The sequence below is a fragment of the Myotis nattereri genome (genome assembly GCF_964212035.1).
Source record: "Myotis nattereri genome assembly, chromosome: 5".
NCBI classification, from domain to species: domain Eukaryota; kingdom Metazoa; phylum Chordata; class Mammalia; order Chiroptera; family Vespertilionidae; genus Myotis; species Myotis nattereri.
In genome coordinates this window covers 53,970,512-54,090,791 of record NC_138080.1, presented here as the reverse complement: position 1 = coordinate 54,090,791, position 120,280 = coordinate 53,970,512, and the positions used below count along the sequence as shown (strand labels likewise).

General features: G+C 43.1%; 1 protein-coding gene across 1 annotated transcript; it reads right to left on the bottom strand.

Annotated features, from left to right (window-relative positions):
• Positions 1 to 2,275: 2,275 nt before the first annotated feature.
• GATB (glutamyl-tRNA amidotransferase subunit B) lies at positions 2,276 to 80,232 on the bottom strand. Its single transcript, XM_081091635.1, has 13 exons — positions 80,021 to 80,232; positions 77,957 to 78,107; positions 50,681 to 50,794; positions 48,228 to 48,426; positions 47,682 to 47,804; positions 37,823 to 37,936; positions 36,577 to 36,661; positions 35,842 to 35,886; positions 33,344 to 33,533; positions 21,177 to 21,310; positions 12,042 to 12,120; positions 4,360 to 4,494; positions 2,276 to 3,071 (listed from the first exon to the last, which is right to left on the bottom strand). The coding sequence occupies exons 1-13, from the start codon at positions 80,194 to 80,196 to the stop codon at positions 2,943 to 2,945; spliced, it is 1,674 nt and encodes a 557-aa protein (XP_080947761.1). The 5' UTR covers positions 80,197 to 80,232; the 3' UTR covers positions 2,276 to 2,942.
• Positions 80,233 to 120,280: the final 40,048 nt, after the last annotated feature.

The following is a 120,280-nucleotide window of genomic DNA, read 5'->3' as shown; positions in this document are numbered from 1 at the left end:
GGCCAGATTATAAATTTCATGGAGCTGAGACTGCAGAAGTCTGTGCTGCTTAGCGTATCAGCTAACTTTTCACTGGCATAAGTCTACACAAGGCCCACCTATAACTAGCCCCTTTTTGCCCTGGAGACATTTTAAAAGAGGGAATTTGGTACTGACAATGTTACTTAATTGATTTCTGCTAAGCTGTTTGACGAAGGCAGGCAGTGAGATTGGATTTCAGTCAGATGCGTTGCATCTCACAATCGGGGGTCAGCTCTCTTCTTAAACAATCCCTGGGTGCATTTGTCTCCAATCTACTGAAGAAGCATGGCGGCCATTCCACGCGGCTTCTGTAATGAGTAAGTAACGTGGCCTTTCAGAGAGATTTAGTGTTCTTTTCCAAAATAGTCACCATGCAGAATCCTTGAATGATGCAGCTAAATGCAACAGAAGTGAAAAACAGAACAAACTGTGGGTGGTGGCCATAAGCTGTACATTGAATTAACCAGCTAACTCAAAGCCCCAGGAGGATTTCATGGCCTTCTTACAACCTCCTTATTGTAAAGGTTAGCAATAATTACAAAAAAGATGGGCAGTGTGTGAAGCTCAGGTAACACATCCTTAACTTGGCATAAATAATGATCAACATGCTTTTTCCTGGGCTACCTGCACCTTGACAGGTAGGAACAGTTCACCTTGATGCACAGGCCTGCAGACAGGAAGCTCCTTCCTAGACGAAGAGGTCCAACAAAGTGGGCACCAACCTCTCATACAAAGGGGCCCCACAACAAATTTATTTCATTTTATAAATTAGTGAACTTTTACTAAGTGCTTATTCTGTGCCAGGAAGCACGGTGAGTCCTGAGGCTGACGTTCCTCCCCTCCCACCATAGCCAACCAAGCAACCTCCTCAAGCAACACAGCACACAGCCTGCGCCTGGCCAGGCTGACCTGGGGGACAGCCTGTTTTCCAGCACATTCCCCTCCCAGCTTACAGGTGTGCGAATCCCAATGACAGATGGCAATGGCTTCACCTACGGTGCCACAGGTGAAGCCACTGCCATCTGTCATTGGAATCCGCCAACTTACACATTTTAATGAGACTTGCCTCTAAATAGCAAACAGACTAAATCATACCCTTGCAAAGAAGTATTGTATTTAACATTATATTTCTCTGAGGCCTATTAAGAGCAGAGCCAGACTTCGAGGATTTCTTAGGGTACTATGTGAACATATCTTCCAAATATCTAGTCAGGTTCCAAGTAAGATATCTGAGCTGTGGTTGGATTTTTCTTTTTTTCATAAGCAGTTATAACCACATAACAGTCTGATTTTTAGGATTTCAGTACCGCAGCAACCATCAGAGTTGGACCACAGTCAGCTTGGTGAAGCTCGAGTGAGTTGATGACGGCATGGTTCTCTGGGCATGGCCAGTCCATAATACAGCGTACACTTGACGTAACAGTTTAAGCCAGCCCTTGATTTCCAATGGTTTGAAAAGCTCCTCTAGTGCATTCTGTAAAGTTTGATGACCTTTGCAAAATAATGATCCTGCCAGATTCCAACATCACACTGCCCTTGCCTGTTTGTAATTAATTCCGAGACTTGTGGGGTGAGAGAGAATGGACTTGCCTTTCTCTCTTGAAAAAGGTTCAGTGGTAATACTTTACTTTTAGGCCCAGTGGTTGTCAGTATTGGGACAAAATGTGGGGCACATGGCTTCCTGGGTGGTGTAACATACTCTAATTCTAAATCAGCCAGAGGGACGCTTCTCTCATTACCTAGTTAGGAAGTCCTGCATCTGTGACATTCACTGCTAAACTGGTGATGGGGGAAGGTCCACTTTTCTCCAGTCGCCACTGGGGCACCATTCATGCTGGAAATGTTTATACTTTTCTTCGTAGGCTAAAGAATTCAGTGTAAAAGTAGGGCTTCCAAAATGTTCCCTCTCATATTTATGTCACAATTTGACATGTGCTTTTAAAAACCACCACTTACAAAACTGGTCTTTAAGCATTGTGAGTCAGAGGTAAAAAGGCAATAAAATGGATAAAGGGGCATCCCAGTGCGATGGACAGAAATAGTATTACTGTCATGAGAACAGCGGCAAAGGCACCGGCTTCACGGAGATGCTGTTAACGGCACCACAATTACCATTAAAGGTCAAAATTTTGATTTGTCAGTTTATAATCTTATTCTTTCCAGGCAAAACAGATCAATTTAATGTTACAACTTATTATTTCTCTTTTTATCTCTTTTGGCCTGAGGGGGCAGGGGAATTGTCAACTGCACAATCTTTAAAGTGTATGTTAATTTTTAATGTGATATTTCAGTACATATTTTATTCATTAAATTTATTTGAAAACTTCTGTTGTCTATTTTACCAAAAAGAAAAAAAATCCATTTATTCTCAGAGCACGGCTTCCTAGGGCGCTGAACGGGCACCACTTCTACTCAGTGGATGGCTGACTAACATTCCCCTTCCCTGCCCTCACCAAGACCAATCTAAACACACTGTCTACACTGTCAATGGATTTATCTTGCTGTCTTCCTCTTTCCTCTTCATCACTCTTGTTTTAGGTCTAAAATACTGCACCCAGATTCTGGTCTATTTCGATCACTGCTGGCCCTTAGGATGTCCTCAGAAATATTTGTTGAAAGAACTGTGTAATGAATGAACTTTTTCTTAGAAAGGTAACAGTATCGGAAACAGCATGTCTCATTTAGTTCAGAATTATTAAGCACTAGAATGTGCTAGTTCTTAATCACCTTCGCAGGTATGACAGAGCCGTTTTGATGTCAATGATGCAAACAGGTGAGGCTGCTGGCCTGTGGAAGTGGCACCTGAGGCCCAGGGATTGGGGGATGCCAGCACGTCGAGCTCACTCACGGACGTTGGGTTTCAAGGCTCCCGTTCTGTGTATGGCTCCACTATCTCCCTCAGGCAGAGGGACCGAAATATCTCATGATGACAGCTGCTTCTCCAGCATCTCCTTTATCACAGTCGGGTCTGCTCGGCTGAGAGTTGCTTTTCGGACCAACCCGATCAGTTTATTTATAGCTCTGGGGTTTCCCTTCTTCAGATCCATTACCTTTCAAGACAGAAATTGTTTTAGAGGAGAAAATATAGACCCACACATAAAAATCCTAAATTAAGGTTTATATTTACTGAAATTTAAATTGTTTCTTTTAGTATGAGAGAAGGAAAGGGGGGGGTGTGAAGATCTGAGGCATTTTCTAGGCTCCTGTCGGAGATCCTGCCACTCTGTCTCCCAACTGGTAGGGACAGAGGACTGTGCTGCGTCATACTGACCAGGGCGAGGCGCCTCTCAGGGCCTCCAGTGGAGGTCAGCAGGCAGTGACATGCAGGTCTCTGTCTCCCCAGAAGGCTTCAACTCCTGTTTACTAGGAAATAAAACCATGGAATGGCGACTCTCCCTGAGCATGTGGATGTGGGGGAGGGGGCACTGGCTCCGCCCTCCTGCTCTGCAGCACCTGAATGGGCAATAAAGCCTGTGAGTATGTGCACTCAGTGCTGTGGAATGAGTCTGAAACGAGAAGTGTAACTTTATAGGTCACTGTGGCTAAGGCAGGAGGACAGAGGTTCCCAAGTCCCAGTGCAGGCTCATTTTCCTTGTCAAGAGCACTTTCCAGAGCTGAGTGTCCCTGGAAGCTGATGGGTAGGTGGCTATTATTCTGAAAGAGGTACTAGTCACTTTTTCCCCCAGTGAAAAATCTCTAGACAATATAATTAGATTTGGGGAGGGAGGGATGCTACTCATCGTAGCTTTTCTATTTTGTTCCATGCTCAGAACACAAAATGACTTGGTTTTCAGCTATGCTCCTGTTAAGGATTTGCTCCATAATTTACAATTAATTTTTTCTGCTTTTCTTTCCACCTGTTAATGGCATGAAGCTAGCGTGTTTTCCTAGCATCTTTCCCCTCTGCAGCCACCCCTGCTGGTGTATTACTGAGGACCTCCTCATGAAGCAGGGCGGGCACAGCATGTTCAGAAGCCACATGCCTGGGAGGACTGTGTGCCCAGGAGGTCAAAACTTGGGCAGTGAGTCTGAGAACTACCCTTTCAACTGAAAGGCCATGAAATTAAACTGCAGGGTGGATCTTCCTTTTCCATGGGAAAAAGCTGTATTTTTCTAATATTCACCTACTTTCATCCCTTGACCTTTAGCTCATGCCTTGAGCTAAAAACTGACATAAATACTTAGGGAATTACTGATAAAACTGGATCAGCCGTTACCAGGAAGCGCCTCTGGGTTGCTGTTACAGGGAGCTGTGGACAGGCTCTTGGCTGTGTCCTCAGGCTGGCCCCTCCCTCCAGCTGCACCTAAGATCCTCCTCACCCTGTGGGTGGTAATTACCACTTGAGGATGTTCCTCCATTGTGGCCTGGCAGAGCTGTTCCAGGGCCTCTTGATCCTGCATCAGTTCAAGCCTCTTTTCTGAAACTATCTGCGCTGGAGTCTTCCCTCTGCTCCTCCATAGCTCCTCAAACACCTGCAGGCCAGAAGCAGGGAGAGAGGGAAAAGAAGTCAGCAAGCAGATGCAATGAATTCCCAGCTGCAGGTGTGGCCCACACGGTGCCCTGTCTCTCCTGACGCATCTGGGAGGAAGCTGCTCTACGGCGAATGCAGACACACCTGGAGTCTCCCCATGCTGAGCTGCTCCCTGGAAGCAGAGCAGGAGGCCACACTGCAGAGAGAGGTACTCCCCACCAGCTGACTCAGCCACCAGCAGGGAGGGGTTAGATGAGGTGTGAGATGGTTACTCACAGGCTCCTGCTGACAGGAGCAGGAGGGCCAGGCCCAGCTGTCTCCTGTCCAATGAATTAATTAACTGAAATCAGCGTGGTGAAGGACGGCACCTCACAGGCGGCAGGAGTTAGCCACTGCTCTTAGATGGGGTTCAGAAAACCCAGCCTGCTCAGAAACATAATTTTAGGGGAGCAAGAAAGTGGCCCCATAATGAAGATACAAAATGAAAAATAACTAAAAACAGAAATAATCCATAGGGACCTGACCCCAAATCTGACTAGGATGATCAATAGTTAATGTTTGTATTTTTCTACTTATCAAAGTTGGAAAAGAAAAATATTTTTAAAAAAGGCATTTCTGGGGGCAGTTTTCCTCATTCCTCTCATTTTTCTAGTGTGAGCTGGAAGGGGTGGTGTCCCGTGTGCCTCATGCAGCATCTCCTTAATCTTGGCCTACAGTTAGCATTGAGCACCCCTAAGACCAAGGACGAACTTGGGCCAAGGATGAACCATCCCTCCCAGAAAAATAGCTGGTCAGTAATTAGCCCATAGGACTTCGGTCAAGAGGCAGGTAACAGCTGTGCTTGCCTTCTCCCACGCCCACAAAAAAATTACAACTAAATTCTAGAACAGATATCACTGAAAAAACCACCTGAGGACAAGCTAAACAGAAGTCCTGTAAAGAAGAGGCTGCGTTGAGAATGGCAGGAGGGGTGGAGAGGTGGAATGGGCAGGTCCCCATATCCATGGTGTGGAGATTAAAAATCAGGAAGATTATCTCTGCTACAGATGCCCCGCTGAAGAGCAACGGGGTCTCAGCCCAGGGCACCAGTGCTGGGAAGAGAAGTCCCCACAACATCTGGCTGTGAAAAACCAGGAGGGATTGCATGGGAATGAGATGGAAGGCTGCTGGAGACCCAGCATTCCTCTTTTGAGGGTCCACGCACAGACTTTCTTGCTTCCAAACTCACTTGCTCTGGGTGCCCAGCACAGTGGCAGCAGCTAGAAAAGCACCAGGGACATAGGGTGAGGAGTTAAACTGATTGGCTTCAGGGCTGACGGCAGCTCTCTCTGGAGACAGAAGTGCTGGCAAAAGCCGCTGCTCCTTTGTTGAGCTCTTCTCCCATCCTGCCAGCCTGGTACAGGTGGGTGCCAAATTTGAGCTCTCCATCAAACTGGCTACCACCATTTCACCCTGCCCTGGTGTTATGTCCTCCCACCCAACTTGCTTGCCTGACTTGAGCCACTTCTAGTGGTTCCTCCACACAAGTGGCCTGCCTTGGCTCATGCTATGGACTTTCCTAAAATATCTCAAAGGTCCACAAACCCCAAACAAGCAGAAGCCAACCTGGCATACTCTGTACCTCTTGATGAGTGGCTCCAAGCCTGGCACAAGTGACGACCAGTCTCAACTTGCATTGTAACTCCTGTCAGGTGGCCCCAAGCCTGGTATAGGCTGTGGCCAGTTTGGCTTGGAACATAGTCTCAACTAAGCAGCCACATGCCCAACACAAGTGGTGGTGGCCTCAGCTCACACGGTGGTGCCCACCAAAGGGCTCCAGCCCAGCACAGTGGCAGCCAGGCTGGGTTGCAAGCAGAGCGTCCAAACCCAGTGCAAGCGGCCAACCACAGATCACTTTGTAGCCCAAAGCCTGGCAGAAGCATTGGCTGACCTTGGCCTGCACCAGGGCCCCTCCCAAGAGGCTCCAGAACCAACACACCCAGTGGTTGACTTCAGACCACACGAGAGCACCACCCAACCAGCTCCACAAATGACACACTTGAAAGGCAGACCTGGCTGGTACCAGAACCCTGCTAAAGCAACTTCTACTCCATGGGGTCAACGCCAAAGCAATCTTGAGAAAGAACAAAGTTGGAGGCAACATATTACCTGACTTTAGGGCTATGGTGGTCATGGCAGTGTGGTGCTGGTATAGGGATAGATGTACGGATCGATGGGGCAGAGTGGAGAGCCCAGAGGTAAGCCCATACCTATATCGTCAACTGACCTCTAACAGGAGGCAAGGGTGTACAGTGGGGTAAAGACAGTCTCTTAGGTGGATGGTGTGTTGAGAAAGCTGGACAGATACTTATCAGGGAAGTGAGACTGGACCACATTCTTACTCTATCTACAGGAGTGAACTCAGAATGGACTGGGACTTGGGTGTAAGACCTGAGACCATGGAGCTCCTGGAGGAAAACACAGGCAGTAAATCCTTTGACATTACTCTTAGCAATATTTGTTTAGATATGTCTTCTCAAGCAAGGGAAACAAAAGGAAAGAAAAACAAATGGGACTACATAAACTAAAAAGTTTTTGTGTAGAAGGAAGCCATCAACAGAACAAGGAGACAAGCTACTGAATAATAAAACACATTTGCCAACTCATAGATGCAGACAACAGTATAGTGATTACCAGAGGGAAGGGGGGATAAATGGTGATGGAAGGAGACTTGACTTAGGGTGATGAACATACAATATACAGATGATGTATTACAGAACTGTGCACCTGAAATCTATACAATTTTATTAACCAACCCGAGGCCTGGTGCATGAAATTCGTGCACAGGTATGGTCCCTAGGCCTGACCGGCGATCAGGGCTGATTGGGGCCTTCCGGCTGCTGGCCAGGGCCTCCTTTTGTTCCACGCCATCCCCTGGTGGTCAGTGTTCATCATAGCAAGTGATCGGTCTCCCAGTTGAACTCCTGAGGGGACACTTTGCATATCAGCCTTTTATATATATAGACTAGAGGCTGGGTGCATGAAATTTGTGCGGGGAGGGGAGGAGGGGAGTCCCTCAGCCCGGCCTGCATCCTCTCACAATCCAGGACCCCTTGGGGGATGTCCGAACTGGCAGTCAGACATCCCTCTTGCAATCTGGGACCGCTAGCCTGCCTGCTGGCCTGATCACCCCTAACTGCTCGCCTGCCTGCCTGATCACCCCTAACCACTCTGCCTGCCTGATCACCACTAACTACCTCTGCCTCAGCCCCCGCCGCCATGGCTTCATCCAGAATGACACCCGTAAGGTCGTTTGGCTGTCCAGTCTAATTAGCATATTACCCTTTTATTATAGATGTCACCCCAATAAAATCCAATGAAAACCATTGTTTCTAATTATAAAAGTTAATACACAATCACTGTAGAAAATAAGGGAAAATAGAAAAGATAAAAAGAAATCACCTGTATTCCCATTCCCTCAGGATAAACAAGGTTAGTATTTTGGAGTTTTCCCTTTCCATTTTTGTCTTTCTGTTTTGTAACATAATTGTGACCATAATGTATATACAATTTGTGGCCTATTTTTGTTTCATTTATTGCAGAAGTGCTTCCTTATAATTAATGAAAAGCTAATATCCATCAAATATATTTATCATAATTATCCCCTACTGGTAGGTACTTAGACTTTGACCAGTGTTTATTTTGTCCATGACAATAGTCTCCTAAAAGAAGTTCTCAGTTAAAATTGTCCAACATTCAGGAAAAAAAGAGTGAAGATCTCAAGAGACTCCAGATCTCTGGCTCAAAGCAAAAATCACCTGTGAGGACGTTCTTATAAAGAATCTATGCAGCAACCCTTCTAGGAAAGGAGGCCGGGAAGCTTATGGCTTTGCGGCAGGCACACCTGCCAGTCTCAGGGGCCACGCAGATCTGAGCAAGTCGACCAGGTTGTCAGCCTAGGCCTGGCACCTCACACGGCTGGGACCGACAGGCTCTAACACTGGTGGGATTTGCTTAAGCCCAAATCACCAGAATAGAGGCAATGTGGAGCAGCTCAGGGATCATTGCCAAAACGCACCATTCAGAGGAAAAGCAGGACAACACAAGCACTGATGCTTTCAAATACAGAGACTGGTTGCTCCCTGAGAAAGAAGGGTGAGGTGGGGTACAAAGAAGGGACACGAGAGAAACACATTTCAGGGGCCTCCAGGAACAAAGGGGAGCCTGGTGACTGGAGTGTCTCTACTCATGGAGTGAGAACACATCAGCTTATTAACTTCCCTCATTAGTCAGTGGCCATTGTAGCCCCGCTCCAGCCCCCTGGGCTGACACTGTAGACTCCACTGGTCCAAACCTCTGTTCATTCCTATTTAAGACAGACTGTGCACTCCTTGCTGGAACCCAGCAGGGTGGGAGCCACCGAAGGGCCACAGGCTTCCTTCCCTGGCCCTCTTGCAGCAAATGTAATGGCCTCTGTAGTTGCCAGCCTCATGGTGCAGCATAAATCCTCAGCTTTTGTCTGTGTTTAATTACCGCCATGGGAAGTGCTATCAAAGTGCAATGTTTTTTGGCCAGGCATGCAGCTGCTGCCCACTCAAGGCACACATACAGAACAAGGAATTCCCAGTGCCATGCTGGTCCTCTGTACTAATAAATGCCCACCAAAATATTGGGTAATACAAACTGGGAACCCCAATCGCACCACGACCACTGAGCCAGCTCTGAAATGGGGACAGAAACTCAGCCCTCAGTTCCCTGGTGACTGAATTCACACATTCTCTTACCTACTACCCAAGTGTTTCTCTAGCTAAAGCTTGTTTTAAGGTACCTGGAAGGAAAGCAGGCAGGTCCTTCACCTATCCTGGGGGCTTCCAGGGTCAGAAAGTGGAGGAAAGACCTATTGAGGGGAGGTGTAAGGGAGGGGCTATGACAGGTACAGTGAGGTGCATTCCCTCTGGTCAGAGGCAAGTATTGTGAAAGATCATCCTTCTAAAAGGAACAAACATCAGCACAAACCTAAGAAAAGCAGGGCATAGAAAAACGTGGAAAGAACCAAAATACTAAAAGGAGGTAAAAAACATAAAATCATTTGTATGCATGACATGTAACACTATCTAGCACAAAGGTTTTTGTTGATTTTTGTTTAAAGTAGACACAAGGAAATGACAAAATGAAGGTTAACAATCTTGATAATCTCAATAGGCATGAAAAGCACTCGACAAGATACAACATCCATTTATGACAAAACTCTCAAAATGGGTTTAGAAGGAAAGTACCTCAACACAACACAATATAGGCCACATGACAACAGCGAACAGCTGAACACTTTCCCTCTAGGATCAGGAACAAGACAAGGATGCCCACTCTTGCCACTTCCATTCACATAGTACTGGAAGTCCTCGCCAGAGCAATTAGGCAAGAAAAAACAAAAGGGATCCAAACTGGGGGAAAAGTAAAAGTATCATTATTTGTGGATGACATGATTTTATATGTGGATAACCCTAAAGACTATCAGAAAACTATTAGAAGTAATAAACTCAGTAAAGTTGCAGGATACAAAATCAATATGCAAAAATCTGTTGCATTTCTCTCTACTAACAACGAACTATCAGAAAGAGAAATGAGGAAAAAATCCCATTGACCATCATTACAAAAAGAATAAGATACCTAGGAATAAGCTTAACCAAGGATGTGGAAGACATATACACTGAAAACTGCAATACAATTCTGAAAGAAATGAAGAAAACAAAGGAAATGGAAAGATATTCCATGTTCATGGATTAGAAAAATTAACATTGTTAAAATGTCCATGTTACCTAAAGGAATCTACAGTCAATTTAATCCTTATCCAAATCCCAATAGCATTTTTCACAGAAATAGAACCAAAAATCCTGAAATTTGTATGGTACCACAAAAGACTCTGATAGCCAAAGCGATCCTAAGAAAAAAGGAACAAAACCAGAGACATCACATTCCCCAATTTCAAACTATATTATAAAGCTATAGAAAAAAAAAGTTTAGGTAATACAGGAAAATATAGAGATTTTCAAATTCTAGCACCTTGAAATAACTACCATTAATACTGGATGAATACCATTCCCATGCATATATACCAGAAGGATGGATTCTTCATAAAAAACAAATATTTTTTTTTTCACCAGAAATTCAGAAAACAAGTAAAATAAAGCAAAACCACCAAGGCAATGATAAACGAGGAGGATTTCCTTATGCAGCACACAATTCACACCTTTCTAATCAGACTTTCGTTTCACTTTGCCTCCCAGAAGCCATGATTCACCCCACCTCCCTTTTCACATGCTTCAAATTTATTGAGAATCCAAAAGTGTCTCTATATCTGAACCCAGCTGTTAGCACCTTCCAGCATTTTCCTCGTCTTCCCACGGAGCCTATCTACTCACTGCACTGGGTTTGTTTGTTTTGTTTCCTTTTCTTGTGTGTGTGGGGCAAGATGAGCGGAAAGGGGAAGATTTTGCCTGTCATTTCAAATGCTACAATTCATCTGCTCTTTAATGCACATACATATATTTTCTGTCCTCCAGCCATCTTATCTTTCTGCTCTAGCTGAGCATTGCCATAAACATTTGTATTCCTCTGACATCCCAGCAACCACAATCCTTTCCTGAAGGTGACCAGGGCCCTGCAGTGTCAGCCTCACTTGGTGGGGAAACTGCCTTTATCAGTTCCTGTCTCCAGATTCACCCCGAATGGGCAGATGTATGCTTCATGGTGCCTCCTAATTAGCCAAAAGCAGACACTTTCCAATGCCTCACTTTGTAATCTGCCACTACTGTTGATGTGTATAACTATTAAATGCAAAAGGCACCATTAAAATAACATTAGTTTCTGGCTGTCTCATCTACAGCTTCAGATATCTGAAGTGGAGATCAGGTGGCTGCCTTGGTGTTCTTGATCCTTCTGGGTACTTATTTGTCTGAGTTTTCAGAATTCCAGGAATCTTTCACTCACTTAAGATTGTTAGACCGAGGCGGAGATGAGACACCAGGCATAGGTGGCCTATGATAATGATGCTATTGTTCTGTGTTTTCACACACTCTGGGCATGTGTGTAAAATTTTCTCTGAGCGTGAGGCAGGCTGTCTGACCTCACCCACCTTGCTGAATGACTGACTTTCAAGGGCAACCATAAGACAAAGAAAAAAGAGTCCCTGGGTCCTGGGCTGGGAGACTGTAGAGGCTAAGAGGGAGCACCAGAGGCTGCCGGAGCCTCCCACAGCCGAGGGCAAGTTCCACAGTCAGAAGCCCCCAGGAACTTCAGGGCCCCAGCCTTTTATATAAGCAAAAGTTTGGGAAACATTCCAGGCAAGTCAAACAATAAGTATTCCCCCTGGTTAGCAAAGATGAGAACCAAATCACCTGCCTAGCTCAGACTGGCTTTATTTTATTTGCTAAATAAAATATTTCTACCTTTCAGCATATAAATAGCACTTACAAGCATTTACTACTTCAACTATGAAACTCACTGAGTGATGGCAGAAACCTTCTGCTGGGACAGCAGAGCAGGGAGAAGCTTTAGGAAGTGGGGACATACCTTTTTAGCTGCTGCTGAAGAAATTGCTTTCTGGTCCAGTAGGTTGAGAAGCTCGGCCAGTGCAGAAGGTGTGACAGGACTAGCAGCCCCCAAAAGGAGAGAAAAGAAATGCACATTTCATGTCAGCATATCCATTTACCTGTTACTCATAATTGCAAGACTTGATTTTATAGGTTTAAATAATTAACCTCCCACCCAGGAAGGAAAACAACACGCCATTTGTGCTTTATTTTATTTTGTATTTTAAGATATAACAAATTTTTGTGACTAGTGTTGTTTTTCTTTGTTTTACCACTCAACAATAACAGCTGTTTGGCAGAAGTTGTAGCAACAGACAATTGCTCAGTTTAATTAGTCAAAGAAAGGAGGTGGCTGCAAAATTCATGAACCATGATGAAGAAAGAAAAAACAACAACAACAATCCCAGTAATTAAGTATTTTCAACAGAAAGATCAGCCTAAAAATTACTTCAAACAAAACAGCTAACAAAGCCACATTTTGAGAGTTTCTGTGGAAAGATATATTATTTTTGATTATGAGAGCTTTTCTTTAAGGGAACGCAATGACTACCCACCACTTCTTTATCCATCCTTATGGGCATCTTCATAAACTGTTCTCTCCTGAAGGCTCACAACAGCTTTCTGGACACACAGGGCTTAGGATTCATTATCTATACGTCTAGGACATGACTTATTTACCAAGATGCTGTGATACAAAAGGCCAAGGACCAAACAAACACATAAAGTGTCATTACTTCACACTTAGGGTAGGAGTTGGGGTGAGGGGGTATGAGTGCCTAGATTACTGAAAGAACAAAACTGAATTACAGATTTCTTTTAAAATATATGGTTTTGCTACTTCCAAACACAGTAACTAGGCCAGTGGTTGGCAAACTGCGGCTTGCGAGCCAAATGCAGCTCTTTGGCCCCTTGAGTGTGGCTCTTCCACAAAATACCACGTGCGGGCGCGCCTGTACAGTGCAATTGAAACTTTGTGGCCCATGCGCAGAAGTCGGTATTTTGTGGAAGAGCCACACTCAAGGGGCCAAAGAGCCGCATGTGGCTCTCGAGCCGCAGTTTGCTGACCACTGAACTAGGGTAATTAAACCCATCTACCTGAGGTCATCAGGGGCTAGTTTTAAATGGGTGGGACAGCTTATAAACAGCAGGTAGCCTGTGGGGGTAAATGAAAGCTTCTGAAATGCTTAACGCCACTTGAAAACACCTTCTGTTTGAGTCTCAGTTGCCATCATTCGCTATTAATTTCTTCGTAAGCTCTTAGATAATAAAAAGAAAACTGCCTTTTAGCCTCTGCCAATTTCCATGAATTTCAGACCAAGCGAATGCAAGTTAACCTGGTGTGCCTTACTGTGCAGTCTGATGCAAGTACAGTGAAACAGCATTAGGACTGTTCATTGAAAGCAGTTAACACATGCAGGCAGACATCAGCCTTCAAGTGTTTGTTTATCCCAAAGTACATATGGATAAAGGTGACTCCTGTGGAAATTGGGTTTGGAGAGTGCCTGATGTTATTAGTTGGCATCTGGAACATCTGTGAAGCCCCCTGATTAAATCTCAACAGGAAGAGGGGCAGAGGACTGGGAAATAAGCTTTTGCCAACCTCCCACTCTTACTGACTGGTCATTCAGAATCGGGTTTCTGGGATGCTCTGCAATCCTAGAAAATACAACAGCCAATTACACTGTGCAGAACCACAATCAGCATCGAGGTGGAACTGGATTTCTAGAACAGTGGTCGCCAACCTTCCGGACCTCACAGACCACCAGTGGTCTGCGGACCACCGGTTGGCGACCGCTATTCTAGAGCATGCAAAAACACACACACACACACAAAAAACGTGGTCTCTACTCCCATATGAGTCCAGGATATAAGGGATGCTGGGACAGAGAAGGACAGAAACAGGACACAACTAAAAATACTTTGCCTTTCACCTAATGACCTTAATTCATAACGTAGGTGATAAATTTATACTATAAAACACCTCCACTGACCTAACAGCACTTTGGATTTCTCAATCGTCTTTTTACACCCACAATGCTTGACACATAGTAGGTCAATAATATGTGTGTCATAGAATTCTTCCCCACAACGGGGGTATCTATCTGGTATACTGGGTATACAAATTCCAGATACACCAGTGCTAACCTCGAGTAAGAGGATGACAAAGATCAGTTCCTGTCTCACCCTTAAGGACCCCACTCACCAGATAAATAACTATACCATCAATATGGAACATAATGGCAACAGAAGCACAACTACTAACTCGCTGCTGTCAGATAATACCATTTTCTGGACAGTAAATGAGTCTCAGGCAAGAATTAGCTTACACTGAAGGCTTAAGCTTTCTGTGCTTGCTTCCAATCCCCCAAGGCCAAAGTATCTACAGAGCCGGGGAGATGGGGTATGTCACCTCTCCCAACTTCACCCACAACTTTGGAGCTCTTTTAGGATCACAACTCCATCACCAGCTTGGACTGTGGCAATAGATACCTGACACCTCTCAACCATGATCCGGCCAAGCTGTACTTGAGAAATGTGCTGACCATCTCAATCCCAAAGCTCATTTTAGGCCCAAAGTCCACCTTCTGCAGATGCAAGAGCTCCTGGAGGAAGACTTGGGACTTGGACATCCAGGGGCTCTTGCTGCTCAACAGTCCTTTTATCTCTCTAACTTCATAGCAACCAGACTATTCTCACAGTCTCCTCCCCAAACCCCTCTCGTCAAAGACCCTCCCCTCCCACTTCATAAGGACATCAGCTGATGTAAGATTCAGAATTTTCAAGGGAGCCCTCCTCCTATTTCATCAAACAACCCCCTCGGCCCATACTCTTAACCCCATCCCCCTCCATTCTTAAGATTCAGACTCACTCAGACACCTACTTCCTCTCTCTTGTGCTTTATTTTTATTTTTTATAGTTTGTTTGTTTATTTATTTATTTATTTATTTATTTTTTTTTATTATTAGTTAAGGTATTACAAATGTGTCCACATCCCCCCCATTAACCCCCAACCTCTCTCTTGTGCTTTAATGCTGAGATCTTCCCTATCATGAAAATGCCTTCTGCCTGGCCAGTGAGGCTCAGTGGTTGAGTACTGACCCATGAACCAGGAGGTCATGGTTCAATTCCTGGTCAGGGCACATGCCCAGGTTGTGGGCTCAGAGCCCTAGTAGGGGGCACGTAGCAGGCAGCCATTCAATGATTCTCTCTCATTATTGATGTTTCTATCTCTCTCCCTATCCCTTCCTCTTTGAAATCAATAAAAAATATATATATTTTAAAGTAATAACCAGTCCTAGCTCACAGGCTATAAAATCAGGCCTGCCACATGACCTCTAATGGGCTCCCAACCTCCACAGCCCCATTATTAATGCCATCCACATATCATGCTGCTGGACTAATCTTCCTGTCACGATCAGTCCCTTCTCGGCCCGAAACATTCCCTGGCTCCTTAGAGCCTTAGGAACTACTGCCATGGCTGGCCTGGGAGTTCGGGACTCCACTGGGCTGGACAACTGGGCTTAATCAAGAAATGCTTGCTCAGGGAATATGTCACTTCCACTTTCTTAATGAAATCCAACCTGTTATTAACAGTAATTTAGAATTAGATATTAACAACTTTAAAAGTAATATACCCGAAGTAATTAAAAAGCCATGTTTAAAAAGAGCTTTTCTGGTTGGATCCTTTAAATGCCAGGGGCCTTAGATATCCTCTAAGAACTCTGAGAGGTCTACAAAGATGGATGCTAATTTATAAAATCTGTCCCTGCCGCCTTATCTCTAGAGTGTTCCTTGCAGGTGTCATCATGGGACCATTGTGAGCTTAGCAGTACTGCTGTTCTAAGTGTTGGGAACGTTCACCCTAGTGGCTAAGGTTGTTCATCAGTGTTTGTCCCAAGGGCCAACTGGCAAACCAGACCAGCTAGCAGGTCTTTGGAAGGTATAGGAAGAGAGCTGTTCCAGCTGGGCCTGGGCTCCTCAGTGCTTGTTTTCATACAAAATGAAACAGAACTGTTGTTTAGCTTCCTCTTTACCTGATTTGAGAACAACCAAATACAGTCGACCCTTGAACAATGCCAGGTTTAGGGCGCCGACTGCAAGTGCATCTAAAATCCACTTAACTAATAACCCAACTTCCCCAAACTTAACTAATAGCCTATTGTTGAGTGGAAGCTTTATCAATAACATGAACAGTCGATTAGCACATATTTTGTATGTTATACATATTCTTATAATAAAGTAAGCTAAATAGTATATTAAGAAAATTATAAGGAAAAGAAAATACATTTACAGTATTAATTGAAAAAAATTTACGTGTATAACTGGACCAGCACAGTTCAAACCTGGGTTGTTCAAGGGTCAACTGTATACTTTTATTATTTCTAATTGGGTACCCTTTCAGTTCTTAAAACTCTAGTGCTTATGAATTGTTTGGATAAATACCAGGAGCTCCAACTTCACTAAATAGGCTCATTTATCAACCTCAGTTCCTTTTGAAGCTACCAACACATTAAGCAAACCCCTAATTTCACAGACCAGCATAAAGAGAAACTGACCTGAAAGTCAGGGGATGTGGCTTCCAATCTTAGCAGGTTGCAACATAACCTTACGGATTGCAGAGATGGTGAACCTTTTGAGCTCAGCGTGTCAGCATTTTGAAAAACCCTAACTTAACTCTGGTGCCATGTCACATATAGAAGTTTTTTGATATTTGCAACCATCGTAAAACAAAGATTTATATTTTTGATATTTATTTTATATATTTAAATGCCATTTAACAAAGAAAAATTAACCAAAAAAATGAGTTCGCATGTCATCTCTGACACACGTGTCATAGGTTCGCCATCACTGGATTAGGCCCTCCATTTCTCCATGTGCTAAATGAAGGAGCCAGACCAGAGGATATCTAAGGTCTCTACCAGTACTAAAATTCAGGGAGCACAGCCAACAATATTGAAACCATAAATTCATAGCTAAAATCTGCATTTTCTCCAAAAGCTCACACCACATCTTGCAGGTCTTCTGGCGTCCCCTGGCTAACACCATCTCCCTCCTCTCTGCTCCCACTGCACTGTGCAGAGGTCTAAAACAGGAAGCACCCCATTCTGCTTTAAACTAGGGCCTGGATGGGGTCCTGTTTCTCTCTCCACACACTGCAGAGACCCATGTGAGTTCCCACACCCTACATATTCTGGTTCTGCTCCAATGATACAGTTCACTGTACTTTTCTGACATTTTCCACCCTCTGCTCCTACCAGCTATGCTCCTCCCTGGTCCAAAAACATGCCAGCTTGTTTCCATTTCCACATCTTGGCTTCCCACTGGTGTCATGCAGCCCCTCTCCCTCACCAAATCCTGTCCATCCTTTAAAGGCAGGGGTGGGGAATGTCCAGCCCACGGGCCGTATAAGGCCCTGTGATATCATTTGGTCTGGCCATGCCCAGGTAGCAGCAGGCGGGAGTTGAAATTCAATAAACCTAGGAGCTTTTTTCATAGCAGCATACATTTATAGTAAGTAAATTATATTAAGAGAATGATGTTATAAATAGCCAAATAGCCCTTGGCAGAAGAAAAGGTTCCTCACCCTTGTTTTAAGACAAAAAGGCAACAGATGGATAGATGTGGAGGAGACTGAGGGTGGCCATTGCTTTGGCACCTAATACACCTAGACGGCAAAGAGAAGGGAGCTAACACTGAGAGCCCGTTCTGTGCCAGGCACTGTGCACTTTCCTCTCAAAACTCTTGGAGGCAGGTATGGCCTTTTTCTTTTACAGTGAGGAAACAGGGGCAGAGGGGGGAGCTCCTTCAGCGTCACTGCTGACAAGTAGCTCCGGAGGGAAGTGCACTGACCCCACATTCATACATGCATATACACATGTGAGCAAGAGACTGGACCTCAAGTTTGCATTGTAGAGAGTTCACGCCTTTGAGCAAACAACTTTTGGAACAGTATACCAATATATATGCCCATCTTTCCACTGTATTTCTCCACAGCAATGGATACTGAGACAATGACACACCCACCAAGACTGGGCTCCACTGGGGCTAGGAACTTGTCAGGGTCCTACAATCTGCCTCTGTGTCCCTAATGAACTCTCTCTTCCCGACTCTTCACATTTAACCCTGCTGCTCATTCTTTTCTTCCTGAAACTCCTTTTTTGGGGCATCTGTGACACCAGCTCTCCCCTGGCTTTTCTCCTTCTTTGCTGCCCATGCTTCTCAGTTCAAGTCCAGAGTCTCAGGTTCCTCATCGGCCACCTCCCTCGACAGTTCTCATCTGCCCCCACAACTCCATGTACCTTCTCTATGCTGCCCAGTCCACGTTCCACTTACACCTGACTATGTATTTGCATTTCTACAAGTGCCATGCTCAGACTTATTCAAGACTTTTCCACATGTTGCTCCCTGTGCCTGAACACTTTTACCCCTGGACTTTGCCTGACTAACCCTACTCATTCTCGCTCAGGTCTTGGCTTAGCTGTTAGTTTCCCTTCTCAGAGCATCTAACTCACTGCTTTGTAATCACCAGCTTCTGGCCCATGAGCTCTGAAAGCAGGGACTGCGTCTGTCGTGCTGACTAGTCTTCTCAGGCTTACCAGAGTCTAAGTTAACATGTGCTCAACAGTGAATGCATGAGAATGCTCAGATTTATACCTCCCATATATCTGTCAGCAGTAGATCCATATGTCTGACTGCCTATTGGTTATCCCCATGAGGCAGATGTCTGTCCTTCACCAGGCTAGGGAAGTTTTCAGTCATTATTTCTTTAAATAGGTTCTTGATCCCTTGCTCTCTCTCTTCTCTTTCTGGTACCCCTATTAATGCAGATGTAGTTACACTCCATGTTGTCCCAAAGGTCCCTTAAGCTATCTTCATTTTTTAAAGTTATTTTATCCTTTTGCTGACTTAATAGGATGTTTTCCTCTACTGGGTCTTCCAAATAACCGATTCAGTCCTCTGCTTCATTCAACCTACTGTTTATTCCTTCTATTGTATTCTTCATTTCTGACTTGTTTTTTTATAATGGTTTCTATGTCCTTTTTCATGTTGTTGTATTTCTCACTAAGTTCCTTGAGCAGCCTTACAATCTTTTTTAAAAAATTCTATACCTGAAAAATTGTTTGCCTCCATTTCATTTAGCTCGTTTTTCTGGAGATTTATCCTATTTTTTCATTTGGGGCATGTTTATTTTCTCCTCACTTTGGCTGACTCTGTTTCTCTATGGTAGGTAGATCTGCTATGACTCCCACTCTTGGTAGGATGGATGTTAAGTAGTAGGTGTCCTGTGGGACCCAGTGGCACAATCTCCTTGACCACCTCAACTGGGTGCTCCAGGAATGTCCCTTATATGTTTTATGTGGGCCCTGCTGTTGGAATTGAGTCTTTGATTGCTATGGCCTATGCGTTGGGTCAACCCTCTGGCTGGCCGACAGTGAGGACTGACCTGTATCATAGTGTCTGAGCTGTTGTGCAGGTGCTGACCACAGGAAGCAGAATTCACCTTAGCGTCTAGTGCCTGCTGAGATCTCCCTTGGATATGCCACTTGTGAAGTTTATTGGATCCCGCTCTGATGCTGTCTTAAGCTAGCCCCTGGGTATATTGTTCTGGGGCCTCTTGGAAAGGACTCTGGTGCAGGCCAATGTCAGACGTTTCTGTGAATGACCATGGGCAACCAGATTGGAACTACAAAGCGATCCACAATTTGTGGCTGCCTCTGCTGGGCCTGGGTATGTGTGGGAAGGATCAAGCTGCGCAAAGGCCGGCTTTTACCAGCACCAGGCCCAGGGGCAGGTCAGCAAAAGTCCAATTGAACCCTAAGATCCACCTCAATCTGCCTCCATCTGCTGGCTTCCTGTCAGGCTCAGTTACTGAAATAGCCTCTGGCGGTACTCGAGGTGCATGAGGTAGGTTCTCAGCGAGTCATCAAGTAGGGGTAAGTGGTATTCACCAGATTGAGGTTCAAACTCGGTGCCAGTAATGGGTTTGAGGCCACTCAGGAAAGGTCCCTAGGTATACCAAGTTAAGTGTGCCACCTACTGGGTGCTCGCACATCTTTGTAGTGGGTGGAGTCTCAGGAAATCATCAGGGTAAGGTCAGCAGAGTTTATCGGTCCCATGATTCAGCCATGTGAAGGGAGGGCTCCCCATTGGTCGAGGGAAGAGTCCCTTGTCCTAGAACTACACGGCTCAGTCTGTCCAGATTCTGCCAAGAGCCCGACTCAGCAGGGTGGGACTGCTGGGAGTTGGAAGGATGGGGCTAGTGTATCTCTCATGAGGGGAAGGTGCTGATCAAGGTTGGGGGATTCTGTAAGGAGGGGAGTATTCCACCCAAGAAAGATGGTGTCTGTGGTGTGGGAGAATAACTCAGCAGAGGGATCCTAGAGGCTGTTCCTTCACATAACTCTAGTCTGCTCTGCCCTCCCTCTTATGGAGCCCAAGGTGAGTGGCTGCAAATGACATTTTTGTGCACTGGCTCTTTAAGAGAGCACTTGTGTCTCTAGCAGACTGCTGTCTCTCCCCAGCGGACAAAATCCCTGATGATTTTCACAGCCAGGTATTATGTGGGTGCCTCTTCCTGACTTTGGAGCCATGCTTCTCAGTGGGAACTTTTGCAGCTGAGATATCCCTCCAGAATCTCAGCCACTGCCTGTGGGAGAGGGGCCAGCTCTTTTCACATCTCTGCTCTTCCTACCAGTCTCGATGTGGCTTCTTCTGTAAATCCTTGGCTATAAGACTTCTCTTCAGCTAGTCTTCAGTTGGTTATTCTGGCTGACTATTGTATATTTTAGTTGTAATTCAGTTTGGTCCAGGGAGGTGAGTGTAACATCCACCTACTCTGCCACCATCTTGATCTCCCACTGTCTGTCTTCTTATACTTTTATAGCCCCTCAACCTTGCAAACTCCTTGTTCTATTCATCCACAGTACAGAGGACATTGTGGACAGAGTTTTCATAAGAAAAGCTTTAGAATTTGGAATTCCCAGGGGATGTTTGTGTCTTGTCAGGAGATACTGAGGAGAACAGGAAGAGTAAAACACTGGTCCTGCCCTATTTCAACTGTTCCTGGACAAAGAGTTCATCTCAAAACAAGAAGAAATCCCTAGACCCCACTCACCTCTCACTGACAGCAAGGTTCTGTTGCTTTAAAAAACCCAGGAAAGTGTTGAGGACCCAACTAGTCACTTTTTTGGGCTCTGCCCTAGTTTCTTTCATCACATTTTGGAAGAACTCCAGTAGGCCAACTTCATTCTGTAAAGAAAAAAGAAAAATGTATAAAACCTCCCAAAAAGTGAAAGATCAGCATTCTGAAGACAAATCAAACTGCCACCCTCTGAGACAATTTCCTAAATATGGAGATGTCACCAGAAAATCCTGATCACTTTCAGTAAATAGCAAGTATTCTGCTACAGTCACCATGCATTTACATAGCACTTCCTTGAAGGAATGAACATATTTCACAGCCCTCACTTTATGGACCAGAGGACAGTGAAATCCCCCAACCCCCAAACTTGCTTGCCCTCACAATGTCAGCCTGTGTACTCTGTATTCTTGATCCTTGGGCCCACAATGTTCAGCCTGAGTTTACTGTCATGTCTTTTTCCAGTCCTTTCCTCTGCTGGAAGTTCTAGTGATTGCTAGAATAACAAGGTAAGAAAAGCAAATCAAGAAGAAACAAACAGAATATTCTACTTCTGAGAAACCAAAAGTGGATTGTAACTGTATCCATCTTTACATCATCCCAAGAGGTGACAGAGTGGTTTTCAAAATGAGGAAGAACACAGGTACATGTGACCCACTTAGACCACATAACCAGTGGAGGGAACAGCAGTTTCTACGTCTTCTGAACCAAGCAAGCTAGGCTCAGCTGGCCCTGCCTGTCATCCTGCTCCATGAAAGCAATAAGCTGGGTTGACTCATCAAGGAATCTTATTTGAAGAAGACTCTACTGTCTCTCCCCCCGCCCCCACCCCCGCCTGGACCGTCAACTCCATGAGTCAGGGGCCATGCTGTCCTGTTCACTCTGTAACTAGAGCTAAGTCAGTGCTGGGCCATGGCAGCTACTTGGTAAGTATTGGTGGATGGAATCAATGTCTACCAGCACCATGTGTATTTTTTCAAAATCAGATGTTAACATTCATACATTCATTCTTTAGCATACCATGTTTACCTTTAAATATCAGAATTGCCACTAGTATGCATAGAATAATCCCAAGGCACATATCAAGTTATGCACCATAGCTAACTTCCAGCTCAGATCAATTTGGCAGGACCAGGAAACCTGGCTAAGTCCACCCTTTGTTTTTAGTAAGAAAAATAAAAACATATCCCACTTGCACAGGGGAAGCTGACGTTTCCGAATGCAGAGGAGACACATTTTAAGTACTAGATTTCCCCGACCTGCTGAAATTCAAATCAAACCACTCTTTCCTTAAAATATAGCTTTTCAGCTTCATACTACAGGTAAGTCTCTCACCCTCACCTCTTTCACAGAACCTTCATTAAACAAAAGAACTTTCTGGAAAAAATTAGATACTAGGAAGAAGCAAGACATAGTAACAAAAGTGCTCTAGAAATTTAGTTATTGCAGATGCTGTAATATACACACAGGGACAGTTGCTAAGGTAGAAATTCCATAACAACAACAACAAAAAATCTATGTGACCTTTGTAACAGATAAATTCTCTGGTGATAAATCAACTGAATAATCCCATAATCATCTCTTGAATCTCTTTTCAAGCCAATGCTGCTATTCTGCTCATGCTAAAACAGGGCAGAGGCCACCTCAGCAGCCAACGCTTGACTACAGATAAAAGCAAAAGCAGGCAGCATGAAGAGGAAGTTCTGCTTAACTTATGGAAAAGTATTCAAACCTCCACAATGCTACACAAATCGCTGGGGAAGTAGAAACCGCTATCCAGCCCAAATCAGTTGGGTAGTACTCTCTTTGTTCTAACCCAGACGGGTTGGCTGCTGAGGAAAAGAGCTGTCAGGAGAACTCTCAGCTTTGCCAAAGAAAGGTTTTCTAAATTCACCTAGAAATATTGTCCTTAAACTTGCAGGCTTGGCTGAGTTGCTGGGACATGATGAATATCCATTCCTCTCCCCTTGGGTGGTTTTTTATTGGATGGATAACATGGCAAGTCAGATTTCTGTTTGTCTTTTTGTATCAGTGCTGTGATGAAGCCTCTCCAAGCTGAAACTGTACTCCACTGGGGAGTCCATGGTTTCCGCACATAATCGGAAATGCACCTGAAAATCTGTGATCGTGACCTGGTGAGCTACAGACAGAGGGCTGAAGAACAATCGATCAATAAAAAGTGACATATGGGTGTCTGCTTTGGTTCTTCAGATCAGAAGCCGGCTTTTCAGGAAAAACACACACAAAAAAACAAACACAAAATATTCTAGGTAACATCTTCTTAGTTTTTCTGTGAGACAGGCAAATACTAAGCCTGGCACAAATCTCAGAAGTCTGTAGTGAATGTGGCATCTGGTTTTCTCAGAAAAACAGTGGGCCAGTAATTCCCTTATATAAGAACTGTATTAAGAGCAAGGCAGAAAGGCCACTGCATTAGGGGACTCATAAGGTCCTTTTCAAAGGCAACAAGCAAGCCTTCAACTCATCACTACTCTCTCCATCAGGCAGAACTAAACTTCATGACACAGTGCGCCAGGTCTCCTGGCCAACTGTCCCTTCAGAGATAGCTAAAGCAGCAGGAACAACTGGTCCTGTCTTTTGGATAATACCAGCCTGTCTTTACAGCTCTGTGCCGGGAAGCATCCTTTTCACATTTTAATCAAATTTCCCAAAGCATTTAATTACACCAGAACCAATGCCAGGTCAGCTCTTAGACACTAGCGGGAACCCTCCACTGTTAATGGGCCTGTCAGCTGGTCAATGCTGGTGTGAGGCAAAGCAGGGGATCAATCGCCCGCCTCATTGCCAGCTCTAGGAAGGAACTCCGATTTACCCTTGCATCAGGCCCTGGAAGAAATGTGCCCCAAAGCTGTGTGTTACATTCTGCCTTCAGAAATGATAAAATGTCAGAACATCCAGTTGGAATAAGACGAAGGCTGATTCTCAACTGCCACACCCAGGGAACCTGATGACAGACAGAACTATATTTAGAAGTTGGATGAAACCAGATAAAGACAGCTGCCCAGCAGCAGATTCAGAGAAGAAAGCCCACAAAGTAAAAGTTGAGGAACAGCTGGTTATGTGGCTGGATGACCCGGCAGCAAGGCGACCCCAGATTAGCAGTTCCAAGCAGTTAAAAGGCTCTCAGGAGTATTTCTGGAAGACTCGGGAGACACGGAGATCAGCAGACAGACACATAGCTGCTGCTAGTGATGTTAATAATAATTAATAATAATAATACATTTTAACAGCAATAATAGGTGTCAGGCACTGTTTTAGGTGCTTTACATTAACTCGTTTAATTCCAACAATGACACTACGAGGCAAGTAGCAGAATTCTCTTTTACAAATGGGGACACTGAAGCACTAACTTGCCAGAGGTCACACAGCATGAAAGCGGTAGAGTTGGGATTTCAACATCCATGCTCCACTGCCTCTGATGAAGGAAAAGGCATGTCCTTGCCTTCCTGGGGACTGAGACCGAGCACCAGTGCTAGGCACAATGTGAAGCAACTTGTTCATCAAAAGAATGATCTTTCCCACCACTTCCATTGTTTTATTTGATACCAGCCAGCTGTTTAAGGTTCTTAACATATTAAGAATGTTACAAAGGCCCTTGGCAATTAGCTTAGAAAATGGGAAGTTCACGTTCTGCCTTTGCCAGTGTATGACCACGTGGCACTCTCTGCTGTGGCATGAAGCACACCTGTTCCCAGATCACAGAGGAAGACAGTGTCTCCCACCCCACGGCAGCCAGAGCTCCCCCAACTTCTCTTCTGCATCCCCTCCTCACCCTCTCCTGAGAGAAGTTACAGTGAGTACATCCAAACAAAGACAATGTCCAATTCTGAAATACCTCCCCACGTTACAAAATAAATTCCATTATCACTCCTATAGTTTTGATATTAAGTGTATTGTACGTAATTGCATTCTAACTCCTTTACTATGGGTAAAAAAACCTCATTTGTGGGTTTATACCTAACTGGGCAGATCGTGCCTGTGGTGGGAGTGGCAGATTGTACAGGATGCCCCACTTCTAGGGACCGAGCAACAGTGGCTTCAACTGGGCGAGGCTCTCGCATGGCGGATGTATCATTTTGTGGAGGTGCAAACATGAAGTGCATCGGCCATTTGGCAGGGGTGTTGGGATGAGCAGCCACTGAGCATTTCTGGAGATACCCAGCATGTACATATCCATGGGGGCTCTGCAGTCCCCTCATTTCCCTGTGAATCTGGCCATTCTTACAACGTGAGAAAAACAGAACACACCCACCAACTCTGTGAAGAATGGCCCAGGAAATAACACGTTAGTGTTAGTGTTGGGATGGAAATGGAAATTAGGTAAGGGGACAGAGTGGTGGTTCCAGGGCAGGAAGCAGAAGTCATGGCCAGATTAAGGACTGCAATGTACAGTGGGGCGGCGACTTGGATCTGTGCTGTGAATGAATCCACCCTCTGCTTTTCACGGAAACAAGAACTGACTGCAGACATCTTTCAGCAAGTGAACAAAAAAGAAAAAAAAACTCATCCTGGAGTCTTCAGTGGGGAAAAACAAAAGGTAGTCAATTGGTGGTGTGAGGTTGGCTTAGGGGATACCATTTTCCACGTGAGTATGTAAGGTGGAAGCCAGAATCCTGAATTATCATTCAAGCCACTTTCAAGAATATAGGGATCTCTGCCGAAACCGGTTTGGCTCAGTGGATAGAGCGTTGGCCTGCGGACTGAAAGGTCCCAGGTTTGATTCCGGTCAAGGGCATGTACCTGGGTTGCGGGCGTATCCCCAGTAGGAGATGTGCAGGAGGCAGCTGATCGATGTTTCTCTCTCATCGATGTTTCTAACTCTCTATCTCTCTCCCTTCCTCTCTGTAAAAAAATCAATAAAATATATTTAAAAAAAAAAAAAGAATATAGGGATCTCTAGTTCTGAAACTGACCCAGAAACAGGGTATAGCTATAGCCTCTAGTCTGTCTCAAGGAATACACAACTAGGGAGTTCTATAGTCTTCTTTTGGTCCCCACAATTTCCACCCCCAAGTGATGTTCCCAGCAGGGCTTGGGGACTCCTAAAATCTGAGCAAAACTCTGATCCCAACATTTCACTTGTGCTCTGTTCCCAGCAAAGCTGGAGAGTATACATATCTGAGTTCAACTCAGAGTCCGGGTTCTATTCAGGAAGTGTTCTCACCTACAGCTGGCTCAGCCTAATGTGAAAATAAGTTTATATTCTCTGAGATGCATCAACTCTAAGAGAGATGATGAGGGAAACCAACTTGGAAATAAGACTTGCCCTTGTATAATCAAAATCTGTAATTCAGGAAATAAAAATCGACATCAGACAGGCATAATTAGATGACTATATCTGCAAGAATGGGACACAAAACCATGTTGTTGAGCAATCAATTCTGACTGTAATCACATTTCAATGTCCTTAAAGTCACTGTTTCCCAGTGGGCCCAAATGGAGGGAGTCTGTGCTACTTAACAGCAGCCTTCTGTTTACTGCCCCCAAAGGAAATTATTGCACAAACAGGAAATCAGGCTTCAGAATGGATTAAGGACAGAGCACCCGAGTTCCCGAGGTTGGGCACTCAGGATCTTCACTCCTCCCTGCACTTTGCCCCAGTGGGCAGTCCTTGAGGATCAAATGTCTCTGAGCCCAGGTCCTTATCTATGGAAGCCCTATCACTTACATCTGAAATGAACTGCTGGTTTTGCAGGGAGTGAAGTTAGAAAATGCATCTTTTTAAAATATGTATCGATTTATTTACTTCATAGAGGAAGGGAGAGGAAGAGAGAGATAGAAACATGAATGATGAGAGAGAACCATTGATCGGCTGCCTCCTGCACACCCACACTGAGGATCAAGCCCGCGACCTGGGCATATGCCCTGACTGGTAATCGAAACGTGACCTCCTGGTTCATAGGTCAATGCTCAACCACTGACCCATGCTGGCTGTGTGGAAGATACATCTTTTTATTCAACTTTACCAGAACAAAATATTGGTTATTTTTCACAGTGCATAGACTAACTGTGAAAGCACCCAAAACTGGCAAGCACTGGATGTGATGTTTTAAGATGAAGAATTAAATCAATTTCGAAAATTGCACGGAGCGGAAACATGGTGGGTGACAATGTTGAGCAAATGAAATTTCCTTCATCAGGAGTTAGAGGGTGAGTATTTGCTCCTCAGTAAGTTTGGGCAGTCTAAAACCAGTCAATATGGTTTCAGATGCTTTTTCAAACTATTAGCTTTAAAGTAGCACTGCCTATGGAATATATAGACATTTACCAAGGGAAATTATTTTATAGGCAATTTATCCAGAAAGAAAACCAGGCCATTTCAAGCTTACTAGAGACTCAAAATAAAATTCTTGGAAAACAATCCATTTAACAATTAACCATAGTCATGATATCACTGCTGTTTCTTTGTCCCTTGGAGACACCTTAACCTTTTCTATGATGTCAGAAACAAAGGATTATGACTTTAAACGGGGAATAACCAGCTGGGGAAAATGAAGTTGTTCAAAGACTCCTACACATCTTGAGGATGCATACGAGGACAGGCACACATGTGTGGCAGCACAGGCCCCCGATGTGAATGGCCCCATCATGTTTTCCTACAGCCGCCCTGGGCCATGCTGGGCTTTTCTTGGCATCTGCCCTGCATGGTTCTCAGTGTGTTAGCAGCATTCTTTGCTCTGGCAGCATATCCTTGGGAGTTTGGTTGGCTGTATTTAGACTTTTTTTTTTTTTTTTTTTTTTTTTTTTTAAGATTCAGTGAGGTTCTGCTGTGTCTATCATCTTCGGAGTAAGCAAGTCATCCCCTTCCTCTTTCAGCTCCAGTTACCTCTGTAGAACCCTCCCAGCTCCTAGTGTCAGACAGGAGACCTAGAATCAAGACTGTCTGTCTCTTAGTTGGTGTTTTAATCTACTGCCTTGTAGGGCTACCCAGGAGTTAAAAGCAACATGGAAAAGATAAAAGCTCTCGGTTGACAACAGCAAGGGAATGTGACAAGTACAGCAGGCTCTCAAAAAACACTAAGTTGGGGATGTTATACCATTCCTCCCACAACAGAGGAGCCTGAAATTTTTCTGCCTATCAATTTCATTCACAGCCGGTCACTGTGACTTTCTATCATTCCTCACATGGACGAGCTGCGTAACTTGAGGCTCTAGGCAAGATCATCCCACAAAATCCACAAGCCCCATACACTTGGCCCTACCTGGACCCTTCTTGACGATTCAGTCAGAAGGAGCCAAGTACCTAATGCAGAGAGTTTAGAAAACAAATAGAGCTGCATAGGAAAGCTTGCATTTCTATTCTGACTGAAGCTTTCTACTTGAAAAGTGGACATACTTTCTGCTTTTCTTTGGAGTTGACTGATTTTCACTAAACTTAGTAGACAGCACTTTCTATTTATTATCTTGAAAAACAAGAGGGGTGGTCAAAGTTTGAAATGAACTGATGTTTTATGACTGTGCTTCATGAAGCTTCAGTGGGACTGACACAGTATTAATGCTAACAAGAGTAAAAATTCTATTTTCTCTATTAAGTGATCTAAAACTGCAAACAACTTGAAACATTATCTCTATTTGCATGTGGCACATTATGCGTACAGGCAGGCAGTAGGGCTTACAGATGAAGAGCCTGGGCCCTGAAGTCAGCTGGTCTGACCCTGGTCTGACCCTGGCTCCCGCACAGGCTTGGGAAAGTTACTTAATTGCCAGGAGCCGGTCCATCCTTGCTGTTTCAAAGGACCTGGCATATATGGCATACTGTTCTTAATATGTTTGCTCACCTTGGCACTATGTGTTTTAACCAAGGTCTCCTCTCTGAGAAAGGTTGTTTCCCCAGGTAGGGATTTTCCCCTGAAGTTAGGGAGGGAATAAAAACCCCTCAACTAAGTGCCAGGCGGGTAATTAATCACTTTAACTATGAACAATCATGCTTAAGCTACATAATCTTTACTCCCTGGAATGGAGATAAGAAACGCCCTAACCTTTGTAATAGAGATTGATAGGATTGAATCAACTGGTATAAATACAGATGTAACAAGACAGCAAGACACAGAACTTAGAACACAGAACTTAGAACACAGAACTTAGAACACAGAACCTACACAGAACCTAGAGACAGAAGAACTTCGCTGGAGAGAACATGGCAAAAGGTCCTGGGCTGAACCTGACTACAGAAATTGGCAAGAGAACCTGACTAGAACCTGGTGACTGAACCTGGCTGGAGAACCTGGGCAGAACCTGGCTGGAGAACCTAGCGAGGGAACATGGCTACAGAACCTGGCTGGAGAACCTGGAGAACCTAGCAAGAGAACATGGCTTCGCTGGAGATCCAGACCAGAACTTGGCTGGAGATCCTGGCTAGAGATCCTGGCTAGGCTGCTGATCAACTGAATGCTGTCTCCGTGTCATTCCTTCTTCACCGACTCCATCCACACCTCTGGGGACCCCTGGACCTGTTGGGGCTGGACCCCGGCACTTAATGCTTTATACTCAGCCACAGAGGTGATGTCTCCTCACTTGTAGAATGGGTGGAACAACTCTATGCACCTAAGAGGGATGTTGTGGGGTAGATTAAAAAGTGGGCCGCTGTAAAATGCAGACTGGACTGTAAGTGAACAGCCTACTTTATGTGCTGCTTAGGCAGATGACTGCAATTTGTTTGCATTCGCTGAGTCAGGGAAGGCAGAGTTTAGGAAGAGATCACCCATAGAGATCACCCTGGGATTGTTTGCCAAGAAAAATGCACATGCATATAATCTCGATCATTCTAATAATTACTCTTGGATATACTGACTCAGAGAAAGGCTTGCTATGCTATTAGAACTTTCCTTTTCTAATACCTGAATCTCAGCTTCCACATTTCTACTCCTGAGTCCTTACAAATGAGGTCAGAAATCAAGGCAGTTTGACCTAAGTTAGGCAAGCAAGGTTAGCTAACTAGGGTAAAGTTTCTGGTGGAGCAAGATACTATTTTTTCCTCCAGTCACCTAAAAAGTAAGACAGGGTTCTGCTGGGAGGGGAATATCAGGGGGCTTTAAAGGAGAAAATCAGAATGTAGACTTGATTTCATGTCCTAATGAAACCAGTTCAAAAAATGAGTCAGAGAGACCAAGTGACTTCTACCTGTCTCAGGTGGCATGAAGTGGCAATCCAGTTCTCCTCACCAGAGTTCAGTGACACAGGTATCATGCCACAATTTGCTGGTTGTCAAAAGAGTGGCTTATGCATCTGACCTTTGGAAATGGGTGCTTTTGCCAGAAACACTACTTCTCCTGGGACTTTCATAAACCCTGTTCTAGTATCCCATGCATTTGCTCATCCATCCTCCCCTCACTGAACAAATATCCAGTGAGTGCCTACTATGTGCAGCCATTGGCTGGATGTTGAGATACAATACTGGAATTCTATAAATATCAAGGATAAGTTAACCATAAATAATTCAGTGCTTATCTCACAGTAAAATGACAAGATAAATTAAAGACTAGAGTTAAATTCTGAAGTTATTTGTGGGTAAGGCATGTGTGTGGGGCGGGTATGTGCTCAATGCTTAATTTAATAAGCAACGCGAAGGCAGGGAGCATGCAGCTGAAGCTCTGCAAAGCACACCTCCACCACTGCTATTTACTTAATGAATACTCCTGGGCACTCTTTAAATTGAAAAGATGGTTCATTAGATTTGTGCATCTGCCCTTCTCAGCAATCTGTTGTGTTTCTGATGAAGTCAGAGAAAAACACAAACATATCATTGTCGGATATGTTATGAGTAACTCAGCTTCCAATGATTACAAAGTCATAAAGAGCTCAGGATGCCTAATTTGTCTGAATCATTCTCTTTCCATTCCTATCAAGTTCTCTTCTTCCCCATCTTGAAGATTTCAAGTAACAGCCCTTAAAAAACCCAAATCACCTCATGCTATTTTCAAGTTATAAAAATATGCATATTTTTAAGATATCAAAAAATGAGTCCCTTCAAAAATGGCTCAAGAAATCATCTTCTTCTTGAGGTTTTCCCCTTTTGTCCTAATCAAGGCAATCGCCACCTCCTCCAGGCTCCCTTCCACATTATACATTATATTATGCAACCTGCCCCAGGGGCTGGGTACCTGTAGTGTGTGCCCATAAATAAGCTCTTGGAAAGCAAAGAAAACATCTTTTTTTCAAACTTTGGCTCTGGCTCAGTACCTGCTACATAGGAGATGCTAATGAAGTGTTGAACTAAATAGATCAAAGGTAAGTTTCCCTAAAGGGGCCTTCCACTATGAAAACAGACTTGCCACCCCTCAGCAAACATTTACTCAAGGACTCCTGGGTTCCAGCACCAGGAAGGACACACGAGGGGAGGCAGGGACACAAACAGGAGTGTGAAAATGTCCTGCCCTCGGAGAACACACAGCATGCTCCTCGGAGGTGGAGGGTGACAATCCTATGGAGATGCTCTCTGGAGAGAGCATCTGTTTTCAGACAGGGCCTCAGAGAATGAGCCATAGTCTCGAGAGGAGATGCAGAAGGGTCCTTTCACTTCTCTCATGAAGAAGCTATACCCGCAAATAGTAGAATGGTAAGTGGATTCTTCTCTGAAATCACAGTCTTGGAAAAAACATGGCCAAAAACCCAGGTTCATCATTCACTACTTCCAGTTGTGGCCTCTGTCCACCTGGCAGGACGCCAAGTGGTGAGAGGTAACTGATGTCTGCAGGGTGAGTAGCCTTGGCCCTTGTCCTCCAATCCCCTACAGAATTTGGCAATACGTCAGAAAATGCAGGATGGAAATTTAGCATTTCGTTTTTATTCTGGGAATTTAGTTTTTTTCTGAAAAGTCAAGTGATCAAGATGGTGGGGAATATGTGAAAGGCTAAATCTCAGTTCTGTTAAATCAACTCAGGAGAAATGCAAGTGAAAGGTGTTCTGTACGAGATGCTGACTAACAGACTCATACACAGATGTGGCTTTAGGCACTGCTGCTGTGCTCACCCGTGCTGAGGAACGGGAGGGTAAGGATGCAACCGTCCTTGCCTTCAAGGTGCTGAGCAAGACACACAAATAAATAATCAAAATGCAGCGACATAGGGGCCACAGAGGCAGGAGTAAAATATACAGGCAGCCTATAAGAAACAATGCTCAACTATGCCTACGGAATGAAAAAAAAAAGATCATGCCTAATCATTATTGGTAGTAAAAAAGGAGTTTTCACATGACACTGTAGATACTTGTCAAATTAACTGATTTATAGACAATAAAGAGAAAAATCATTCATTCAACAAATATTTGATTGCCTACCTTGCATCAGAAATGGCTGGTTGCTGTTACTGAATTGTATAAATTTACATAGAAATGTGTATATCTTAACATCCCCAGATATTTATTATTGGTCAATTAAATTGCAAAAATCCAGAATTTCGATAGATTCTGCTGCCCCAAAAGATAAGTGTGGCATACACCTGGTCCCTAAAAGAAGCAGCAACAGAATGCTCTGCTTCCTCCCCGACAGACAAGAAGACAACTGTGACAGAACGCTATACTCACTGGTGCCGGATCACTTTCATGTTGCCATGACGAAGAAGACTGCAAAGCCCCAAGCAGCCGTGAAAAGGATGGGAAAATCCCTACACAGACCTCAGTGGTGTCAGATTCTCTCATGCCTCTTTCAGACGCATCCTCAAGCCTCAAAGGACCGATATTTTTAGTCAGAGTTTTCAGCATGTCGTGTAGAATAAATGTTTTCTTCTACACTTGGTAAAACAACTGGCTGGGTTTTGAGAACCTAACTTCCTGCCAGGCCCTGTCATGGTTCAATACTGCTGGAAACTCTATACATAGATTTTCTTTTGTCCTACAGACACAGGGGAAAACGCTCGCCCATAACATTTGCTCTTCAAGAAGCCTCCACTGCTGCTCTGAGCAGCCACTCCTTTCTACACAGGAGACATGAGATACGAGGTTATACTTCCGGTTTTATGAGGCGCATTTATCGTTAAGGGGTGTGAGCGAAGGTTATCATGCCTTGTTCTGCCCAGGAGCATCTTTCGTACAACGGAGGCAATCCGCCCGCTCCATCAGAGCCCACTGTACAGCCTTCCCCAACTGCTGCTGAGCTGGGCTTATTCAAGCCTCTGATCAGCACCTACCAGTAAGGTGAGGCTGTGTTCCGGCAGCATCCCATACTGCTGGACGAGCTTCTCCCGGGTCACACTGGGGAGCTCGGGGAGCTGCTCTCGAAGCTGGTCGATATTGATCACTTGCTGTGGGTCCGCGCCAGCAGGCAGAGAGGCTGAGTCGTAGAGTAGCAGGGGAGGCAGGTTGGGCTCGGGAATAAACCTAGGCAGAAAGGATACAGGGTCTGGCACTGATGTATTTAGTTTGATAAGAAAAACCCAATTATCCATAGGAAAGTTTCTGTATAGAGAGGCCATGTCACCTGCATATATTTTCTATTATCTTACAATATCAACATTGGCCCCTTGTTTCCTGGGAACCAATTTGTGCACAAGTGTAAACCACAGCTAGAAACACCAACCCTGCTGATTCCCATGCTTATGAACTAGTGAAAGAGGCACAGCACTGTTCATTCCATGCTGTGATGCATACTCGTGGATAAAGTATCTGTCTATATATAAAAGCCTAATGTGCAAAGTGTCCCCTCGGGAGTTCGACCAACTGGGAATTCCATCACTCGCTATGATGTGTGCTGACCACCAGGGGGTGGCGCGAACGAAGGAAGGCCCTGGCCAGCAGCCAGCAGCAGGGGAAGGGAGGCCCTGGCTGGCGGCTGGCAGCCACGAGGGACCCTACCCGTGCACGGATTTCTGCACTGGGCCTCTAGTATATTCATGAAGACATATGAGCAAACAAGAACAACTTATTAGGGAGAAAGATGACTTCCCCCTTTTAAAATTTTCACTATTTTTTGTAGTTGTATAATTAATGAAAAGTCAAAGAATAAGAAAACATTTTCTTGAGAAGCAGAAGCAATGAATGGAGGGGAGAGAGGGGAGGAGGGGTGAGTTAGTACAGATAGGATTTTTAGGACAGTGAAACTATGTATGACACTGTAAGGGTGGATACATGTCATTATACATTTGTCCAAAACCACAGAATGTCCAACATAAAGAGTGAACCCTAATGCAAACTATGAATTTTAGTTAATAATAAGGTATCAATTTCAGTTCATTGATTATAACAAATGTACCACATTCCATATATATGCAGGAGAAAACTATGGGGAAAGGACAAGTACATGGCATGTGGTACATATCATGGAACATACAGGCACTCTGTAATTCCATTCAACTCTGCAATAAACCTAAGACTGCTCTAAAAATTGTTAATTTTTTTTAAAATATGAAAGCTGCACCACTGCATATAATCCCTCTGTATTATTCCAGCATCAATCATTTTCTCTCTGCTTATACCTGTCAAAGGGTTTATGCAGATACAGGAAACGCAGAACAAATGGTGACTCTGAGGTAACAGATTGAAGTGCAAGCAACCCGTCACCTTGATGCCAGATCTGTGCTATGAATCAATCCGATTTCTGAAGGTAAGAGAGACTCCTGTCTATTAACCTGGGGACTGAGCTGAAGCCCCTAGCTAAACTCTAACTCTATTCCGTGCTCGGTCAGAAAGCAGCAGAAACAGAGTGGGGGCGACACTGGAAGACAAACGTTCTTGAGAAGAACAGACTGAACCCAGAAGGTCACAGTAATTAAAGCCATTCAGACACCATGAGAGGCGTCCTTGAGGTGAAGTTCACTCTAAGGGTTTATGAGCTGCTTCTTTCCCACATGACACCACACTTGTCCCTCACTGACAGCAGGAGCTGCTCTTACTACATCTTTCTGCACATAATGAAGGAGAGTGGGCTACCCTCAACAACTTTGATGTGTAAAACTTCAACCTTTGCAATCAGCTAAACTTAATGGGGAAATAAATGATAGGTTTAAGTTAGCTTAAGCATATCTTTATTTCTTGCTTTATTTCTGAATCTCATATTAAGTCCAACTTATCAATTAAACAGCATCACCTGAGGTTTGAAGGGAACTGCCAGGAGCATATACACCTCTTTTTTCATTTCTTCTCAAGGAACTTCAGTGCCTTATTGAACTTGTTACTGAATGTAGGAATAAGAACAAGCTAGGCCCCATCCTCAGCTGCCATCCTCTGGGTTCAAACAGCAGGGGTGGGGAATGTCCAGCCCTCAAGAGCCATACAAGGGACGGGAAATCATTTGGTCTGGCCCTGCCAAGGCACAAGGGGTGAGTTAATTAAAGGTTTGGCCAAATATAGCAAGCTAATTTTTAAGTTGGTACTTTTGTATGGCCTGTGAATGATGTTATAAATATCCAAATGGCCCTTGGCAGAAAAAAGGTTCCCCACCCCTGAATTACAGCAACTCTCACACAGAAGTGAGGGAGTAAGCATCTTCCAACAGTTGAATCCTATCTAATAAGTCATTCCAAGGCAACCCAATTAAGAATCTATTCTTTCTCTCAGTATTCAATAAAAGAGGAAGTCTAGATTTTCCATCAGGAAATAACAAAAAGTGGTTCCTAAAAATTATTGGTGGATTTGAAATATGGCCCTAACCCCAAATACACAAAGTTGTTTTGATAAGGGGAGTAATCACCTGTAGTCTTGCTTTCCTTCTTTGTCTCTCATCGGCACGGTGCATCTACGATAGTTAAGTAAGAAAACATTAAATGAATATTGCATGTGGCACTGGCTGGCACACACGCAGAGAGGGGATTCCCTGTCAATAAGGGGCACAGGCAGACTCAAGCTCTTCAGCTTTCCTTGGGAGACATTTTATGAATACATTAAAAAATAATATTAAAAAAGAAAAATGTTTAGAATGCTAATTAAAAAAAAAGCAATTGCTTCAATGCTTCCAGCTTTTAACCAGCTCTAAGTATAGGCTTTTGCACTTTGATCTTCTGCTAAAAGTATAAGACTGCAAAATTTCTGATTTAGAAAATTAAAGTCAATGTTATCTAAACAAAAAAAGGAACCTCTATGACCAGCTCTAAACTTTCTTCTACCTCTAGCTTAAATTGGTAGAGCTTTCATCTGATAGAATTTGAGGAAATAAAAATTCTTGCCGCAAAGCAGGAAACCTGGAAGCGAGAGAAGGGCCAGGACCTAGGACTAAGCACTATGTAACTGGTTCAGTTTAAACCTTTTACTGGCCCTGCGGGGTGTATTATAACCTCATAGGACACAGTATTTTCCTAACTTTACTAATGAGGAAATGGAACTGCAGAGAAGCTAAGCACTTTTTTCACAGTCACATGGCTGATCTGTGGTGAGCCCAGACTGGAGTCCCACCCAGCTGCACTCAAGATGTTTGTCAATGCAGACTCACCCCAGCTTGTAATCAAAGGAGCGAGTTTCATTCAGAATTTCTCCTCCATTCTCAAGTTCTTCGATTTGCCTCTGAATTTCATAGTCTAAGAAAAACACAGTAATTTAGTAACATATTTTTTTATTCCTTTCATCCAGCCAAGCAATATTTAAAAAACTTTTTAAATCTTTAACAAAAAATAGTCAACAGGCTCATATATAATAATTCTTCCTTTGTGCAACTCCCTCTGGTTTCAGATACCTGAATTCAACCACAGTCCAAGGTTAAATTTCCTCAGTCTCAGACAATGTGTGCTCCTGACATCCAACCATCAACATCATGACCCAGGATGACTCAAAGCGGAGGATTCTCCTTCTGATGTATCCTCAGAAGGTCAACAGTAGCCTAAGGCTACATCACAGTGCCTACGTCATTCACCTCCTTCACTGCACTAGGCATTGTATCATCTCACATCATCACAAGTCAAGGGTGCGTACAGTACTGTATAAGATATTTTAAGAAAGACAGACTGACACCACATCCATATAACTTATCATAGTATAGTGTTATAATTATTCTATTTTAGTATTACTTATTATTGTTAATCTTACTGTGCCTAATCTATAAATTAAATCATAGATATGTATAGAAAAAAACATAGTATCTATAGGGTTTGGGTACTATTCACAGCTACAGGCATCCATGGGGAGTCTTGGAATATATATCCCCTGTGGATAAGGGGGGGGGGGGACTACTGTACACTGTATTTTCTTCTTGTTGCCTTCAAAGAATTATGGTGCTTAAAAGGGTCTTTTATTAAACTCTACTCTCTCCCATTTTGAGAAAACTTGGGTTCAGAGAGATTAAATGACCCAGTGCAGGTTACACAGCTTGGTAGAAAAAGGGCTGGGGCCACTGTCTAGGCCCATTGACCGCAGGTCTAGAACTGCTGCCTATCAAGAGTTCTTCCCTGGAATCCCCCGAGGCCACACAAGAAGGCCCAGGCTAGGCAAGCAAATGAAGAAAGACCAAGTGGATAGAGAAGCCAAGCATACATCCAGCACCAAGGCCCCAAAGGGCTGCCAGCTTCCACAGTCACATCAAGGAGCTGAGGCAGGACAGCAGCAAAACCACCCAGTGCACAAGTGCAAAAAACCATGGAAACTGAAAGTTACTGTACAAGCCACTAAGGTTTGGGGTAGTTTGTTACACAGCAATACATAATGGACACAGAGAGGTACAATTAGGAGTAACAGCTGACATTCACCTATTGCTTTGGCCAAGAACCTGGCACTGTTGAGATTCTTCACTTCAGTTCGAACACCCAAAGGCTCCCCAGGGCGATGCACAGATATATTGGCATCTACCCTCAACTGGCCCTCTGAAAAGAGAGAAAAAAAAGACAATTCTTTAGAAATTCTCTGAGGCAACATGGTCTAAAAGTGTCCAGGCAAGCAGTATCTAACTCTACTTGCTCTTTAGTGATAGCAAACTAACCTTAGAGAAGGAACATTGGTTCTGAAGTACATGACTGGCATTTCTGTCTGCATAAGAGAATCCTGGCCCCAAAGCATCTCAAGTGTGTGCATGTATATGTATGTATTTGTGTGCACTTGTGCACACGCAGAGAGAGGAGAAATTCTGGATACTCCAGCTGGGGACATCTCATTCCTTTTGTATCAAGTGAAAAAAACAACACTGTTAAAATGGAGATTTACTCAGCAGTTCTATTCTCAAGCTTTTTTCAAAATGTCAGAGCTAGTTTGTTGGGAAGGCCTCAGAAATGACTATCTGATAACCCTACATGCTCTCCAAAGGAATGGGGATTTCCAACAGTGATTCTGGGAGATTAATAAGAGAGTCCTTGAGAATTTACAGCACAAGGGCTAGAGCAGAACTTGGGCATTTTCCCTCCTCTGGCACTGTAACAATCCCCTCCTTCCAGACAGGACTCTGAATCCTCTCTGGCTGCGGTAAGGATCTGCTGCAGTGGACAGAGCTGTTTAGACACGGAGTCTGTCGTGAGACTCAGAGGGAGGTGTCCCCAACCTGGGAGGACCTTCTCTGACCCTGAAAGCCCCTTTAGATTAGGAGTAATAACCCAAAAGGAAGCAGGTGCTTTGTGGAGAGGACTAAGAGGCTCTTGAGGAGGAGAGGGAGGCAAAGTTCCAAGACAAATAGGGAGGTGAAGTTAAGAAACACTTAGGTCGTATACCCTACAAAGTAAAGCTCAAATTCTGTTTCCCAATTTCACTTACAATATTTAAAATGGGACAGAATAAGAAGACAAGATGCTGAATTTTTATTTTTGTAGGCAGGTTTTTAAATTGAAAAATAATCTGCCAAACCTAAGTGTTCTGATAGGCTGAATAAATACATGAATTTCCCCAGATTCCATAGGAAATACATATTAAAATAATTAAATGGTGTGAATAAATTCCATGCCAAGAAAGGAGACCCTAGGCCAGTGATGGCGAACCTATGACACGCGTGTCAGAGGTGACACGCGAACTCATTTTTTTGGTTGATTTTTCTTTGTTAAATGGCATTTAAATATATACAATAAATAACAAAAATATAAATCTTTGTTTTACTATGGTTGCAAATATCAAAAAATTTCTATATGTGACACGGCACCAGAGTTAAGTTAGGGTTTTTCAAAATGCTGACATGCTGAGCTCAAAAGGTTCGCCATCACTGCCCTAGGCACTGGTCTCTGTCACTGCCTCAGAGCTGGGCTGTGGGGCTCACTCTCCAAGCTGGAGACCAAGGGCAGGCTGCTGCTTGCCCAGCTCTTCACTCATTCCCACAGGAAAGGGAAGAGCTGATGCTCCCTGCTAATGCAACTCCCCCCATGCTGACAGTCAGGAAACAGGTGCCTTTCTGTTTGGAAATTACTCTATGTCTCCAGTCTGGACATCTCAAGACTTTTACAAAATCCTGTAGCTCCTTTTGGACAATTTGTGCTTACCCAAATCTCAAAAAGTTCCAACTATTCCTGACATCATCAGACTCTCTGTCTGGGGACCCTGAAGTCATCTTCTGCTTTTCTTTTCTTTGTCCTTTATATCCAAACTGATAACTAAATCCTATCAGTTCTTCCCTCCAAATATTCCTCATACCTGTCACTACCTCTCCATTTCCACTGTTGCCACCCCCGCCTGAGGCCTCAGGACTTCAAGCCCAGATGACAGAATCGCATCTAGACTTTTAATACAGCAACCAACCCCTCAACCCCTCCTTGTCCAGCCACCTGGGTACAGCTCTGACTTTCATCCTCCCACAAAGTCATGTTCAGCATTCCCTTTGTTTGCTCAAGTGCACAGCCAGCTCCTATTGGATCGACTCGTCTCCTCTGCTTGGTATTCAAGAGCCCTCATCTGGTCTTGGCTGACACTACCCACATTTCCCCACTAGGCCTTCCATAAGAAAGCTCTCCTCCAATCAGGGGAGCTCTCTTCATACAAGTCCCTGTCTGCACCGCTGGCTCCCACGCATTCTCTTCATCAGTGTGACTGTCCCTTCTTCAACCTCTGCTCATCCTTCAAGGTCCCACTTGAATGTTACCACCTTCTCCTCCTTAAAACCCCTTATCAATAAGCTGGCCTCCACTGCTGGCTCCTCTGCATTATTAGAACGTACACAACCAATACTACAGGATCTACAATGTCTACAGTGTATTTTGAATTAATCTTATCTTTAAGACCAGAATGGCAGGCCTTTGAAAAATGGGCCCAGCTTTTATATCCCCACCACTCTTGCCTTCCCAAGGACATCACTCTTTCAGTCACCTCTTTCTCACATCAGTCATTAACCTCCCTTTCTCAGCACTACTTCTAATATATACATATGTAATATTTCTCATTAAAAAAACAAAACCCAAAACGAAAGCCCTGCTCTCCTGAACCCAATTCTCTCTCCGTCATTCAGCTACCATTTCTCTACTTTCCTTTCAACAAATCGTCGCAAACAAGTTTTGTTTGTTGCACATATTGTCTCCATGATCTCACCTCCCATTTACTTCTAAACCCAGCTCAGCTTGGCTTCTATCTCCTCCTCTGGGAAAATGCCTACACAAAGTCACCAACAACCTCCTGCCACCAAATCCAGTGGACAAAGGACATGTTCTCTCTTCCCCTTATGGGATACCTCAGCCACACATGACATACTGACTAATCCTTCCTTCCTGAAATAGCGTTCTCTCAGCTCCTGCGGCCTTAAGCGCTCTCGATTTCCCTCCGGCCACCCTGGGAGACTCCATTTCCACTTTAGTTGCTGGTGCTTTCTTTCCCATTCAAACTCTTAGGACTGTCTTCTTTGCTTATACTCTTGCTGTAGGGGTATATGTTTTATATACCATCTATTGCTGATGACTCCTAAATTGATCTCTTCAGCCCAGACCTCTATTCGGAGCTCCTCATTGATATCCAAAGTCTACTTGACACCTCTACTTGGAGGTCTCAAAGGTATTTCAATTTCTGAAACTAAATCCTGACTTGCCCCCCAACCCCACAAAAGCCATTCTTGTCCTCAATTTGCAATTTCAATAAATAACACCACCACCTAGCTCAGTGATGGCGAACCTTTTGAGCTCAGCGTGTCAGCATTTTGAAAAACCCTAACTTAACTCTGGTGCCGTGTCACATATAGAAATTTTTTGATATTTGCAACCATAGTAAAACAAAGATTTATATTTTTGTTATTTATTGTATATATTTAAATGCCATTTAACAAAGAAAAATCAACCAAAAAAATGAGTTCGCGTGTCACCTCTGACACGTGTGTCATAGGTTCGCCATCACTGACCTAGCTCCTCAGCCTTCCTAAAAGGCATGTTTGATTTCTTCTTGTCCCTTGGCTTCCATACCAGCCTGTTAACAAATCCTCTTATTTCAAAAACCATCTTGAACCTATCTGTCTTGATCTTTTCATCTTCACTGATACCAGCCCTGTCCACAAAAGCATCATCTTCCATCTGAATGATGACAAAAGCTTTTTACCTGGTCTTCCTTCCTCTTACCCTTCTGAGTCTACTTTCCACAAAGCAGACAGAGTGGTTCTAAAATGTTACATAAACTAAGACTAAGTCATTCCCTTGCTTCAAAGCCCTTCGAGGGCTTCCCACTGCACTTGGAATGAAACCTAAACAACTTCCTGCCATTACTGGTAATCTATCCCAAGCCTCACTTGATGCTGCATTCGCCTGCTCATTATGCTTTCCCTGCAGTGGCTGCTAACTATGCTAACTCCGAGCATATCCTGAGATTTTTCTCATGCAGGGACTTTGCCTTAGCGTTTTCCTAGAATGCTCATTCCCTCCCTCTATGCTGCCTGGGCCTGGACTCATTCTTCAGGTCTCAAATAAATGTTGCCTCCCCTGAGAGGCCTTCAATTTCCTTTACACCCTATTTATTTCCTTAATGCACTTATCACTATAATTGCTTTTGTTTTATTTGTTAATGAATTTTCCTCCCTCATGAACATAAGCTTGTGAATAGCCTTTGCATGGCTATATTCAGAACCCAGAGCTGGGTCTGGAACATAGTAATTGCTCAATAAATTAATACCTTATTGAACAAGCCAAAACTATGGTGTTTTCCTGAGCAATGAGTAAGTGGACTGGTTACTGTCTCACAGCAGGTTCCTGATAAATTCTAAAGTTGCGTCTAAGTAGGACTAAATTACAGCTGGAATAATCTGAAAGGCCCAGGTAGCTCAAAGGAAAACTTCCACAGTATGCTGAGTGAGCTCTACTCAACCAAATTTCAATACTTGAGAGACAACTTTGTTGGAACTCAGGGAACCCTGAATTGGACCTCACTTGCTTTTAAGAACGAAACCATCTTTCACAATTTAGAACTCTAATTTGGAAATGGAATAAAAGCATGAATTTCAGTCTCTCCCAGAGATGACCATGCTATAGAAAAGTCTGAGAGGAATCACTTAGTATCCTGCAGTGTTGAAAGAGCATTCCCTAGCCTGGATTCAAATATGGCATCAAACATTAACAAAAGACATTCTATCCAGTGAAGACAAAATACCTTTCAAACAAATTAAGTTAAATCGCCTCAAGTGCACAAAAGCCTTACCAGTCAGGTTCTGCAACACTAAGGGAGGGCCTTTATACACATATCATGAGAATGCTATCAAGCTCAATTTCTACCCTCTAGAAGTAGAGATTTGTAACAGCAAAGCCAAAGAACTACACCACTGAGCACAGTGATATGGTACAGTTACATTATTTTTTCCTGAAACACATTCGCACATCAGAAATATAACATCAGGACAGAAAGCTGTTTCTGTAAGCAGCAGGGGCCTGAGGATTTAGTGAGAAGTCTATTAAACTATCTCATTCTGATCACTGAATACTCTCCAGAACTTAAATAACCAGGTTCGACAATGAGAAAAAGTGACCACATTTCACAAAGTGTATTCATCTAAAATGAGCGGTGATTCTGTAAAAGTAACACTACTTACTATTGTTAAAAATACCTAAGATAGTGAGCACAGGTTATTTGTCGGGGCCTGTGATAAGTTTTATACACATTATCACATTCATTCCCTACAATCTAGTTCAATGACAAAGCCACTTAGACACCCTTTAGGCATTTCAAACTTAACATTCAAAATGATTTTCTCCCACAAAATTACTCCTCTCCCAATTGTCCCTGTCTCAGTAAATCATCTCCCTGTCTCAGGGACACCATCCAGCTGCCCCAACTAACTGAAGACTTGGATGGTTTTTTTGTTCTTTGGTTTCTTCCTTTCCCTTTCCATACAATTATTTGAGAACTCATTTTCTAAGTGTGGAAAGTGAGGTTCAGAGAAATCAAATACCTTGCCAGGTTCCTACAGCTAGAAGTGGTAGGACAGGATTCCATTCCAGATCTGGGCCCTTAGTGCCATCAGCACCCATGGTACCCATGCTCTGCTATACTATCTTTCAAAGTTATCTATGGCAATTATGATAGACTAGAGGCCTGGTGCACAAATTCGTGCACCAGTGGGGTTCCTCAACCTGGCCTGCAGGATTGGGCTGAAACTGGATTTCCAACATCCCTCAAGGGGTCCCGGATTGCGAGAGGGTGCAGGCCAGGCGGAGGGACTCCACTGGTACACAATTGGGGCCAGGGAGGGATGCAGGAGGTTGGCCAGCGGGGGAGGGACTGCAGGAGGGCTCCAGGGCGTGTCTGGCCGGACTCACTCAGTCCCGATCTTCCGGACCCCAGCAGCAAGCTAACCTACCGGTTGGAGCATCTGCCCCCTGGTGGTCAGTGCACATCATAGAGAGCGGTTGAGTGGACTTAGCATATCATTAGTATATTATGCTTTGATTGGTTGAACGGACGACCGGACACTTAGCATAGTAGGCTTTTATTATATACTAGGGGCCCGGTGCACGAAATTCGTGCACTGGGTGGGGGGGGGGGGGAGAGTGTCCCTCAGCCCAGCCTGCCCCCTCTCACATACTGGGAGCCCTCAGGCGTTGACCCCCATCACCCTCCGATCGCCTGATCGGCCCCTTGCCCAGGCCTGACGCCTCCGCCAGAGGTGTCAGGCTTGGACAGGGGACCCCCATCTCCCCCCGATCACTGGCTCTGGCCCCCGCCCAGGCCTGAGGTCTCTGGCCCAGGAATCATGCCTGGGCAGGGGACCCCCATCTCCCTCTGATCGCTTGCTCCACCCCCTGCCCAAGCCTGACGCTTCTGACCTAGGCTTCAGGCCTGGGCAAGGGGACCATCATATCCCCCCAATCCCCGGCTCCGCCCCCCACCCAGGCCTGATGCCTCGGCCATAGGAGTTGACCCTCATCACCCTCCGATCACCAATCACCGGATCGGCCCCTTGACCAGGCCTGAGGCCTCCGGCAGAGGTGTCAGGCCTGGGCAGGGGACCCCCAGCTCCCCGCGGTTGCAGGCTCCGCCACTGCCCAGGCCTAACGCCTCTGGCCTAGGCGTCCGGCCCGGGCAGCAGGGACCTGCAGTGGCAGCGGGGGGCGCCGCGATCGTGGGCTTCGCTTTAGGCCCAGGCAAGGGACCCCTAGCTCCTGGGACTGCCAGCTTCGATCGTGCCCAGCTCCCATCGCTGGCTCCACCCCTACTTCCTGCTATCACTGGCCAGGGCGGCAAAGGCGCCTGATTCTCCGATCATGGCTGGGGGGCAGGGCAAAGGCGGCCCCAGGGCCGCCTTTGCCCTGCCCCCCAGCTCTTAGCTCCCCCCTGGGTTTCCGATCACTGTCAGTGGCAGGGGGCTTCTTCCTGCTTTCCCTTTCGCCTCCCTGCATTGTGCCTACATATGCAAATTAGCCACCATCTTGTTGGCAGTTAACTGCCAATCTTAGTTGGCAGTTAACTGCCAATCTTAGTTGGCAGTTAATTTGCATATAGCCCTGATTAGCCAATGAAAACGGTATCGCCGTACGCCAATTACCATTTTTCTCTTTTATTAGTGTAGATGATAGCTATCTATTGTGGTTGCCACTAGGAGGCAGTGTGATCAGTGTTCAAAGAAAAGGCTCCTGGAGTCAGACATACCTGGTCTCAAATCCTAGCTCAGTCACTTGTGAGCTTTGGGCAAATAACCCAACCTCCTTAAGCCCCACTTTCCTCACCTGTACAACGGGCATAAAAACATTTCAGGAATTGTCATAAAGTTTAAATGAGATAAATGAGTTTTTAAAATGCTTAGTGAACCAATGAGCACATGCCACATGTTCAAACTGAACAATATTATTACCACTGAAACATGTTGTATGTCCACATAGGTACAAATTCAACTCAACAGACTGTTTTGAAGATCTCACAGTGGCAGACAGCCCTGAGAAAGAAATGACTTTTGGAACCCAGGCTGAGCTGGTCTATGCTCATCAGCAAAACTATCAGGAACTCATTGAATCACAGCCCAGAGGAATTTAAGAGTCATTTCCAAAGCACCCTGGGGACCACTGGTCCTCCCCAGAGTAGCCCTCAGTTCCTAGGCTGCAGTCTCCAGTGCCAACACAGTGGTCCCATGGTGGTGAGAGCAAAGGGGTCGGGGCTGACCCCTACAGACGCTACAGACTTTGGACCCTGCCCACAGCACTTTGGGACCACCACAGCCACTCTGCTCCTGGGCTACGGGAAAAACTTTGGTTTTTTAAAAACAACAAAAAATATCACACCAAATGCCATTTAATGAATCCTCTCAGCTGTCACTGAATTGATGCGTTCGTGCCGATACAGTTTATCTCTTGGCAAGGACCCAGATGGGGTTACTTCTTAACTAACAGGTGGCCTGTTTATTATTCCATAAGTTTGGTAGAAATCAGTTATTTTGAAGAATAATGGAATAATAAAACCTTTTTTTCAAAGCAACAGAGAATTAACACTTAGTGCATGAATGAATAACCATCCAACCTGCCCATATTTCACTTATGTTCGGTGGGTTAAAGCAGCATGAGCCATAAATCTAAAATGGAGAGTTTTATTATTCTAAAACAAAGCCTTGTTTCTCTAAAGCAAACTTGCAGGCAGCTAACCTTTAAGCCACTCACTCATGTGGCTAGTGTTTTTCTAATCATTAGCTTAAGGAAGATAGCAAATAGGCAAGTTCTATCTTCAGATTCAACTTGTACCAGGTCTCTGATGTAACAATTTATTGCTTGTAAGATGTCCTATGTGACAAATGTGGCATTACGAATTCAGAAGTCTTTTTTTGTAGAATACAACTATATTGCATGACATGAAAAGGTTGGTAAACAGCATCACAAACTGGCAGGGAGACGAATCATCACTATCAGAGGTATTAATGGGCACTCACTGTGACCACTCGTGTTGGCTGATGTTACGTCAACTTGACTGGGTCAGGGGGTACCCAGATATTTGGTTAAACATTATTCTGGGTGTGTCTGCGAGGGTGCTTCTGGATAAGATTACCATTTGAATCCACAGACTGAGTAAAGCAGACTGCCTTTGAGCTGGGAGATTGGTCTCCTGCCTTTGGACTTGGCTCAGACTGGACCTTACACCATCGGCTCTCTGAGGGTCCTCAGGCCTGTGGACCTGAACTGGACTACCCTACCCGCTCCCCTGGAGCTCGCGCTCTTGCAAGAGCTCTCCTGCAGCTTCCTGACTAGATCTTGGAACTTCTCAGCCTCCATGATCATATGAGCCAGTTCCTTACAATAAATGTCATTAGATACAAACACACACGCGTAACATACTAGTACACACATTCCACTGGTCCTGTTTCTCTGGAGAACACTACTACACTACTGCAGTGATCTCAGATGAACAACTGTACATGCAGAAACTGTATCCCCTCTCCACTCTGTAAGGGAGTGCTCTGTGGGTGGCAGAAGATTTTTAAAAAGCCTCTGGGAACAGAAAATAGGAAGAAAACCACGGGAGAGACTAGCTTTCAGGGACTTCCGGGCCAGCAAAGCACCACGAGGAAGGGGCCAAGGGAGAAAGCCATGAAGAAACTGAACTTGACAGGAACTTGTAATCTAATGTCAAATGTACAAATACTTAAAATGCAGAGTTTGTTTGGTCCCAAGGATACAAGTGGGCTTTCTTGTTTACCTTAATTTCTACTGAATTAAAGATTTTACCTCAAAGTAAAAGTTTAGAGAAATCATAACCTTGGCTTATAGTTTATATAATTTGGCTTCAGCTGCACATGGATGAAAATTCTCCAGAAGCAGGAAAAGAAAGACCAAAAGGAAAGGCATCAACTAACAAAGAAGTGCCACCCACACAGCTCTCACAAACTGAGTTATTCTGGATAAACAGTGTCTTCTCACTGAGAAAGGTGAAACCATCCAAACACATTATTTCATCAACCCTCACAACATTCTGATGCATGAAGCCAGACAGAGCATCTACTCTTGTGACTCCTAATCTCACATGGTTGGGCCCAGGGCCTCTGTACCCTTGTTGTTAGTGTGTTTAGGGGGCTCAGAAAAGAATCCAAGGAAAATTCTAAAAAAAAAACAAACCCCAAAACAATTAGGAATGTAAAAAGCTGAAAAAAGGATGTAAACCACCTCAAAGCAGCTGATGCAGAGAATAAAACTTAAGTGCAGAGACCTGAGAAGCAGAAAGGGAGGAGGTTTAGAAGGAGGGACACTGCTTGTGAGCTTGTACCTGCCATGTTTGCCTGGCTGGTCCCCAGGGCTTGAAGTATCAGCTGCAGCTCCCTGACAGCTGTTGCTGCCTCTTCTCCACAGGACATATCGGGCTCCAGGACCACTTCCAGAAGGCCAACTCCTACCAACGAGAGGCAGAGTCAGCCTGACTGAGCTCTCCAATCTGATCAGCAAATAAATTAGGCTGAAATTTTTGGAAAACAATGCATCACTGAAGGACTCTCAAAGTGGGTCCTAGCCTCGGAATTGCTTCTCTCTTTTCCCTCACTTTTTAATCTTTAACTTTGAATCATTTCTTTTAAAGTCGGCTTAAGATATCAAGCTGTTGGGTCTGACGAGGCGGCTACGTTTGTCTCATGTTAGGGGTGGATTGTTAGCAAGCCTAAGAGTAATCACAGTTCTCTGATCACCTGTGCCAGTACCAATGTGGATATTCTGATCTCCACCTGTCAGGCTTCTGGGCCTGTGTCCTCAATTTGTTTGGGGAAACTGGAGGGGAGAAGAGAGGCTATGAGGAAAAGTAATGGAGAATCTCTAAGCCTACCCGCCCTGTTCAAGTCAATGAGCGTCTGGGACCGCAGGTCATCGTGAAGGCTCTTGCCACTGTCTTGCTCCAGCTGGATCTGCTTGATCCTCACTGTCTTGTTGATCACCTGACTCCGCTTCTTCCCCACACAGACGCTGTATGCCAAGCTGCCCTTCACAGCGATCGGGAGCCTCTGCTGGGTAATTTGGTAGCCTGCCTGCACACAAACAGGGATTACATAATCACCAGTCCACAAGTAAAAGCTGGGTCCAGTTCACTATTCCTTTTAAGGTCACAAAAGTAAAGGCTTAACTAAAAACACAACAAAACAAAACAAAACAAAACAAAAAAAGGAAAAAGAAAAAGGAGAAGAAAAATTATCTTATGCCTTGCAGCCATAATTTAGCCTGGCCTCTTCTGGCTTTCCTATCCCCATTTACCCTCCCTGGATATCTCCTGCCCCAAATAATGGTGCAATAAACAACCCGAATCCTATCTTCCCTACTGAAGTACCATTTGGGGGAATAACAATAATCTCATTGTCAGAGGCCTCTAAGGCAGTGGTTCTCAACCTTGGCTGCACATTAGAATCACCTGGGAATCTTATTAAAATCCTGAATTCTGGGCCTCATCCTCCGGAAATTCTGTTTCTTTGTTATGGGATGGGTCCACAACATTAGTAACAAAGAAACAGAATTTCCGGAGGATGAGGCCCAGAAATCAGGATTTTAAAAAGATTCCCAGGTGATTCTAATGTGCAGCCAAGGTTGAGAACCACTGTGCTAAAGAGACGGCAGGTCAATAGGGAGAACTGGAGAAGAACAGAGAGTAACAGCTGAAGCACCTGCTTCAGCTTGCTGGGGTCCCTGACACTGTGTTCTCAGTAAGGTACACCTCTTGATCCTCACAACAATCCTAGCAAGAGGTACAGGGCCCAGGAGGGATTAAGGGCCTTGCGCCAAGTCACCGAGCTAGTAAGCATCAATGTCAGGATTTGAACTTGGATGGTCTGGCTCCACAGTCCGTGCTCCTAGCCACCCAGCCAGCATTTTCCAAACTTGAGCTGCTTCAGAATCAACTGGCAGGCTGGTCAAAACATAGACTAGCTCCACCTGAAGAGTTTCTGACTCTGCAGGTTTGGGATGGTACCTGAGAATTTATATTTCTAACAAGTTCCTAGGAAATGCTGATGCTAGTGGTCCAGGGAACCACACTTTCAGAATCACTGCTTTAGGCCAACTCATTCTCTGTGCAAAAAGGAAGTAAGAAGTCTCAATTTATAAAAATTAAACTCTGAGTAGGGCTGCCAAATAAAATACAGGATGCTTAAATAAAAATTAGAATAATTTAAATAAACTGCTTATTCAGATAATAAATTTTTTTTAAGAGTATGTCCATGTAATATTTGACAAGACTAACTCTGGATCATCTGAGCTTCCTGGGCCAGAAAGAATAAAGAGACACAAATAATCAAAACTTCTCATTTTAGTCCCATAGTGCTAAGTCTCCCACCTTAACCAAACTGATTATCACTCTTAAAAGATGTAAAAATGTCAGTTCATGCTCTCCATCCTCTGAAAGAGGAGGATCTGCTAAAAGGCTGCAGCCAGAGGGTCCAAGCAGCAGCTGGAGAATTCAGGTTCTAGTTGTATTTTTTATTTAATTCTCCTGTTCTCACGCACTAAAAACCAGCTCACCCCAGTCTCCAGTTCAAGGAGAATGGGGAGCAATATCCTCACCCCCATTTTTTGTGTGTGTGTTTTTTTTTAAATCTGAAGAAGGGCCATACTTAGTATCAGAGGCTCCGATCAAATAAACATGATTTGGGGAAACCCATTCAACACTGCAGTTTGGGTTCTGTTCAATGTTATAAAAAAAACTGGCTTCTCTAAAAGAAAAACACTTTCTAATTTTAAGGAAAAAGCAGGTTAACATTGGCTTTACTGCTCAGCCAATTCCTGTTGTGAGTCTAGGCTTCAGGCGCATGGTTCTGCTTTCTGTCGTCCACTTACTTGCTCCTTGTGAGATGACAGAAATGTCTCCAGAGGTGACGGTCCTATTATTGGGAACTTCAACTTGAAAGAGGGAAGCTCTCGCTGTGTCTATAGAACTACAGTACACATTTACTGCATTTACCGTTGCATCAGCCCCAGAGTTAGCTTTTGTCGTAACAGGCAATTAGCGCCAAACACCACGGCTGGGCTGCACCTGGGAACACTGGCTTCTTCTACTCCCCGTTCAATTATGAGCGAGCCACCAGAAGCATGAGGCTAAGCAAGGAGTCAGCAATCAGGACAATTGCATCCAATCTAGTAAACATCGGGGGGCACCTGTCTTCATCAGGTCGGGCAGACCTTCCTGCTGCGATGGACAGACCTCTGATGGGAAACATGTGAGGCACAGCCCTCCTCCCCAGCTCCAACCCCCCCAGCTCTGATAACTTACAGAGGGCGATCACAAAGCATACTTACAGGGAGGTCTGCATAGAAGTAGTGCTTCCTGTCAAACAAGGACTTCTTGTTTATGTGGCAGTTCAGTGCCAGGCCTGTCATCACTGCCGCCTCTACACACCTCCTGTTGAGAACCTATGGAAACACAACACACAGCTCCTCTTAGATCCAGTCTGAACAAATGCTTCTCCCACACACTGACATCCTCCCTGAATATTCAATTTGGCCCTTCAACAGGCATTCTCTCTAGTTCTCTGTGTGGGCAGCTCCACTTCATAAGCTGACTCTGTTAGTCTGGAACCGTGAAAACTTTATATATAAAAGAAAATGCAGCCCTAACCGGTTTGGCTCAGTGGATAGAGCGTCAGCCTGCGGACTCAAGGGTCCCAGGTTCGATTCTGGTCAAGGGCATGTACCTTGGTTGCGGGCACATCCCCAGCAGGGAGTGTGCAGAAGGCAGCTGATTGATGTTTCTCTCTCATTGATGTTTCTAACTCTCTATCCCTCTCCCTTCCTCTCTGTAAAAAAAATCAATAAAATAATTTTTTAAAAAAGAAAAAAAAGAAAGAAAATGCATGTGGCGGTGGGTTCCACTGGGCAGGTAATGAGCTGCCACCTTGGGGATCCTTTCCTCTACATCTGGCATCAAAGTCAACAGGAGGGTCCCAGAAAAGCTCAGCAGAGTGGTTACTACATGGGATAAATTTAACCTCACTCCCTCTGCAAGCAGAGCAAGGAGGTGGTCAGAATGCACGGGACGCACTGATTCCTGGGAGAAGGATCCAAGAAGCAGCTCACCAAACAACCTGCATGAGATTGAAACACACTTTGACAGATGAACTTCCGGAAACTACAGGGCTACAGCCATTTCCTCAAGGTCTGGGAAAGGGGCACACCTGCCTCCAGTCCAGATCTGCCAACTCTGAGTGTGCCCTACACCCTGACTCTCTCCGAACTGCTGGTCCCCCAGGGGCTCCTGGAGCTCAGGGCCTCTGGATCCGCCCTGCCCCACCTACAGGTGTGGATGTCCAAGAAATGGCAACTCCCTGGCCCCAAAGGACATGAACAGTTTTTAAGAACTTTGGAGGAGGGAGGGATGGAGTAAGACAGACAACTAGAGAGAAGGAGAAGGAGCACTAAGTTCTGGAGCCAGGCCCACATCCCACCTGTGCTATGTGGATATACTGCTGTGACTAGACGCTATTTCCTCATCTCTGAAACAGAGATTTCATGTGAGCTTGTGGAGTGGCTAGACTAGAGTAACAGCCAGAACATCTACTCTGCAGTAGGAATTCAATTTTAGTTCATTTTCCCCACTGTACTTTGGGGAAATCTTTGAGGATACTGTGCTTGCTGATGAAACATTTCTATTTTTATTAGAATATTTATCATGTGTTTTAGTATCTGTAGTATACTCTTATGCATATAGGGCTTCCCAGTTCAGCATTTTCACATCCAATATAGTATCCCAGCCTCACAGCAACCTTGTAAAGAAGGTTACATTATTCCAATATTTCAGAAAAAGAAAAAGTAAAACCCAGAGATACTAAGAGACTCACCCAAAATCACCGAGTTGGCTAATGGTAAAGCTTGCTCTAAAGTCCACCTGTGCCCTTGCCTAGAAGATGACAAACAATCCCTGTGTTTTGGGGACTGCCTCTCCAGGCTTGGACAATGAGTGAGGCTCCCTGACAAAGGCATAACTTGTTGATCAAACACAAATTTGAAAAACAAACCTGTACATCTCTACTTACTGCAATATACAACCCCCAAAAGATAATTCCAACAGCCAATCTCCCTCCTGGTAACACCACCACGTGCCTTTCCCCCCGGAAGCCAGGTAACAGAATGGAGTCAGCCATCTCATAGCCTCTATTTGGAGTTCTGCATTCTGGGCCAAATCATATTGCCAGCTCGGCACTAACAATGGTTTCACGAGAAGATGTGTGAGTGTGGGAAACAGGATGCTCTAATTATTGATGCTTTCACTTGCTGTTTGGCATTTTACTGAACAGTTGTTACTGTAATACAAATATAACTGGTAGACACTGCTGCCAAGTTCAGGCCTGATGATTCCGGTCAAGGCACACAAGACTGTGAAGCTGATGTCCCAGCCTCAGGCCCTAGCGTGGGCTTGCTTGTAAACTGCCTGTCTCGCTCTGTACCAGTTCTTGCCTTAGCACTCCTCTCCCACTATATTTCCAACTACTGCTTCCTCTCTCATCTCTGTCCAATCTGCCCCTTTGGGGCCAACCTGCTTCCTCCCAGGAAAGAAGAAAACCTGGGTTTATTTTGCTGGCCTATTTCTAGGCATACATTGCCAATAAACTCCCTGTGCCTGGCAGGTACTAGGAGAGAGAGCAGAGTTGGGGTGATCATGGACTCCTGCTGTGCCTACAAGCAACTGAGCACACAGGCACATGATAAACCATTAATTTCCAAAGAATAAGAATGCAGTAAAACACACAAACATTGCAGTGATATTGACTATACTTTAATCTGCTTTTGATGATTTAGAAGGCTTGAAGTACTTCAGGGTCAGAATTATAAGCATCAATCATCACCACACTACAGTTGCACAGAGGGGCTAGTAAATAGAGAGTGCCAGTTAAAAGAATGCCAACCAAAAATAATTTATTATGATCTTAGTCAAGCTGCTTATGACAGATGGAGGTCTAGGTCAGCATGTTCTGAGGATAGGATGCAGAATTGGGAAATTCAACTTGGGCTGTTTTTATTCTACAACAGTTCTTAAATGTCTAAAAAGTATTAGGCTTCAAGGATACAGAAGTAAATAGGGCTCTGTCACTGGCCTTAATAAATCTGCAGTGGGGACAGGAACTTGCCAACATTTCTAACATCCTTCTCAAGTTCACCATCCACACAAGGATGATTCTGCTAAATGCAAATCTTATAGCATTCTGTTGCCTAAAATCACTCAACAGCCCCCACTGTCTACATGAGAAAGGCCAAGCTCTTACATGGTCCTGCCTGCATCTTCAATTTCATCCCCAATCACACCCCTACACACCCTCACATATGGTCCAGTTCCCCTGTACAAACCATGCTGACCTGCTGACCCTCCCTATTCTTAATCCATTCAAGAGCTACTGAGATGTCACCAAATCTCTGAAACTTTCCTTATATTCTTCCCAGGTACCACTCTGACCTTCCACACCTCTCCATTTGTGTTTGCATCAGGGTCCATTGAACTTGTTTACATATATTTCCATTACACTAAGTTCCATGAGAATGGGAACTGTCTGTTCATCCTGTATCCCTGAAGCCCAATACAGAACTAAAAAATAGTGGTGCTCAATTAATAGGTGTGAAACTCACATGAGGAGGGAGGTGATGGATATTAACAGAAGTTTTCAGACAGGCAGCCATACCTGAACCTCCTCTAAGGTATTACTTGCCACAAAGGTCTTACCTGCCTCAAACTTGTTTCAGGAAGTGCCCTGAAGCAACAACCAATCATGTATGATGTGATTAAAGAGGTGACTTGAAAACTCAAAAGACTTGTCCTGAAGAAAGCATGGTCCAGAATTGTCTTTGCAATTGAAATAAGGTGACTACAAAGGATCTCGGGATTAGCCACAGCAGCCTTCATGTGGAAGGAAAGCAATGAACCTTGGAACTCACACAACACACCTTTCTCAACTGAGCCTTAGGAGGCTTCGCTCTGGCTGCAGAAACAGTGCAGTGCATGAGTATTTATCATGCTCATGCACTGCACTGTGTCAGCAGGTGTGCTATGCACATCACATACCTTTTGCCATTTAATCCTCGGAGCAATCCTAGGGCAGACACTATTATGATCCTCATCTTACAGATAGTGATGGGAATCATAGAGATTAAGTCATTTGGCCAAAATGACACTTATAATAAGAGGCAGAGCCAGGAAGTAAGAGCCCCAAAACTCAGGCTAGCACATTCCATCTTAAATCTTCAAAGAATAAAGAGTTCTAGTGTTAGCTTTCAAGACTACTAACACCTGGCCATAACTCCGGAGCAGCAACACAAACCAAAACCTACTGGAGAAAAGTTAAGGTAGACATTGTTTCTAACATTTTTTCTTGCCAGTTTCTATCTCTATAGGTTTGTTTTCAGATGGTGAGCACCTAGAGGGCAAACACTGTGTTCTTTTAACTTTGCAGAACACTCAACATACAGTGTCTAGCATGTGAAGGTTTGATAATGTGTGGACCTACATTCTCCATTAGCAGGGAATGTTTTATTGCTAGACTTCTGAAATTCCTAGACACATACACTCATGAAATGCCTTATCAAATAAGTAAATGACTTCAAGCATACAGAAAGAGGCCAGTTCTTTTATTTAATCAGAAGATAAGGAAGGTCTGATAGGTAGAGGCAGGAGATGAGACAGTCAATAAATTTCATGACTACAGAGACAGACCAGGCAGATCATGGTCAGCAAAGGATATGAGGGTGGATGTCCCACCACTACCCTAGTCTAGTCCTCCTCAGCTCCCACATACTCTGCTAAGCACTATCTCCCCAGCCAGACTGAGCTCCCTGAGGACAGTCATTTTATCTTATTATTCTTTGCCCCATTATCTACATCTGATTAACTGAGGTAATGGATAATTTAACATTCCCTTTATCAACATTCATAAGCTATGAAATGAAAGCAAAATTGTTCTATAAAATATATGTGTCAGGAAAAAGAAACCACTTAGTATGTAAAATAGGACACATTTAATGCAGAGACTTTACCCTGGTGAAAGAAGAGATGAGACGTCAGAGGGCACAGGGAGGCCACTTAGGAGATTCTCAACAGCAGGAAGCCAGTCCTACCCCAGGGCTGAGGACGGGGCACTCAGAGGACACTGGACACATGGTAGATTTGTCATCTACTAGCTGGAGCCCTGGTAGAGGCCCACCCACTACCCGAGATGTTGTCAGAGGAGAAGAGAAGAGGAGAAAGACCCTGTAGCAGCTTTCCTCCCACCTTCAGTCTTTCATCAGATCCCGCTCTTGGCCTCACCAGACAGAAGCCAGGTAACCTGGGAACTAGAAACTGGAGGTGGAGGTGGAGAGTGCGCAGATACAACAGGGACCAGAGCATTCTGAGCCCATAAAGATATCAAAAGATAAATACTGGGAAGCGATGGTCTTATTCTGTAAAATTCAAACTGAATGTAATCAGCTATGCCAGCAGTTCTCAACCTGTGGGTCGTGACCCCTTTGGGGGTTGAACGACCCTTAGACAGGGGTCGCCTAAGACCATCGGAAAACACATATATAATTACATATTGTTTTTGTGATTAATCACTATGCTTTAATTATGTTCAATCTGTAACAATGAAAATACATCCTGCATATCAGATATTTACATTACAATTCATAACAGTAGCAAAATTACAGTTATGAAGTAGCAACGAAAATAATTTTATGGTTTGGGGTCACCACAACATGAAGAACTGTATTAAAGGGTTGCAGCATTAGGAAGGTTGAGAACCACCAAGCTATGCAAAAGAGCATGGAAATAGAGCTGCAGAGAAACAATTTGGGCCTCCTCCCACTGAATGTACGATCAGACAGTGGAGAAAACAGGAAGAACAACTCCTTAAGATGCCAAAAAAGAGGAAGTCCTTAAGAGGAAAACTAGCAAAATGAAAAACTTGCAGCAGAGGCTTAAGACTTGGATTATGGAGCAGCGCCAGAGTGGCTTATGTGTGTCAACCAAGCTTATTCAATGTCAGGCAAGAATGTTTGCAATGAAATGAACATTGTTGATTTTATAGGCAAGGCAAAATGGTGCTTCAATTTCATGAGGAGAGAAGGGTTGGCCATGAAAACACGAACAAAGTTAGCTCAGAAAATGCCACCAGTTTATGAGGATGATCTCACATATAAAGACAGTGACTCAGAGGACAGCAGTATTACGACAGAAGTTGAAATTGATATGTCTGGAACTAATAGTGATGAAGAAGAAAGCAGTGATGCAACAGAGGCTGAATAAAGTGATGTGTTGCATAAATCATTGTACTGGTATGTAAACATTACCTACGGTAATTATTAAATAAAAATGTGTTCTGTTTTATGTTTAAAATATTGATTTCTTAATTTTGGGTTGGAAAAGTGGGGGGCGTCTTATACACAGAAAAATATGGTATGTCAAATTCTACTAATTACAAATAAATCTATTCACTAAAGCCAGTCTCTGGGACCTATAACAGGAAATAGTTTGTGATGTACTTCAAAGAAATAAAACTGCATGTCTTTCAAAATAGTCTGTAATTCACACCATTTCTCTCTCCTTCCTATTTTACCCTCAAATGGTGAGCTATCACACCCAGAGTTAGTCCAACTGGTATCAGTACCTCCTTTAAAAACTGTGACAATATGACAAGACAACTGTGCTCACTGAAAATCCAGTCAGCAATTCCTCTGGAGCATTAAAACAAAGACTATAAGTTGATGTTTTACAAAAAGCCCAAAAGGAATTATTCTGTGAAACTAATGCTACATATGACAAATCTGATGACTGAGATATAACATGATAAATGCCTTAATTTATGAAGAGAAGGTAATTAAGATTTACTAAGTAAAAATAAGGCAGTAAAACGGGCCTTTATCTTACTGTTAACCATAAATATGTCTCAAAGCATGCACTCCCTCTGATTCATATTCAAAGCAAAAGTTGCCACACAGATAAATTTTCATTATGGTAGAGAAAAGTGTTCCCCCATTTCCTCACCCCCCACATCCCTTTTCACCACTGAGCTCTTTATTCACCAGCCAAAACAAATACAAATACTCTTGAGCTATGATAATTAAGCTTGCTAAAACTGGTCAGTTAATTTTTCTAAAGTGGAATTTTCCATCAAAAGTTACTGGTTTTATGGAAATATTAAATATTTACATAAATATACCCACATAAATATGTATACTCTTTACGCCTAAACATGGGCACTGCCTAGGGAAAAGGAGAAAGAGAATGTTATATGTTCTCTTGTTTAAATCCCTTTTTCACAATGGAGAAAAAGATAAATATCCATTTCATAGTAAACAATTTGTATTCAAAAGAAGAGGAGTGTTGTTCCAGCTGTCCTTGAGCTCCAGTGCTCCTCTCCATTCCCATTCCTCTTGCACCATTTCCACTACCCAGGCTAATCAGAATCAAGGGCAAGGATATTTTCTTGCTCCTAATTATCAGAGATCCATTCTTCTCATTTGGGATTCCATTCTCCTCCTGCCTCTGCCTACCTCCTGGGGAAGGCAGCCTAGACCAGTTTGGCCTGCGGCACTGGAGCAATCTCTCTTGCTTTTCCAGGGACCACTGGAATACTAAGATCTGACATTCATCTCTGGGCTTGAAGGAAAAATGAAAAGCCCTTGACCTTAGCAGCGCTTGGCCTGCCTCTGTGCTAGGTGGAAAGAGTTCTCACATAACACTGCCTGATTTGCTTAGACTTCACTTTCGGGATGGAGGCCAATGGCCCAACTACTATAGCATTTATCTGAGGAGCCTCACACTCAACCAGTTAGCAAAGTTAGATAAGAAAGTTTGAGTTGCTGGCAGCCAGTAAAAAACAAGATTGGGTGTGCAGGTTAACTGGTCTCTATTCCTTTTTCCCACAACATTCCCAACAGTTACTAATCTGGCATTACTCACTGGCAATTAACCTGATCTCCAAGAAGACCTCTACTGATGAACAAACTGAGACAAAACTGAGTCAGAAAGACCTGAGTTGAAATCTCATCTCTACTGCATGTTAGCTGTGTGACCTTGCACAAATTACCTAACCTCTCTTGGCCTCAATTTCTTTATCTGTAAGGTAAAAAAAACCCTTATTTTTCAGGATTTTTCTGTGAATTAAATAAAATTACTCAACAGACTGGAAGTGTTATTAAATGCAAGATGCTTATCTCAATCAAATATTTCATAATCAAGCTTTTCTAGGAGATAAGGGAATCCAATGTGGAAAGGTCTAAACAGCTCCACAGATCCATCAGTCCGGATTTACAATCCAAAGTAAGGCACAACAGATGCTAAAAGTATGCACTATGTCAACATAATATTTCCCCATTAAATGATAACCAACACCTTTTGTGATCATTAGTGTGTTATCTCCAGTGGAATAGAGATCATATTTCTTAGTGTCTCAGGAAGCTTATATTATTGCATTTTCCACTTTATAGTGAAGCAAAATTTTCCCGGATAACATTGTCTGCTTGCCTGTGGCTGACAAAAGCCCGCATTCTCAAGTGAAAGAAATGACCTTCTAACAACTTGTCAGTTATAGTTAACTAAGTCAATTTTCACCTCCATCTCACTGTTGCCCCACATATCTATGACTTCCTGCTTTCTAAGACAGCAGTTACTTTTGAAATTCCACTAGCGTCTGTGGAGAAGAGATGTATGAAGGCAAGAAGTAGACATGGGGATAGAGTTTTTAGAAAAATCAGTTCTTTTGAATACTTTTTGAATAAAACTTTGGGATGGGATCAGGATTGTTAACTTGGAACATGTGTTTTTCTCTTGTTTATAGTTTTTAAGAAAAGTATATTAATATTAAAAAGGCTAAACCATACAAATCTAAATTTCATTTTAGATTGCCAAGTCTTTCCTAACCAATCCTAAAATTCACTAATAGGGCTCTATACTTGGAGAGATTTAAGGGAACAACAAACTATTTCATATTCAAGAATAATCAATGAAAAGAACATTAATTTCATTAGTGAAAAGCTCTAATGATCCCTAATAAGAGCTTTCATCTTTATATAAAAGATCAGAAGCAACTGGCTTGAACCAGAGGACCTCTAAGAAATGCTGGCTAGGTACTCACTATCGGTATGGATAGTGAATTTGGTGGGACAAGGCCAATGAATGTTAAAAGCAAATTCCTAGAGACACATGCCATCTGTCAAAAGTACTCCTACTATGTTCATCAGTCCCAGGAATGTCCCGAGGACAGCCTTTGAAAGAGCCTATCAGGACACAGATGTTTAGGAAGAAAAACCTACCTTCCCTGCCCTGCCCCTCCCCCCAAACACATATAATTTATTTCAAGAAATCAGCTTACATGATTGTAGAGTCTGTCAAGTCTGAAGTCTATGTGGCAAGCTGGAAACTAGGGCAGAAACTGCTCTTGAGATTTTGAGGCAGAATTTCTTCTTCAGAAAAACCTATCTTGAATTTTACTTATCTAATAGGAATCTAATCTAATAAAAGACAAACATGCAAATTGACTGTACCTTCACTATGCCTTAAGCCACGCCCACCAGCCAATCAGAGCGACTGTATGCAAATTAACCCAACCAAGATGATGGCCAGGAGTCACGGAGATGAAGCAAGCAGGAGGCTTGCTTGCTCCAGTGATGGAGGAAGCCAGCCTGCCACCAGCTCTCAGCTCCACTCAAAAGCAGCAAAGCTGCAATTATAGAAGGTAAATAAACCCCAGATACCTGCTTTCAGCCAGCCGTGGCCACAGAGCTGGAGCTCAGCTCTCAGCTCCACTGAAGGCAACAAAGTTTCAATTATAGAAGGTAAATAAATCCCAGAATTAAAAAAAAGAAATAAAGGAGAGGCTGGGAGCTTCCATCACCAATGGGCTTGGCCAGCCTGAAAACGACCCTCAGCCTCTCACCCAGGCTGGCCAGGCACCCCAGCGGGGACCCCCACCCTGATCCAGGACATCGTTCAGGGCAAACCAGCTGGCCCCCACCCATGCACCAGGCCTCTATCTAATCTAATAAAAGAGAAACATGGTAATTGGCGTACGACCGCTACCCTTCCCATTGGCTAATCAGGGAGATATGCAAATTAACTGTCAGCCAAGATGGCGGCCGGCAGCCAGGCAGCTTGAAACTAACATGAGGCTTGCTTGCTTCAGTGACAGAGGAAACCAACGTTCCCCGCCTGCTTTGCCGGCCTCTGAACCTGCAGTTTGAAACATTTTAACAAATATAGAAGCTAAAAAACCCCCCAGAAACCAGCTTTCAGCGAGCTGGGATCTCAGAGCTGGAGTCAGAGCTGGAATTATACATTGTTTCGATTACCTACTTTCAACAGCGGAGACCTAAGAGCTGGAGCCTCAGAGCTAAAGCTGGCCAGAATTAAAAAAAAAAAAAGAAAAAAAGGAGCGGTTGGGAGCTTCCGTCACCCGCCAGCCTGAAAACAGCCCTCAGCCCCTCACCCAGACTGGCCAGGCACCCCAGTGGGGACCCCCACCCTGAAGAGTGTGTGACCAGCTGCAAACAGCCCTCAGCCCCTCACCCAGGCTGGCCAGGCACCCCAGTGGGGACTCCAACCCTGAAGGGTGTGTGACCAGCTGCAAACAGCCATCATCCCCTCACCCAGCCTGGCCAAGCACCCCAGTGGGGACCCCCACCCTGAAAGGGGTGTGACCAGCTGCAAACAGCCATCATCCCCTCACCCAGGCTGGCCAGGCACCCCAGTGGGGACCCCCACCCTGATCCAGAACACCCTTCAGGGCAAACCAGCCAGCCCCACCCATGCACCAGGCCTCTATCCTATATAGTAAAAGGGTAATATGCCTCCCAGCACCAGGATCAGCGGAGCCGAGAGGCCTCCCAGCACTGGGATCAGCATGACAGAGGGCAGCGCCCAAACCCCCTGATTGCCCTGTGGCTCTGTGTGTGACAGGGGGTGGCGCCACAACCTCCCTATCTGCTCTGCTCTGTTCATGACAGGGGAAGGCGCCCCAACCTCCTGATCAGCCCTGCTCTGTGCCTGATAGGGGGAGCTCCCCAACCTCTGATCGCCCTGCGGCTCTGTGTGTGACAGGGTGCTGCGCCCCAACCCCCCTTCCCCCCCCCCCCCCCGCCACGGGCCCTGCTCTGTGTGTGCCAGGGTAGAGCCATAACCTCCCCATCACCCTGCCCTGAGTGTGAGAGTGGCGGTGCCCCAACCCCCTGATCGGCCCTGCTCTGTGGGTGATAGAGGGTGGTGCCACAACCCCCACCCCTCCCACAGGCCCTGCTCTGTGTGTGATGGGGTAGAGCCATAAACTCCCCATCGGCCCTGCCCTGAGTGTGAGAGTGGTGGCGTCCCAACCCCCTGATCGGCCCTGCTCTGTGGGTGATAGAGGGCGGCGCCCCAACCCCCTGATCCGCCCTGCTCTGTGTGTGACAGGGGGCGGTGCCCCAACTCCCCTATCGGCCCTACTCTCTGAGTGACAGGGGGGAGCTCCTCAACCCCCTGATGGGCCCTGCTCTGTGCGTGATAGGGGGTGACGCCGCAACCTCCCCATCGACCCTGCTTTGAGTGTGACAGGGGGCAGTGCCCCAACCCCCCAATCAGCCATACCCTGAGCGTGACTGAGGGTGGCATCGCAACCCCCCGATCCGCCCTGCTCTGTGCATGACAGGGGGCGGGGCCCCAACTCCCCAATCCGTCCTGCTCTGAGCCTGACCAGGGGCTGCACCTAGGGATTGGGCCTGCCCTCTGCCACCCGGGAGCAGGCCTAAGCCAGCAGGTCGTTATCTCCCGAGGGGTCCCAGACTGTGAGAGGGCACAGGCCAGGCTGAGGGCCCCCCCCTTCCCCCGAGTGCACAAATTTTGGTGCACCGGGCCTCTAGTCCTATATAATAAAAGGGTAATATGCAAACTGACCCTAACAGCGGGAATGACTGGTTACTATGACACACTGACCACCAGGGGGCAGACGCTCAATGCAGGAGCTGCCCCCTGTGCTCCCAAAGCGGGAGCTCTGCTCAGCCACAAGCCAGGCTGATGGCTGCCAGTACAGCGGTGGTGGTGGGAGCCTCTCCTGCCACCTCAGCAGCGCTAAGGATGTCCGACTGCAGCTTAGACCTGCTCCCTGCTGGCAAGTGGACATCCCCCGAGGGCTCCCGGGCTGCCAGAGGGATGTCTGATTGCCAGCTTAGGCCCAATCCCCCCAGGGAGCAGGCCTAAGCCAGTAGGTGGTCATCCCCTGAGGAGTCCCAGACTGTGAGAGGACACAGGCCGGGCTGAGGGACTCCCCCCACCCGAGTGCACAAATTTTTGTGCACCAGGCCTCTAGTCCTATATAATAAAAGCCTAATATGCAAATTGTCCTGTCCACCAGGAGTTCAACCAGGGGCGGGGCTGGCTGGCCAAACGCCTGTGGCCCCTCCCTCCAGCCGGTGGCAGCAGGTAGCCGGGGGAAGGGAGGCCCTGGCTGGCAGCTGGCAGCCACTAGGGACCCTACCTGTGCACGAATTTCGTGCACTGAGCCTCTAGTGCAGCTGTGGGCAAACTATGGCCCGCAGGCCGGATCTGGCCCGTTTGAAATGAATAAAACTAAAAAAAAAAAAAAAAAAGACCGTACCCTTTTATGTAATGATGTTTACTTTGAATTTATATTAGTTCACACAAACACTCCATCCATGCTTTTGTTCCGGCCCTCCGGTCCAGTTTAAGAACCCATTGTGGCCCTCGAGTCAAAAAGTTTGCCCACCCCTGCTCTAGTGTATCTAGTAAGAAGCTTCACAGCAAGCCACGAAATCATGGAAGTTAAAAGGAAAAATAAAAAGCCAAGCCAAACAGTCACAGGGCAAAAAGCCCCTGGTCCCTTCATTATGTTTTCTTCAAGAGTAGGTAAAATTTTAAAAACTGATCTGGACTTTAAAAAAAATGTCAATGGCCTGAAAGAAAAGAAAAGGAGGGAAACAGAAAGAGAGGGGAAGAGAGAGACAGAAAGGGAAAGGAAAGAAAAAGAAAAAAGAGACTAAAGATTCATGACAATAAACAGTGTATGATCTTTGACTGGATCCTGGATTGGGGAGAAGGAAATAAAGGCTAATGCTGAGACAACTATGCAAACTTGAATTGTGAACCGGATCTTGGATAACAGTGCTATATTCATGTTAGCTTTCTTGAGTGGTCATATAAGAGAATTTTTTGTTCTTAGGAGAGAGATGCTGAAATATTTAGGAATCAAGTGCCATGAGCGCGCAACTTACTCTCAAGTGACTAATCCCAAGGGGAAAAATATACTTGGTGCAGGGTGGATGTTCACTGTATTAGTCTTTCAACTTTTCTATAAGTTTGAATTTTTTTTTAAAATAGAAAGTATTGGGGAGGGAGAAAGGAGTAGATAATTCTCCACTTGAATGGATGGTGAGATGTTACAAGCCTTGAGGTGGTAAGAGGAGACTGGAGCTATTTAAAGTAATGCAGCTCATAAACCACATGTCAATCGGAAGTTTTCAATCACTGTTGCTGAAAATCAGCTGCAGAAAAGAAAACATTGTATATACTAATCCATCTAAACTTTCCTATGTTAGGTGATGAGATATATTAAGGCCCTTGTGTAGATGCTGAACTATGGTGCAACCCTCTTAATAACATGTGAAAAATCCATTAGCGAATTCTGTACTGTCATATATATCCTGCACAGACAACATATACATAAAATCAAACACATGAAAGGAAGATTTGTTCTTTTGCCTGGTAGAAAAATAATTTTCCCCAATGATATCTTTTCTCCTTAAAAATACTTTTATTTTCCCCTAAAGTTGTCTATTATTTTTCTGTTAATGCTTCCATTCTGTTGTCTTACCCTGTACATGTAATTTCTCAATATGTGCTTCTCTGAAAGACTTCTATGACTGAGAACTTCATATTATTGTTACTCATGCTGTTGTGATATGTGTCATTTTAAGTTATTTTAGGTGAGTGTTACACAAGTAACACTCCCTGTTCAACCCTATTGGTCACTATGAAATGGAAATAGCTTGATTTATCTTTTAATGATGCAAAGTGAAGAATATGACTTTCATCATAATAATAAATACCATTTATGTGCCACTTGAGAGTTTATGAAGTGCTTTCATATATATTTCACTTCTTTGCATATATGTAGCAATGGAAGAGAACAAGCAAGAAGACAGATAAGAGAGCTTACTGGTGTGATTAAGTAAACAAAGGTTATGAGTGACTACAGGCATCTTTGAACGTTTACAACCAGCTATAAAGGAAAAATTCCCTGTTGTGTTTTGTTGGAAATGAACAATTAGCACATATTGCAGAAGGAAATTCAGTCTGGTGCTTTAAGCTAACAACGGGAACCAGGCAATTCTTCTTTTTTTTTTTTTTTAAAGAAAGGCCCTGAGCTCCCTGTGTTCTTGGGAAAATCAATAGGCCAACAGTTTTTTCTATCAATTGGGGCCGGAGCCCCTGACCTTGCTCACTGGGGTGGCCTATGAGTTGGCAAACATCACTGAAAATTCAAGACATTGATAATCACATATTACTGCCTGTCTACATCTCCTAAGAAAGCTGCAGAACATGACAAATTGATTGATTGATTGATTGATTATGCTTCTTGCTTTTATACTTGTGAAAGGATATTCATGCATCAAAATCTGGAATACAATACTTTAAAGGCTCCTGAGGAAACATATCTTTTGATTCTCACTTATGCTCCTTGCTCCAACACCAGGCATATAATAAGGATGCAACCAGTGGTGGAAGGCTGGGAAACATGAAAGCTCAGTAGCAAGAATGCTCTGCTGCAACTAACAGAATGCTCTAAAGAGCGGCCCAGCCTGATTACACTAACTATGCCAATATCACCAAGCCTACGCTTGTCATTTCTGGGATGCCAATGGCAAAATGACTTCTTCACTTTGCCAAGATTTTAAAGAGCTAAGGAAAAAAAATTCCCCAAGATGCTGCAGTGGAGAGAACAGCCAACTCCTCCCCCAATACTAAATGTGAAGCTGAAAATACATATCGAAGTGACCAAGTTAGAAAGGCCTATACCAATGGCCTCAGAGGACAAGTATATACTTGTGGTGTGGAGAAAGAATCCCACAGAATCCATTAAAAAAAGGGGTCTCACCTCTACTCACAGACACAATAAAACTGGTATTCAAGGGCACAACTGCGCATTCTCCATCCTCCTGCCCCCATGTTTCCATGTGGCTGGATTTTGCTCTCAACTCCATATTGCTTTGTTTCCCAAAGAGAAGTGGCTTTTCTGACTAGTGACTTTGGGAAAAGGAACATGTGGCCAGTGTCTTCTGGCTGAGCATTTTTATTATAGCCTCTAGTACAAATCATCAGAACAAAGCCTGCAGGAGCGCCTTCTGATCAGCATGCCCGCGGAGATGGTATATGCTGGTCTATGCTGGCCATGTGATAAGCTTTTTCTAAGTGGAAGGCTTACAGTTTTGGGTAGCTGAGTTCAACTCAGGTAGAAAGCACTAGAAGCTATTTGCTATATATCAAGTTGCAGTTTTAAATCAAGCCATTATTGATAATAAAGTTGATTGGTTCATCTCCATCTATCTGATTTCTCAATTAGTTCCGACTCAAAAGGGGAAGGAAGTATTATTTTCATACTTCCTTTCTAGCACTCATAAACCAACTCCTTTCTAGCACTCATAAACCAAATCTAGAAACCCCACAGCATCACCAATGACTCCACAAAGAAGAAGAAACCCAAGAGGGCCTGCTGCCATGGCCGGGCATGCATTTCCTGTGAGGGAACAGCTTGTACAGGTCTGCTGCAGTTTTGTACGTTCTGAAACTGTCTGTGGAAGAAAAATGAATGGTGCCCAGCTGCATGATTTGAGGCTGCATTTTTATTATAGGCTTATAGTATAAATCACCAGAACAAAGCCTGTATGAGCTGCCTGAATGTCAGAGACAAACACAGTGTCACAGAACACAGTTAGGCAATTTTTTTTTTAACTACTACATATTTATATCAACAAAGATCCCTAAGCTTTTGTCCTCCTAGGCATCTTTGGCCATGTGTTTATATTTTATTTTCTACACATTCCCACCTCACTTTCTAGCATTTCAGACTTTTGGGAGCAGTAGTGTGCCACATCTATTTTAAAGAGTTGAGAGTTCTAAGTATAGCACCGTCTCCTCTAACAATGACTCGTTGTTGTGCTCAATCTCATCCAAGCACATATTTTGAAGGGAAAACAAACCTGCATGAGGGGATGTGGAAATGTGAGAAAAGCCCTTTCCAAACACAACACTGAAGGTTTCTTGCTCAGAAATCAATCTCTAGGGACAGGAAATGCTGCCTTGAGACATTCCCTCACCAGGAAGGAGCACAGGGCCAGGTGAGAGAGATGCTCTGCAGGCCCATGGGATTCACTGGTTAGAAGGCAGACGAGGTCCCTCAGTTCCCCATAGGTTCCTCCACCACAGGTGCTCCTCTCAGTTCAACACTATTGTTGTTGTTTTTTTGTTCCTTGACAGGACAGAGATGGTATCATCCTTTCCACACAAAGGTAAAGGGAATGATTCATTAAAGATGAAATTTGGGGGTTGGGGGGAAGGAATGATAAACTTTCAAGGCCATGGGTGAGAGTGTGCAACCCTGCACAAGTTAGGGGAATTTGGAAAGAGCTCAATGAACCAAGATTCCTACAGATCTCGGCCTCAACCAGTGTGCAGAAGTGCAATACACAAAAAAATCACCATAGGAGAACTGCAATCAGAAGAGAGGGATATCCTGGTGGCAGAGGAAAGGAAGTCAGAGAGATGTAAACATGCCTCTCATGGCCCATTCTGAATCTCTGGGTCATGACCATTCACAACCTTGGCCACAGTCCCAGCTCTGTTGTCACATTCTCTGTTCCCTTTTAACGTTTCAATCTTAATAAAGTCTCAGCCCAGACTTTAGGTTAAAACAAGACTCTAGAATTGACTGTCTTAAATTTACTCTCAGGAGGACTTGGGGTTCAATTTTATTAATTCTTTGGTCCAAGAACCCCAAAGCTAAGAGATAATCATGAAAAAATAGCCCTGGCTTTGACCTAGGGCATCTGGCAAAAGCCAATGTAAAAGCTCTTTGGAGAGATTTGCTTTCAACCCAGCCACAAGATTGCCACTAATGAATCCCTGTCAAACATGGCTTCATAATCCAAAACTACAAAATACACAAGAAGATCACATATCATTAGCCAGAACCAGCAGACACACAAAAAAGAACAGAGAGCCCAAGAACTTCAGGCAATAGAATTATTAAACACAGACTGTAAAATAAGTAGATTTAAAATTGTTAAGGAAATAAAGAACTAAATACATGAAAAAGGAAGAAGATATTTTCAAAAAAACAGAAAAGATTTAAAAGAGAAAAATAGGATTTCTATAAATGAAAGGTACTCTCAGTGAAATAAAAAAACGCAGTGGGTAGTTAAAGAGCAGAGTAGATTTAACGAAGAGAGAATTAGTGAACTGGAAGAAAGAGCAGAGAAGACTTTTCAGAATGAAGCATACAGAAAAAAATCTTAAAAGAATTTTCCATTAGCTAAGAGATGCCCACAGGCAGAGCTGCTCTCTTAATAGTGGGTCTGGGGAAATCCAGTGCCTGGCGATGCCTGGCGATCTAAACTGGAGGCTAATTAGGCTAGATCTCCTTTTGCCCATTTCATTTTCTGAATTAGCACTTTCCCCTCTCCCCAGGTTTAGAGTTCTCACCAGATATTGTAATAAACAGCACACACAATCAGTGTCAATACTGAATAGCCAATGCCTCTGTGTGTGTATAAGCATGTGAATGTATACTTATAAACAAACAGGGGTGAGCAAAAGTAGGATTACAGTTGTGAGTACATGAAATACAGAGTTCATTCTTGTATTACTATTAATTACTGTGTTATTTATTTGTATTACAACTGTAAACTTAATTTTGCCCACCCCTTTATTATATATACACTTAAGTGTTAATGTTCTGAAATATATACAGACACATATTCATGCAACTATGGTGAAACATAGACTGGAAGCTGAGCCTTAAACTGGGAGTGAGGAACCCAAATTCTCAGTCTAACTGGGACAATAAGTAATTGTGTGACCGGTGGCAAATTACAACAGCTATCCTCTCATCTGTAATTTAAAAGGACTAAACTAAATTATTTCCAGGATCTCTTTCTACTGTATCAGATATGGTTTCTAACTTCAAGAAGCTAACTGGCTTTCATACCATCCATGCACTTTATTTTGTAGGACAGGTCTCTATTCAGAGCCTTGTTCTTATTTACATTAACAAATGTGATAATCTGACTTTCTGGGGAGGAGCAGACAGAAATAATAACTGAGCAGTGAAAAATGAGCAAGGGATTCCTAAAATCAAATATACTGACAATAGCTTTTAAAAGGAGGTAGATGAGGAAACCTTAAAAGAATGGCCATCATTAGCCATTTACTATAGGATCAGATAGCTTTACCCACCTCAGTCACCCTTGAAGGCACCATTATATAACAACACTCAGCCACACTGATGTTGCTGATAACCTTGAGTAATTAAGAAAAGATTAGCTTATGTTCAATATACTCTATTTAGAAAGCAGGCAAGTATAAAATGCATTTTAGAAAGATTCCTGTAAAGTTAAAAAAATATCAGAAGTGTTTTAGACTCCTGGAAAATTCTTTTAGATGTACTCCCCATGTATGCACATGTAGGTATGTGCAATTATACAGAGAAATATTTACTAAGGGTGTTACATACATGTTTTTATGCAAAGTTACTGTTAAGTGGCCCAGAAAAGATCCACGAATTGCTTTTTAGAACCTTATAATCAAACACAGAAATTGTGAAATTGCTATAAACATCATACATGAAGGATGGTCCATCAACTATATAAAACAAACATATAGGGTCCCCTCAAAATGTATACACACACTTTGAATCATTACAAAGGCAGTGTTTATTAAAATACATTTAATTTTCAAAATTGAGCTATAAGCTATTAGTGTATACATTTTTTGGGATACCCTGAAGTGTTATAGTTAATATAGCTAGTTTTCATGTGGGAAATTTTGCATATAAATCTGGCAGAGAGGTGGGAGGAGTGAAGATGGTTGAGAAGAGGGAGGCCTTCAAGAATTCACTGAAAGCTGGAAAAAGATTGTGACAGGGAAGGAGTCAGACACTTCCCACATGAGGGGAGGGGAAGCCATGCTGCCTACTGAATGTGAAAGTCCATCATTGTCATGAGTCATTGAATTCATGGGAAACATCCAGTTAATGACATCATAAGGCAAGTCTGGATCATCAGAGAGTTTAAGAGCTGAGAGGGAACCTTCCCACATTTGTGTGTATGAGCTCACAGACACAGCTCTTTTATTTTTATTTATTTATTTTTTAAGGGGAGAATGATGATTTTTACTTTTATTTTTTAAAATATATTTTTATTGATTTTTTACAGAGAGGAAGGGAGAGGGACAGAGAGTTAGAGACATTGATGAGAGAGAAACATCGATCAACTGCCTTTTGCACACTCCCTACTGGGGATGTGCCCGCAACCAAGGTATATGCCCTTGACCAGAATCGAACCTGGGACCCTGGAGTCCACAGGCTGACGCTCTATCCACTGAGCCAAACTGGTTAGGGCCAGACACAGCTCTTTTAAAGAGGCAAGGGTCCTGGGGGGAAAACCCGTCACCCCTGGACCACCCGACTCTACAAATGAATAAAGAACAACAACATAAAAGCACCTTGGAGAGTAACTGGCAAGACTAAAGTCTGAGGACACAATGTAATTATAAGTTCTACAGATTACATTAAAACAAATCGTTGAAATGGAAAAAAAATTAATAGAAAACTGTCATATTTGTCTTCTTAAATAATGAAACATCTACATGTAAATAGACAGAGAGGTAAATATAGATCTTATCATAATGTATGCATTAAGTACTTTTTCCTATTGCTGTTTTCTTCAATTTCTATTTTGCATAGAAGCTTTGAGTTAAAACAACTTTTATAATAACATTTAGAATTAAGGGTCAGGAGAGCGTTTCAACCTGATGTTCTCTAGAGCCAGTCAAGTATTTCTAAATCTTTGGTCCTTCAAAACCAAAGTTTTAACAATATCTTCTCTGTTCAGAGCTAGAATATTGCAGATTTACCTAGCTTTAAATAAATCTGTCAAAAGAAATATTAAAAATAAATTAATCGCAAAGTACTTTACAAGAGCATTCACATTATCATTTCTTTAAGGGAGAAGATCCCTGATGGTACAATTCACAGAACACATCTCCAGCATGAAGCACGCTGTTTGTTAGTTCCCAGAGGGCAGGCATCACATCAGATTTATTCACATCGCATTTTCCCGTTTATTCCCCTTCTTCTTGCTAACAGTGCTATATACTCTTGTGAATAAAAGCAAGTTTTATACAATGAGGTAAACAATGTTTCAGTTTCCATTCCACAGCTGCCAGGGCCAATTCCAAACACCTTTGATATGGAAAGCCCCAAATACTTTTTAAGACAGGCTGATCCTAAGACAAGAGGAGAACACTCTAGTTTATGTGTGTGGAAAACAGCTTTTGGAGCCCTTTCCCCGGAAATAAGCAGCATTCACAATTAGTAGGGGTTCTGTGTTGTGTGCAGATAAGAGCTACCAGACAAGCAAACAAGGGCGGAGTCACTAGTTTCTGATTAATCTCCTTGTGGCACAGCCTGACATGATCAGAAATTACCTACTGACCACAGCTGAGCCACCTATCAGTGGGCATCGGCATCAGCAGTGGCAACAATGGTCTCTGCTTTCTCCTGCATAGGGATTGGCACCAACAAGGAGCAAGGATTTCAAATAACAAAATGTGTGTGTGTGCAATGCATAAATTTCAAACAAACTGGATGCCTTGCTAAAACTGCACCATTACTGGAAACATTGGCAAATTATGAAACAAATAGACTTATAAATCCCATGATATTTTATCAAACAGATATACTTTCTTCCTATTTCACATGCATATACCAAGTACTGTAAGTAGAGAAATTAAAATGACATGACAAATAGGAAATAACTAAGTCTAAGCAAATAGCCGAGGATCTTGTCTATAGCTATATAGACAACTAATTATTTAATAAATTAAAGAAGACTGTGTATCAGAGTAAGAGGTTTTTGTTTTGTTATAAACTAGGGCAAAATAATGAGGCTGAATCCCTGCCATAAAAACAAAGAATGCTGTCCTTAGTTTAGCTGTAATCCTGCCTATAAGCAGGGAAATGGGCTGAATGACCTTTTCAGTCTGAAGATTTATGATGGGATTCCATATAATTCTAAAACTAAAGGTAAAATAAGAATATAAAATGCCTGTGGTCCTAAGAAATATTCAGAAGTGTCACAAATCAGAATGGGGGGTGAAGATGAGGGATAAAAATGAGTATTATATCTAGAAACACAGACATTTAGACATGCACTAGGGGCCCAGTGCACAAATTTGTGCACCTTGAAAGGAACTTGGGATGTGAGTTTAGGTCCATCCTCTGTGCTTCCACATGGCCCCTCCCACCACAGCCAGTCCCGTCTGCCGGCAGCCCCACTCCCGCCACTGCCGCTGCTCCCACGTGCTGGTGGCGCCGGCCCCACTCACACCTGCTGACATCGTGGAGCTATTGGGGCTGAAACCAGCAGCGGGTGCACGTGGGGCTGGTGCTGTCAGCGAATGCGAGAGGCAGCTGCTGGCCCCAATTGCCCCTTAGGAGCAAGGAGTGGTGGAGAAGTCCTGAGGGGTGACTGGGGCTGGCAGCGCTGCTCGCACCCACTGACGGCGCCAGCAGCAGGTGCGAGCGGTGGCACTGGCAGCGGGTGCGAGTGCTGGGCAGGATGCCAGAGTGTTGGAGCAAAGAATTTTCAGTAACCACCAGAGGCTCACCCTGATGACAGCAACCAGCGCCCTGCCTTGGTCTGGCGCCCCTGCTCACCTGCTCCACCATCCCGCCACAGCCAATGGCCGCCATGTTCCACGCTCTGCCACCTACTGCCAATGTCCACCATGTTCTGCACGTGCCCCCTGGTGGTCAGAGCATGTCATAGCGACTGGTTGTTCCACAGTTTGGTCTACTTGCATATTAGGGTTTTATACAGATAAATTTACAAATAAACACACATAGCCAAGCTCAAAAGCAAAAGAGGAAATCTCTGAAGCTCATAGCAGTCATGGGGTTGAGAGCCATCTATAACCCAGGGGGGAAAGCAGGAGGCAGGACCTGCAAAGAGGTTAAGACTGTGACCTTGGGAGCCAGACCAGACACACCTCAGAGACACAGTAGGTTCGGTTCCACAGCAGCAAAGCGAGTAATAATCTCTTTGCTGGTGAAGGACTTTGCCTTCAATTTGTAAAAAACAACAACAAAAACCCTGCAACATCTGTGAAGCTTAATAAAGTGAAGCACAATAAGACGAGGTATGCCTGTACTGGATTTGTCCTGCCTCACCACTTACTTTCTAATTGGGAAGATAGAAACTGTGCCTCACAGAGTTGTTATGAGGTTAAAATAAGTGAATACATATAAGGAAAGCACCTGAACAGTGCCTGGTGCATAACAAGCTCTCAGTAAATATTAGTTGATTTTGCTGCTATCATTATTGTTAACCAGGCTGAAGGGACACCAGATGATGTTAATTTAAAGCACCTTAGGAAAAGAAGTCAAGGCAGTGAGCCCACTGGGGTAGGCAGGTGGGAACCACAAACTCCCGGGACAGTCAGAATATCTCCCACCAGCTGCAGGAGCCGACATGGAGAAGGCCGCCCACCTCAAGCATGGGTGAAAAGAGACTTGAGAAATCAGAGCCCCCGGCCCTGCACTTGGCTTGGTGTGGGGCTAGGATGTTGGCACTATCCAATCTGTGTGACAGCTGGGGATGAAGAAATTAACATAGAACCTGTTTGTTCAAGAAAGCCCAGTGGGCTCTAGCAGAGGCCACCATGAATTCATGCCACAGAGATACCTCCACAGTCCAGGGGAGAGTCTTCAAGTGTAAAAATCACACTGAGCTCTGAGCTGAATAAATAAAAACAAATCCACACCTGGACATATCTTGGGTAAAACTATCAGAAAAAAAACAGATTACCTACAAAGGATGCAGACTTCTCATCAGCAGTAATAGATGCTTGAGGACAATGGAATCATGTCTTCGAAGCGCTGAGGGGAAATAACTGTCAACTTAAAATTCTATACTATCACTCAAGAGCTAGGGAGAAAAAGAAACAATTGGGGGCACAAGAAAACGAAACAAGGGCATCACCCAAAGACCCAGAAGCTAGAGATACTAATATAGGCAGGAAAGAGCGCCAAAAAGGAGAGTGAGATGTAAGAAATAGTGTTTTCTAGAAAAGGAAGAAATCAGATGAGAGCTTCCTCAACCCTCCACAACCCAACCTAAAAAGTTGCCTTTACCAGTGGGCAGAGGGGCACACCTTCCCTCAGGTTACAGTGGGAGAGCTGTCTGTGCTCTGGGGACACCCCCTGCTTTCTCAAGAACCCTGATTCTGTTAATAATTTCCTCTCCCCTATATGTTACTTCTATAAAGCTAACATTTAATTGTTGGACAAAATATTATAGACATATATCTTGAAATTATAATGAAAAGCAGTCATTCTCACCACCCTCCCCTGCCAGGCCTGTTCCCTGGCAGCAACCACTTTCAGATCTTTGAGCTGTCTTATCTGGAACCTATCTTCCTATTTTCAAATAACATGCTATGCCAGGAGAACTTTGGAAAATCCATCACCTGCTTGCCAAGGCTTGTGGCCATTTGCATTGTGACAATCTTTCCTTAATCTGGGAAAATGACAGACTTGATAAACTGTCCCAGTGACACAGTGTTCTTATTTTTAGAACATGGAGCCACAAGACTCAGCCCCTTCCCTTTCCCGTCTCCTCCCCCTCTCCCCTCCCCTCCCCTCCCTTCCCTTTCCTTCCCTTGTAACTTATATGAGATCATTTGTATAAGTTACAAGGTGAGATATTTTGCAATACTTTGAAATCTAACTCTGTCTCATAAGGATTTACTCATGCTTGCTACTTTACAATATTTCTATTTAAGAACAAAATATGCTACCGCTCAGTGCATCTCTGAGATAAGCTGAGTCCAAAAAGTTGGGTCGCTTCACCCTGAGGGGAAATAGGAAACTTCACCCTCAGGGGAAAAGGGAAATGCAGCACAAGCATGAGCTTGGGTATGAATGATCTAGAATGTGGATGAACTTATTCCTCCTAAGAACAGGGCAGGGTGAGCAGAAGGGTGCATCTGTCACTGTTTGGACTCTGGGAAGAAAAAAGAAAAATTTCACCAGCAGAAGGCTGAGGAAACAGCAGAGGTAATATTTGATGATTAATATTATCTTCATACTAGAGGCCTGGAGCACAAATTTGTGCACTTGGGGGGGGGGGTCCCTCAGCCCGGCCTGTGCCCTCTCGCAGTCTGGGACCCCTCGGGGGATGTCCACCTGCTGGCTTAGGCCCGCTCCCTGGGGGATTGGGCCTAAGCTGGCAGTCAGACATCCCTCTGGCAGCCCAGGAGCTCTCGGGGGATGTCCACTTGCCAGCAGGGAGCAGGCCTAAGCTGCAGTCAGACATCCTTAGCGCTGCTGAGGAGGCCGGAGAGGTTCCCGCCATCACTGCTGTGCTGGCATCTGTCAGCCTGGCTTGTGGCTGAGCAGAGCTCCCCCTGTGGGAGCACACTGATCACCAGGGGGCAGCTCCTGCATTGAGCGTCTGCCCCCTGGTGGTCAGTGTGTGTCATAGTGACCAGTCATTCCCAGTCATTCTGCTGTTAGGGTCAATTGCATATTACCCTTTTATTATATGCCTGGTGCATGGGTGGGGGCTGGCTGGTTTGACCTGAAGGGTGTTGCAGATCAGGTTGGCATCCCGCTGGGGTGCCTGGCCAGACTGGGTGAGGGGCTGAGGGCCGTTTTTAGACTGGCCACACCCCCTTCAGGGTGGGGGTCCCTGCTGGAGTGCCTGGCCAGCCTGTGTGAGGGGCTGAGGGCCGTTTTCAGGTTGGTCACACCTCCTTCAGAGAGGGGGATCCTGCTGGGGTGCCTGGCCAGCCTGGGTGAGAGGCTGATGGCTGTTTGCAGACTGGCCACAGCCCCTTCAGGGTGGGGTCCCCCCTGAGGTACCTGGCCAGTCTGGGTGAGGGGCTGATGGCTGTTTGCAGGCTGGCCAAGACCCCCAGCAGGGACCCTCACTCCATGATGGTGTGGCCAGCCTGGGTGAGGGGCTGATGGCTGTTTGCAGGCTGGCCATGGCCCCCAGCCACCCAAGCTCCCAGTGGAGGCTAGCTGGAAGCAGGTATCTGGGATTTACTTATCTTCTATAATTGAAACTTTGTTGCCTTTAGTGGAGGCCACAGCCAGCCAGGGCAGGTGGGAAGCTTGGCTTCCTCCATTGCCGGGGCAACCAATCCTCCTGCTTGCTCCAGCTCCATGGCTGGTGGCCGCCATCTTGGTTGGGTTAATTTGCATACAGTCGCTCTTATTGGCTGGTGGGTGTGGCTTGGGCATAGCGAAGGTACAGTCAATTTGCATGTTTCTCTTTTATTAGATTAGATAAAGTTTTTTAAAACTTTGTTAAAAACACCTTTGACTCTTGAGAGTTCTAAACCTTTCACTCATTGCTTTGTTTAAAAAAAAGTAAAAAGGAAAAAGAAATAATAGCCAAAAAAAGAAAACAAAAACCATCTGACCAATTTAGGATCTAAAAAGAAGAGGCCTCCCCTCACATGGCCAAAAATGTTACAAAAACATAGTCTTACAATCCTTTCTTCTTCCTTTATCAATTTAGACCATGATTTCCAGTTATGGTAGAAAAGAATTTAGTTCATTTTTCAATATCCCAGTTATATGAGTTTTTGTTAAATCAGTAGTTGGTGCCTTTATTATTATTATTATTATTATTATTATTATTATTATTATTTAAGTATGTTTCTTGCCAAACTGTTGAGTATAATATGGCTACGTTTCCTTTCTTAAACATTTAGTTTTTCTTGGAGTTAACAGGTCTCTTTCATTTGCTTCACTTTTTATTACCTATTTGCTTATTCTTCTCAAAGACTCTAGTTTATATGTAAAATCTCTTTTCCACACAAACATTAGATATCTGCTGTTCCCAGCTAACCTCTCTTTTTTCTTGAAACCTCTCTGTTCTGGAGTCCTCCATCCTCCCCTCCCATCGGGCCCTCTGGGCCTGCTGCAGAGCTGGCAGTGTGGAACCTCTCCATTACTCCAGCAGGTTCCCATGATAATGAAAAATTTTGGAGAATCTGCCTGTCTGAAAATACCATTACTTTACTGTCACACTTGATTTATAGTGCTGGGTACCTAGGTTAGAATGACTTTTTTTTTTTCCCTTAAGATTTTTCTAAGGCACTGTTCCCTTCTCTTCGAGCTTTAAGTGTTGCTTTTAAGAAGACCGATGCCTTTCTGATTCCTCATCTTTTGCACGTGACCTTTCGTTTCTTCTCTGTAAGCTTTAGTATCTAATCTTTACCCCTGGCATGCCTACACTTCGGGATGATGTGCCTGGCCTGGGAGACTATTTTCACTCCTTGCTCTGGGTTGTTGGCAGGCTCTTTCCGTTTGGAGACATGTCCTTCAGTTCTGGGAAACTAAACCATGTTATTTGTTTGATAGTTTCCTCTTATCTATTTTCTCTCTTCTGGAACTCTTATTAATCAAATGTTGGACAAAATAAGATTGATCCTCTCATTTTCTTTTCCCCCCTATTATCTAATTCTGAATGTGTTATACTTTTTTACTGAGAAACCTCTGCCCCTGACCTCCAATTCTTCCCTAGGGACATGTCCTTTTCAAGCAAGTTTCTGCAAATTCCTGCTTGGGAGAGGAGGAGAGGAGGAGAGATAGCTATGGGCAGTGACCCTAAGAAAAGTAAACCTCTGTCCCTACACGCCTTCCAGTGCTCAGTTCAACCAGCTTTCACTTGGATTTAAATGACCACAATCATTACTGACCTTATACTGCAATATCATGTGATATATATGCTGTTGTTTCCTTTAACTGAAGTCCTCTTCCTTCATTTATCTGCCTAACTCCTACCTGGCCTTCAGACACCACCTCTTCCAATACCCTTTCTTAACCAACTATACCCTTACTCCAATTTCTCATAATAGTCCTTCTCTTACTGATTACCTGTCCCATGCTCTGCCTATTACCCTCCCAGGAATAATCACACAGCACTCTATTTGCTTATAAGACACACCTCCACAAATAGTCTTTGAACTCAAAGGCAAGGATCATTGCTCATCTTTATTTTCCAGTTTATAGCACAGTGTCTGGTATTGAGTAGACATTCTAAAATGCGTGTGAAATGAGAGAATAAATGGATAAATAAACATGCTATTTAGACTTAAAAAAAGAATTATAGAGATGGGTATTTAGAACACATTTAGTCCATCCTATTTCATCCAAAATTCCCTAAGCAAATATTTCCTAAGAGCTGTGCCAAGATATTAAAACAAAGAAATCATGATCTATGTTCAATAAAACATAAACACTTTCTAATGTAAAGAGTATTAAATAAAAACCTTACCGGCAAAGTTCCAGGCAGAGATGCATCAAAAAAAGATACTAAAGAATTTGGAGGTGCCGCAAAGTGGACTTGGGATCCAGAGAAGAGTTTCGAGTTGGAGGAAATCTGGGCATGAATTTCCAAACCCACCACAGCTGCCCATTGGTGTTCACTAAAGAGAAAGATATAATGGTTAAGCAATAGTTAGATCTGTCCCCATACATAAATTTCTATGAGCCTAAACTACAAATGTTAATTTCCTATTTGTTTTTAACTAATTAACATTTTATTTCCTTACATTTAAAAATGTGTCATCTTGTAGTAGTGATTAAATCAAAAGCAACTCATGATAAACACCTACAAGACCAGAAAAATAAAATTCATTTACAACATGGCACAGAGTTCACTGTACAAACAGGAGGCCACAGAGAAAGGAACAATTTGCCATCTTAATTTAGCAATGGGCATCAGGTAGTGCCTGTGTGGCTGACTTCAGTGAAAAGCAGCCCTTTCTAAATTAATGGTTCTTTATCAATTAATCACTCAGCAAATGAAGAAAGCTGACCTGGTACACATTTTTAGGGTTAACATCAGGATGCTACTACTAGATAAATAGTGGTAAATAAATAGCTGCACATCTTATTATTAAGAAAGAGAAATTCTGTAATGTTTTCAATTCCTTTTTATAACAGTGGTTCATAAGTAAAATTATCAGTGACATGGATGTAATCAATCACTACTAAATAATACTCCTGGAAATTTTGTGCACAGGAAAACATTAAACCATCAGATTTGGCTTTTTTTGTTTTGTTTTGTTCCCAAACCACTTTCAGTTACCCAGATCTAGGTTCAAGTTCTTTTGCTTATTTGCTTATGCTTGATTGCTATAAAATCTAAGAAGCTGTTAAAAGCTATACTTCCTCTAATCTGGCCACCCCTCTGTTGGATCTTTGAAAGTCCCATATACAGGTCTCTCCAGGTTCTTATAAGTGTCCCTCTGAAACCCAATTTGCAGAGAGCCTAGTCACACATCCTCTTTTCATATTTTGCCTGTTCCTATCCTGCTCTTTTCCCAAGCAATTTTCTATACTGGCTAGATTTTTGTTTACACGTTTTGGATTTTGTTTCAATCATTCCAACATATGAAGTTCTATATCTACAATATTGTGAGATTAATTCCTTCTTTTTACAGTTAGGAAACATCGCCTATAATTGAGAGGAATTCCTTAGAAATTCTGCATTTCCCTAAAACATTATTCAAAGTACTTTTTCAGTTTCGTTACGTGAGAGAGAGAAAAAAAAATACTTTCCATTCACAGTGAGGTGATCCAACTTATGAAAAGCACAGAAATCAATTTTCTGGACACTTTCCCTCCAACTGAGAAGCAAAAGTAATGCCAACCTAACTATCTCATAGGGCTAACAGAGTATTAGACATGTGCCTTATATTTACTGTTTAAAAAGAAACGGTTTTAAGACTTATGTAGTAAAGAATTAACAGCTATTCAGGGGATACCTAGCAGAATAAGCACAGCTCTCTGCACAACCATAGTGGCGATTTCTTGTACAAGTTGCATCCTCTTGTGTCTAGACATCCATGTTCCCCATGAAAGGCCTCCACAGAAGGCGGTGCTTCCCGACTAAGGCCGTTAAGCCACCACTACCCGGCGCTTCTAGGTAAGGGCTCCCTTCCCACCTTTAGGACACTGCTGGCCGTAGCAATGCTAAATGTCAGCTAAATGAGATCCCGCTTCTAGCGCCACAGACCCCGCTGCTGGGACGACCAGTGCGGTGCCTGAATCCGCTCTTCGGTCTGTGTCGCTTTCGACTTAAGAAAACACCTGCGGACTTGACACTTGCGAACTCCCCCAACACACCGTCTATCTATTTGCGGAGGGCGGCTTCTGTGCGGAGGCGGGGCTCACAGAGGACAAGTTTAGTGCTTCCCAGGCTGCAAGTTACAGCCCAACGCCCTCCCACTCAACAGAAGGTCGAAACTGACTACTGGGCTGGGTGGCCATCATCTTCCCAGTCCCGCAGTGGCACCGCACACTGGATTGGGCAGGGTGGTATGAGATCGTATACCCTTTCCTCGGCTTCTGGGCCGTGACGAGGGGCTGCTGAGCCACTGAGCTCTGTCCCCTTTTCCCGCTGGACCTGGACCCAGTCGGTGCCCCTCTTCCGTGGCGAGGACCGCGGTCAATGTTGGCTAAAATCCAACGCCTTGCGGGACAGGACCAGCGCAGCACGGGCGCCGCCATTGCCCCTCCGGCGTCCGTCACTTGACGCAGCCTCCCTCTGCCGCGAGGGTCTCTGGGAAGTGTAGTTCTGAAAACGTGTAACACTCCATAGGCTCCAACGGGAAGACTTCTATTCCCAGCGAGCACTGCGAATCGAAGGCTCCCGGCACCCTGGCGGGGAGGGGAGGGAAAGAGCAATAGAGGAGAGCGAGTGAGGGTTTCCGGGTCAGAAGGGGTGACTCCTCCTAGCGGGAGCTGGAGAGGTTTGTGACTGGGAGCGTGTGTAAGCGTTTGAGTGAGAGCAGGCGGCGAGGAGGATCCAAAGCTGAGAAACGTGGCCGGGATTTTATACCACCGTCAACGTTTCGAACTGAAGTCAATGACCTTGACATACCTCGAAGACTTCCTGAAGCCCCAAACCCGCTCAATGATTTTCTCTGTCTACTGTCCCACTTCACACACCAATTTGTGCATTAATGCAACAAATACTTATTTGCGAGTCTACTCAATACCAGGCACACTTCTTAGGCACAGGGGCTGCAGCAGTGAGGAAGACAGTATGCTCATGGAGCTTACATGCTTGGGAGGGAAGACATACAGAAAAGTTAACAGCAATGGGCTACTTTCATGCAGGTGAAAAGTGTTAATATTTAAGCAGCGGTGCTTGGAGACAAACAGACCTAGGCTGAGCCTTCTAGTGCATTTTAACTTACAGGCATAACTCGTTTTATTGCACTTTGCTCCACTGCACTTCATAGGTGTTGCATTTTTTTTATAAAATGGAAGTCAAGACCCTCCAAGGTTTGGAACCCAAACTCACAATATTTCTGAGGTGTGCCTATACTTGCTATATTATGGTGGTCTGGAACTAAACCTGCAATGCCTCTGGGGTATGCCTGTATTCTTCCTTATGTTCTTGGCCAGTACTCAAAACAATCTTCTTATATGAGAGGAAGCCTTCGTAGCAGATGCCATCATTCCAGCAGACTTCCTTTATGTTTCCTGCTTGGAAACTCATACCCCTCTTTGAAACTGTCATTGATTTCCTGCCTTTGCACACACAGCTTAGACTAGTCATTCAGCCATTCTCTGTTATGTCTCCCTACTTTAATTCTCCACATAGTACTTATGAAGATCTGATGTTTGAGGGGAATTTGTCTTATTCAACACAGTATTACCAGATTACAAAATAGGCCCCTCACAAATATTTGTTGAATGAAGGAGGGCAGTGTGGATAATGCATTTGACAAAGGATGGCATGGAAGCCCTATTTTTCGGAGGGAGGTGATGGAATAGTGTGATGGTGGAGGCAAAGAGAAATTGGCCTGTGTGAGACAGCTTTAGAAAGTATGATTGAAGGATTTGGTGATGGGTTGGATATGATGGTGGAAGGCTAGGTGGGGGTCAGGTAACTCCTAGATTTCTGGCTTGTAAAACTGGATGAGCGATAGAGCTATTCACTGAGATAAGGGAACTAGAAGAGAAGAGGGTTTGCAGAAAAATATGAGTTTGGTTGCCTTAGAGACTTACAAGAGGAGAAGTGAAGTAGGCATCTTTGATGCTTAACTGAATGTGGAACAGGGGAAAAGCCACATAGTCTGCATATTTCACACTGATAGATTTTCAGTTATTGATCAATAAGCAATCTATTAATTAGACAGGTATTACCTACAACTATTCCCATTCATACTCCGATACAGATATGATATGCAATTTAATCCATTCATGTAGCCAATTTTAGTTACTCTCCTTAAAATTATCATTATTTACTTTTTCTGTCCATTTTATTTTTTCACCCACTGTCATTGATCCAAATTGCTAGACCAGAAGTATTTTCACATGGTCAAAAAAAAAATGAGAGAAATGACAGAGACTGCAAAGTAGAGGTGGAGATTTGTTCCAACGTTTATCTCTAACTATTGTCCTGTCATGTTCAGATTACTCTTTAGACCTTTTAATAATTTCTCTCCTCTGAGTTTTTATATTTCCCACCTTTACTCTAGGTTAGCTTGCTTTCTCTTTCTCATGTAGCTCCACAGGTCTTTCTTGCCCAGACCTGGGGTCAGGAGAGTTCCACCTCTGATAGGACTGCGGAGGAGAGGGAACCCTGTATCTCAGAAGTGAGCATGGGCATCCTTTAGCCAAAAGGAAAGGGAGCACCTTGCTACCTTACCACTGCTGATCAGCATGCTTAGGAGGCAATTAACTCCCTAACAAGAAGAGCTGGGGATGTTTTTGAAAAACCCTGTAAGAGATAGCAGCACACCTAATGAAAATCCTAATTTTATGGGCAAAATGTGCTATAATGGAAACATCTTATGCAGTGATAACATATCACTTCAAAGACTACCACCCCACCACTAGAGGGAGAGAAAATCCTATGCATGAAAGTGGAGATTTGATTCCTTTTACAAATGGAAACCTTCCCATTCATTGCATATTGCACAGCCTTTTCAAAATCCCACAAGAACTAATGGCTCTATTCTCCCCTCTAGGTTACCTGTCATTTCCAGAAATGCCCACTGGTTTCCTTGTGCTTGATCTAGTGTCTAGGAGTGCATTGTTTTCAAAGCACCCCTCCTTTCTTGCTCCTTAGCTCATCGGGTGCTGCCACTGAACCTCCTACCATGGGACCATTTCTTGCCTTCCTCCTGCATGCCAAATCAGATACCTGTCAGAACTCTTACTGACAGACAGCTTTCTACCTGAGAGAGCTATTTTGGTTCCACCGAAAAGGTAGCTGTCATCTGGAAGACACAGAGATTTTCATTTTCAAGAAGCTCGAAGAGGTAGCAGGACAGGGTTTCGAGCAAAAAAAAACATTTTGTTAGGGCGAGTTTCTCAGCTTTTATTTTATTCATGTAATCGACATTGTACAAATAAATTTAGAACAAGTTTGTTTTTTTTTTAAAGAGATGTAAACCAGAGTTGAATTTCAAGTTGTTACTTATAAAGTATACCTTAAGTAGTTAGAAAGCATATCTAAAACACCGTGCTTGGTTTTATTCTTCCGAAAGCCTTTGAATATCAGAGTTAGAACGCATTGGCTTGCCTCTCTGTGTTTGACTTAAAATCCCCAGGTATCTATAGGAACACATTGATTTCTGAACACAAATCATTTCCCCCCAAATCTAAGCTGTGTTTAATTGTCATCACTTCCTTTCTCATTCTTTCACTGGTTTGGGAATGGGGGTATAGTGCGAAAACATGGGATTCTAGGGCTTATAACACCTTCAGTAACCCGAGTACAATGTGAAAGAATGATATAAGTGGTTCTAAGTTTCCTTTTTTTAAAAAATGAAGTAAACAATTTTAATAAAAACATTAAAATTTCAAGTAAAATTAAAAGATCATTCCCATTATTTATTTTAATAATGTATCGTGGCAGTGTGTCTAAAATCTATTTGTATATAACTTTGAATCTTAAAATTAACCTATTCTTTGATAAACTATTTTTGTCCTGTGGCAACTAAGGCAGGGCTTTAAAGATGGTGAGCAGATTAATAAACAGAATGCCCCTTGCAGTCTAACAGAGCTGGATGTGAATGCTTATCGTAGTATTTCTTAATACACTTGTGAGTTTGGTTCCTCCGTGGGACTGGTAGTTTCTTTCTGTTCTATAGCTGTAGCACCCAGCCTGTTGTCTTGATATTTTATGACATGTGGGGAGGGAGAGAGGGTAACTTGGTCAGTATAAATTTTCTTTTAAAAAGGAGGGGGGAAATTCCCCCATTTAAGGTTATGTACATATGAGAAAAAGTGACAGCAAAAATTTTCACATTGCTACTAGAGGAAGTCCTGTTTTTGAAAAAGTCCTATTTTCTAAAAACATAAAGTTCCTTCTTGGAAAAGCCACATTTTAAGACCAAGTTAAGTGTCATTATGGGAAGAAGAAAGACAGGGAATATGTGCATGCCGGGCAACCGAGAGAACAAGATTCATTTCCTTTTATTTAACCATTAAGTCTTGATTCTGGTAAAATACTGATGTGGCGGGAACAATTCCTTTCTCTAGAAGATTGCTTTGAGGCAAAGAAATCTATAACTTTTTCTACCTTTCCAAGGCAAGGAATAGGATAGGCCTGTGCAATGTCTTTGTAGAGATGAAGTGCCATCTGGGGGAGATAGGCCAGGGCATTGCTGCCATTAGGTTTGCCCAGCCCATAAACTGTAATCTCTCTACGTCTTGGCTTCTTCAGTCTGGTATCAAGGAGTGGTTTGCTGTTTTCCTGGGCCTTTCCTTTTTTAGAAATCTGCATAATCCTGGAAGCAAACCAGAATTATGTGTAAGAAATAAGTTCTACTTCTACACGTCCCTGTGACTTACTTGAAAGAAGATACTCCTCAGTCAAAAGAAGTGAGTCCCAGAACATGGTAAACTCTGTGTCTCTGTAAGCTATGTTTAGCATGTGATCAGATCCTTGCTATGCACTAAGAAGCTCTAAAGTTTGTGTTTGGGAATTGGGGATTTGGCCTTGAAAGTTAAGGAGCTTTTACAACACACACACACACACACACACACACACACACACACACACTTCGAAGCAGGATCTTATTTCAGAATAGTACACAAATAATGATTGAGTGCTTTTAGGTGCTGTTTTTGTATGTCAGATGGTTCTGTTGGTTTTAAGTTTAAAGATTTTGAGGAGCAAAAAGTCTGACATTAAAGAACTAGGCCACCAAGAACCATGGACTTTGATGACACCTTTCCCTCCCTGACTGAACAATGAACTCCTACTTGGTAAGTGAGGGGACAATGTATCAGAATCCACCGAGTGGCCTAGAGAGAACAGAAAGGTGTATCTTACACATCTTGCCAGGTAATCCATGTTCTTACCTGTGAGTTTCTGAACTGGGATCTGCCCTTGAACTAAGAATGGATGGGCTGCACAAAGCAATAAAGGCTGAAATCTCATGGGTGGCGGAGACTTCAGGGCTCACTACCATTTAACGTATGGCTGTTGAGAGGAAATTTTTCCATGAAGAGGTGCCAGGTTGAATTAAAAATCAAGCAGCTCAATTCAAAAACATTAGCAATTAAACATTACAACTCCTGAGATAAATGCAAAGAGAGAGACAGAAAAAAGTTCCCAGTGACTCATGAATACTCATGCTGGAGGGAAAGACCAGCACAGACATTATTCATGTCTCCTTGGAGTCTGACTCTAGATTCTAATTCCATAAGATTTGATAACTTGACCCAACAGTGATTTCAAGTTGATGTTGATTTTACACTTAGACCAGCTTTGCTACTAAAAGGCATTTTCACTTCTCTCACATGTAATAAAAATGAAAAGAAATGATGTTAAGAATGGGACTCGATACCGTGTTTTTCAAAAGACACAAGTAAGATTATATAAAATGCCACCCTAGCAAATAAGAGCCCATCTAGCCTAATATCCTATCTGTGTTCATTCTCTAAAGCTGTTATCTTTATTTTGGTTGCCACAGCACACTGGTATCTGTGGGAAACATTTTGCAGTGATTCAGAACCCAAGACTCTTAAAAATTTGTATAGATTTATTAAGTAAATGCAGTACCTTTCGTTTGCCACACCAAAGCTCACATCATCCGATGAAATGTTCTTACAATTTATGAGGGGCAGTTGGACATTTCACAATCTCTCAGTTTAGTGTCCTTAGTATATGTCAACATGAAGAATCTTGAATTTAGGAAAGAAAATATTTGTCTTGCTTAGTTTTCTAGACCAGCAACCAATTTAGCAGCCTGGGGCCTTTCTCTTGGGATCTGTGACAAGAGGACATTAGCTGCTGTGTAACAACCTCCCTTATAGAAATTCTGTTTACTGTAGCTCACTTCCCCAAGGAAGACCAAAAATATTTTGCCATCAGTCTACATTGTTTATTATCTCCTTCTGGAAATGTCAACTAGACTTATACTTATGCCCTTGTGTTCTCTTTACCCAACAGAGATCTAAGGTGTTACTTATTTCAAAGTGATAATATCCCTTTGCATTGGTTCTGTTGGGCAATGGATCATATGAACTGTGCTCTCACTGTGTAAGTTAATAGTTGTTGTCCATGGAGTTGAAAAATATAACTGAGTATGTGTATGTTTTGTTGGATTTCTATGACTCAAATATTGTGTTTACTCTTTCTTTTTTCAAAAAATGCTATTACTTATTTTCAGTTGTCAAGAAACAGCAAGCCTGGAAGTGGTAATTTTCACTCTATCTGGAATGTAATGTGGCAGGACAGGCCAAATTACAGAAAATTAATTAGTTTCTATTACAAGACTCACGTGTCTGAGGTCCTGGTCTGCCTCTAGCTCTGTCTATAGCTAAAGTCTGCTCCTTTTCAAGGGGATTCTTAGGAGAAAACTACCCAAGGATTATTTTTCTATAGCAAAAACCAGATAAGACATAGAATTTCATCTTTGTTAATTAAGACATAGAATTTCATCTTTGTTAATTAAGATAGAGAAATAATCACTTCACTTCCTATATTTTTAAACCACATACTCTTGAAAGAGCAGTTAACGTTTACTTTCTGAGGCCTCACATTGCCCAGTAGTACTTCTACATTATACTACCTGTGGCTTTTGATATAAGATAAAAACTATAATATTTTCCAGGTATGTGGTCTCACATAAGTCTTATCTACATCAAGAACTCTTCTCTGTTGTCCCCTGGTATGAAATCAACTAATAAGTTCAATTGAACAAATATATATAGGCCTGAAGTTTTCATAATTTTATTTTTTTATAGATTTATAGTTGAACATGTTTTTCTTTCAAATTTCCTTGCTTTCCTTTTTTATATGCTTTTAAATGGAGAGCTTTTGTTTCAAAGATTCATTTTGGTGTCAGATAACTTCTTACATTATACCTAGAGAAACCACAAAAATCCAAAGACCAAATGTGTATTTTTATTTTATTTTACTTATTTTTATTTTTTAAAGCCTTTTAAAAATTTATTTCAGAGAGGAAGAGGGAGAGAGAGATAGAAACATCAATGATGAGAAAGAATCTTTGATCAGCTGCCTCCTGCATGCCCCACACTGGGGATGGAGCCCACAACCTGGGCAACCCTGACCGGGAATCAAACCGTGAACTCCTGGTTCATAGGTTGACCCTCAACCACTGAGCCATGCTAGTGAAGCTCAAGTGTGTGTTTTTAAAGGTAAACAACATTTTTTGCTGATTTCAGAATATTAGTGATTTTATTTTCCCCACGACAGAACAGGGCAACCATAATTTAAAAAGTCTTCAATTAACATTGACTTGCATTCAAAATAAAGCACACATGTTGAAGAATTGGTTTAAAGAGTTATTGAGCAACATAAAACTTACAGTAAGCCAAGATATAACTAACTACTGTTTATCTGGGGTTTATAATTAATTTTAAAAAATCAAAACACTTAAAAATAGCCTTCTGTATTGAATTCTAGTGTGATGCTGCTTTTTGTAGAATAATTTCTATAAAATGTGAGTTTAGTTATAGATTGCAAGTGACTCAAAGATGTTACAGTATAAAAGAAAATGATACTCTAGAGTCTTTGTTCAGGGCTGTTTGGGGCTCTTTTAGAATGCTCAGTTTACTCAGAGGACTGCTTTTAATCTTCCGAAGCAAAAGGAATTTCATAAATTAAAATTGTTGGCCAGATGGAATTTCCTGATTAATTTTTTAGTGTTTGGTGTTAAACATAATAATAAAAAGAAGAGTTCTGAGAGTAAACCCAATTAACATTTCATAAAATTTATTGCTCTAGATATGGCTTACCCTTTATTTTTATGGTTTCCACCCACCATCTTCCCAGAGAACCTGACTAACTTGAGAAACAGAGCATTTCCAACTCATCTCCCTCCTGCCCATTGGTTCCTTCCTTTTCTCCTTCGCTCAGCTTCCTTCTGTTTGTTCTCCATCCATTCACTGTTCACTAGTCCTTACTAGGCTTCAGACTCCATTCCAGGGCTTACTTTATCCTGTTCTTTATGGCTATTTGTGGAAAGAATAAATCACCGCCACTAGAATGTACAGGAGACTCTTAATTCCATTTGTGATCATAGACTAGCTAATAATTTTATGAAAACTAGTTTTTGTGATGTTGAAGCAAAGGTGGATGTTCTTACTATATTTTATTTTCTTTTTAAGAAACATTTTTCAGCTTCATTGATGTGTAATTAATGAGTAGATTGTAAGATATTTAAAGTGCACAACATGACAATTTGATATATGTATACATTGTAAAAAATCACACCATCACTTTAATTAACACACCTCTTTTGGGGAGGGCAGGGAAGAACATTTAAGTTCTATTCTCATAGCAAATTTCAATAATACAATAGAATGTTAGCAACTATGGTTCTACATTAGATGTTCAGATTTTTTTATTTTATAACTCAAAGTTTGTACCCTTTTACCAACCTCTCTCTATTTCCCCCACTCCCTAGCCTCTGGCAATCACTTTTCTACTCTCTGTTTTTATGAGTTTTGCTTTTTTTTTTTTATTTAGATTCCACATTTACTAGTAAGTGGTACCATGCAGTACTTGTCTTTCTCTGAGTGGCTTATTTTACTTAGCATAATGCCCTCAAGATTCATCTGTATTGTCATACTACAACAGTGATGGCAAACCTATGACACGCGTGTCAGAGGTGACACGCGAACTCATTTTTTTGGTTGATTTTTCTTTGTTAAATGGCATTCAAATATATAAAATAAACATCAAAAATATAAATCTTTGTTTTACTATGGTTGCAAATATCAAAAAATTTCTATATGTGACACGACACCAGAGTTAAGTTTCAAAATGGTGACATGCCGAGCTCAAAAGGTTCGCCATCACTGTACTAGAAGATCACAGAATTTTCTTGTTTTAAAGGCTAAATAATATTCCATTATATGTATATACTACATTTTCTTTATCCATTATTTCATCAATGGGCACTTGGTTGATTCCAATCCATAGCTATTATGAATAATGCTGCAATGCACATGTGAAAACAGATATTTTCAAGGTAATGATCTTGGGGTTGTTTTTTCTTTGTCAGATATACCCAGCAGTAAGATGGCTGGATCATGTGGAAGTTCTATTTTTAATTTCTTGAGGAACTTCCATTTTTCTACAGTTTTTGGATGTCCCCATTTGCATTCAAGATAAATATATTCATTTGGATATGAGGGTATTGTGACAAACTTTTGGAAAGAGACTCTGTCCTACTAGACTGAGATTTTTGAGGACAAGAACCATATCTTTTATGTATCATGTCCCTTCCATTCTCAAAACTAGGCTAGCCATACTGGCCACTATCCACTCACTGCTTCTGGGAATTATTTACCCTTCCCACCCACCCCATCCACGTGACTGCCAAGTGGAGTTAGGACTCCATGCCAGGGCTGGCTCTATAGCTTAGGGGATCCAGTGCAAAATTAAAATGTAGGATCCCTTGTTCAAAATGTTTTAAGAATTTCTAGATGGCCACAGCAAAGCATTAAGCCAATCATACCATCCTTCGAAGCATAGGTCTCCCTGTGACAGTGACAGCACAGGTTGCATGCCCATGAAGTTGGGCCGGCTCTGCACACACACACACACACACACACACACACACAGCCATGGCTTATTTTGTCTTGGGTGGGGAGAAGGGAATATTTGACCCACATACTATCAATTAGAACCCTTTTCTGGTTTATTTATTTGTACCAGAACTAAGGAAAGAAGCTTTTCCAACTGGGTAAAACTAGGACCTACCAGCAATCTTGTTTCCAGCCATGCGAAGAAAGCAACCAATGTGCTCAACAATCCCTCCATTGTATCTCAGACATGTGCAAGGAGTTCTGCTCATGCCCCCAATATCATCTAAGGTCCTGATAGCCTGCTAGTGTTCTTGCACCCTTGCAAGTTACCCTCTAATAGCCTAGAGCCGTGGTTGGCAAACTATGGCTTGCGAGCCACATGCGGCTCTTTGGCCCCTTGAGTGTGGCTCTTCTTAAGCCTTAGTTGTACCCTAATTAAGTTAATAACAGTGTACCTACCTATATAGTTTAAGTATAAAAAATTTGGCTCTCAAAAGAAATTTCAATCATTGTACTGTTGATATTTGGCTCTGTTGACTAATGAGTTTGCCGACCACTGGCCTAGAGGCTGGATCAGATGACCTTGTGAGCATTTTCAGGATCTGTAATTCTCTGAGTATATAATCAGATTCTATAAGACAGACTTCATCTATAACTGTAACGTGTAGGAACACAGAAGCATGTGTAATTACTTATTTCAATTAGTCAAGGTATAAAGAACAGTCATTTGCTTAGTCCTTGTTAGTGTAGTGACCACTGACATCTAAAAAAACCGTTTCTTTAAGGTGGCCATCAGCCAAGCAATTTTTTAGTAAGGTGATTCTGAGAGCTTCCGTAGGGGGAAAATTTAGGTCTAAGCAAAGAAGACCTCATACTCCAGGAAATCTCCATCTATCTCCATAGTTTCAGTCACTTTCTCTGTTTCCCATAGTACAACTCCAAACTATTTTCTCAAATAGGATTTAGAAAACACCAGTAAATGAATAGAGATTGGCCCTGGCAGACCTCTTAACTGGCATTCTTCTGGGAGCTAGTTTTAAAGCACAACTTTAGGGGCAAAGCACAGTCAATTTCCATAGACTGGGGTCTGGGCTTTGGTATTTTCTGAGGTTTTTTTTTTTAATTATTAAATTAGTCAGACTCTTCAAGGGAAGAAACAAGGATCAGGATTAAATAAAGGTCATAACTGAAGTTTAAATTGAGCAAGTAGTTACTTCCTAAATATACACAGAAATTTAGGGGAAACTTAGCTGGATTTATTGTGCTATCTCAACTATTTTTAAATAAAAAAATGTATATAGATTAGAGTCTTTTCCAATGAGAAGTAAGTAATGCCTCAAATTCATAAAAAAAAGAGAACAGTTTGTCACAGAATAATACTTAAGCAAGTTAGCATTCCTAGGAAGACTCTTATAGATGAAGATGCTAGATCCCAGGATGGTGAAAACTCCTATCTTCACAGTGTGTACCAAGATCCAACCAGACCTCTTTTTCCCTAACCCCGGGCTGGGTTAATATCCAGAGCCCGGCTCTGTGCCCTGCCTCAGAGGTGAGAAATTGATATGTGTCATAATGATGACTTGCTCTTACATTAATATTTTTAGTTCTTCAAATTGAATAAAATTTAGCTTTTTATCTCCTAAGTAAAAGCAGAATAAAGCTAAGGTGAGAGCCATACGACTTAGAAGGGGAAAGAAAGCCGACAGAGGCAATCCCAAAGGGAAGGTCTTCTACAAATGTCCCGAAGATTAGGTCCATATGTCTTTCTGGAACTTTTGCCAAGATAGTCACAGGATCAAAATTACTTCTTCATGGCCATTATGCAGTGTCACATCTTACCGAGCCAGAGGAATACATTCCAGACATGTAGGACACACATCCCTTCAGCCTCTCTCAGGCAGGCTGTCAGCTAACTCCACAGCACAAATCACCAAGGGCAGCCAGAGCCTTAGAACAAGTCCTGCTAACCTGTTCCTTACTGTCCTAATGCAGGGGAGCCAGGCCCCCGTTCTGCATGTTGCCTTCCCCCTGCAGCCACTCCCAGACTAGAACAAACAGGGTAAGAGAGGGAGCAGGAAAGAAAGAGAAGAGGTATTGCCAGGCAGAGGAGAGGAAATAAGTCATATATCCAAGAACTCTGTAGCACATAAATTTCGACTTGTGCTGCCAGTCCTTTAACTGGCCGGAAAGCACCGTCCAAATGCCACTCCTCCTCAATGGTCTCCTCTCTCTCTTCCTCCCTATGGTCTGTCCTCCACAGCTGAATGCTCCTGAGTGTTTCCACTCTTAGAAGCAGTATGATTCCTGTCAAACCACAGCTTCAACTTTTCATAAAAGCTCTTGAGCTTTCATTTCTGTAACCGAGACCAGCAATCTGTCATGTACAGTGTCATTTCCAGCTGACTGTTGGAAATCTCCACCTGGATGGCCTGCCAACACCTTGAAATCAACATGTCCACAAGCTCAGCATCTTCCTTCCTGAGTGCAATGTTCCTTTCCTGAATGTTTTTCTACTAATAATAACCACTCTCAGTGATTCCGCTAACGACATTGAAATTACACATGAATCTTGCCTCTCCTGTACTGTCACACATGTTTGGTGATTGCCAGGTTTCTGGCCTTGGTGACTAAGTAGAGATGTTGCCTCCATAGAAGAATAAGCTGGTGTGTGGGACAGGATATTAATGCAGCTTGGGACACACTGAGTTTGAGATGTCAGACATCTGAGTGTATGTATTACAGTCTGGAAAATAACAGTCTGAAAAGCAAAGAGTCTAGCCTGGAAATATAAATTTGGGTATCATAAGAAGGTAAGTGGTGGTTAAGACCATGAGAGTGATGGAGTTACCGGAATGGGGTAGAACTTGGCCTCTGATCTTATATTCCTGAGTGCACACATGAGGCTCCTGGATCACAGGCAGAGATATCATAACTGCATGGGTTGCTCACAACCCTGCCCTTTCAGTATGATGTTATGAAAGCCGACTGTCACCCTTGTGTGCAAAAGGAATTTGCATTATAGCAGAGGAACTCCAGAGTTAGGAATCTGAAGCCTGTCACAAAAATTTTCTCAAATATTTTCCTCTGGGCATGTTATTGTTTTAGGCTTTACAGTTAGATTTCTGATACATTCTAAGTTAATTTTTTTAATGGTTCAAGTTATGGATAAAATTCCTCTTTTTGAAAGTGGATATTCAATTATTCCAGCACCATTTATGGAAAAGACTACCATTTCTCTACTGTGTTGCCTTTGCAACATTGTAAAAACAATCAGTCGTTCATGTATATGTATTTCTATTACTGGACTCTCTACTTTGTTCTGTTTATTTCTATGTCTGTGTTTACTTCAGTACAACACTATGTTGATTATTATAGCTTTATAATAACTCTTGAAATTGGTTAGTATTAGTTGTCCAATTTTGTTCTTCTTTTTCAAAGTTGTTTGGCTATTTGAGGTCCTATCTGATTTCATATAAATTTTAGAACCAGTTTGTCGGTTTCTACAAAAATAATTGCTGGTATTTTGATTGAAATTTCATCGAATCTATAGATTAAGTTGAGGAAAGCTGATATATTAACAATATTGAGTCTTGTTTAGTTTATTTAGCTCTTCTTTAATTTGTCTTTGCAATGTTAGTTTTCAGTGTACATGTATGGCATAATTTTGTCAGATTTATGCCTAAGTACATTAGATTTTTGATGCTATTATAAATAGTATTATTTTAAAATTTTAATTTCTGATTGTGATTAGTATATAGAAAAACAACTGATTTTTTGCATATTACTTTCCACTCTTTTATCTGTTTCCTGTAGCATTCACCTTCATATTCAGAAAACAATCTTACTAAAAACCACTTATTAGCTTTTTTGTAGATTTCAATGGATTTTTCTACATCAATAATTATGTTGTATGCAAATAAAATCAGTTTTACTTTTAAATCCAGATGCATTTTTTTCTTGCATTATTTACCAACTAGAACTTCTGGGACAAGTTTGAACAGAAGTCATGAGAATGTACCTTCTTGCTTTGTTCTTAATCTTAAAAGGCATATGCTCTCCTAAATTGGGATTCTATTACCAAGAGAAAAGGGAAAAATGGTAGGTAATACCATTTCTGTCATAGCTCCTAAGAAAAACTATATTCTCTAAGATGAAAACCAGATTTCACTTTTTTGGTCTGATTCTCCTACTTCTCGACCTTTGTTTCAGGATGTTATTTACAAAAAGTAGAAACAAAAGCAAGTCAATGAAAGAAGAGCAGGACCGGGTGCAAACCCCTTGGGCATGTTATTCACTCTCTCCTATTTTGTTGTCCTTTATTTCACTTCAGAAATAAAGTACAATAATATCTTTTATAGCTCATGGTTATTGTGATGATCAAATGAGGGCATGCAAAGGAACACTATTGGAAAGATATATAGTAGTATGTGAATGTGAAAGATTATAACTCTCAGAAAGGAACACAGAATGTCCTAATAAACCCTCAACTAGAACTTGTTGCTATTTTTGACCAGGAAAAATGAAATAAAGCAAGAATAGAAAAAGCAAGAATGAGGTAAGATACTGCTCAAGTTGAGCAGAAAGGAAGGTCATGGAGAAAGCTTTGGGCAGTGGCCAGAGTAGAGGCCTTTGAGACAGACAGACAGGGTTCACACCCTGATTTCAGAACTTATTGGGCCATTCAAAATGCGGACAATGCCTACCTTGTAGTGTTGCTGTGAGAAACAGACTCACAGAAATAAAAATAAAGCCCCTGGAACATAGCTGGTATTTAATAAATGACAGCAATTTTTACAGTGGTTAGGGGTTTGCTGCCTCTGGGGCCAGGTTATCTGGGTTCTATCACCCTACCATTTATGAGTTGTGTGACTTGGGCAAATTTTTCAGCCTCTCTGGGCCTATTTCCTCATCTGTAATGGGATGGTAACAATAGCTACTATATAGGGCAAGCATGTCAAACTCGCGGCCTGTGTGCTGCATGCGGCCCACAACAAATATTTTTGTGGCCCAGTCAATAAAACGGTATGTAAGAAACATTTTTTAAAAAGTATATTTTATTGATTTTTTACAGAGAGAAAGGGAGAGGGATAGAGAGTTAGAAACATCAATGAGAGAGAAACATCGATCAGTTGCCTCCTGCACACCCCCTACTGGGGATATGCCCACAACCAAGATACATGCCATTGATCAGAATCGAACCTGGGACTCTTCAGTCCGCAGGTTGACGCTCTATCCACTGAGCCAAACCGGTTAGGGCTGTAAGAAACATTTTAATAAAAATTTCATAACTTAATTTTTACAATATCCCATTACACATAATTATTAATAACAAACTACAACGTTTGCTAATGACTGATTACTATAATTGTGTTGCATTCATTTCCCTTACACGCTTTACACGCAGGCGCACCATTTCTCTTCACTAATACTAGCAGCGAATATTTTAGCAGCCGATTACCACGTCATTAGTCTTGCACTGACTTGTTTGGTGTGGGCAAAAGGAAATATTTCGCTTTCGGAGAATAAGAAAAATAGGTTTATTTGCATTACGCTTATTAATTGGTGCAGTTATTCAGTGTCTGGTAAGTTAATGTTCAAGAAAAAATATTAATGTTTATTAAAATGTTCTATTATTTTATGTTAACGAGTACTCATTTATTTCAGCCCTTTGTATTCAGTATGTCTCTATCAAAATAAAGCTATGTTTCTATGAAAATTGAAGCTTTTGTTTATTTGTGGCCCACATAAACTTAAACCATCTTTACTTGGCCCATGTTAGCCTTTGAGTTTGACATGCTTGATATAGGGTGTTTATGAATAATAAATAGGCTAGTCAATAGAAAATGTATACAAGGAAGCCCTGGCACATAATCACTGCTCAATAAATATTAGCTATTATTATTGTTATTAGCTACTAAGCAACAAAGCAACTGTTTTAATCATGCATTGGGTCCAAAGTCACAGATGTAATTTGATTTCTGTGCTAATACATTTGCGCATAATAAATAAATAGAGACAACTTGTCCTGGTACCAGGTGGCTAATTATCTAAAGGGCCTCTAGCCTTGTGTCCCAGGCCCCCTATGTCCTTAAACCAGGGGTGATAACATTTGAAGAAATCATCAGGTAAGGGCTCTGGGCCAAGTCCTGATACTACCCTGAAAAGTACAGCCCTAAATTGGGAAACAACAAGGGAAGAGGGATGAATTCTCTCCTACCTGATTCATGAGCATCCCTGAAAAGCTCAAACATCATGGCCTTTCCATTTCATGCAAGAACTGAGAACTTATTGAACTTTACCCACCTGTAAATATTCCAGTACGAGTTGCCTACCTGAACCAATGACTAGATTGACTGTAGAGACTCCCAAGACACTCACCAGCCCTGACTTTACCCTGGCTTGCCTTTGACTCTGAGTTGCCTCTACCCTGGGACGGCCAGCTTCATACTCTGGCATGGTTCCAAATATAAGCATGGCAGCATTGCCCAAGTGCTCAATGAATATGTGTTACATGAATAACTAATCAGTGTGGGGGATAATATAGCAAATATGTCTGTGTGTGCGTCATCCCATATTTATGATACATGAAGTTAATATGTAAATTATTTTTAATGGTAATATCTAGTTTTTGCTGTGCTCCCCTAGTCTTATGTTTTACCTTGTAGTGGTTTAGTGTTTGTATCCCCTCTAAAAGACTATGCAACCTCTTCAAGGAAAGGGACTTATTTTTCTTACCTGTAATATTTGAGGCAAGGATGAATGAATGAATTATCCATCCCACAGATACGTACTTGTTGAGCTCTGAGCAATGATCTGGAGAGAGAGCAGTTCTCAAGACAGAGTAGATCTGTGATCTCTCATGGAGCTTACATTTTAGAGGAGGCGACAACCTATGGATGAGAATGAACAAGGTAAGTTCAGATAGTGGATGCAATAACCCTTCTTAAATTCCATCAGTTCAATTATTTCTTTCTTTTACATTTTCCCACAAGAAAAATGTAGAGTGTAACTTGGCCCTGAGTGCCTTCTCTGTGCAACAGATTTGTGCAGAGGGAAGAAGTATAGACTGAAAAGATTTATCTAGGTTACTAAACTGTAATGATCTAGTCCTCCAAAATGAGACAAGCAGCAGCCTTGCTCAAGTGTTTTAGTGTGGCCTGCAATTAACCAATCAGAGGCTGGAGGTGACATGCCACGAAACCACGCAGGCTTTTGACTGATAGACTCACCGAAGGTTCAGCAGCAAATCGTGCTCTGTAATTGGAAGTTTAAAGGCACAAATCTCAGGTCACTTAAATAAAAAGCTTAATATTCCTTCTACCTTCTTCCTCTTCTGAAGATTGAAGGGAAACATTTCTGTCAGAAATAATCTGATGTTGGTCTGTCACTCCCAGTGAAGCAGAAATTGACAGCTATTCACAATGAAGCCCTTAGCTCACAATACTTTTAACTTATAAGTGAATATAAGAAGAATTCTTTCTTAAAAACATGATAAAGGTATTGGGAAATACTCCTCTACTGTCTAAATCAGTGGTTCTCAACCTTCTGGCCCTTTAAATACAGTTCCTCATGCTGTGACCCAACCATAAAATTATTTTCGTTGCAACTTCATAACTGTAATGTTGCTACTGTTATGAATCATAATGTAAATACCTGATATGCAGGATGGTCTTAGGCGACCCCTGTGAAAGGGTCGTTCGACGGCCAAAGGGGTCTCGACCCACAGGTTGAGAACCACTGGTCTAAATGATAAAAGGAAAACAATTTCAATTAGCCTAGCCCTAGCCAGTGGTCAGCAAACTCATTAGTCAACAGAGCCAAATATCAACAGTACTTCTTCAAAATAGACTTCTCCAGGCTGAATACTGCCTTCTGCACATGGGCCCCGCAGTTTCAGTCGCAATGTACGTGCGCGCCACAAGTGGTATTTTATGGAAGAGCCACACTCAAGGGGCCAAAGAACCGCATGTGGCTCACGAGCCGCAGTTTGCCGACCACAGATAAACCAAATTTCACTCTTTGATACACACAGGTAACTCCTGCCAAGATAATTCTACAAAAGCCAGTCCTGTATTTGGGTCTCAGAATAATGTGTGTTTTTCCAAGGGCAGAAGTTAACCTTTAGGGTGTACACATGCATTCTGCGTCTATGTGCAGTGTTTGTATATATGTGCAGAGTCATAGTGTCTCTATCCACTACCTTGAAAAGAAAGGTGTTAGAACTGAATGACTGGGTAGAAATTAGTGCCAAGAGGATGAGTATTCACTCTTCTTCTTGTTAAAATATCTTCACTTGTCACTTTCAGAAAAGCTTAGTTGTAGGAGTGTGTGTGTGTGTGTGTGTGTGTGTGTGTGTGTGTGTGCATGGAGACCCACTTCTGTCTGACCCTCTGTGATTAGTCCCCAGGTGGCCAAGAAATGGGATAAGTAGGAATTGGGGCCATGAAACAGAAATGCCACCAACCAGGGTACATTCCACCAGTGCCTCTCTCCCCAGCGTTGCCTGGTTTCCTTTCTGATCCTTGTTCGGCAGATGGCTGAGCCAAGGAGGGGGCAGAAGGAAAATAAGAAGGGCTGCTATTTTTCTTCCATAGCTATATCCGTCATGGTTAAAATTAAGCTGCAGCATCTTAGAATGAAAAGCATTGACATTTGTGCGGATGGGTGTACCTTTAAGTTTGTATTAAGTCAAATTCTATAATATGATAAAAAATAAATTACATATTTCATTCGAGGCATCCCTGAAAATAGTGAGAATAAATTATTCCAAAGAGATTACTCTGTAGAAAAGAGCTATTATCCAATTTCTACTCTTGCCCTTAATGTTTCACTTAGATTTATATTCATAATGTTATCAGAACACATTAAACCAAGCAAGATACCTACCAAGAATGTGGGTTATTATTTACTCTCCTTATATACTTCCACATGCATTTTTGAAGGCAAAGGAAGCAGATGCATACAAATAGATAGGTAAACAGACAGACACACGAACACATGATGCTTCATCTCAAATGGTGCAGTTGTTTTTGACAGGCTAATTTCTAGTGGATGCCCAGTCATTTGGTTTCACAGCTTAGCTATTCATTGTCAGACAGGGTGTCTGTGTTTCCCCCATGCACTTCTAGTTTGCAGAACAGTGCCAGACTGGCATCTTGTCTTGTGACTTGATAACAGATTCCACGAGTAGTGCATCCAGTGGTACTGTAACATCCAGTCCCTCTCCGCTGGGGGGAATCTGGCAGTTGGTGCCGGCCTGAAGAGCTGCAAGAATTGGGGTGCACATGTGCCAGGTCATGCATAAAAGGGCAGCAGTGAATCCACATTGTCTATATCCATAGGGAATTGCAAAAGGGGAGCTTTGAAACTAGAAATATGAGGAGGGCACAGTGTGTGAAGGCTTTCCTGCTATCTGCCATCCTCACTTTGTGAAATCTGGGGTGAAACAAAATCGCCATTGTTCCACTAGGTTGGGTCTATGCCTAGCTCTTGTGCTCCATTTATCCCTCAACACATTGCTACTTCTCAGTGATTATCATTATCATTATTAATGATGGTAATCATTGACAGCATGGTAAATAACTTGAAAAGAACTGGTTTCCTGAAGAAAAAAATAAGTCCCTGTAATAATGGCTCTTTTACACAGTAATAAATAGCACATTTGTGTCATAGTATTTTAAATTATGTCTTTGTTTGCCGAGGCTGGAGGGCATAGGGTGCAGTTTTGAAATCCAATAAATGAACAAATGAATTAGCATTAGGAAAAGGGTACATGTTAATCAAAGCCAGGCATTTGGACATTGGGTCCTTAATTGCATGTACAATTTCTGTTTTGCCTCTTTCTTTTTGTATCACTTATTCCTGGATTTGCAGAGCTGGTTACCCATATGAAGAGGAGAATGTTGCTTACTGGGTGCTGAGATTTCACATTATGCCGCATAAAATAGCTCTTTCTGAAAGAAATAGAGGTAAAGCTGAAAATGCAAATATACCAGAAGTGAGGACTGGATAGGACAGTGGTCGGCAAACTCATTAGTCAACGGAGCCAAATATCAACAGTACAACGTCTGAAATTTCTTTTGAGAGCCAAATTTTTTTAAACTTAAACTATATAGGTAGGTACATTGTTATTAACTTAATTAGGGTACTCCTAAGGCTTAGGAAGAGCCACACTCAAGGGGCCAAAGAGCCGCATGTGGCTCTCGAGCCGCAGTTTGCCGACCACGGGTAGGACATGGGAAGCTCCATACTCACCCAGCTTCTCTCCCTGACTTTGATCAGTCAATGTAGGAGAAAGAAAACAGACTTGGATAACCAATCTCTGAAAAATAGAACGTTAACATTTTTTTTTTCTGCAAGACTTGCCAAAGATCTTGCTCAATAGTTTGATATGTGTTTCTTCCTACCTCAATCTTAAAACATTTTCCTGCGAAGTAAATATATTTTACCTTTGTAAATAATTTCAATTAAACCAGAATTAGAGCAAAATAACATTTCCTGCAATGTGAAGCAACATTTCAAGCTTTTCCACCTCTTCTGTTCATGTGATTTACAATGACATATAATGTTGGAACGTAAACTCAAATATGATCTGTGGAGCTTAAAATGCATTTCTTTTCGAAATGGTTTGGCATGAACGTATTTGTGCAACCAAACTCATTTGTTTTAAAAGATCAAAGAGTAGATTTACCTAGAAAACCCCTTGAATTCCAAACACACATTCTCTGAGGTCTGCATATATTTATGGAATCTGGTAGAAGAAGATAGGAATCCATTTCAACTAAGAAAGCCTCTCATGAAATATTAGCTTGGTAGATAAAGTGTCAACTTGGTGGAAGTAATAATAAAGATGATCGTATCTCACTGAGAAACAGGTTGAGCAACATTTCACTCCCTTTTGTCCCACAGCATCAGTGGCCAGCAGTACTGCATCTACAGATTGTGAATTTTCATTGCTCCCTGATGCCTCATTTCCTAGGGATCCTTTACTTAGGGCCCAAAGCAACTCAGACACACTTGGAGAATCATCGTTCTATCTCCTGTGTCAAGCTTTGTCATGGATTCCTCACTTCCTCTATCTACACAACTGGAAAGCTTCTTGCCCTACTCTTTAAGATTAGGTTCCATATTGACATACTCGAGGCTTGGTTTCCTCTTAGAGCCACTGAACAGTTTCTGAGTACGGGGAAGTGACTTCTCTCAGTCTCCTACATTATTCTGGATGAGCTAACATCTTCCATGCAGCTGCTGCCTCCAACCACTTCTGCCTCACTCTGCCAGCCAGAGCCTCCTACTTACTGAGCGGGGGTCTTTGCTTCCTCCACTGTACTTCCCAGTACTGTGTGTGTTCTACTGAAGCACTCACTCCTCACATGGTACTTATGCTAGTTTCCTAGGGCTGCTGCAAAAAATCACCACAAAGGGGGTGATTTGAAACAACAGAAATTTATTCTTGAATAGTTCTGGAGACTAGAAGTCCCAAAATCAAGGTGTCATTGGGCTGTTTTTCCAGTTCTGCCCATTGCTGGCACTTTCTGCCTCATTGTCCTTGTTCTGCTCATGTCTGTCTAACTGTCTACCAAAATTCCAAAGGCATGTTATCATAGATGCAAGAGAACAATAGACAGGCTCAGTCAAGGTAAAGATCGACTTTTGTTAAGAAAGATACTGGCCAGGACATGACTACTCGCCATGACTCGTTTTTAACTAGAAATTTAATTTCAGAACATCCTATGTGGTTACCTTAGGTCTCTGAGTTTGTAAGGCCCTCCATGCAGGCCACTCCTGAGTTTGTCAGGTTTAATGTGCGGCCCCTTTTTCATCCATCACAGTTATAATCTTTATTTACATTGTCACCATTTCTTACTGCATTGTGACCTCCTTGAGGACAGTTCTGTCCATCACAGTGCTCAATAAATAATGACTGATTAATTAATAGGCAAACTGATGTTTATTTATAGTTACTGGGTTGGGAATTTGGGAAATGTTGCTACCTGATAGAAAAGGACCCCCAACTCCTGCTTGGGTGTCTAGAATTTATTATCTTTCAGAATATTGACTGGAGTGGGTACAAACACTACAGTTTTATTTTGCAAAACTGGTTTCAATATTTCAATAAGCCCAACAGAAATGGTGCATATATCCATGTAAAGGCTACACAGGCTAACCAAAATGTCAAGTTTCTTTGCTCTCAACTCAGAATTTTATTAAATAGGAACTGAGAGTGACTCAGAAAAGCTAAAGCTCAGAGCCCCGTGACATTTCAGGGCTGATTTTCAGGAGCTAGGTTCTAAACTGGGTGGTCTCTTTCAAAACCCTAAACAGAAGGGGGAAGCAAGGACCCACATTTGCCCCTGGTGTGACTCTCACTGTCTTCATTTGTCTACAGCAACTGCCCCTCTCTGGTTCAAAGCTGGTCTACCAAATCTCTTCTTTCTCTCCACTCCCCCAACAGTTCCTGGCTTTTGTATTTCTGTATTTGTTCTCTAACTTTTCCTGCATTACATCCCCCTCCAGAGAGCAACAAGCCTCATCAGCTTCCTGTCTGAGGGGCAAAGGGATAAATTCTCAGCACAGCAGACAAGCTCTGGGACTAGCCCCTTACTAAAGTGAATGTAGAGGACTTGAGAGAATCCTCAATACAAATGTCTGGCTAGTAAAACTATTGTTTTGCTGCATAATCCTATTTTGTATGACCAAAGTGAATACCACACTCATCCTTTTCTTTGTTACTTTTACAACTAATCTCCCCATGGCAGACAGTCACCTAGGGCCTGCTAGCACAAAAGCAAACAGGAAAAGCTAATTAAATCATTTAAAAAAGATCACTTCTGATATACTAATTACAAGCTGCTCAGTGATAAGAGGAAATCAACAAGGTGATGAGATAGAGGAACTTGGTGGGGAGATCACAGAGGGCTTTCCAACTCATCAAACAGCCTTGAAGAAGTGTGAGAGTTCAGAGTATGCCACCCCAAAATATACCACTCTGGCATAAAGATGATTTAGAGCTGAATGCAATTTAATAAACAGACACAAGGAAAACCCTCTGCCCTCCCCCCTCCCCCCATCAGGAAGGCTAAAATGAGCATTAAACACGGGAGATAACTGTAGATGCTTATCAATCCAGAGATGACAGCACCAGAGGAATCTGCATTTCAACCTTGTCAGAGTAATCCTTATCTTCCATTAGTATCCCCCATATGTTTACCTTCCCATAGTCTGCCACCTCTAAAAGTCTAAAGCCCCTTTCCTTTGCCTTGTCACTTCTCTATAAAATTTACTGTTCTTTGTTGAGATGCTATATATAAGCCCAAGTTCTAACCACTGCTTTGGGTTAGTTACTATTGAGTATCTCCTGTGCGTGTGTGCGCAATGCATGTGTTAATAAACTTCTGTTTGGTTTCCTCTTCTTAAAAATCTGTTTTTTGTCAGTCTAATTTGCAGGATTCAGCCAATGACTTTAAGATGGATAACAGGAAAACTTTCTCCTCCCCTACAGGGGAAGAAAACTTAGGGGAAGGGCCCCAAAGAGATCATATTGTTCTTCACCACCGCCTTAACTGGCCAACCACTTAATTTTACTCTGCACTTTCCCCCATTTATTCCAGATCAATAAGCACGTTCCTAAGCATTTTGTCTTGGGAAAGTCTTGTGATACTCTCAGATACCCTTATCTAATGACTTTTTAAAAATGTATTGAGAAACTGTTATTTTCATGATGGAGTCTGGGGGAGGAAGGAGGAAGAACTAGAAGCTTTTGTTGCTTAGCTGCTCATTAGAAGCACCTGGGGAGTTTTAAAAAAACTATACATATTAATGTACAAGAGTTTATTATTATTACTTAAGCCCCGGCTTCTGGGATAGCATTGATTAGGCAATGCATTCTGGAAGAATGCCTTTGGGATTTCTGTAGTGAAGTTGGGTCCATGCTCCTTCTTTTCTAGGTGTTGGTGCTGGCCTGTGTTTGAGTGATAGTCTTAAGGCTGCAGTACTCCCCAGCCTCTCTCTCAGCCCTTCACACCACATATTTGACTTTAGCAAGAGCCTGTGCTATTCCCTTGGACAGCTGGGACAGCTGTGTCAAGACCTGCAATGTCACCCCACCCATTGTCACAGATGCCTAAGCGATCACATCAATGCATAGTGCGCACCTTATTGCAGCAGAAAGGTGTGGTGCTGAGTGACTCAAGTCAGGGGCACTTCTCTTTATGGGAGACTAAAACCATCCAATGAAGATATCCACTGTCTCTGTGGTATTTGACAACATAATGCTCACATTTCCATTTTGTCCTTGAGAAAGAATGAAGAATAAGATCATTAATCTTATTTGTAGAAATTCTACAGCCTGCCTTTATTCAGATCCCTCAAAATTAATAGACCAGATTCACTTGGTTTCACTTGAAACCAACTTCACCATGAAAGTCTGAAGTTATGGCAACTGGGATTTAGGTGTTTTTATTAATGGGTAGGTGAGAAGAAGCCCACACAAGCCAAGGGTCCCAAGGGACAAGGAAGCACCCAGCAGAAGACTGTGGTGCTAACGGACGGGTGGGCTTGCTGAAGCCTTGGCTTGACCGTTCATTATTTTCTTGTTTTATTTACGTCTAGAAAACATTTAATGTACACCATTGAGCTGGGTAGGCTCCGTGAGTGCCTGGCGCATGAAGTAGGCCCACCTTGACTGTTTGTGGGATGAATAAATAAGATAATGATTTGTAGAAGGAGCTCATTGTGAATTGCTCCAACCTGTAACTTGTGTTGTAGACTTCCTGACTGGTCACTTCTGTAATGAATGTGGGTCAAATGCTCCTGCTTACTGATTTCTCCAGCCACCTTTTCTCCTTGGATATTTGTAGGAATGGACATCATTTCTGTCTTACTTCTACATCCTCTCCACATAAGTCTATCGTGACATTCACATTTGTAAGTCTATTTCTATATCTTTTAATCTACTAGGAAAAATTGGGCTTAATTCCAATATTGTTCATAAATGAATTATATTCTGCTTTTCTATTTGTGTCTTAGTTTTCTATGTACTTTCCTTTTGCTTTTGGCCTAGTGTCTGTCCTTGCTCCGTTTCCCCCAGCTGCTATTTTCTTGTTCATACATAGATAGGATTAAGAATGAGAGCTAGTGGGAAACTCGATTTTAGAGAAGAATTGTGACAAGGATGTCCATATTTACTAAGGGCATCTTTTCCTTTTTATTAATCCTAACTGAGGCTATGCACTTTGCTGAGGGGATAAAAGGAAAGGATTGAAAGGGACTGTGGTGTTATTAGGGTTTCGGTTAGTCCCTTGGCCCTGCTCTTTTTCTCCTGGATGCCCTGTGGAGGGCCTGGCATATAGGATGCCCTTCATAAATGTTTATTTAACGACTAGAAAGGAAACAGAGAAGCTTTTAAAAACTCAAATTAGTGTAATAAAAAAGATTGAAATGGAAATGGGGGGAAAGATTGAAATGGAAATGAGATTTCAAAGTTCTCTGTGGATCTTGTTTCTCATTTCTGCCTTCTCTCTATGAGCATTGAAAATTAAAAATTGACGGCATTTAATTTTAAATTTATTAATCAATATTCAATTTATTTTTTTCTGAAAAATCAGTGTTGTTGGAGCCCTAGTCTAATTGATTTATCCAATTAATTTTCAAACCTTTGAATCTTATAAGCTTGTTCTATACCTTCGAATGGCTCAAATATATTACACCACTAAAAACTACTGGAGAGTTAGTAGTAAAGCTTAATGTAACAAAAATCTCGATTTACGGACCCAATTTTCCTGGGATGTAGACTTTATGAAATGGAAATGATGGTTCCAATGCACAGTGTAAAATCTGCCTTCTGCTCAAGGTGACGGCAGAGGCATCGTGTTAATGTCTCAGTGAATTGTCCTTTAAACACCCTCGATCATATGCATTACTTGGGATTTCTGTCTCCAGAGTTTGTCCATTTTGTATAGGTTCCTGTTCTCCGCAGCTTCTTTGACCCTCACGCCATCAGGTGGGTGTGGACAGCCTGAGATTTCCTTCTCACCTCAAACTTCCCAGTCACCTCCCTTCCTCAGTGTCAAGAACTGTGCAGGTTTCTGTGTGGAGACGAGTCTTTCCTTCCCGGGTTCCTTTTTCTCCTTTTCTGCGTTGGGCAATGGTTGATGTGTTTCCTGGCGGTCAGCAGGAAACGGTTTCTAGTGGAAATGTCAACGTCTGTAAGTTTCTTCTTTGCTCTCACATTTCCTGAAGATAGTGAGCTGATTTCCATGTTTATAAAATATTATTTTTTTTTTTGCAGCTTTTATTTTTTTATTTTTTTTTAAATTAAATCTTTATTGTTCAGATTATTACATTTGTTCCTCTTTTTTTCCCCCATAACTCCACTCCTCCCAGTTCCCGCCCCACCCTCCGCCCTCACTCCCCACCCACTGTCCTCTTCCATAGGTGCACGATTTTTGTCCAGTCTCTTCCCGCATCTCCCACACCCCTTTCCCCCCCAAGAATAGTCAGTCCATTCCCTTTCTATGTCCCTGATTCTATTATAATCACCAGTTCATTCTGTTCATCGGATTATTTATTCACTTGATTCTTAGATTCACTTGTTGATAGATGCATATTTGTTGTTCATAATTTGTATCTTTACCTTTTTCTTCTTCTTCCTCTTCTTAAAGGATACCTTTCAGCATTTCATATAATCCTGGTTTGGTGGTGATGAACTCCTTTAGCTTTTCCTTATCTGTGAAGCTCTTTATCTGACCTTCAATTCTGAATGATAGCTTTGCTGGATAAAGTAATCTTGGTTGTAGGTTCTTGGTATTCATCACTTTGAATATTTCTTGCCACTCCCTTCTGGCCTGCAAAGTTTCTGTTGAGAAATCAGCTGACAGTCGTATGGGTATTCCCTTGTAGGTAACTGAGTTTCTTTCTCTTGCTGTTTTTAAGATTCTCTCTTTATCTTTTGCTCTTGGCATTTTAATTATGATGTGTCTTGGTGTGGTCCTCTTTGGATTCCTTTTGTTTGGGGTTCTCCGTGCTTCTTGGACTTGTAAGTCCATTTCTTTCACCAGGTGGGGGAAGTTTTCTGTCATTATTTCTTCAAATAGGTTTTCAATATCTTGCTCTCTCTCATCTTCTGGCACCCCTATAATTCTGATGTTGGTACGCCTGAAGCTGTCCCAGAGGCTCCTTACACTATCCTCGCATTTTTGGATTCTTTTTTCATTTTGCTTTTCCGGTTGGGTGTTTTTTGCTTCCTCGCATTTCAAATCATTGACTTGATTCTTGCGCTCCTCTGTTCTGCTGTCGGGAGTCTGTATAATTGCCGGAAGCCGGTCCATCCTTCCTGCTTGACACAGTCGCTGCAGGATAGAAACATCTGCACAGCATATGTTTCAAGGGACCTGGCGTATATAGCATACTGGTCTTAATATGTTTGCTCCCCTTAGCGCTGTGTGTTTTAACCAAGGTCACCTCTCCGAGAAAGGTTGTTTCCCCAGGTAGGAACTTTTCCCTGAAGTCAGGGAGGGGATGCCTCTCCTAGAAAGGTTGTTTCCCCAGGTAGGAATTTTTCCCTGAAGTTAGGGAGGGGATGAAACTCCTTAACTAAGTGCCAGGCGGGTAGTTAATCACTACAAACAATCATGCTTAAGCTACATAATCTTTACTCCCTGGAATGGAGATAAGAAACACCCTAACCTTTGTAATAGAAATTGACAGGATTAAAATCAACTGGTATAAATACAGATGTAACAAAACAATAAGCAGCAGAACCTCTCTGGAGATCGAGACCAGAACTTGGCTGGAGATCCTGGCTAGGCTGCTGATCAACTGAACGCTGTCTCCGTGTCATTCCTTCTTCGCCGACTCCGTCTACACCTTTGGGGACCCCTGGACCCGCTGGGGTTGGACCCCGGCATCTGGCGCCCGAACAGGATTCCCTTAGGTAAGTCCCCCCGTACTTGGGACGGATAGGACTGCACCATAGGGTGCTTCAGACCCCCCCCCCCCCATAGAGGATAAGTAGGGTAAGCGGGTAGTTAGTACAGAACTTAGATTGACAAGATGGGTCATACTGAGTCTAAAGAAAAAAGACTCTGTATTAATCTTTTAACGCATATGCTTACTAGCAGAATTGGAGTTGAGGTTTTTCCCAGTGAGACAGAAAGTTTTATAGAAGAAGTATGTCAATGGCTTCCAGAGGATGGAACTGTTAATTTAAAAACTTGGGTTGAAGTAGGAAAGCAATTAAAGAAACACCATGAATCTGAGAAGGTCCTGCCATGTTACTTTTCCCTCTGGGATTCAATCTGTGACACCTTGGCACCAGAGGCAAAAACCGTTGAACTTTCTCAAAATTTAAATCGTCCCTCGGCTCCACCCAGAGAGGACACATCATCATTGTCTTCAGCTCAATCTAAAAGCAATTTAGCTATGCCTACTGATCGGGAGGAGAATAAATATCATAAACATGACCATTGGTCCTTTCCAGTCAGTAGAGAGGAGAGTGGCCCTCCCATTCAAAACAGGCTCCCCAAATTAGAAAGGAAGCCTAAACCAGGTCCTGTGGCTCCTATGAGCTCCATGTCTAAATTTCAAAGGGCGATAAGAGAAGCTGAAGCTAATGGAGATCTTGAATTCTCACTCTGCTTCCCAGTTACATATGAGAATGAGTCTGGTGGGAATAGAAACCCCACCTTGGAGCCTATACCTTACAAAGTACTTAAAGAATTAAAATTGGCCTGCTCTGAATATGGACCTCTAGCTCCTTACACACAAACCTTGGTAGAAACCCTAGCCAGTAAATGGATGACTCCTTATGATTGGTCACAGGTTTGTAAATCCTGTCTCTCAGGAGGCGATTACTTATTATGGAAAACTGAATATGAAGATCTTGCTAAGAAAGCTGTAGCCACTAGCGAAAAAACCAGAAAAGGAATAACCCTAGACATGATATTAGGAGAAGGTGATTTTAACACGGCTGAGGAGCAAATGCATATGCCCACAGAGGCACTTACCAAAGTAACCAGTTGTGCAGTAAGTGCCTGGAAATCCCTACCTTATACGGCAGGAAAAACAACCACCCTTACAGAGGTTAAACAGAAGGTCGAGGAACCATATCAGGATTTCCTTTCTCGCCTCATGCAGGCAGTCAAGAGAGTAATCAATAACAAAGAGGCAGCCGATATCCTAATCAAACAACTGGCTTTTGAAAATGCTAATAATACCTGTCAGGCTTTATTAAGGCCGATTCGCAGAACAGGAACTATAAATGATTTTATAAAACAGTGTGCTGATGTAAGTCCAGCATTTATACAGGGTGTAGCTATAGCTGCAGCTCTCAAAGGGGAGACATACCCTCAATATGTACAGGCTATAGGACAAGCCAGCAATACTACAGGTAATAAAAGAAATATGAACTGCTACTCTTGTGGCTTATCTGGGCACTTTAGCAGAGAATGCCCAAATAAAAATAATAATACTCAGGCCAGATGGCAAGCTCCTCGACAGCCTGGAAATACATTAGGGAATAATATTAATCCTCCAAAAACCGTTTGTCCCCGATGTCAGAAAGGATTCCATTGGGCAAAGGAATGTAGATCAAGATACCATAAAAATGGTCGGCCTTTAAACTCTACAAATAACTCCCAAGGAGGTTATATCCCATCACCTCAATTGGGAAACTTGAGAAGGGGCCAGCCCCAGGCCCCTGCAATAATAGGGGCATCAACCTTCAACCCCTTTGCAAATTTCGATCAGTCAGTGACCTCTTCAGGGCAACCCCAGGCAGTGCAGGATTGGACCTCCACTCAACCACCCATGCAGTACTAACCCCAGACTCGCCAGTAGCAGCCATTCCTACAGGAGTGTCTGGGCCGCTGCCTGAGGGAACCGTGGGTTTAATATTAGGACGGAGCTCCACCTCATTACAGGGGATCTTAGTCATCCCAGGAGTTGTTGATGCAGACTACACAGGAGAAATACAGATTTTACTTTCCCCACCCACCACAACTATACAGATTCAGCCCAACCAGAGAATTGCCCAATTAATCCTGTTACCAATACATAAAATAGGGACAGCTGTTACCCAGGAAGCTAGAGGGGCCGGAGGCTTTGGATCTAGTGATGCAGCATTTTGGATACAAGAAATCCATGCTACTAGACCTACAAAAATTTTACAAATTCAGGGAAAACCAATTGAAGGTCTATTGGATACAGGAGCAGATGTTTCCTGCATAGCAGAGAAGGATTGGCCCTCTTCATGGCCCACGCACACCACGTCCACTTCCCTAGTAGGACTAGGCAAGGCATCTAATGTAAAAAAGAGTTCTCAGATTCTAACTTGGACTGATGAAGATCAACATTCAGGAACGTTCTGTCCCTATGTAATTACGACTCTCCCCTTTACATTATGGGGAAGAGATATCTTGTCTCAAATGGGAGTTGTATTATATAGCCCCAGTGATAGAGTAACATCACAGATGCTAGACACGAGATTTAATCCAGGAAAGGGATTAGGAAAGGAAAGTAATACCTCACACTCCTCGACAGGATCTGTAATTGGGGCCATTGCCCTTAGGACTGCTGATCCCATAGTCTGGAAATCGTCACAACCAGTATGGGTTGAGCAATGGCCCTTAACATCTGAGAAAATATCAGCAGCCCGACAATTAATTGATCAGCAATTAGCAGAGGGACATATAGAGCCATCAAATAGTCCCTGGAACACACCCATATTTGTAATAAGAAAGAAATCAGGCAAGTGGAGACTTTTGCAAGATCTAAGAGCCATAAATGCCACCATGGAAGATATGGGCTCCTTACAACCTGGATTGCCCTCCCCTGTGGCAATTCCACAGGAGTATTGTGTTGTTGTTATTGACTTACAGGATTGTTTTTTCACTATACCTCTTCACCCAGCTGATTGTCAAAGATTCGCATTCAGCATACCATCAGAAAACTTTAAACAGCCTTATCAGAGATACCAATGGAAGGTTCTCCCACAAGGGATGAAAAATAGTCCTACATTATGTCAAAAGTTTGTAGATCAGGCATTGCAAGTTATTAGAAAGAAATTTTCAGATCTATATCTTATTCATTATATGGATGATATTTTACTAGCTCATAAAGATCGGGCTACTTTACAGGAAATTCTTACTCAGACCATCCTTGCTTTAGAAGAACATGGTCTAAAAATAGCCCCAGAAAAGATTCAGACTGAACCTTCTTTTTCATACTTAGGCAGAATATTACATACCTCTACTATCACCCATCAGCCTCTACAATTAAGAAAAGATCATTTAAACACATTGAATGATTATCAGAAACTATTGGGTGATATCAACTGGGTCAGGCCATATCTAAAAATAACCACTCTTGACTTAAAACCTCTATTTGACATTTTAAAGGGAGATTCTAACCCTAAGTCTCCCCGACAATTAACTGTAGAAGGAGAAAAGGCTATAGCAAAAATAGAACAGGCCATCAATAAACAGCAACTACAGTATCTAGATTATTCCAAATCTTGGGCCTTAATTATTCTAGCCACTAAATATACTCCTACAGGATGCTTGTGGCAGGAAGGACCATTAGAATGGATACATTTACCTGTCACTCCTAGGAAGATTGTACCACCCTATCCCTCCCTAGTGGCCACTCTCATTATCAAAGGTAGACGACGCAGTATCGAACTCTTTGGAAGAGAAGTTACTGAGATAATAATACCTTATAAAAGAGAACAATTAGACACACTATTACAATTTGAAGAAGAGTGGCAAATAGCTATAGGTAACTTCCCAGGACAAATTTTACATCATTTGCCAAAATCACCTATATTGCAATTTCTCTCCCTACATCCGTTTATATTTCCTATTAAATGTTCAAAAGAACCATTATCACCTCCTGCCTCCTTAGTATTCACAGATGGTTCCTCTAATGGTAGGGCAGTAACAATCATTGACTCAATAACCCATGTTCAACAAACTCTAGAGACGTCAGCTCAGAGAACAGAGCTTTTGGCAGTCATTTATGCTTTTGAACAATTGCAACAGGTTCCCTTTAACTTGTACACTGACTCTCAATATATAGTTAAATTATTTCCTCATATTGAGACCGCCTCTCTCCCACAAGGAAGAACAGCCATTTTCTCTTTGTTAACTCAGCTACAAACTTGCATTCACAAACGAGAAAAGGCTTTCTATATTGGACATATTAGAGCTCATTCCTGCCTACCAGGACCCTTAAGCGAAGGAAATTATCAGGCGGACTTACTAACTCGCCCAGTAGTTTGTACAGCTCTAGAAGAAGCCCGGCGGTCTCATGCCATTCACCATCAAAATGCTTCTGCTCTCCGTCTATATTATCGCATATCTAGAGAAGCTGCTCGAAGTATTGTGCGTGACTGCGGCCATTGTCCTACTCATTTTCCTAGCCCTGCTACTGGAGTTAATCCAAGAGGACTTAGACCCTGTGACTTATGGCAGATGGATATTACTCATGTCCCATCTTTTGGCAAACTTTGCTATGTGCATGTTTGTATTGATACCTTTTCTCATGTTATCCTTGCTTCTGCACGTACAGGAGAAGCCTTTAAAGATGTAAGTCAACATCTATTCCAATGCTTTTCCTACCTAGGAATACCAAGGGCACTTAAAACTGACAATGGGCCTGCCTATACCTCTAGAGCTTTTAAAAACTTATGCTCTACATTCGGCATCGCACATACTACAGGAATACCCTACAATCCTCAAGGCCAAGCAATAGTAGAAAGGGCTCACCAAACTTTAAAAACACAAATTAAAAAATTACAAGAAAATGAATTTAAATATTCCTCTCCTCATCATGTTCTACAACATGCTCAATTTGTAATTAATATACTAAATGTAGATTCTGAGGGAAATTCCCCGATGTACAGGCATTGGAACCCTGATCTAAGTAAACCTAAAGCCCTCGTCAAATGGAGAGACTTGCTTACAGGAGCCTGGAAGGGACCTGATGTACTTTTAACCCAGGGGAGAGGATATGCTTGTATATTTCCACAGGACGCAGACTCACCTGTGTGGATTCCAGACCGTCTAGTCCGACCTTATGTCTCACCGCCCGCCATCTCTGCCTCATCATAGCACACCTGACCAGTGCCCGTCTGCAGCAGATGTGCAGCCCTGAGCTGGAACAATCTGTCCATTGGGAGGATCACATGTGCCTCCTTTTTGTCTTTCCACATGTCCCAGCTTTGCCCCACATCTCCTTTCCTTTTTCTAAAATCTAACTACTTGTTTGCTGGTTCTTTGGCCTTTCTCCTTCTTTCCTGAACACAGCCTTTTCTAGAATCTCCCTACCCTACTGTTCCAGGAAGGGCACCTCCCTTTTATGCCGTGACTAGGGGTGTTTGGTATATGCCCCATACATGGAGTTGTCTTGTGCCAAGAGCCTGACATCCTGGGCTGAGAAAGCCCTGTTCCAGGACTCTCCTTTGTCCTGTATTGGCGCCTTTTACCCTTCTGCCAAGAGGGACCCTCTTTTTACAATCCAATTGCCCATAGCTGTTGCCTGAGCTCTCTGTTCATGCTGAGGTTGAAGCCTCATGGTGGCTGGTACCATGGATCTGTCTCTGGCCCAATGGCGTAAGCTGGGCCCTCTCTAGAGAAGAAACCTGAGTTCCCTATGATCAATGCCAGAGGCCCGCCAGCAGGAGAGGGAATCCAAAGGCAGTTGCTGGGCATGGAGGCCAGAGGGACATAGGCTATCAAGGAGACAAAACTGAACCTCACATCACCCTACTTGGCCCAGAGATGGCTGGTAGTCAACGACGGGTAAGACTCCACAGGGTGGGGCAACCTAAGACAGGCACAGTCGGGGGCCAGTAGGAGAAAACTTGGGGTGCAACAAAGGTGGGGCACAGACCCCCCTCCCCAATGGTGCAGGGGCTTGAACACTCGCCCCTTCTGAGGAAGGTCTCCTGTCCCCATGGCTGCTTCCTGCTTCCCATGCCCAGCTCAGATCGGGACCCAGGTAAAGACAGAGACTGGCTGACAGCAGCTGCCCTCTCACTGCAACAGGACTTGTTTCCCATTTCTACCTGGGACCACAGGGAAGGGGGAAGCTGAAGGAAAGGGCTGTGTCAGGATGCTGCCTTCTTCCCTTTCTTCTCCCTCTTTTTTCTAAACACTTCCATGCCTTGTAGTTCTTTTGCTTTCTCTTCTTTTTCTACTACCCTCCATTTTCCATATCAGCTGGATCCAGAGGGCACAGCTTACTCCTCCTCGGACACCGACACCACCATCAACCACGGCCCTGATGGACCCTTTGATGCAGCCCTTCAACTCACTGACACTTCAGGAAGCCCGTCGCCCGTGACGCCGCCCGCTAGCCAGACCAACAAAGACAATCAAACCAACAACTTGAGGACAGCTGAAATCCCTTGACTGAAGAGGCCGGCAACCTTATACAGGAATGGGGCTTCTTGTGTGCTCCACCCACTATGTTTATAGTTATGCTCACTGTCATTGCTTGCCAGTCTTCTTCCGAGTTTAAAGGGCCCAATCTGAGAGGTGGCCACCGATTTGCATGCGCTATCATTTAAAAAATAAAAAAGGGGGAATTTGCCGGAAGCCGGTCCATCCTTCCTGCTTGACACAGTCGCTGCAGGATAGAAACATCTGCACAGCATATGTTTCAAGGGACCTGGCGTATATAGCATACTGGTCTTAATATGTTTGCTCCCCTTAGCGCTGTGTGTTTTAACCAAGGTCACCTCTCCGAGAAAGGTTGTTTCCCCAGGTAGGAACTTTTCCCTGAAGTCAGGGAGGGGATGCCTCTCCTAGAAAGGTTGTTTCCCCAGGTAGGAATTTTTCCCTGAAGTTAGGGAGGGGATGAAACTCCTTAACTAAGTGCCAGGCGGGTAGTTAATCACTACAAACAATCATGCTTAAGCTACATAATCTTTACTCCCTGGAATGGAGATAAGAAACACCCTAACCTTTGTAATAGAAATTGACAGGATTAAAATCAACTGGTATAAATACAGATGTAACAAAACAATAAGCAGCAGAACCTCTCTGGAGATCGAGACCAGAACTTGGCTGGAGATCCTGGCTAGGCTGCTGATCAACTGAACGCTGTCTCCGTGTCATTCCTTCTTCGCCGACTCCGTCTACACCTTTGGGGACCCCTGGACCCGCTGGGGTTGGACCCCGGCATATAATATTCTTTATTTCAGTCAGCGTATGCTTAATTTCTAGTTGGTTCCCCAATATAACATCGAGGGTCTCATTAGTTTTCTTGTAGATCTCATTAAGTTTATCGGCGGCTTCTAAACAGTTCTTGAGAGACCTTAAAAGTGTGGTTCTGAACTCTATATCTTCCATTGACAATTTTGTCCTGTTTCTTTGTCTCCGCATTTTGTTATGCTTTCTTGGTGCACCCCCTAGTGGTCTTTGTTCGTGGTCTTATAGTTAAATCTTGATTGTTGTAGCTAATTCCAGGGAGGGTTTGACCTCCAGGCCAAGTGGCTATGAGAATCAGCTGTGTCAGCAGTGAGAGAACTTCTGTCCTCTAGGGAGGTGCTAATCTGGCGTTTGCCTGAGGCTATCAGGCAAATGTCTGTGTGCAGGGCTTGGGCGGGGCGGGTCACACAGGATCAACAGGGTGGGCCGGAGAGAGCAGTTATGGCGGCTCTCAGTCCTGTCCCCAGGGGCTCTGCCTCTCTGAGTCCCAGCACCCGCTGCAAAGCTCGGAGAGAAAGCTGCACTCGCTCTGACGGAAGCCAGGCAGTCCCGCTTCTCCCGTTTGCGTCTGGGTCCCTATAGACTCGCCCGGATCTGGAGCTCAGAGTCTGCGACTCCCTCCCGATAGAAAACGCCAACCGTGCCCTCCGCCGCCAGCCCGCTCCGCGCGCGCACTCCGCACCTCAGAATTTGACTTCAGCACTGCGCCTCCTCTGAGTGTCCGTATGCGTTTCTCTTTCCTCCTAGTTGTAGGACTTCCACTCAGCCAGCGTTCCAGTGGTTTTGGGTGATGTCCGTTCTGTCTTTTAGTTTCACTTTTGAAGTAGTTGTTCAAAGCAGCAAACTCCGGCGTTAACCTATGCCGCCATCTTGGTTCTCTATAAAATATTATTTTTTAATGAGATTACCCTTGACCCTGACCTGTTCTGTAAAAATGAAATTTTGTTTTATTTTCTCTCATTTTGTGCAAGGTCTTGAAACCAATATTTTTTGTTGAAAGCTATGTTTTCTAGCTCCTCTACTCCCCCACACCCCTCTGATTTATATTGACAGTTGCACTTGGATCTTCAGTTTAGTGTGAAAACTAGCATAACAAAGTACAATCAATTGGCTAGGAGATTGCCACTAGTGTCTATGGATTTTTATCTATAAAATCAATGAGTTGCTTCAGCTCCCAATCCTAACTTAAAAATTAACACTTATTGCTTAAAAGCCTGGAATTTGCCTATTGGATGCTAGTAGTTACTTATAAATAATTTAATGATCAAAGGAATAGGGGTTAGAGGAGAAAAAACCATTGCAGACCCGTGATTGCCCTTGAATTGGAACACTGTTACAGAATTAAATATAGATTCAGCTTCTTCTAGTGGCAATCATTAAACCACATCTTAGTTTGAGTATCCCTCCCTTTGACTTGCCTTTCACAACCCAGGAAAGGGGCATAAGAATTTAATACAAGATTCTCCTCATCTCCTGCTGATGTGGCTGAAATTTCAGATCTGCTTCACAGTACTCTGTGATTTCTAGCTCTCAGGAAACAGTTATTGTGTCTTCACTTCCTCTGCATCTACTTCTCAAAAGGTTTTTAAAAAATTGTATGCCATTGAGAATAGATATCTACCTTGACCGTAGAAGAAAGAAAATGAGTCTGTAACACTCTGCATCAAGGCCAATGTGAACATTGGTCTCAGGCACCTGTAGTTGACCTGGTGGCCCGTGGTGAGTCCTAACCACTCTGATTTCCAGATGGAAATCTGGGCCAAATTCTGGTGGACTTGAATTTGATGCAAGGTCAGCGTAGAGGACAAAAGATAAATGAGTGCATTTCAAGGAAGCCACACTGCTCTTTCTCCAACCACTACAGTTTCCCCTGAGGGTCTTCAATGAGAGTGTGCCATAGTTACAAGACAATGCCACAGATCAATGCATACCAAATGCTGGGGCTGACTGAGTAGCTGTCACCCAACTCTAGATCCCAGTGAGGGACTTCATAGTGTCCCTTTTCTCAGATTTAAAGTGTGCATCTTTTTCCCCATTGGCACCACAGGCCTTTAAAGGACATTCAATACTAATCCAATAACCTTGTGTTTTCAGTGCAAATGGACAAATACGGTTGTCTCAAAGTTGTCTTCTTACAGGAAACTAGTCCTCTCAGATTTCACTTTAAGAATGACTTACTCTGCAGAAAGCCAGAGACACTCTTAGGGAAGAAAGGGCAGTAAATAGGACATCTTGGCGGGGGGGACCCCTTTGCAGGCCAGATGCCCACCCCCTCTTGCCAGGCAGACTCAAGGTACTGAGGGGGTTTGAGGCTGAGCAAACAAGAACACAGTGCTTGCCTGAGCTAGACAAGTTTTAGTATTTTAGATAAGAGTCAGCGTTGGCAATGTTGCAACTCTGTAGAGAGAGAGATTTCACAGTGTGCATTAGAGTATTTATCTTTTGATGAATACTCTAATGTGATTTATGACAATTCAGAGAGACATTCATCTGGAATGGCGTTCTTTGCAGATTAATGCTGATGGCAAAAAATGGTGTTCCCAGATCTTTTGAGAATTAAAGGTTGTTTGGAAAATATTTGTCATAAAGCATTAAAGAGGGTTTCACAAAATTATTCATTCAGACACCACCCCCCTTTTAAAAGCAAACCAGCAACACACACACACACACACACACACACACATTCACACACACACACACAGAGAAAAGATCTGAAGGAGATGCATTGAAATGTTCATAATGCTAACTTAAAATGGCAGCATCCTTTTTCATACTAATAGGTGTATTCTACATTTTCTACAAAATGCATACAATAAAATTATTAAAAATTAAACATCATTGTATGTCTACATCTGGTTTTGAGGTCATTAAAAAAGAAAAAAATCAACCTTCCCAGCATTTCCGGCACTGCAATGGCGATGGGCAGCACGGTTGGGTGGGAAGCCCCAGTAGATCAGTCCGCAGCTCCGCCCTCTCCACGTGCCCCAGAAGATGGAACGGCCATGACAGCTAACCCTGGTTCAGATAACAAACCAAAGGGAAAGAGAGGCTTCTATTTGAAATGTCAGCCTTAGCCTTGAGATATATCACAAGCGGTTTTAACAGCCAAATCACATCTTTGTGAACAATGTCACAAAGATAGAAAAGGAGTGCTGTATTTTTTATCTCACAGATGTCCTGAATAAAGTACACTGGGTTCCAGTTTCATCTTGATAGTGCATCACAGATCACAGTGACAGCCTCGCTGGAAAATTGCTGATACTGGGGTCAGCTTGGTTTTTTCCACTCTGGGTGGAGAAGCTCTACATTTTCATTGGCACAGACCCATTACAGTTACTTACCATTTTACTTTTTAAAAAAATATACACTGAGTGGCCAGATTATTATGAGCACCCCATCAGTACTTCCTTGGGCCACCTTTTGCCTTCAATACTGCAGTGATTCTTCTTGGCATTAACTCCAAGAGATGTTGAAAGGTGATTCGAGGAATCTGACACCATGCCTGATGAATAGCACTGTCCAGTTCTGTGAGATTTGATGGTTGTGGAACCAGCTGCCTGGTGGTTCTTTTAACTTTGTCCCACAAATGCTCAATTGGATTGAGATGTGGTGATTGTGGGGGCCACCTAAGCAAGTTAAATCTCCCTCATGTTCTTGAAACCACTCCTGCACAATACGAGCACCGTGGCATAGTGCATTGTCTTGTTGGAAGAAGCCATCTCCATTGGGATATGCCATCAACATGATAGGATGAACTTGGTCAGCAACGACACTTAGGTATATTGTGCTATTCAGATGTTGTTCCACATGAATTAAAGGGCCCAAATCATGCCAGGAAAACAAGCCCCAAACCATAACACTGCCCCTACCAGCTTGAAGGGTTGTACTCATGCATGAGGGGTGCATGCTTTCATGCTGTTTCCGCCAAATTCTCACTCTGCCATCTGCATGATGCAACTGGAAACGTGATTCATCGGACCACATGACTTTTTTCCAATGCTCGACTGTCCAATCCTTGTGTTCCTGTGTGAATTGGAGTTGTTTTATCTTGGTAACTGCAGACAGCAAAGGTGTTTGAACAGGTCTTCAGCTTCCATATCCCATATGATGTAGAGTACGGCTAATTTGCCTACAAATGTCAGGTGGTCATAATAATCTGGCCACTCAGTGTATATTGTTATTGATTTCAGAGTGGAAGGGAGAGGGAGAGATAGAGACATCAATGATGAAAGAGAGTCATTGATTGGCTGCCTCCTGCATGGCCCCTACTGGGGATCAAGCACGCAATCCAAGCATGTGCCTGATCAGGAATCGAACTGTGACCTCCTTGTTCACAGGTTGATGCTCAACCACTGAGCCACACTGTCTGCGCAGTTACTTACCATTTTAAAAAAGTCTTCTTGGTTTTGATGGATTTATTACCACTAGTACTAGAAGTTCTGGCAGAACAGGTCAACTTTAGCAAGAAACTCATCTAGCCAAACACAACATGGTGTCACCTACCATCTGCCACAGTATATGCTTAAAAAACACGATTTACAGACTAAATAGACAGTGAAACTCAGGCTTCCTAGACTCACATGATCTCTAGTACAAAACCTTAGCTATGTTTTCAAAGGCATCAGGAACCAAAACAATAATGACCTTCTGTAGGCCTCTGGCACTGGGAGAGCACATTTACTAAAAGGTCCAGGTAACCTGGAAGATGGTCCACAGCTGTTGAGAAGGGAGTGAGCTGCTCTCCCTTCTCCCTGGTGGGAGCAAATCTGTCAGTATCTAAGTTAAAGGCCCCAAGGAAGGTCACACACTGTCAATAATCTTAGGTTGATCCTGAAGTTTATAGGGCTGGGTCCTGTTTGGTTTGGGGCTTTGCCTTAACTGGGAGCCAATAGAAGAAATAGAAGAAAGTCAGACAGGACCACACCACTCCAGAGAGGAAAGCTGTACATAAACAGGCATCAGACAGCAGATAAGAATACAAAACAACAGGAGCAGTCTCCCTCGGTGGAGAGGTGGGTAAGGGAGGAGGGGGTTCACTGCTGTCAGGATCCTGAGTCAGCTTCTCTTTAATGCTTGGTATCTCTAGGGCCCCAGGGAGACCTGGCAGAGGTAGAGGGGGAGGGAAAAGAGAGAGAGGAGGAAGAGCAGAAGACAGGAGGAGGTGGCTTCCTATGCCACCTCAACTAGACTGGGAATTGCACCTCATGGCTCAATTGTCCACAGCCCTCAGCATGGTGATGGGTTGGTGAGAGAATGGATGGGGTGACTAGATGAGAAAGACAGAGTGGTCCCCACTCCCCAACATGAGCATCCAAGCAGCAGAGACATGACACCTTCAATTGGCCCAGAAAACC

What these genes read in the sequence shown, in the direction of transcription:
- GATB (XM_081091635.1), bottom strand. Translation starts at nt 80,196, where the DNA reads ATGGCGGCGCCCGTGCTGCGCTGGTCCTGTCCCGCAAGGCGTTGGATT. An exon ending in GTTCTTGGCCAAAGCAATAG is followed by an intron (nt 36,662 to 37,822) that starts GTGAATGTCAGC and finishes TGTTTTTCTTAG; the next exon opens with ACTATGAAATTCAGAGGCAA. An exon ending in GAAGGAAAGCAAGACTACAG is followed by an intron (nt 33,534 to 35,841) that starts GTGATTACTCCC and finishes CTTTCTGCCTAG; the next exon opens with GTTTATTCCCGAGCCCAACC.